General features: G+C 42.7%; 2 protein-coding genes and 1 long non-coding RNA gene across 4 annotated transcripts; 1 reads left to right on the forward strand and 2 right to left on the reverse strand.

The window, feature by feature from the left end:
• Positions 1–57,300: 57,300 nt before the first annotated feature.
• Positions 57,301–88,602, reverse strand: LOC117267652 (uncharacterized). Of its 2 annotated transcripts, XR_013493353.1 has the most exons (7): positions 85,981–88,602; positions 84,636–85,410; positions 84,332–84,514; positions 84,086–84,127; positions 60,865–61,111; positions 60,119–60,241; positions 57,301–57,660 (listed from the first exon to the last, which is right to left on the reverse strand). It is a non-coding gene; the product is annotated as an uncharacterized LOC117267652 (long non-coding RNA). The 2 variants fall into 2 exon arrangements; XR_004502588.2 differs by lacking the exons at positions 84,086–84,127; positions 84,332–84,514; positions 84,636–85,410; positions 85,981–88,602 and adding an exon at positions 61,605–61,703.
• otx2b (orthodenticle homeobox 2b) lies at positions 61,899–67,485 on the forward strand. Its single transcript, XM_033643672.2, has 4 exons — positions 61,899–62,181; positions 64,364–64,572; positions 65,139–65,290; positions 65,921–67,485. Exons 2-4 carry the CDS (start codon positions 64,476–64,478, stop codon positions 66,542–66,544), a joined length of 873 nt encoding a protein of 290 aa, XP_033499563.1. The 5' UTR covers positions 61,899–62,181; positions 64,364–64,475; the 3' UTR covers positions 66,545–67,485.
• Positions 88,603–89,090: 488 nt separating the features above from the next.
• Positions 89,091–118,877, reverse strand: tmem260 (transmembrane protein 260). Its single transcript, XM_033642212.2, has 16 exons — positions 118,492–118,877; positions 115,272–115,303; positions 113,565–113,716; positions 104,523–104,700; positions 104,297–104,410; positions 103,867–104,046; positions 103,536–103,576; positions 101,180–101,266; positions 98,906–99,014; positions 98,409–98,581; positions 95,929–96,100; positions 94,130–94,269; positions 93,332–93,508; positions 91,327–91,380; positions 90,959–91,043; positions 89,091–90,784 (listed from the first exon to the last, which is right to left on the reverse strand). Exons 1-16 carry the CDS (start codon positions 118,598–118,600, stop codon positions 90,524–90,526), a joined length of 2,064 nt encoding a protein of 687 aa, XP_033498103.1. The 5' UTR covers positions 118,601–118,877; the 3' UTR covers positions 89,091–90,523.
• Between the last annotated feature and the right edge of the window lie 11,542 nt (positions 118,878–130,419).

Consider the following 130,419-nt stretch of genomic DNA (forward strand, 5'->3'; position numbering starts at 1 on the left):
GTAGCACTGTTTACCAGGCCTGGCCTAATTGATTCCCACTCTTTATCTTTTTACCTCCTTAATTTTGTTATTAAGTGTGCGGGAGAGGCGCGAAAGCTCCTCTTTTTCCCATTTTGAGAAATTATACTCTTGTACTTGATCCAGCTAACAGGATTTTCTTAAATTACTTTATAAAAGACCATCTTTTAACTTTCTTCTTTCTCTCTCTATCCATTCATTAGCAGGTCTGCCTCAAGGCCTGCTCACATCAATTTCTTGGGTTAAAGTTACAAACTTAGGCAGCTCAGCTCGACGCTCACGGTGGTTTGCGGACGAGAGGGGGTGGCTGGGGGTGGAATGGGGACGAATTATTAATTTCTGAAGTATTAGAAAAATAAAGAGATTGAATTAAGAGTATTGGTCCTCTGTTATCCAACATGGCTAGCCTCAGGGACTTACTGTGGTGGAGGACATTATGCAAATGCCTCCTCTCTCTCTCTCTCTCTCTCTCTCTCTCTCTCTCTCTCTCTCTCTCTCTCTCTCCCTTTCTGTCTCTCATGCTATCATCCATTCTCTCTACCTCCCTCCCTTTTTCCCCCTTTCTCTCTCTCTCTTTCTCTCTCTAGCAGTCAATCTCTGCTCTCTTATAATCTTTCTCTCTCTGTCTCTTTAATCTTCATCACTCAGCAGAGACAGAGACAGTGTGGAGAGAGTGTCTCCTGTCAAGGCAGCTCCTCTTTGGCTCACTGTTCTCTCCTCCTGTCTCATTCATGAAGGGTTGGTTCCCAAAACCTCTAAAAGCAAATTAAAGGTCAGGGAGAGGGGGCCAATACACCCACAGCTCATAATAAAAATCAAGGTTTTAAAGATGTTGCAAATGACATAGAAAGCTTTGCTTTCTTTATCACTCCATCAGTGGTGAGATGTATGTATAGTTATCTGTGGTTTGGATCCATTGGCTTTATCAGAAGGTGTTTGAGTCCTGGGCTGAAGCACTTGAGACAAAATAATCTTTATTTTTCCTTGCAGCTTTAAATGTTAAATCATATGATATCTTATCAAAGGGGACACTGATTTTACACATCAAAGTCTTTGCTAGTGTTGGAGAGTACTATGTGAAAAAGTTATATAAAAATCTGATGAATTTAATCAAGCAATGTCACATAAGTCAGTGTTGGTCGAAGCTTAAGTCCACGAGTTTGCAAATGAAAAACAAAGGACTGTGAGGTTACAACTAAGTGTTCTTAACAGACTTCTGTAGCATCATCTCATCTCTGCTTGAGGCTAGTAGCTCAAGGCTTCATAAGCCTGCTCTAGCAAGAGACTGTATAAAACTAATGGAAGAAGCCACTGTGATGTCACCAGTTTGTTAGTGGACTCCCATTTTTGGCATTTTTGCCATTTACATCCTGTACTTTTGGAGCCGGATGTGTTTTTGTGATCTTAGGTGACCAAATCTGCAAGAGAGGGTGGAGCTTTGGGGGAGTGAGGGGTAGATCTGAGTCAAGACTGAAGACTTTGGGGACACCTCGCAGACAGCCATGTACTCAAAGCGACCACACCTTTAATCATGCACAACTTCAAGCCTTAATTAAGGTGAGTTATATAAAAATTCACCCCCATACAGTTGTCATCAGTGTTAAAATTAGCAATAGAGACCGAAACAGTTTTTTGTACCAGGCTGTGAACATGTCTACTGTAAAGTTGGGCATTTTAACATTGGGATTTACTCTGTTCTGGAGCCAGCCTCAAGTGGCCATTTGATGAACTGCAGTTTTTGGCACTTCCACATTGGCATCATATTTCAGCCCTGGAGGCTGCCACTTGAGCATAGCACACCCAAATCTTTGACTAAACTGTTTGTGGCCAAGTTGCATTGTGGGTAATGTAGGTCTTTTTTTGTTTTAAACTGTCCATCATGAGTCTTACTGTGTTATCAGTAGAGTTCTCTTTTAATGGTGAAGGAAGGGTGGGAGTGGGAGGTGGTTAGGTGGGGTTTAGAATGAAGGACGTGTTTGTTTTACACATGATGACACAGAAACCAAGTTGGAAGAACCTTAATATTCATGTATTCTTATTATTTGTTATATATCAATGGTCTGTTGTATCATGAATAAATGAATTTAAAATCTAAAGTTTTCAAAATGTAATCAAAATGGTGGCTTAAACAAAAACAAAACTATGAACACACGTACTCTCTTAGGGCCTGTGACTACAGGGCTTTTCGGATATGTTTGTCACAAATATTAATAAGAGCAAATAACTTTGAGAAGTAAAATATTGAATTAGTTTTTACTATTAAAATATCTCAGGGTTTTAAAAAGACAAACAATTTATTTTTACATGCTTTAACATCAGGAGATATTAAAAATCTGACTCTTTGAGTGAATATTTTACTAGCCAACTCATATTGTTTACAGGATATTCAGTCTTTTAACCTTCCTTTCATTATAAAACATTTGTTGTTTCAAGTATTTGACTCTTTTTCTTAAAGGGATTTTTTGAAGCAAATAACGTGCATCCATAGATATTTGATAATAAGATGTGACTTCACAGTTTATTGCAGTTTCCCCTGAGCACTCGCTATTTTGCTGGAAACACTCACTGGCTTCTTGCGTCTTCACAGAATATTTTTGTTCGTACACCCCCTGGTGTTTCGGAGAATATTGCAGCTAACAATGTGTTGCGCATAAATGCCTTCGTGCACACTAGTAGCTTGCACACAATCTGTAGAGGCCTGTATTACGGTGTCTCATGTCAGTTTGCTTAACCAGGAACAGGGGCTGCAAATATTCCTCCACCACCTATTCAATTGTCCTTCTTGACTAAACTAACAAATAATATCAATAACTGCTGACACAATTGTCCTGTAATAGCATAGTAGAAAAATAAGTTAAGATTCCTTTAAATGCTCCCATTTTTCTCAAGTACAAAAACCTATAGATAGAATCAAATCTTCACATCTCTCTGTTGATCTTAGGCTTCTCCTCAATGTCGATCATTAATCCAATACAATACCACAAAGTACTGAATATTTTCTCATTTGCAACAGGCAAGTAAATGCACTAATGCACTCATCATCCATGAGCCATAAAAATCCAGATAGCCTAAGCTGACATGCAAAACTTTGGTCAATATTGATGTTTACTCAGGAACGCTGATGAGGCCCAAGTCCAGTTAATTAAACCTTAATGGCAGAGATAGAAGACGAAGGAGAAGAAGAAGGGGCAGCGTGGATGATAAGAGGAGGATGGCCAAAGGGGAGGCAGGGAGGAGGAAGAGGAGGAGGGCAGCAAGGCATGGTGTCAGTAACAAGGCCGGTAATCTTACAGCAGGAGGGGGAGAGGTTCCCAGCAGCACCGGTGGCATCCTGCTCCAGCGGCGTACACGGCACTAGAGGCAGAACAGACAGGTTTGATGTTAGCAAATATTGGCTTTGTGCAGGACGTGGGTGTACTCTCTTTGACACGCTCATTGCATATTCAGAGACAGATGTTTCCGAGGACGAGGAGGAGGAGGGCGGGAGGCTGAATGAAAGGCCTGAGATGGCAGAGTTGCTCTCGGAGGAGCAAGTAATTGGCCCCTCGACGGTAGCAGCGACAGAGAGAGGCACTCACACACACACACACACACGTACACACACATACTGCTTTTCCCTCGCTCATCTCCTCTGCCTCTCTTCCCAGATCTGATAAAGGTAAACGTGTAGCAAATTTGTCATTTGATGAGGGAGGATTTCCACAAACAGAGCTGACATGATGAGCCTGTGATCTGCCTGTATGAGAGTCAGCAGGGGCCCAGGCAGGCAGAGATCTCAATCCTCCCTCTTCCTCACCCCCCCCTCGCTCTGTGCCTCTCTCTTCCTCACATACTGTCACACACACACACACACACTTGGCTGTGTTCACATGGAGCCTCAGTCTCAGTAATTGCTGCCTGCCATCCATATCTTTCCCCTTCTCTGTCTCTGAGTCCCTCGCTCTGCTGCCGTCTATCTCTCCTCCTCAGAGACATCCTCCTCTCCTCTTTCCCCGTTTCCTCTTTTCTCCATCAAATAAAGGGCCCGGCCCTCGCCTCAGCATCACACTCAATTTCTGACTCTTTCACTTATCTCTGGGCTCCATGCCTGCAGACTGCTCAATTATCCACACTCACCTAGCTTCCTCCTCTTCTTCTTCTTCTTCACACCCATGCAAAAAAAACCTCCCTCAAATATTTCCAATGCCATATTGACAAGTTAAAGGGGTTAATGGTCAAGAGCTCAGTCGGAGACACGAGGCGAGTGTTAAAGTTGCAACATATTCAGGTGATAACAGCCCCAGTGGAATAATACAGGGATTTATGAGCGGGTTTTTGAGGGACTCATATCAGATGGATTCAGAAGGACTGACTTTAATGAAGTTTAGTGACGATGGCCTATCCAGGCTCCTCAGCCAGACATTGACCTCCATTACCACAATCATTCTCACTACAGTAACCCCTCCGTAGAGATTATGAACACACTCTTTCAAAGTGATCACGAGACCTTCCTCTGACCATAAAAACACATCTTCCCCATCCCACCACACCTAATTGCTCTGCACTTCTGCAATCCTCTTCTCGGACGCACACCCCCTCCTTCTATCCCTCTCTGATTCTTTCTCTCTCTCTCTCTTCTTTTTTGGAGTCTTTTTCTCTCCATCTGATCTGAGAAGGAGTCACTGGGTTTGAGCCTTTCCGCTCAGAGGTAATGGTCCTGCCTCTGCCTAGTCCCATGACTCTAATCCTGGGACTCGGGACCCAAGCTACTGCTCGACTCCATGCTGCCTGCTCAATGCCCCTCTGTCTCTCTGAATGGCCTCGGCTAACGTTAACCCTTTAGCACGATTGCAAATGAATTGTTTAGCATCACCAAACTGGACAAGGCTAGATAAGGTAGTTAAAGGACTGTTAAGGTTTATTACATTATTTAGGTCAAGTTTTCATAGTGTTTTTAAGAAACGAGGAGATCAGTACCATTTTCATATCTGGTATTTCTAAAGACGAAGCTAGAGCAGCAGCCAGTTGGCTTAGCTTAGCATAAAGACTGAAAACAGGGCGAAACAGCTTGCCTGGCTCCATCCAAGGGTGACAGTATCCACTTCACAGCACCTTCAAAGCTGACCAACTAACACATTATATCATGTTATTACACAGCTTACTCAACACTGATTGGTCAATTATAGCACTCTACGGTCTGTTTCACTGTGACATCACACTGACAACAACAACCACTTCCAGGTAGACAACTGGCGATTGATTTAGATTGTGGAGATATGTGAAATCGGCAAACTTATTGTCATTTACAGCCTCATCTGTAACATTTAAAAGTATATAGTTAAACACTGTGGTCCAACCTGTCTGACATTATTGCTGTGTTTATTTTATGTACTGTATTTTATGCTTTGCTCACATCTTTGATAAACCAAATCTATTGGCAGGAAACTGAGCATGTACTGCTGTGCGGCCGCAGGAAAACATATTTTAGCCACCTAAAAAAAACAATATTGATGGAAATGTATGCTGTATTTGAATATTCTCCCTTTACCTTACACATTTACCAGTCACGGCTGTTGTAGACCAGCAACTCCAGTGTTCTGCTCACTAAAAGTATTGTTTTTGTCAGTGGAGTCTGGTAGCTTTGATATAACAGCTTCAGTTCCATCATAAAAGGCTGTCTGATGACAAGGTAAAGCAGTGACAATATTCCAAATATAGCGTACACTTAAGCTAATATCAACTTTTTAGGTGGGCCTTTTTCAAGGTGGCTAAAAACTACTCAGCTGAGGCAACGCTTGCTCAGTGCCATTTTATTTTATGTACCTGATGTGAGTGTTTTCTAACCGGAAGTTATTGTAAATAAACACAGGGATTTTGTCTACAGCAAACTGCGACTATGAATAACAGATTATGGATGCAGTTGTAATCACAGACACTGGAGGAAATGCGAAAATCATTTTTAAATCAATATTTTGTGTTTGATTACTGATTTATTTAGTTTCTAGCTGTTTCTGTGCTGCTGAATAGGAATCTTGTGAAAACCGTTTTTTAACTGAGTCAGGACAGTTTTAACTGTAACATGCCTAATGTTACTTTTGATCCCTTTCCTGTATACATAAAACAAATTCATTAATTAATAAGTGGGTCAGTGCACAGCAAGCTGGATATTCTTGGAAAAACCCTTTCAGGATCCTGCATTACCCTGTCAGAGTTTATTTTGGAATAATGACATGTTCACTGTACATCATACCTTACATCTGTAATCGGGAGCAACAACAGGCAGACAATCAAACATTAGGTAAAACTGCACAACAGACAAAAAGAATACTAGTTGTAGATAAACAAAGAGCAAGCATAGGCTATATGAAGAATTACACATTTTATTGTGTAAGGGATAATTACTATTATTTCAAGTGCATTTATATTATGTGCAACCTCCAAATAAAGTGGTGTAGGTAAGAGATGCATCCAACCAATCCACGTTTTTCCCTCCAGTAAAGATTTCAAAACTACAACTCGTGGTATCTGCTGATACCAATGAACAATCTGATACTACTGCCCTATTTTTTTTCCAACATTTTAAATTTATGCACCTCACTGTGTGGACTTCATTATAATCATTTTTATGCAAGGTAATGTGAGGCTAGGGATTGCTGTGGCACTGAAAATTAAGTCAGTGACCCAGTGGGAATAAATGAAGCTGAAAACTGGACATGATGAACAAATTGTTTTTAATGTGGGCCTGCCACATCAGTATTGACACAGATACTGATGATTCCTTATTTTAGGGCTAGATTTTTGGATATTCAACAATTTGTGTGATCATCTTGCTCCAACAACTTTATTTTATGATGATGTTGATGTTCTCCGATCTCAGCAATGAACTTGGTGAGCACAATGTTATCATTACTGATACATACAATGGCCAAAGCCTGGAAATATGACCCAAGTTGTAATAAACTGGAATTATCCTTTAAGGCCTGGAGCTCCCTCAGCCAACTGTCTGCTCTCTTATGTACATTCTTCCTGTTTATTAAGGCACGGCACCCTGAAACATCATTAGGAGAAAAAAAGCAGTGTTGCCTGGGAGAGGTCTTCTGTGGTGGGAGAGGGGGAGGAGAGGGGAGGATGAGAGAGGGGGAGCTCAGAGGAGAGCTGAACTTTGTTAATGGAGTGTTTCTCCGTGCAAGTCACTCAGCTTTGAAAGCCAAGCCCCCCGGGTGAGGACTCTGAAGCGCAGGAATCAGACATGCACAATCAGTTCCACTCCTTAAATCTCCTTCAGAATCATATCTTTTTGAGCAGCCTTTCCTTAATTTATTTCTCTATCAGTTAGTGGGTTGTGATCTGGCGAAGTGCTTCGGGAATAGGAGGCACCGCTGAATGGTGAAATGGAGAAGGTTCCTCTCTTTCTGTTTTCTGCTCCCTCGCTGATTTCCACACACACTCGTACTCCCTATCTCTCCCCCCTGTGCCCTCACCATCCATTTAGGCAGCGCCTCTGACTAATTTGCCCATCACGCTTGCTGTCTGGTCCTTTACGGTTGAAGATGTTTTGACGTGTCTCTCTCGGCTCGCTCTCTCCACTGGCACTGTCTCCACTATGATTAAGAATATTCTGATAATAAGCAAATGCCAAGAGTCACCGAACGGCTGAGGAATCTGGAGTGCCACAGCGTGAGAGAGTGTGTTCCTCTGCATCAGTGGAAAAAATGTTTAGAGTGAGCGGTGCATGCACAGCATTTTCACTCAAAGGAAATGTAATCCAAAGTGCAGAAAGAGCGGGGCTTCTAGAGGGCAGATTCTTTATGCAGAAGATGAAAGAGGCGCACACTTACAATGTTCATTTATATCTCAGATTTCACATTCAGATCAATGACAAATGGAGTCATATCACTTATTGATCACAGCTGTTTGTTCAGGAGAGTTAAGGTGGATTTGTAAATTGCAGCTTGGATGTGGGTGCCACATGCGTGCACCCACGTGGCCTTTCCGCAGGGCTCGAGTCAACGCCTCCTGCCATCCAGCGTCTCACTCTGTAGGTCGCCCTGTTTGACTCTCCCACAATCCCCTTGGAAAAAAGGGCGTGTCAAGGACAGGAAGAATGTGCCAGGCCACCGCGGAAGCCCCCACCAACCCCAACCCCAAACCTCCACCCACTGGACTCACCAAGTGATTAGTTGGGGATTAAAATATTTGCTGGGCAAATATCTGCCTTGGCTGTCTGACCCAACATCACAGTTCAAAGACATGGGCTTAACCAACTTTTCTCTTTACTTGACAAACCATCAAGACATCCCCAGACCACACCCAGTACACAGGCCATGAATCATTTATGACCTCCAGAGAGAGAAAAATAATCCTAATTTCATGTAAAGCTTTGCATTTAAACAGTAAATCATTTGATCACACTGAATATATGTACTGGGTGTGCTGCATCTGGAGCTGAAATGTGGAGAATGCAAGTGTTGATGGGTCATGTGCTCCACTGAAACTGAGGTAATTACTAGAAGGGTCTAAAGAACATTAACATGTATACTGTGGATTACTGGGGACAGAGTCACTGGCTGCTGGAAAACACAAACTGTGTGCGGTGGTAGAAGAATTAGGCTCTTTACCTGATACCACAATGTAAAAATACTTAACTACAAATAAAATTCCTGCATTCAAAATCTTACTTAAATACAAGAACAAACATGCAATCAACCAATTGTTTTTAAAGTATTAAAAATAGAAATAAATTAAGCAGCAAAGTGGCTCTGTATGTATTGTATTATTATTGTAAGATTATTAAAATTGTAATTGTATGGGTATTTTAATCGTATTTTGATTTAATTACAAACTGATTACATGTTTTGTATGTGAAATTTTCATGTGCAAAGTAAAAAATAACTAAAGTTGTCACTTAAATGGCAGGGCAAGGCAGTGGCAATCCTAGACTCGCCCCTGGAGGGCCCAGGCCAAAGAAGTTGTCTGTATAACAAGTACAGGTGTCCAGCTGACATAGGTTGTTAGAAGGGGCCCCACTTATGCGGTTTTGAGGGCAGCAGCCGTGCACTGTATAGTGCCTTTATGGGAAGTTTAAGTTGTTATTGAAAAAAGTGCCAATATGCTTGGCCATCTGGGGCCCCTTTTCCCAAATTTTCCTAGTGGGGGCCCCAAACATTTGGCTGTTTTGCCTCTCCTGACAGTGGGCCCCTGTGTAGTTGAGTGAAAAGTTCTATTTTTACCTCTGAAATGGTAGTGAAAGTATAACATGTGGTTGAACTACTTCACCCCTACTCTTCAGCTCACTCTCTTCGATCTAATATGCTAAATATGATGTCTGTCCCTAACACTCGCCTTAAGACCCGTGGTGATGGTGCCTTGCTAGTTGTGCATTTTTACCAAAGTGGCTCTTGTAGTCACTTTGTCCTTATGTTTTCTTTCTTGTTGTGAAGCACTTTGTGACCTTTGTCTGTGAAAAATGCTATATAAATACATTTTACTTACTTACTTACTTACTTAAGTAACATAGCATGGTACTTTAGCAAGTGTACTTAGTTGATTTCCACCCCTTACCTTGTGAAATTGAAATACCTTTAACTTTTAGAATTGATCCAAGACATCCTTTTTTGTGCCCTTTATTTGCCCAAAGAGCTTCTTCTTCTACTCTGTTTTCAGCTTACTCTTCCTCGTCATTAATAATAATATCATATAGTTAGTGTTAGTAGCAGTTTTAGTGCTATTTCTATTACAAACAATTAGAATAATGTTTTGTCTCAGCAAAAATAATAGATATATTGAAATATGACAAAATACTGACAATAAATCATGTATAAAACTTGAAGTTATTTTCAAAAGACTGAATATAAATAAAGACAGATGTACATTATACACTAAGTCTTAGTTCTATATCGCACTGCAATAACCAATCATTTTTATTGATTGTTCTGCTGATAACTTCCTTGATTAACTGATAAATTGTTCAATCTTTGTAATGTCAGAAAATAGAAAAAAATTGCAAATCATGCAAATCATTTCCTAGAGCCTATGGTTACATAATCACACTGCAACTAGCAGTCTGAAAACACCCAAAGACAAAGGAAAAACTGTTTTTTGCAACACAATTAATTGATTATTATAGTAGTTGCTAATTAATTTTGTGTCAACCAACTAATTAATCAAAGTTAGATTTATGGATACTGTATTTATGCTGAAAACGTTATTTAATCTAAGGCAAAAACTATACCACTGAAGATAAACTCAATGCTAATGAATTTTTTAAAAAATAAATCGTAAGAAATACGTAAATTATGAGCTTTTAAGAGCAGTTTATGAGTACTGAGGAAACATCTTTTTTTTTTCCAAATTTCCACATAAAGTGCTGAATGCAGGGGAGATGAGGAGAAGCTGCCAAGTACATTATTACCCCTCAGGGCCAAACAACACGCACCCCTGGGGCCTTACATCACTCAGCAAATTAAGAGCGGGCTCTGTGGCTGGGGCCGTCCACCTCAGCAGCCTCCACCTCCCTGCTGAACAATACAACCTGCACTACCACCGCAGAGCATTCATCTCAGCTCTATGCCTGGTCTTGTTATTCCTTTATTATGAGTCCTGGCCACTGACTCAGGGGGCTAATATTGTTTTGCTTCCGACGGTCATTTGGCACTGAGTGTTCTTAATTTCTTGCGCCCCCTCTCTCCATCTTACCTTTTCTTTGTGTCTTGTGAGGGTGGGGGCAGACGAGGCATGTCGGCAAAATGCAAAGGTTTAATTACTTTTTGTTGAATTAATTAAGGAGGAAAAACTTGTTCTTGGGGAACAAAAGTGAGGCTGGCTGGAGGCAGTGGTCGAGAATGGGCGTGGGGCACAGCGAAAGCGTCATAGTAGCCTGGCAGTCGCAGAGGATTTAATTTAGAGTGGGTCTCCTGGAGGGCCCATCTACCGGAGCCCTGGGCCCTAAATCGACCACTTGGAGGCTGTTATTGGTACCAAGCTTACAGCTATCCATCACTGTCACACCACCCTCTGAAAACCAGGGCACACTGGGGAGAAACTGCATCAACACTTGTGGCTTCAGGAATCTAGAAGTCACTGTCTGCAGGGTGGGTGCTTCAGACCTGAAAACTCAACATTAACTTCTTCCTGCGCCTGAAGACAGGCTGCTGTGAATTTTGTAAAAATAAACAACAAAAAAATGAACAAATAAATAAATAAAAACAACTCTGTAAGGAAGAAAATACGACTGTTTTGTTAATTTGATGCATAGCCTGGAGCTGCTGCATTGACAGAACAAGAAGTGAATTTGTTGATACATCAAATGTTTCTTTTAGTTTTTACCCCCTAAGGGCTATCAAGTTTGAACCAGCAAATGCACTCATATGCCCCAATAAAATCTCTCTCAATACAGCTGCAGTGAATTTACAGATTGTGTGGGGAATAAAACTCTTCTGTCTTGTACAATATGTGTCTGACAAACTAAACTACAGGGTTCACAGTTAAATCAGAATATCTCTCAGTTGTAAAATAGTACACCAGATGACCCCTGTCATCACTCACCATAAAGAATAAAAAAAAATAATAATTTAAAAAAAAAAGATTAACCTCTATCCATCCACTACTCTGCCTGATTTGTAAGCTGTGCATTAAACAAGTTGGGACCTAAGACAGAAACATCGCAAATCTCTGCTACCATCTTAAAACTCATCATCCAGTAGAATACACAAGTCTACAATCACTCCATCCACAAAGAGCAGCTGGACCAAAACTTCTACCATGGTGAGCAATGTCACTACCTGATCTGTACTCAAAACCCCATTTGTTCAGGTCCTATCCTCTGCCCAATGGGCTGTCCAGACTGTAACCACTGGATGTCAGTGCCTAACCCCAACCATCTTTGCAAATGCAAAGATTGCAGATTTATAACTGCGTCAGCTCAATGCAGAGTATGCCATAGCCTATGCACGTGGTCTATGCCTGAGCATTTATACTTGTGCATTGCTGTGTTTGTGTCACTCTGCAGTTATATCTGAAACACAAGTTGGCGGCAGGATTTCTGTGAAGTGCTGTGAAATTTAGTTGATTGAAAAAACACCCAAAACCCACATTAAACATGGCTTAATAGCAACAGTTTCAATTAGAAGTACACAAATCAGCTTCACTATAACTGGCAGCATTCACAGACAAAGCATTCGTCTTCTGCTGGACACATTTTCCCCACAAATACAACATGCTAATGTATTTAGCACAAACCTATAGCATTTTACATTGTATAAATTAGCCTAGCAGCTATGGGAATTTTCCTCTACCCACATGAAGCCAAGGACAACAGCAACATTTAACAAAGGTAACGTTACAAAATTTGGCTCCATTACAAACTCACAAGGTTCACCGACAAAACAACTGTCTTATACTAAACACGTTTTCCAAACAAATACAACATGCTAACGTTATTAGCACAAGCCTATGGTCTATAGATTTCGTCTACTCATATGAAGCCAGGATAAATCCCGAAGTATAAATCCCTAAAGGATGAATCACACACAAGACATAAATGCTATTTTGTGGAGGCTTTATTGTCTTCACAATTTATTGTTTCATATCTGTGAAATAAAAGTAAATGCAAGCTTCATTTCCACGGAGGGAAATGGTTTCAGCTTAAAAAAATAGACAGGAGGTTTGCGTCGCTGCCACGCTTCATCAACGTCAACATCAACATAAATGTCAATGCAATGTACGTACAGCATCAATTCGATGCAGAAGTAGACAGTTTTAGATGCTTTGGATGTGTTGGTAGGCAGATTTGCTTACTTTTGGACAGGCCTTGTTACCTTGCAAACATAAAAGTGCTATCAATATTCTTGTCTAACTCTTGGCAGCAAAGCAAAAAAGCGTACTTACTAATTATTTCTTTAAAATATGATGTCTCACTACCTTCAAAGCAGCCTTGATGCCAGTTTGTATGATAAATCCTTGAAACCTGTATGTCAAAAGTCATTGCAACGGTGTAACAATAAAAGAGGTTTAATTTAGGCAGATCTACCCTCAAAGGTAGTGGGTGTTAAAGGGTTCAACAATAAGATCCTATATTATGAGACCTATCCTGTCATTCTTTAGTATTAAATTTGACACCCTCACTTTTTATCTTTACTTTTACGACACAAGTGCTCCCTTCAGCATTACAAACAAAGAACTGTGTGTACACCAGGGTTGCACTGGGTGTGCAGATGATATTTTGTGACTTAAATTTGTGGATATTTACCTTTAACACAAATCTTTTCAGGTGTCTGTCAACCAGATAACTGCTATCTCCAGATCTGTTCTGTTCGTTGCATTTTGGGGGCCTTGTCCAGATCTCTCAGACTTCCTGTTTCTCCCTCTTATCTGGATCCACTGGCTCACATGAGTGCTCCAGTGTGCCTCTGCACCCTGGTTTCATTTTGGAAACACTTATCTCTATGTTGCTGAGACTTTTTTTATCCTCCTGTCCCTACTTTGAACCCTTATCTGCCTATCACGCCATAATGTAGATGTCCAATAAAGACATGAACATGAGATTCTTTCAAACACATGAGAAGATACTTAGCTTGGCAAGCAAGATAACTACACGATGTGTTGCAGTGTATTTGTTTTTTTGTGTTTTTGTGCTTGTGGCAAAGGGGGAGGGGATGGCTGTTTGAATACTACATCCAAAGTGTGCATGACAGAAATATCACCAAATTAGATGTCTCTAATCCCTCGGGAATATGAATTAGCCTGGAATGAATCAGTCCTCAAATGAGTAGGTGTTTTGAGGAAAGAGAGGCACTGATATAACGCGCTGGAGCCAGTAAACAACAATCCACAATGAAAATACAAAAAGGAAAGCGAGTGCGGCTGCCAGAGGAAGATGCCAATGAGATCTGAGACATTCAGTATCACAAACAATGAGATAGTGCCATTGTCAGCTGAGGATTTTTAGTTTCATGTTTCTTACCTTTTGGCTTAATGTGAACAGAATCTCAGGGAAATATGGCACAGTTTTTCAGCTTCTTGGTGAGGGTTTTTACTTTTGTTTGATTCGTCAGAGCATCTAATATGTGAAGTTTTAGTTCCAAAATGACATTTATAGACAGACTCTGAATGGCGCTTTGTCTTTTTTTAAATAGAGATGGAACCTCGCTGGACAAAACAGCCTCGTGCTTTGATGTTGAGAGTGGGGGAAAAAATGAATTTGAGTTTTTTGTGATTTAGTGGAAGTGGGTTAAATTTAACTGGTAGATGTGTTCATGTCGTCACTGCCAGTGATTCAGTGATCAAAGCTGCTACTTCTGCAGCCTTTGGGTTTGTCAATGTGTGTGTGTGTGTGTGTGTGTGTGTGTGTGTGTGTGTGTGTGTGCGTATGTGTGAGCTGAAGAGCTGGTGCTGAACTAATGCTTACCATCGCCAGGGTGTAGAGTTTCTCCTACCGGGTGGCCGTGCAGCCCCTTAGCTCTGTGTCTCTCCATGTGTCTGCCCACCCACAGTATGGAGGTGTTCAAATCTCCATTGGGACAAATCTGCATCTCTCTGGCCCACGGCTCCCTCTCTCCCTCCTCTCTCTCTCGCTGTTTCTTTCTCCCTAACACACACATAAACATACACAAAGATCCACTCCTCCCATATGATGGCTGGTAAATGTTGAGGTGATGGCGGCCAGAGTTAGAGCTACTACAGATTTCCTTTTCAAAAGCATCAAACTGGTTTTGGAGGGTCAGCCAAAGTGGTGTGCAATTCTTCACCTTTCTCTCCTTCTTACCTTCACTAAAAATACTCCATACACACATTCACACACAGGCATCAAAACAAAGAGTTGTTCATGCTGAAATATAGCGGCACTCCCCTCCCAAGGCTCTGCAGCCATGCTAATGAATTCAGGGCGGCGTGGCCTCCAATCTAAAAGTGTGCACTTTTTTAGAGGCACCATCTTCCCCTTTAATCACACTATCAAGTTGTAAGATCAATAAAGCTTAGTGCTTAAGCTCTGTTTTATTTTAGGGAGGAAAATGGAGGCAGTGTACTCTGTAAATGTTCTTACTGGCACATGTGAATTTCTTTGCACTCAAATTAAGGAGGATTAAGGAGTGCGGGAAGGGGGGACAGAGAGGGTGGGGTGGTAGTGGTGGGGGGGCACCGGCGTCTTCAGACTACAGCTCATGTGACAATGACTGAGTGTGGTCAGCCAGACTATCTGTCCAGCAGTAGGCAGCAGACGTGGGAGTTACAAGGTTGCTCTGTGTTAGCACAGAGGGACTGCCTCACTTCAATGACACGTAGAGATGGGTGACAAATTGAAAGTAAGGTGTTGGGCCACCACAAGCTGCCAGAACAGCTTGAATGTACTTCGGCAAAGTCTGAAACCTAGCCTGATAATCAGACTGGATCGCCAGTTCAGTCAACAACCTGATTTGCTCTCACTTTTAGCTCATATTTCTAAACATTCTTGCCATTTATCAAAGAAATACATAAATTTATTTCTGTGCATGGACATTCACTCACTGGGCGTGTGCATGTCAATGTGAACAGGAAGCAGATTGTTTACTCCTACTAGGCTTACAGAAAATTCTACAAGATACTACAATACTACAAAAAATAAGATTGTTTTGCTTGGACTGACAACAAGGTTGAACTGTTAATGAAAGTAACACATGAGTATAAGGGCTCTTTATGCTCAATGTTGGATATGGAGACGAACTAAGCCTTCTGTCGACACTCTGTGTTCATTTCATCATGTGCACGTTCTCTGAAAGCTCACAGATACAGACGAGCAGTACAACTGGAGATAGTGGAGGCAGTGTAGCATAGTTCAAGCTGGATACGACTGTAGGAGATGATGAAGGCATTTAAATAATGGCATAACATAAGGAACTAGTAATATTGTGAAAGAATTCTCTGTCCACGTGTTGGGATGTAACATCATGGCAACATAATAGCTGCACAGATCATCGCCGTCTACAATGCTGCCTCCATAAAGGGAACAATATTATAACTTCCTCCACTGTCATCTTATTTGTTGTGTGAAACTTTTGACACTCCCCTCCACTGCAATCTATTGGCTGTATATGCACCAGTAGTGTGGACTGTAACCAAAGCAATAGGTAAACATTTTGAAACAAAGATATGAAAACGTACTAATGTAGATGTAGCCCTAATCCTATCCTCTAGGAACTGATTGGTTGGCTATTTCTTCAAACAATAAGTGGAAACACTGGGAGAAACAAATCTGAGATGTGGGCAGCAATTCAGAGGTCTACAGCAGGTTATTCTCAGAATATTAAGATATTCTGTCATCGATGATGATGGTCTGAATGAATTATGTTTGTCTCATTCATGAAAGGTTTTCATTTAAGTTTTTCACCTGTCTTTAAGATATAGCATTGTCTGTGTCCTTTGTTTCACCATAAACTTGTCAAAATCAAATGGGGAAAAAATCAGTTAATTGCTTATTCAAGTCCCTTCATGAATAATTTGTCTTTATTTTAGAGATACTGACAGAACTGAGATGTCATCACCCAGGAATTATCTAGTATAAAAGCTAAGTATACCTGTGAGTTTCTGAGGCTACACTACTCCTGAAAGTACATAAAGACAAAAGCAGTACAAGTCAGCTCGAGTAATGGCTTGTGCAATGTTCAGTGTGACCAAAGAGTGATACAGTAGCTCGAGGACGCCTATAGTTTGGTGCACAGATGGATGAGTACAGAGTGAGTTGTGCCTCAGCTAAAACAGATTAGACTTTTCAACCAAACCTTGTTATTACCTTCCATCTGTCTTTTTTCCTTTCTTTTCCTCTCTCTCTCTCACACACACTCACATAAACACTCACACACACATCTCTGGCTCATGTTGACCGAGAGCAAATGAAAGCAGGCAGACCCAGAGAATGGATGAGGCTGCGGCCACAGTGTGAGGAGGGGAGGAGGCCCCAGTGTGCTGAAATAACTTAGGCCTCAAAAGAAATGAGATCCAGGCACTTATTTGTCAGGGTGTCTGCCTGCTCTTTCCCCGTCTCTGCACTGTGTGAATATGCATGAGGATTTGAGAGGTATAAATAGCGGAGGTGTCCATATTGCCACTGCGTTTTCCATCAGCACAGAGAAAGGCTTTAATGGGCTTATTATGAACCGCATTACATCACCAACGGCAAATTACAAATTCCTTAAGGGAGAAGGAAAAGGAGAGCTTACTCTGTGGCAAAGTTTATGCAGCTGACAAGTCACATGGCCCCATGTTTTGGTTTAAGTGGAGGCGTTGGTCCTATGGGTGCCATTTAATAGCTGTAATGTAACTCCATTTAGATCTTACTTTGTCTCCTTAAGAAACATTTGTTAATTTGCTGTTATACCGGAGCAGGTTGCATCTTGATCATAAGATTATTACTGAAAAATGCACCAGCTTGGGTCAACTCTTCTGTGCATTTATAATTGATCTTCATACCTGTCAGTGGAGACCAGTTTTACACCAAAGGGTCATTTCACCAACATTAAAATGTTTGCTTATTTCTGAAATTTTTGCCTCGATGTCCCGGTAAATCTGTTACTCCCTTCTATAAGATACAGATCTCACCTCAAGAAATAGTACCTCTCTAAACTCTTGACATTGTATTTTGAGTAACTGGGACTTTGAAACAGACAATCTTACATTCATTCATTCATTTTGCGTAACTGCTTATGCTGTAGGATAGGATGAAAGAGAGGTGGGATACACTCTAGACAGATCACCAGACTATCACAGGGCTGACACATAGACAGACAACCATTCACACTCACATTCACACCTTTGGACTGTGGGAGGAAGTCGGAGCACCTGGAGAAAACCCACACTGACACAGGGAAAACATGCTAAATCCACACAGAAGGGTTCCCCCACCCCGGGGTTCGAGCCCCCCACCCAGAGTTCGAACCAGGAACCCTCTTGCTGTGAGGCGACAATGCTCAACACTGCATCATCATGCCACAATCTTAACAAAGTGAAAGGAATCTTTCATTGGTGCTCTAATGATTTTACAAAAGAAGGAAAGCTTTATTCATCACAAGTACAAGTTGCGTACAACTCAACCTGTAAAAACAATGGTATAATGTCTTCTATGGCTCTAGAGGGAGTGATGGTTATTTTCATTAAGGGTCTAATGAATTACACTTTAAAGTTGCATTATGGGAATAATTATAGGATCCTGTGTTTTTGGCATTTGACCCACACTAAAGAATAAAAGTTAGCATATTGCAGCCTCTGCTGCTTTGATTCCTACCATTCTTGTCTTTCTTCAATCCACAAAAGTCCCCAATATTAGTCCAGAAGAGATGGTATCTAGCTTCAGTATCATGATGTATTTCTAAGTGAAACAGGACAGGCAGATGGGACATATAACTCCATGGGCAGGTTATGATGTTGGGAGGAATTTGATTTGAATACTGACAGCATGTCACAACAAACATGGAGAACTACACTGGGATATCAGTATCTGGCAGGGAGAGAAAGACAAAGCTGATTGTATGCTTCATGTAGCTGCTGCAGCAGTCCATAGTAAAACGCCTTGTCCATAGTCTGGATCTGTCACAGATACCACCTACCTCAAGCAAGCAGGCCTATTGTACAGTATTTTGATGAAATGGAGCAAGGCTGAGGTGGCAAACACAATGACCTACCATTCTGTTGCTAACTAGCTAACTTAATCTTAGCTCTGTGTGGCTAAAATATGCAGAATGATTGATGGGCGAAAGTCATGATATTATGGTTGAAACTGGTTGGTAAAAACTTAGGTAAGCACGTCATGTTTTGTTTTACAAGAAGAAAACATGATTGAATTTTGATATATGAAATTTTCTTTTGCATGTATTGTTAAATACTTACACAATATGACCAGGATGTGATGTAATGGGTTAAAAAGGCATTTTTCATTTCATCTTGACTTTAATAAAAGAGCAACACTAAATCACTGGAGTACCTCTTGAACAGACCTTGATGGAGAAAGCATGACTTGTAGTCTGAGTCTTGAATGAATCTAAAGCTGTAGTGAAATATCAGTGATAAAAAAAATAAATAAATAAAACTGAAAGTTTTATTTTGTTGCTACCTGTGTTTTGACTCTTGGCGAATCAGATCTCCCTGTGCGTTTCTGAATACAATCTTTGCTTATGGTGTTTAAATTTGTTTAGCAGCGTGCACCCTGGCCCACTTCCACCCATAGTTCCTGATGGGGATTCACTCAGTAAGACTTCTGCTCCACTTTCTCCTTGCAGTTCTGTCTTTGACCCACTTTGATTCACCTGAGTCTCCTCAGCGTCCCATTAGAACCACCTCTGAACATGGCGACACTGGATGAAACAAAGCTGAAGGAATAATAGATATATACATGGAAATATTCAGTCTCTTGGGAGAAATGAAGAGATGAGCATGAGGTTGCATCATCAGAGGATGGCAACGTCATGGTAAACAGTGCATTCAAGAGGAGCACAGAAGGTCAGGAGCAGAAAGCTCCCTGTATGGCTGAAGAGAATGAGTACTGCCGTGAGAGATTAACAAGTGAGATACAGCCGGAGTCAGTGTAGGAGAGAAAGAGAGAGTGAGGAAAGTTGAGAAGGAGATGAAGCAGTGATCTCATGATAAGCCTGATAGAAAGAGGGCTCAGAGTTCTCCCAGGGAGCAGGTAGAGGGAGGTGGATGGATGCAGCAGACGGCACATCGGGCACCCCTGCCATCAGCGGGACCCCGGCACCGGCAGAGGGCCCGCGGCCGGGTAGGTGCCAGTGCAGATGCAAATGAATGAGCGTCAGAGAGAAACAATTGGGCAGGGGGCAGCGGGATGGGCATGAGGGGAGGCAGATAGAAGGAGAGAGGGAGCTAGGGAGAGGGTACCATCCCTGCTGCTCTTTATCGCAGCCATTGATCGTGGCGTGTGTGCATTGATCCAAGTCGACCATCTGCTAGAGTTAGATAAGCGTGCGAGGGCCTGGGCATTGTGCTGTCACTCATGGAGTGTGCACTAAGAGAGAGAGAGAATGAGCGAGATAGAGGGAGAGCGAGATAGAGAAAAAGGGAGTGGTGATGTTGAGGAAGGAGGGGTGCTTTGGCTGCAGGGAATTATGGGGGCAGGATTAGCCTCCTCACTTGCAGGAAACAGAATTTTAAACGGCTGTCTCCTGGCTCCCTCACACACACACACACACACACACACGCACACACACACGCACACACACACACCCCCCCCCCCGCGTCTTCTCTCCCTGCCCCCACCCTGACTCCTCACACCCTCTTACAGTGAACTTCATCAGAGCTCTAATGTGTGCGTGTGTGTGTGTGTGTGTGTGTGTGTGTGTGTGTGTGAGAGTGTGTGTGCCCCCAGAGGCCACACAGTGGATCGTCTCGATGACTTCAGTGGACTTGAGCTTGGGCCTTTCTTGCCCCTCTCGCCTTAGTGACTGCAGCCATCATAAGAAAGGGAAGCCCACTTCATCAAGATGTCTCATTTTATATGCAAGTCTCATCATCATCATCATCAGAATCGTCACGGTGACTCTTATCAGATGCCAATGCAATACATGTTTCAAGTCTTTTTTTGAGATTTCTGATGCAATTTGGTTTCTAGAGATGGTTCAAAAGACATTAAATGTGGGCAAAACTACAAAATCATGAATTACTACTGCCTGATTACAAAGGCTCACATCCAGTCTGTCCCCTGTGGAAATATCCAAGTAACTCTTGTTTAAGGAGCCTGAAGTGAGATTCACATTTTGTTGATCATTTCTTGAAAATCACTTTTGATCCACCAGCAAAAAGAGCCCTTGGAAGCCACAATCCCCACTTTTTTTGTTTGTTCACATTTGGCTGCCTTTTTGTTTTACTGGCTAATCCAGCAGGATTTAGAAAGAAACAATATGGTGTATCACAGTCGGTATTTGTGTACAACGGTAAGCCCATGTGCATTCGGCTGAGTGGCACCTGTCCCCCTTCCCCCTGGCTTGTAGTCTTTCTAGAAAATGGAAAATACGGAGGATTCGGGAAATATTTCGGTTGCCAGGGAGACCTATAAAAGAGCAACTGCAGCAGCATCAGGGCCCGACCTGAGGGGGAGAGTGGCAGCAGAGGGAGCGTGTGTTCTCGCAGCGACACAGCCTACCATGCCCCCACCCTCACCCCAGAGCTCGCCCTATCTTCTGTGCAACTGTCTTTAAGTCTATTCTGCTCTGTTGTTGCAACTTTTTCTTTGCTCCATTTTCCTCTTTAGAATTTGCACATTGGGGTCCAACGCACAAGACCGCTGCTTTGTGGGAGGGTGGGGGTGTTTTTGATGTGAAGGCGAAAGTGGTATGGAGGGATTAGTGTGGCCGGTTGGATCATCTTACAGCCGCCGACCCCCCCCCCCCTCCCAGACTTGTGGACAATGGGGATTAAAACTTCTCTTATTCTTCGGCCCCAAACGGCAGGATGACAAAGACAGTATTCCTCAGGGTCTTTTAACACCGGGCTGCACAGCTGAAGTTGTGCACGGGGTGGGGGTTGGGGGCCTGGGCAGGGGTCTTATACAGAAAATTAATCCTATGGAATTTTCTCCTCATTGCAAATGGAGATTTGTAGCTTTTGCCTTGCTATCTTGGCCAATCCCACATAACGCATCAGTGTCACTCAATAGAGGATAACAGCATCCGGTGGAGTGAATGTTTATATCTGAGGCACCCAGGGGCCAGACACAGCTGATACGCATCTACATCCATGCAGCAGCACAGCTTCAAAGGGAAGGTGTCAATGGCTCATTTGGAATAGATGTGATAGATTAATTATATTTCACTTACACCGGCGTCCCACAGCACAGCTCCTTTGCAAATTACAAGGCCCAGGCAACAGTCACCGTGTCCAAAACGCCGAACAGGCCTCGATTTCTTCCTCATCATTTCACTTAGCAGTGCAGGACTGTAATTCTCCATGCAGGGGGAGTGAAGGTGTTTCATCTGAAATTGACCATTAAACGTAATGTTATGTACTGTGCATGCGAGGTCATCTGAATCATCTGAATGTCAATCACCTGACTATTATGAACTGCCTGCCGCTCTGTGACTCCACCACAAGTCAACAAAAGGCTACTTCTAGGTTCAATTATGCCGGGCTCTAAAATCACTCTGCCGTCATCACATTGTATTGTGTTGTTGTTGTTGTTGTTGTTGGTTGGCTTTATCCCACCAGAGGAAACTCACAATGTCACTCCGTTCTCTTTCACTGATGAATGGAAAAATGCAATGTTGTCTTTGGGGGTTGACAGTGAGCAATTTCCAACAACAAATGACAAACTACCCCCACCTCCACCCATGTGCGTGTGCGTGTGCGTGTGTGTGTGTGTGTGTGTGTGTGTGTGTGGCAAAATTGTTTCTCTAATAAAAAAAAAATGCGTCTTTTGATTGTGAGGGTGGGGATATTTTAAATATATGCATATTATCTTTCTCTCTTTCGCCCTAGCCTCTCTCACCCCCTCCCCCTCTCTCTCCTATCGCTCTTCCCTCTCTCTCTTTCTCTCCCCCCTCTCCTCTCTCTCTCTCTTACACCCTCTTCTCCCCTCTCTGTCTCTTGCTCTGCCGCTCCCGCTCTCTCTCTTTGCAGTAAATAAAAGATTAAAATGACTGTTCTAAAAACACCGACTGGTCACCAGAAGATAATTGTTTCAGCTTTGTTTACTGTGCGTGAATGTTTTCTCCCTTTTTAGTCCTTTTTTCTTTTTCATTGTGTCCATAATTAAAATTCCTTTATTTTCAAAGTAGTTCTAAAAGAGGGAGCTAAATTGCCTTTTCTGTGTTTATGTTGTCATTGGCCCACTGTCGGGAAGGGTAGAGGAGGGGGAGGATGGGAGACAGCAGCAATGTCCTTGGGCTGGATGGAAGATCAACTTTTAGTGTATAGTAAATGGCACATATACCACAAATGTGTGTGTGTGTGGCTGGCAAGTACGCCAATGTGTGTTTTCATGCATATGTACATTCAGAGGTGTGATCAGATATCGTGTGCTCATTTTAATGCTAAGATTTACAAAAATACCAAATCCTACTTTGTGCTTCTGAAGTAAATTCCCACCTGTCTTCTGTGAGGAGGTGCATGCTGGGTGGGCTAATCTAATATCCTCAAATTGGTCGTTATACGCAATTGAGGTGTTGATGGATCCCAACAACAACAGTATGTAAATGCGAGTGAAAATTACAAGAGCCACTCTAACACCTTATAATGAACACAGCGTCTCCTCCAAAACACACTGCACAAACACTGACCTGAAACATGCTTATGTGGCACAGGCGGCAGAAATGAATTTCCGGAAGCCTGACTTTTCATGCACATTGATGAAGCCACAGTGTAGCTCCCCTGCACCTCCCACCCACCAGGCTGTAAGTCTATACCTCCTCCTCCCTCCTTCCTCAAGCAATGTCAGAACTGAGAACACATTTGATGATCAGGGAACTCATTAGAAAAAGGTGACAATGAGGTTTCACAACTGTGAATTTCCACCAGCCAATTTTCCACATCTCCCTTTGCTACCCAGAGCACGGCCGGGGACACTGACGTGGGCTGCCTTTGAATGACAACGAGACTTCTGGAGAAAGAGATCGGAGGGCCTTTTGCCCCTGATTCAAGCCAGTGAGGGCCAAAAACAACACTGCATTATAAGCCCTCATGTATAACTCACCCACAGGCCTGAGACCAGGAATGTTCACGCATACATACACTTCACACAGATACAGAAACATACAGACAAGCTCCGCTATACAATCACAGTCCCCTCACCCCTGCTCACAGTGCTATCCCTCTTCTGCTTAGCCAGGCGCCCATAATTGAATCTCAGGTTGGGATTAATTCTAGGAGCTGCACTTGACTCGGTCAAAAACAACTATTACAGGGAGGCAATGTATTTTTTTACACAGCACTTCACATTGATTAGGCAATGTGCAGCGATGAGAGATGCACTGGATTCTAGATGACTGTCATTTGCATTAAATGAGGGGTTTGCCGCATCCAGGGGAGAGGGGCCGCCTGACGCCGAGCGGAACAGACTGAATAGCACTTTCCATAATGTACTGAGAGACACACACACCTGCATGCACAAGTGCACACACAAACACACGCCTACGCGCAGGTTTGTATGCATATACACATGCCAATATATCACATATACAAACACAGCTGGTATGGGTGTGTTCAACTCCATAAAATCAAAGAATTTCAATAAGATCCACGCTGCTTTGGGTGGAGGTGGGGGGGTTACCTAAGGTTTGCAGTTTAAGAACAGTAGATTACAATGGCATGATCATAGTATCTCCAAATGTAACTCCTCTGTTGTCATTCCAAGGATGAGCTCAATGAAACGTAGTGTGATCTCAGGGGAGCTAGTGGTCCAGGGAAAGCCTGTTTCATTGCAGGGTGAAAAGAAGAAGAGGGATGAGAGGATGGAGGGAAGGCAGAAGTGGTTGGCGGGTGGGAGGATGGTTGGGTGGGTGGTGGTGGGGACTGAAAAAGGCCCTCTTTCAGTTTTGAATGAGAGCAGGAGAACGTTTTTCTTGCCTCCTCCCGTCGTGCTGTCAAACTCGATCAGTACTGAGGAGCAGTGACGCTGCTCGCCTCCCAGACTCCCCCTCTGCACAATGGAGTCTGCGAGGACCCACCATGCATTTCACATTCAATTTAGCCCTCCCCGGGACATGGCTGTCAGGGTCAGCATCGGCGGTATGAGACAAGGCTGGGGGTGGAGGCCAATGTCTTGGACTGTGGCAGGTTTCGAGGGGAGGAGGGGTGTAATGACAATGCTGATGGGTTTGGGCTCATAGTCGAGAGAAGGGGTGCTAGTGCTGGTCAGGTTGGAGGGAGGTCGGCAGGGACAGAAGATCCAAGGAGAATGGACAGGAGATTTGGGGTGAAAATGGGGGTGATGGAGGGTGGCCTCTTACCAATAATAAAAAACTCCAAAAGAAAGGTCTGGCCAGGGCCTTTATTCGATGGAGCTTATGCTGCTTTCCATGGGGTCCTCAATGGGAGCTAGGAGACTGTTACTCTGCCGAAGCCCATTAGCCAGCATTAGGAGCGTCCACACATCCGCACAAGGAGATTTGAGACAAACCCTAAACAGCCCACAATAACCGCGAGGTACAAGCCTTGAGCCTTAAGACCTCGGCTTGGCCCAAAAGGGCCTTGAATAGACGCGCCCCAAATCATGTTGTTGAACAAATCAGGTATTAAGGAGAGAGGAGTTTGTCCGAATTTACTTTCCCTAAAGACTTTAGTTAAGCTAGTTACTGCGGAGCTTTGGTTAGGCGTCGGTTGCTTGTGTGTGATTGTGCATGTGTGAGGGGCCATCATTCTTCAGACGTCTTACACTACGACACCCTACAACCCCCCCCCCCCGCAACATAAACCCTTCCATCTCTACCCCCTCTCTCATATAAACACTGCCACACTGAAGCCTAAATTCAGCCACTCCAAACAATGGCCTGCTATTGGCAATTAAATGGCATTTGGCGATCCAGGGTGCAAGTTAATGGTATTACTGTTGCAATTCTTCTCCTGAATGGCAAAAAGGATTCCCCTCTCCCCCAATAAAGCACTACTCACTGTCTTACCAGCATTACATAGCTTACCTTGGGCTTATGATTCACGGCCTTCCGATTACCATTTGAATATTTCCTTTTTCCAAAGCGCTGGCAGATGTAGTTTTAGGTGCTGCTGGGCCTCCAGCTATTCACGGGTGAGGAGGCCGGGCTGTCGCCACCCATCGCAGGCCTGTCCTTCAAGCTGGCCGGTGCTCTCCCACAGCCCGTCACTGGACAACCACCCAGGTAGATGTGCTTTACCCCTTACCCACAGTGCTGTTTGGATTTGTCAGTCAGAGCCTATAGAAGGTGGATGCTATACAATTTGAGAAGTCTTTAAAAGTAGTATAGCAGTTGGGTTTCCATCCAAATGTAGCGCAAAGTTTAACACAAATATTCATCCACTACTGTTCAGCAAATATCCGCAGTTGGTTTATTGAGATAAGCAGTATGTGGCGCCAATAAAAAAGTCAGGTGCCACTGCAGAAGAGAGTGAGAGAACCTCAAATAGAGGAAAACAATGAATTTAGAATAATGGAAAGCACACTGGACAATGGAAATTGAGAGTTTTGAACAACTAATATTACACCTATGTGCAGTTGGAAGAGTCTAGTAACAGCCGTGTGTGCGTAAGCGTGTAAAAAGCCATCTAGAGACAATAAAAAGAACTTGAAACAGCCGATGCAATGATGGTGCATCATCATTTTTTCACTGTATTGGTCACCATAGCATTTAGTCACATTTTCTTTTTATCAATACATCAACTTTTCCACCTCCCTTTTTTGACAGTTTTTTATGCCCAAACTGAAAAATTGCATAAAAAGTGGACGGAAACACACCTATGGATTCATGACAGCCTTTTTAATACCACATTTATAATATCAAAATCAGATTTGCCCTATGATGTTCTTTTTTTTCCCTAGTACAACCAGTAGCAATATGGAAAAGTGAAAGACTGGGGCAGAAATAAAGGGAACCATTTTTATTCCTCACCAGTGGTTAAATAATTTCTCTCCAATAGGTCTCCCATCTCTCTCTTTCTCCACATCTCTTGTTTGTCCAGAGATCCGGTTTGGCAGGCGCCTTTTCTATGGACAAGATGCTTTGAGAGGAATATGAAAAGGCAGATTTAAAGGTGACGGCTGGTCAGAGGGGACGGAGAGTGAGAGAGCCTGGTTATCACAGCTATGCGACTACATTTAGAGCGCTCCCTCCCCTCTTCACCCCGAGCTGAAATGAACAAGAGAAGAAACGTTGAAATTTAACAAAGTCACAGCGAGAAAGGTCTGCTCCTTACAAAGATGAATGAAATGATGAAAGGACCAAAAAGCTCAGGGGAAATATCTAATGTATTTCTCTACTGCTCTATTCACTCACACCTTTATTCTGGTCTGAGGCACAGTCTCACAATGTGAAATGAGCCTCAAACTTTATTACACAGATACTGCCAAACCGCAAATGTGTGCGTGTTGAAATATAATCCCCCTTTCTCCAATATGGAACAAAAAACTGGCCATTTTGTTGTTGGGGCCAATTAAATAATGATTCCCATTGAAGGAGCAGGGACGATGGCAGGCCAAGGACAATACATAGGAAAGACTCAGAGATCAGTTGAGGGTTTGTTTATAGATTTGGTTCCCACAAGCACTAGAGGGGCTCCCTTAACTTGACAGACCAAACAGATCAGGCGGAGAACAGAGCAGGCCCTGTCAATAGTGAGGATTATGGGAACGGCTGTTTGGCCTCCAACCATTTTGCCCGCCAGAAGACACAAGAGGGCTCCAGTCTGATTCAGTTCCACTCTTATTGTCAAGTGTCTCTGGCTCGAACAGGCCCAGCCGCTAACAGACAGACTGACAGAGATTTGGCTATTGACCTACTGAAGACTGAATTGCAATGACTGTTATTTTTGCCTTTTTTTTTTACATAAAACAATTGAATTAGCAGCAGAGTACCATGTACCCAATTTAGCAATTTTTTTTAAATGTGTCATGACTAGAGAAGTCAACGGTTAGCCCTTAATCGGTTAACCACAGTGAATATTTTTGTCCGGTTACCCATGTGGGTAAATGTTACTACTCTTAAGTTGCACTGCGCACCACCAAGATCTGGTGGGAGACAAACAGCTGGCTAGCCATGACAACATGCAGAAACACAGTGCCTACTGCCTTCCCTCTGGTGCCTGACATCAGACAGAACTGTCAACTTGCTTCACTCTGTTTAAGTTTGACATTGCTTCAATTTGTAGCAATCTCTGTGGGGAAGGGGAATTCAAATTTCCCCAACAAATCACTAGACCAACATATCAGCTTGATGGGTCCGCATCATTCCCATGCTGGCGTACGCCTATGGTGTGCTAATGGGTGGAGTTTGCACACAATTTGACAGATATCATAGACAGCAGATATGCGAGAGCTTCGCTTATGTCACTACAGCCACATGGCCCATACAAACACAAACAAGTCAAGGGAGATTGATAGGACAGTGAACTGATAAATGTCATTTAGGCTTACATAAAATCACATTGTTAACATCACAAATGTAGGCAGTTTTTTGTCAACTATGAAAGCTACCATGCCCTTTGTCCTGTATGCCAACATTGTTGTTTGTTTTGTCAGCTGACAGTTACATGGTTGCTGCCACTGGCTGACAGATTAAACTCCATTTAAACATTTTTCCTGCCCCTTGCCCTTACATGTTGAGCAGAGCACTGGCACACTGAAATGGAGCAGACCCAATCTAACATAATTTTAAATCCATATTGATATGAAGCCATGCTAACATGCCTGTTTTGCAGGGCTTTTAAGAGTGGAGTGGAACCACGCAAAAGGGAATTACGATGATGGTCGATATTAAGAGGACTTGTCAATCTTGTCAGTAGTGCTTGTCATTGTTGTAATTACTCCTCGCTGCTTCTGGTGCAGCGCTTGACAACAGCTAGACAATGGAGTTAGTCATGACCCTGGCACTGATTGCTAACTGAGACCCACCACTGCGCTCATTGGTTGTTTTTTATTTTAACCAGGGAAACGCTGTTTCATGTCACAATGCCAGACACATCAGTCAACTCCAACTCAGTGGAGTGGGTGGATTCAAAGGTTTGCACTCCACGGGTTAGTTAGACTTGGCCACTCTGCACTGCACACCAACCAGTTTAGGTGGGAGCAAACTAGCGGCACCAGTCATTTGGTGATTACCACTAGTAGCACCATTCCGACCCAACAGTGTTACTGTGGAAACACTGTGCCCAACCTGTGCAATCTCCCCAGGTCGCCTCAGTGGGTAAGCAGTTTGATTTAGAGCTGCAAACCCCCTTTAGCCCATTAACATTTGGCAACTCCACTGTTAACAGTGTCAGCACGGCTAGTGGTGCTAACATAATTAACAGTGCTAAAGAGGTTATGCAGCAACAGGAAGCCACTTACTCACTGGGGCTATCTGGAGAGAGACCGAAAGGGTGGACACCATGTTTCCACAGCAACGTCGTCCCACCATCATGACGCATTACCAGCGATAACTGCGAATGAGCAGAGCCACTACCTACCTTCCACCCCAACGGGCTGGTGCGCGGTCCGAAGTAATGGGAACTGGCTAACCAGTGGAGACCGAACGGTGGACAATGGGCACTATGTTTCATCATGTAAGCATGGCAAGACAAATAAAAGGCAAGACATTTACTTCACAACATATTAAAATTTAACCACCTCAAAATGGAAAGCATTTTGAAATGTGGTGTGTCTAAAGCTCACTGAATCAGTGGAGCGCCGGACTAAAAGGAAAGGCCTCTTGTGTTTTACATTATTTTGCTTTTTTCCTCTTAATATTTAAATGGTTAGTTCCTGGTTGTGGGTGTCAAGCTATCGAAAGCAAAACTAACCAAAACTTATATCCCTAGTCATGACATTGACTTTACATACAATGTCATCACACGAGCACAGTGGGAGCAGTTCTCCATGCTTTATTAACTACCATTAATGTAAAGGAAAATGTACGCAGTCATGCACCCTGCCTCCCTAACACCCTCCTTAAAAACTGTCTTCGCCCTAATCGCCAATATGTGCATCCATGGTGCTGCAGAAAGATGGCGCCTTGCTGGCATTGTTCTGTTCCTCTGGGACCTGACTGGTATTGCAGTGCAGTTTAAGCCATTTCAGCCACAGCTATGATCTTAATTAGCTACACCTAAAGCCCATCTCTTCCCCAGACAAGTCTAATTAAGCCCAGCGCCTTTCCCCAGCCAGAGCCCCTCTGCTGGCTAAAAGGGAACCCACGATCTCTTGTCCGAGGATTACAACCTGGGATACATCACAAGCAATCATCTTCCCCCACAGCCCCAAAAACCTTGCTCGCTGCCCCCCCCCATCCTTGTTTCATGAAAGGCACAATACTATTTCCCCACTAATTTGCTGTGTGTGTATTAAACAGCCTCTTCACCCAAGTCAAAGAGGAGAATCCCTCTTACAGGAGTCTTAATAAGTCCGGGGCCGAGGGGCTAACTGCGTAGCAGAGAGCAGTCATTCCTTTGTACACGGCAGCAGTCGCTCAAGCTAAACGGCTTGTTATTAGTAGATGGGGGTGTAGCTTCTCTGCATTAGCTCGAGCAGTGTCTCTGCCTCACTTGTGAGGCTCCAACTTTGTGTGAATGCATTGAAAGGCGTGCTTTCTTAATTGGATAGTTCCCTTAACCCTGCAAGGATCTTTGATCCTTATTGTAAACTTTCATTGTTGTCCATCAGTCTTACGGCAGCTACTGCAATTGCTGGGTCTCATCTTAGCATCCTAAACTCCTTAGTGTTAGTATCAGCTCAAGCTCTTAGCGCTGGATAAGCCCTTGCTAATGTCATAATGGTGATGATTTGGCTGAGCCCTCCGGCGTTATGTCAATTCAGTCGAGGGAAGTAAGAGCCACAATTAACAGAAATTAGCTAAATGCTATTGAGTGGTTCTGCGTATTTGAGGGCAGGGCGCTGACCCTAACAACCCCACGCTGTGTTGCCAATCAATTATGTTTTTACTGCTGCGGGCCAACTTCATGATTGTGAGCATCAGGCAGAATCATTCAGTCAATTATCCATGTAGCTGTTAGCGATAATCTGGGGAGTCTGAGCGCTTTTTGCCTCATCATCAGTTCATCCTGAACAGATATGAGTACACACTTTATAGAGATGTCTTTAAACATAATGAATGATGCCCACTTTATCTCCATAATTACATGCATGTCTGTTTATGAGCATATTAGAAATGTATGGTTTTAAGTAAAACTGAGCATGTAACACTTAAAGGCAAGTCTTTTCAATACTAAAGGTATACTGAGCAGGAATTGTCAGTTACTGTTTGGAAATAATATCGCCAGTGAAGGTGAAAGTTAAAGCCAACCTCAGATTCACTCTTGTTCACTATGTATGTTTTGTTTTGTTTTATCCATTGTGTCTGCAATTTTCACCTCACCTCACCTGCACTCTGTGCTAGGAATGTCCCAAGCACAGAAAATAAGAAAATACAGGCAGAGTCTCGCAGATAAATTCACTGCCACGCACTCCTAGTGAGCCATAAGTGATGACTGAGAGAGATTACTTCTGTATGACTCTATACATTGTTGTTTTTTAAGGAAAATCCTGCCTAGTGTATCTTTTAAGTACATGTCAGTGCTTTGGTAGAAACGCAGTGGAAGGTGTTATCGTCTTCACACACAGTTGAAACAGCTGAAATGACTCTGTGCACTCTCACTTTGAAGTTCCTCAACAGACTTGTGGGTCAGACCTCCTGAGGAGAGAGAAAGACTCAATTCATCAGGGTGCAATACAAGTGAAAGTAGAATACTTTTCATGTCCAATCACTGGAGGGGGGCCCGAGGAAGAGCGAATGTGTGAGGCTGGAAGTGAGACTGCTGCAGGAAAGACGGAGCAGAGCAGAGCTGAGGAGTGTGTGGGGATCTCCTACGAGGAGGCCAGCCCTGGGTGGTTCTCACTGAAAGCCTATTTGTGGATGAAAGTGCAGCAGCCCTGGGGTCCACTCGCACAGAGAGACGAGGCCAGTGATTAAGGGGGCGCGAGGGCAGGACTGCCCTTTAATTTGGGGCTGCGGAGAGAAGGGGGGGCCAGCACTGGTGTATCTGTAGCCAGACAATGGCGATTACCTTCCTCTTTATCTGGCGGAGAGGGGGCTTTGAGAGAGCAATCTGAGGAGCGGAGGAAATGGCACGACACAGGATTAGTGGCACAACAGGACGGTAAATTAAATGTTGGAGATGAAAGAATGAGGCTCTGACATGCATCAATAGAGAGCATTTGCTGCATTCTAATAACAGCAGCCGAGGAGAAATACCTGTAGAGATTAGCGTGTGCGTGTGTGTGAGTGTGAGTGTGTGCAAGAGAGAGAGAGAGGGAGGGAGGAAAGATACACAATCACATAAATGACTTTGGACGCCTTTTGTCATGTGGCAACCCTCAGAGGGGAGGGTGTGTTTGTGACCATGAATGTAACTCTACTATAAAGTGTGTGCGAGGGAGAAATGGTGCCAGCAGGTCATAACTGCACAAACACACTGAATGTATAAATGTGACTGCATTTGAACTCAGCTAATCCATCGCACAATCCACAGTGAGTGCCTCTACCTGGACAGTGAAGTGCTGAGTCAAGTTGATACTTGGACTTTTCTTTATTACTTGATGACCCCTGAAGGTTGTATATGGACATGTTAAAAACAAAAAACAAAAGAAACTGAAAGAATGTAAGTGAAGATAGTTACTAAAGGCAAATTAATAAACAAATACACAAATGAGCAAACAGAAGTAGCCATGAACAAACTTGGCAAGTTTGATGAACTTTTTGGTATTGTTGGTGTTGATTAACTTTCAAAAGCAGTGGTTGGATTAATCCCATAGTATCATAGGATCAGGGACGCCCATATGGGGGTAAAAAGGGGAAAGTTTTCTGGGGTCCAGAGGCTATTGATGGCCAAAAAGACAAGCAATAATAACAGTAAAAAGAAATACTATACTTATTGTTGCTTTATTGAGAAGTAGCCTTTTCCCCTCTCCTGAAAATGGTATGCTTGTTTTTTTGTTTGTTTGTTTTTGTAGGCAACTGTTGCTAGGGAAAAGAAACGCAGGCAGTCAGCCAAATGATATAAGAAATTTACTGATCTAAACTATAAGCTTATATTGGAGTGTATTTCCTTGCTATACCAGGATCTGCACAAGAATCTGGATGTCAGGAAATAAAGGAGATGAAAAAGAAGAAGCTTGGAGGGCCTTTAAACCCAAATAATAATAATAATGTAATGAGCTCAGAAAGCCAATCCCAGCTCAGCTGAAGAGGCGAATGATAGCCAGAGGGCTAACATTACAGCTATAGTTACAGTATAAGCCAAGAGGCAGCTAGCATCACACAGGCTGTTCTCAATCCCAATTTGTCAAAAAACTGATGCTTTGTCAGGAGAACTCAGCGTCAGATGCCGACGCACAGAGTCACCCTTTGCATCATTACATTATGCATCAGACAGCAACAGTTTTTGGCTGCTGGCAACCGCCATAGTATAAAGAGCGAGAAGTCCACAGGGTAGGTGAGAGGGAAGGTGGAAGGGTCACAAACTCCGGACTTTTACCTGACAGACTGCTGTGTGAAACTGGAGTTATTTTAATAACAACATAGCATGCTAGTGTGTGTAGCACGCTATGTTTATGACTCATGTCACATGATGTAACATTATGTCAATAACAGCTGTACTTATTTTAAGCCAAACCACAATGTTTTTTTCTAGACCTAAAGAAAGAAACCTGAAAATGAATTGTTTCACCTATGTTGTAAGTTTATTTTGAAAAGAACGGTATGCATGTAATGAGCAGAAACTGTATATTTCCTGTGAAAACAAAAATGTATTTTGAAAAGACACAATGCAAGTAGCAAGTGTATATTGATATGCCGTCTCTGAACATCCAAAACTGATACAGGAGGGTACGTAGTGCATCATATTTTGACGTGTAGGTCCACAGACAAAGTGGCAGTATTTGATGAGTTGGAATGAGAACAAATTGCATTACATATTTGTATTAGTAAGAGTGATATGAGTAAAGTAGATTTTGGGAGTGTCCATTTACTGGACCTTTTCAGGGGCACAGCCTGCATAGATGAGGGCTTCTATAACTTAGCTGTTTCTGTCATTGTCAAAGCCAGGACAAACTAACACACTAGTACATGGTCTTGTCACATAATCACTCAAATATCTGTTTATTGAATTGGCAGATTTCAAGTACAACAACTGAATCCTTAAAGACTAAACAGAATCAGCGTGAGGCAACCTGTAGTTAATAACATGAACTTCATCATGCCAATCCAGGAGGACCATATTGCTGAGTCAAAGGTTAACCTGAAATTAGTGTGCATTCTGGATTCATATCTTTACCATTGTGCCATAAATGTAATACCCATAAACATTAAGACTGTTTTCCAGATTTTTTCCCCCAATTTACTCACGGTTATGGGAACAACATACACATCTCACTTCCATACAGGGGGATTGGCACTATCATGTGGTTAAATGCTCACATTTAACACATCATTTACATGGTGTAATGTAATCAAGTGCCATAATTCAGAGTTAATATTCATACAGAAGTCCAAAGAAGACATCAAAACCCCCAAAATCTAAAAGACATGCTGCACCATTCCCTGGCCGCCTAATTTGAATATGAGTGTGTGAGTGTGGGTACATCATTATGAGGCTGGCACCTATCAATACAAATGTCGCACTGAATGCGACCGACGACACCTCCGGAAGGATCATCAATAAGTCCCTGTCGACTCCCACATGACACCAAACACGGCTGAAGTCTCCTACGCAACCCTGTACCTACACTCAGCCCCCAACATTACAAAATAATCCTGCATTTATAGATTCCTGAGCATAACTGCTCAAATTAGTTGGTGTTTCTTACATCATCCAAGGATCCAAAGAGGACCCAGACCTATCAGACACTTGATGCAACTATTAAAAGTTCTGGCAGAAGTTCTTCCCTCTGTGTTAGATACAGTTGAGATATTTACAAACAATATTCAAACATATTCAAGTCATCATTAGTAAAAAAATAAACGCTTACAAACATTCTCATTAGCGTCTAGCATTGTGACTGACAGGTATTATAGATGAAAAAGTGAGAAAATAAAAACAGACTTATGATGGGAGAGAAAGAGTAGAAACGAAGCGTCTGATGCACGAGCGACAGCTGACGGGGGGTGAGCGAGAGCAGGTCCTGAACGCAGGCAGAAATGATTCAATCAAAGAGTAGCTTTATCTAGGTTATTACTACACTGAAGCAGGATGATGAAGAGGAGGTTCGCCTTAATCTCAGCCACAATGGAAGGGAACAAAGGCGTACTTACAAGCACTATCAGCCACAAATATCAAATCAGCTCGAGCTGCACCTAATCCTGCCAGACAGCATTGTTGATTCAATGAACCTGCGGTCAGGGACATACACAGCCATATGTGCAAAACAGCTACACACACCGACATGCACACATTAGGTGAGAGCAGCAATATGCCTCATGTTGTCATGTCCTGCTCTGATTCAAACTAACCAAATCATTCAAAATAACCAGAAGTATATTTAATGTTCATACTTAAAGGATACTATAACCAATCATAACAAGGTGGGTAGTAGGCTATGTGTAAAAAAAACTGTGGTGAACTTCTCTCCATTTTACCAGTGCCCAGATCTCCCTGCTCATCTCTCAGCTCAAATACTCAAAACTGTTCACTAGCTCACTCTAGGGCTGTTGCTCAAACTACAGATTGTACTTCCTCATTTTGATATGCCCACCATCACGGACACAAAGAGTGTAGAAACGGATCGAGTCAGACCAAATTCACAACAAATGGTAAAACGAGGCAATGCTGATCAAATATGAACCAAGATTCTGGTACTGTATGTCTCTTTCTCACCTAAAATGTCTTCAGAAACTTATTTTAGTTCACTGTTTTGCTGTAATACAAGAAGTTGTGAACAGGAAGTGGGCGCCATACTGAGATCAAACTGTAAAACTAAGCAATGCTGATACAATATGAACCAAGATTCTGTTTCTCGCCTTCTACGTTGTTTTTTCTTCTTAGAAACATATTTTAACTTACTCTTTAACTATAATTCAAGATTTTTTGTTCCCTGCTGACTGCCATGTTGTTCCCTATGTCAAAATGGACAAGCATGCATTACATCACCCTCCAGCTGGAGCATTAATTGTGCTGCCTTCAATTAGGGTTGTGTTTACCATTGTAAGGTTTACAAGTTAAGTTACTTCATGTGTTTTAGTAATTTGCTGAAGATATATTTACAGTGTTTGTACAGTCAACTATTTACACATTTATGTTCCCAATTATCATTTACATATTGATCTGTTCAAATATTCACAGCAGCATTGTTAAAAACAGTTGAATAATTTGCTGGATCTGCCTCAGTAATTCTCACACACATTTACCTCAGGCTAAGTCCTTCTAGCTTCTCATTGGTTAGTTAAGAGACATGTGACTCAAAACAAGAAGGTGTTGTGAAGCTGCTGAAGTGTGGAGAATAGTAAAGTGCTGTTTACAAGAATATCCATCTCCATCCTGCTGTGTACTCTCAACAAGAGTGATCCAACCACCACACATCAAACCCTCACGTTACACCATGTTCACGAGTTCACCAGTTGTGACACATTTGCTGATGTTTTTAGAAATGACGGAGACCATGGAAGTTCATTTTTCAGTGAATGGTAAGTTGATATGTTGTCATTTTATTATAATATCCTAAATGTATAATATATCAAAAGAAAATATTTATATTTCCAATGGCTTCATCATTGTTTATCTGTCGTTACACCTTTTCAGTTCCTGCATTATGGTAGCTGGCTAAATTGTTAGCCTGTGTGGCTTCTATACATCAACAGTAACGCCCATGTAGCCGTTGTCTAGCAGCGTTCTCACGATTTAACCACTTGAACACCAAGCATATTTAGAACGATTCCCTAAGTCATAACCAGTAGATCATGAGTTCCATTTGAAGGCAGCATTGGTCTGGTGTGGTACAGTGTATTCTAGTAATTGAGGGTTTTCTACCTCTTGATCATTAGCGAATGCCACAGCCCTTTCTCTCTGAGTATTTGTGTCTTTCTACTACATAGACAGACAGTTTTATGAAAAGACCATCTTTCAGCAGTGAAGCACTTCTTTAATTAGTTTTCATAAGGACATATCATGTGTTTTAGACTAGTGGTGTAATACAGGCCACCTCTTTTTTATTAAGTGTTGATTGCACTTACTTTTCAAGCACCACTGGTGTATATATCTGCTCAAACACCATATCAATTAAGGATAACCTCTTCTGTTCACTACACCACTGTCATAAGACAAACCTTACTGCTACTACTAAGCCTCATACTATTTCCTGACAAAAGCCCCCTACAGATCTGTGACACACCTCTTGACCTCTGAACTCCTCAACACCCTCGTCCACAGGGCCCTGTCCACAGTAACAGCAGCAGTGGTGGGAACGTCCTTGTTCAGGATGGCACTTGGCAGAGGGAAAAGGACACTGGCAACTTCATTATCCCACAATAACAGGCTAATTATTGTGTTTGTTAGCAACAAATCAGAGCACAACAGCCTGCATGTCCCTGTCCTGTTTTGAGCATCTTAATTACTTACCCCCCCACACCCCCATCCCTCTCTCTGTTGCCACTGCTGCTGTTGTTATTTTGCATATAAAAGGCAACAGCTAATTGTCTGGACTATAAATATTCGGCATGCAATTAGCATCCTGGCCTGCCTCTGCGTTGTGTTATCACCTCGCTGTTTGGTACGTGGTGCAGACCGCACACTCAATTCTCCATATCTAATGGGAGTTTGATAGCAGCACAGAACCTTTGTTTCTAAGAACAAATGACAGCGAACGCCTCCCTGTCGTCTCGCCCCTCCACTTGGCTTTGAGGAAAGAACACATCCACATCATCACTTGAGTGAGGGAACACTAGAAGGTTAATGCCTTACAGATTATACCTGTGGAAGGTGTGCCACGAAAGGTAGGGCAAGGCAAGTGTGCATTTTATACACAAAGGCAATTTAAAGTGCTTTACATAATGTAATGTATTAAAACATTTTTTTAATGCACAAAAACATTAAAATGCTTATTATAAAGAACAGAAACCTTTAAATAGAAATGAAAAGGGGTCATGGCAGAATCATGTTGCAGCAGCAACAAAGAAAGGTGCAGTGTATTACAGAGACACAGACAAAACAAGGTAGAAATATATTTGAATGGTATGAACACTCAATCTTTTTGCTCCTTAGTACTGCAACAAAGAGGAAGTTCACACAGCTCTTGGTGACAATAAAGTCAGCTGCGCTGCTGCAAGTGAAATACTGAAAACGAAACGTTTCCTACTGGCCTCAGGGAGGAAGGAAAAGAGCAAAAGCTTGAGAGAGAGACGAGGAGGGGCCAAAGAGAAAGAGAAGTTGAAACACCAGGATATGCCGACATTCTCCTCCACCTCACCTGAAATCAAAGAAAGAGGGGTAGGGGAGAGGTGCAGGCGAGAGACAGCGGGAGTGGACGGGTAAGAGAGCCTTCACGGATGATTGCAGCCCAGTTTGAGCTGCTAAAGTGCAGACGTGAACTTCTTTCATCTCCCTTCAGGGTCACTGTCCATGGAGGGAAGGGTCCTGTCATCCTGCCCTCACTTCTCCACAGTGAGCTTCCCAGCTCCTCAAGATTCCCACCTAACGGAGCCATGGCACCCTGTGAAAGCCCAGCAAACCCAGCGAGAGTAACATCACCCAAAAGCTGAGCAGAACTATGTGCAGCGGAGAGTTAAGGCATCACATGGCCAGAAGCAGGGTGGAGAGAGGCCGTATTTGCTCTCACAGGAAGGGAGGCCATTAAGAAGTTCACTTTAGGACGAGTCAGAATGAAAAAAAGGGGCTCACAGTAGAGCCAAAATGGATGATCGGAGAGAACACAAGACAAAAGCAAAATTCCCTGTTTGGTGTAGAAGCTATGATCTTTACATATATAATGAGTGTAATGGTAGTGATGAGTAAAAATACAAAGGAAAACTCTTTAGATCACAGACCTCCAAAGTGGGGAAAACCAAAAAAGATTAATGAAAGAGAATAAAGCAGGTGGAGATTTGGCAGGGGGGAAAGAGGCGGAGAATGAGTAAGACTGACCTCCAGTCTGTGTGGAGAGGCTGACTGGAGCCTGGAGGCTCGTTAGAGGCAAGATCCTGAGGGCTCCTAATTGGGCTGGCCAGGGCCAGGCAGTCTGAGAGAGAGAGAGGGGAGTCAGTCTCAAGATCTGGGGTTGGAGAAGGGGAGGATGGAGGGGTGTGGGAGTTAATGGTGAAGGGGGCTTTCCAAGTCACATGAAAGTTTGTGGGGATGAATGTGCCATAATTAGATTAATAAGTAGCTTAATTTATCGCAGCAGAGGATATCAGCGGCTCCACATTAGAGGCAGGCCAGAAGATTAGCCTCGATTGGCGTTTCCAAAACACGATTAGCCCCCCGGCACAAAGACCAGGCTCTTTCACAGGTTCCTACCACAAGGGCTGGGATTAGAGAAACATGTTGAATAATCAGCAGTGCCCCTGCGTGCTCCTCTCAAGTCTGCACCGCAGCCAGGGGTGCACCGCAACCCTTTGCCCCCTCCCTGTCCTGCGCACAACACTTATCAATTAGACTTTTACAGGGCCAATTAAAGTCACGAGCAGCTACACTAACACCACGTTTGCCCGTGCCACCCAGGTTCAGACACCCTCTGCATGTTCACTTTATCCACCTGTCGATACATGAGTCATCCTTTAATAATATCAAGAAAATCAGCGTTCCAGAAATTCACCCAGTGGCATTTGCCCACAAAGTCAATCCCCAGTCAGTTAGCATCTTGGTGTGTGTATGGTCACTAAGTCATTTAGATATCCTAAGAGCCCCTGGGGACTCACAGCTTCATGGCTAATTGATTGTCCCTGCAATCTCCTCTAGAACGCCAATAAAGACCTCAGCATATGTTCGCTCCAGTCCCGGCCACCAGCCACATGCATCATGAATGCAGTGCTCTTACTAAGCTTTAGATCTCTTGATCCTCTACATCCTCTACATGCTCCACATCCGGCCTCTTGTTTGAGAAAAAAAAAGTGGGTGAAGAAAAAATTGATGGGCCTTGAGCCAAGATCTTTGCAGAGTAGTCCATCGATAGTAGAGAGGTTGCAGCTGTTAGTCATCTCCTGATAGGGTACTCAAGCAATATCTCTTGGATTTGTCAAACAAGCAAAACACTGACACAAGAGGACACTTGACCGGTCTTTGTTTCTGTTTAAATGGACACAAGGGTGTAGATTTCATTTCAATATTGGGGGGACATATGAAACCAGGAGTTTGGGATCCTCTCCAAGGAAATTTTGAGTGTCAAACATTTAATTTCCTGCATTATGGCAAATTTTTATGTATCAATTTTAGCATTTTCTGCATCAGTTTATCATGGAAAAGTCTTTAATTTCATCCAAATAAAAGTCCTCTGCTACTTTCATGTTTTTACTGATGGAGGGGGCCAAATGCACATCTTAAATATTGAGGTTGATGTTTCCCTTGCATCCCCCTGAAATCTAAGCCCATGCATGGACAGTTGAAAAATGGCAAGGGACATGGAGAGGAAAAGCGACTCAGGTGGGATATTTATCCTAAGCACTGAGCCTTAGTATTTCAGCACTTCTGGGCACCACAGGAGCACATTTACAGCACATAATGCCTCTTCTGCTGCCGATAAGCCATTCTTCACATGGTTTATACCTCTCAGAATCACGGCATTGTAGTAAATATACCAAATGTCTATCAGAATTTAATGCACCAACAAGAGGCTTTTGGCCACAACTGGTGCAGATTTCGGAGCGTGGACGCCCCGTCATGAATATGGACCCTCTTCCCCAGAGCATGTTTATAAATCACTCAGCTGACACCACCTCGTCAGGGAGACGAGTCCTGTTTACCCTTGAAAAAGCAGCAACTTTTACATTTCCCGCTGCTGTGCCGCCACTGCAGGCCAATTATCCTGTGTGACTATGCAGCACCATGCATTGGTGATAATGTGCGCAGAGTCAACATGTCTTACAGACTGAGCTCGCTGGCAGGGGTTGGCCTCCACAAGCCTCAGCCCACCCTGCCACACAGGTCACTGAAGCAGGGCTCACCTCTGTTAACTAAGCTGGAGGTAGACTATGGCTGTATAAGTGTGTGTGAGAGTGTGTGTGTGTAAGGTGTGGAGATCTGAGTGGATCTAACTCCACCAGCACTGTTGGGAATGAGTACCATTTGGTGTTAAAGTGCAGTACCGTCACTTAAAGGTTTTGTATGCGACAATCAGAGCATTAATACAGCAACACACACACACACACACACACACACACACACATTGTGTTGTAATCCAAATTTCTCTTTGGTTTGTTGTGGTAAGCTGTTCTGGCTGTGCATGCATGTTTGTGTATCCTACGGGCCAGTTCATCGCCTTTGCTTTGCGCTAATAGAGCAGTTACCACTGATATTGGGACAGTGTCTTAACAGAAGCATGGCGCCCACCCTCTGGTTCCTCTCTGGTTAACAGTAGCCCTTTTTACACAGAGATGGCGCTATAGGGCTGCTACAAAGTCCCTTCTTCATGCCGTCTTTGCATTTTTACACAGAACCAAACAAAAGAGACATCATGCTGCTCCCGTGTGTGATTTTAGACAGCATGCCGGCATTGTGGAATCAAAAGAGGCGTGATAGGTGTGACATGTAACACAACAGCGTGTCGGCAGTGCTTTATAAACAGCGATAATGGCATAACATAGCAAATCTTTTACTGTTTCTGTTATATGGTTAATCTCATCCTTTGCTCAGAGGTGAGGAGCTCATCTCAGTGCTTTCCCAGTTTGTTGATGTTTTCTCCTGCTGTTCTTTTTCTTTGAGTTAGCTGCTAGCTGCTACCAGCTACTTATAAAATCTCCTGCGATAGGTTGCATGCACAACACGTCTTAACAGACATAGTTTCAGCACTGTTACTACCTCCAGGCCTGGCTCAGAGACAACTCTGTCCCCCAATCACACGTTTGTACCTTATATACAGAATGGCAAGGTGGCCTAACGGCGCGATATTCCCGCCTTGAATAGGCAGTGAAAAAGGGGCTATTGTTAGCCCTGTCAGCACTGTTGGAGTTGTTAAGCACTGTTTATGGAGTTAGCACTGTTAGCTGCTAGCTGCTGCTTGACTAGATTTAGATTTTAAAAACACAGAAGAGCAGATTACACTGTCATACAAATCAAATAGAACATACAACTGCAGTAGCTCCACCTTAACCAGCTGCATTAAAGTGAATTACACATTATTACAATCCACTAATATATAATACTATAACACTGAGGGACCAACCTACTGCATAATGAGTATTATATTTTCATCTTGTTTTTACCTGTTTTGGATGCAGGTCTTTTACTCAATTTAGTATATTTACATCACAAAATTGCTACATTTACGTGTGTTTTTGTCTTTGCAATCACACTTGTGTAAATAAAAGTCTTTGTTTAAAGCGCACTCTAGTCTCAGCAGTTTCTTATCCTCCATCTAACTAAACCTTTAATACTTCTGAGCTCTTTATTCCACTTTATTATATGAATTAGTGCTTAAAGCAGAAATCAAGCTTACTTTGACTTTTTAAATTGGTATCTTGACCTTTGAAATCCCTCAGTGGCATCAGATTGTTAAATTTAAAGGGTTGGCTGGAGTTGAGGAGAGGACTTACCTAGCTGGAGCTCCAACTGAGTCACTGACTGAAAGGTAAAAAGCAGTTTAGATATACAGCATGTGCCATGGAGAGAAAGTGACAGCTCAGAGACCTCGTTGAAACATTGTCAGAAACTTTTAAATCCTACTTTAAGTGTGACTTTAAAAAAGATTATTGGATGGATTAGGCTGGTATCTACAAAATAGCATTGATAGTGTACCAGGCTATGATTGCCGATGTTGCCAGCTCCACCAGTGGTCAGCCAGCCCTCTCCAAAACCTCACCCCAGCATCACGGCCGAGCACTCTCTCTGCACTCTGCTTGTTAGATAGCAGCTGTTACACTCTCTCTCGGTGAAGCAATGTCTGTTGCTGAACAAACGAGGGAAAAAACAAACAAACCCTGGGCTTGATCGGGCCATGTGTAGCGTGCGGCGTGTTGCGCGCCCTGCTCCGCTCCGCTAGCTACCCCGGCAGCTAGCCTTCACCATGCACCAAATTAGAAACCCTCGCCATCAGGCAGACAGCTGGCAGCCTTCCCCCGGGAATGCCAATTAAGTTTGTAAATCATTTAGACAACAAAACTGTACAAGAGAGAAACATCCCATGGAGGCGGACGTCCCCACAACTCCCAACAGTCCTCACCACGACCTCCACTGCACCCCCACACACACCCCCCATCTGCAGCAGCCTCCGGAAACACCACCTCAGAGCATACACAGGCCCCAGAGATCAGCAAATATGCTCAGAGAAATAAATGAATACCAAATCAAAGCCATTGATTTCGTCATGCTAATGTGTTGTTATAGCAAATTAAGAGATGATGTTTTATTAATAAGTTGGCACCAGATAAAGATTGGCAGAACAGTCTCCTCCTAAACAGTCATATTAATTGACAGCTCCATAGCATAGCAGCTCTGATCCCTGAGTTTGACAGTAGAAGCCAGGAATTGAACACCTGCCATTGTTGTCTTCTTATGCCACACACAGTGTTCGAACAAACTAAACCACAGCTTCAAACTTTAGCACTACGCCTGATCAAGTGTCCAAAGTGGTAACCTGAGCCTTTTTGGCCTTGGGGGGGGAAAAAGCTGGGTAGGGATTAGAATAATACCTAAGTAGCTTTCTGAAAATTGAACCCTTGAGTAGGAAAGGAATATGGTGGCCTTAGGCAAGAGTGTGACCCACGCTCTCCTGCTCAACGCTCGCGTTCTGACTTGTTGTTTGTTCATCTCAGGCAGCCCCCTCCACAGTTGTTCCAGTGTGACACACCAGGATGTGACAGACAGAGTGACAGCGTGAGTAACTAATTGAGACAGGATGCAAAAGAGATCCTCGGAGCTTTAAGTATATGGAAGTGGGAGAATGCCTCCGTCTCCCAGCACTCCCCACCCCTCCGCACACACACACATACACACACACACAGAGCACTATCCCTGCTCAGGGCATCTCTATCAGTGTTAATTAGCTGAGCAATGATTAATATGGAAGCTAAATGAAGTTATTTCATGTAATCGGTGTTTCCTTTGAAAGATCATTCATTGTGTCAATAAAACTCTGAGTTCCTGTAAGACAACATTGTTACAGTGAGAGGGGAGAGGGGAGAGGTGACGGAGCTGAAAGACTGGAAATGAAGAAACGCAGCGATGAAGAATGTAGTCTGCAAATTACCGAGATCTCCATACAGGCCCAATTTATACATTCATGACAGAGATTTGCTTTCATCTCCTCCATTTGAACAAAAATGGTCTTCTTTGCAGTTTTTCATGAAAGTTCAAGTAAGTAAAGTACTTGTAGCTCCAGTATATCCATGAGTTTGACATTTTTTTGCTGCAGGTTGGTAAGAAAGGGTCACTGAGACACATGTTTAAACAAACTAAACAAAATTTAGATGCAAAAACATAGTCTAGCAGTGTTCATACAATGTCCATACAGCATTCAGAAACACAAACACATGACAAATCTTGACTCAAATTATTCGTAGCTAACTTTATTCCATCAACCCACAAACACATCTTAAAAACACCTCCTAATCTTAGTCTCAGACCTCTAATCTGAGACCACATACACTCTCTGCCAGATCAGCAAACTGCAAACTTTTTTGTTGTTGCTGTCTCTGAAGCCACTTTCCTTCCAGCAAACAGTCAGGCCAATGTCTGCCCGGTTAGTTTGAGCTAACACAGTAGCAGCGGCTAACATCTGACATGATTGAGACTTTATACGGTCCCAACAAACTCTCACTGACACTGAAACAACTCGACTCTGTCATTAAACCTGCTAACAGCTGTTAGGTAAGGTTAGCTGTATGATGCTAACACTTAGCCCTGTCACTGTGTAAGCAGCTGAGCAGACTCTCAAATGTCCCCACTGTGGAGCTCTCACTCATGCACCAGCAACCACGACCCATACAGTCTCTGGTGTGGTGTAGTCCAGCATAATGTCATTGACAGAGTTGTCAACTCAGCGTGAAAAGATGCCACAAAAACATTCAGTATATAAGGCTATACTACACGCCCCAGTACTCTGGTATTACAATCACTTTAAGGGTTTTAGAACTATTATTGTAACTTTTTAAACAATACCCCACCCTAATTATTACTTACTAATTACAATTATAATGTCTTTCAGACAACAATAAAAGCAGCAACATGCTCACTGTGATGGATAACCTTCATCCAGCTTCAAGTTTCCAGAAGGCAGTTTTCATTTCATATTGAAATTATTAGAAACTGTGGCTGCATGGGAGGCAGAAAAACCTAAAATTGTACAACATGCACTGGACAGCAGACACATCTGCAGGAAAGTGGCTGCAACATACAAAACACATCTGTTATTTTATGGTAAAGAGAGTGTGGACTGTGGCCAAGAATAATGTAGATGTAAATGTAGAGCTGTTTTTGTTTGTTTGTTTGTTTGTTTGTTTGTTTGTTTTGTTGTTGAGTTTAGTTTAGTTTTGATTTGCTTTTGACAGACGTGGGGAGTGGAACAAGCTATAAACACAACACTGACACATTATCACCCTATAGAGTTGGTATGGTAAGTTTGCTAACAGTTGCTTATTCACACCATCAGGCATAGACAGACAGCATTCATTTCCACTACTTTCTGAGAAACATTTCTGATTCTTTGGTAGCTATGTAAAAAATTGTTCACCACCAAGTTGCTAACTGTGTCCATGTGCTGTTTACTAGGCATGTAGCATACAGTGGGTTTATCTTTTTTTCACTGAAAACAGCATCCTGCTGCTGTAAATTATGGTGCAGAGCACAGTACGAGTGAACCAAAACAGTAACGCTGCAGGTCATAAAACCAAAACACTGACTATGTTTACAAGCACAAAATATTCCAGTTTTTGCCCTTATTCCGAAAAAGACACTATATCTACCAGGAGCATAATTATAGACAGTGCAGGCAGTGCAGTTGCACTGAGGCCCGTGGAGTGGAGGGGCCCGATTTCCACCTGGAAACACATCCCTGTTCAAAAAAGAGCTTGCATCAAATTAAAAATAGTGCGATTTTCTATATATGCCCTCAAAAAGGCAGACCCATCTCCATCATGGTTTTCTGTTTTTGTATAATACAATCAATCAGTAACAAAAGTATGTGCTTATTCTACATAAACTATAAAAAAAATATATAATTTAACTATAAAAACAATTTAGTTAAACTAATAATGCCCTATTTTCTTTTGTAGTTTTCGTCATATACAGATATGTAATGATGATTGCTGGGTAATATGTATGTTGACAAGACGATACGATTCACAAAATCTCTCAAGAATGAAAAAAAAAAAAACTCCAATGCAAATGCGCTGTATACATTCAGTTTCAATTCAATTAGATTTTATTTATAAAGCCCAATATCACAAATCACAATTTGCCTCAGAGAGCTTTATAGCATATGACATCCCTCCGTCCCTGGACCCTCACAGTGGATAAGACAAAAACCCTTTAACGGGGAAAAAAATCTTAGTAAGCGCAAGTCCAAAGAATGCTTCTAAAACCCAAATTATACCGGCATATTTCCCATGTCTTAATTGGAAAATGCTTCACTTGAAATAAGGCCTACTTCAAAAAAATCCAATTGGAATACACTGTTTACATGACCAGTATAAAATATGGAATATTGTATTGTATATCCCAAATAACAGTGGAATATTAGTGTGCATGTAAACGTAGTCACTGGGCTGAAAGATGTTTTTAACTCTCAGAGAGGCCCCTTCACATCACACAGTCCTTTGCTTAATCGTTTAAGAGAAAAATTGATCAGTGCAGCTTTAGGCACAGAGATACACCACTGGCTCTTCATCATTCAACAAGAAAACTCACCAACTGTAATACCACCATTAAAAAAAGCTTACTGCCCTTTGACCCATGAACCTTGTGTGCACATACAATACCATCCTCCTGACTTATCCTTTACCAAATGCATTTAAACTGTTGAAGCTGTCTCCATCTGCTTCTACAGTAATGAAGGAAGTGCACTGTAGGTGAAGCAGAGTACCAGCCACTGGAGGCAGTGCAGCATAAAGACACGAAATTTAACTTTCCAATGTTTCAGCTCTTGTAAATCAAGAGCAGCAATCAGTAGATTAAACTGTTGCCATTGTCAGCGTCTGCGTGCCTGATTTCCTCCTCCTCTCTCTCATCATCGCCGCTATCAGATGACCTCTCTTTCCACGGATGGCACAAGAGCAGACGCTGACAGCTTCATAATTCTCCTGACAAACAGCTCAGTAAATGATCACTTTGCCCCTGTGTTAACTGCCAGAGTGGATGTAAAGCACTCAGACCCAGGAATGGAGCCAGAATTTAATTTTGGCAGACTGTGTGCTCCATCTAGATATACTTTTATTAAGAAATGAAAGCTGGTAATTTTAGATACAAGCAGTGTAAATGCACAGACTGCTAATGGAGTTCCATTTTAGAGAGGCCTTTTCCTTTTGGGGGGCTTTTAGAATCTAATCTCAGCCTATTGTCAGGATGGTCAGGGTGTCTAATCACCCTTAACCTTGCATCACTGCCATAACCCCCTCTTTTTTCCTTGCCCTCCAACAATTTAAACATCATTTTAACATAATAACAAGACTTTAAGCATCCTAGTGACTGCACCTTCTACCAGAATCACCACAACTAATGGGATCTAATCTATACAATAAGGGACATTAATATATATGCAAATCAGCTGAGGCGGCATCTCTCACGGGGGAGATCGGCCGAGTTGGCATACGCTTGTATCATTTCTGTCACATGTGTCACTTAGTTGTTAATTACTGTTAACATTCCTAAAATGCAAATATGTAGTTCTGCAAATACTGCAGCACATGTATCCTCAAGTAATAATGTTCTGGGAAGAGAAAGGCCCCCTTCCCCCGTCAAAGGTCCAGCAGTGTGGGGGGAATTTGAGGCATTGGGGGTTGAGGGCTGCAGGTCGGCTGTTCAAAGCCACTCTGTGCATTGTTGGGTAGTAGGGGATTAGGTCTCTCCAGGCTGCAGAATTTGCTTTCTAATTAAAAGGGATAAGATGTAGAAAAATAGTGAGGAGCATTACTACTGTAGAAAAGAAGGGGGGGGGGGGGGGGGGGGGGGGTTGGAACGAGAAATGCTGAAAAGAAGGGATAGAAGTTTGTAGTGTCACCACTGGTGTTTGATCACAAGACTATAGCAAGAGTTACCAGCTTCTTGTTCTGACTCTCTCTGCCCATGTTTCCCCCTCTGTACTCCATCTCCAGCCTCCATCTCATTAACTCGCCTCACACTGACATGCACACTTTGAACCTCAAAACAAAGAGGAAATAGTCATGTTATTTTTCCTTTTCAATGTTGTTGTGTGATGGTGGTAAACATGCCTTAATGTTAGATGACAGGCTGCAGTGGTTTATAGTTTCTGTTTCAATCTGTTCATAACATTTAAAACCATTTGTAGTAGAATTAAACATCACTCAGTACATTATCCTGTTAGGTACTATAATGAAACCAGAGTTTCGTGAGTGTCTTGTAAGCACCTGGAACATTATTGATTTTATTGTAGCATTATGCAAAACTGATACAAATAAGTGGCAGAATGCAATGACATACATTTACTCAAGTACTGTAATTTTAAATTTGCTTGAGCATTAAAATGCTACTATTTATGGTACTCTTAGGAACAGTCTGACATTTTGGAAAATTATGTTGTCATATTTTCTTTGTGATGAAAAGTTAGATGAGAAGATCAATACTGCTCTCATATGTGACTGAAAACAGGGGGAAACACCCAGCCGGGCTCTGTCCAAAGGTGAAAGAATTCATGTACCAACATCGATAAAGCTCACTAACATTTTGTATCTTGTTCCTTTAATCAGAACAAACACTGAAATGTAAAAATGCCAGTTTGCCGTTTGACAGCAGGTTGTGATAACGGCCAAGAAATTCGCCAGCACATCAGCTGTTTTTACACTTCGGCTTTTGTTTGGATTTAACAAATTATATATAGTACTGGAGGTCAATCTATCCTCTTACATCAGTTACAATATCTAATGAATTAGCACTCCACCAATGATGTTGTCACATTACAGCCAGTCCTCATTCTGAGGTCATTCAAGTATGATACACAACCGGGTGGTATCAGTATGTAACATGGCCGAATGTAACCTTTCATGTTGTTATGATACACTGCCTGTTGGTGGGAAGGCACCTGATGTGGCAGTATGATATCCCGCTGGACAGCGTCAGGTTAAAATGCTGCTGTGAATTAATTAATATAAAAAGCTGGAGAGTCCCTGTAGGTTGAGTGGGAGAGGTGGTGGATGGACTTTATCCCGGAAGCCTGGTTTTTGCATGTGACGACTTGGGATGATGTGTTGCACATTATGTACTTAGCATTAAGTTAGGTACACAACATAAAGTTACATACTTGGCAATAATGTATATAGCTTAGGTTTAGGAAAAGAAACATGATCACCTTAGAAAAGTCAAAGTTTATTTGGTTTCACAAAGGACACAAACATCGGTCTCCTGGAGGAAAGTCCTGTGATTGTTTGAGCCATCCACTGCTCCAACCTGTCTCCTTATGCAGACTTTTGCTCTTTATACTACTTCATTCTTTACTCCTGTCAACACATTGGTCACAAGATCACAGCTTTCCTAATTAGGCCCAAAAGGGTTATATACGAATTCTGGTGCACTACTTTTTGCAGGTATACATGCAAAGAGTGCATGAGAACAGCCTGTAAAGGTTCAGTAAGTCACTTTTAAAAAACTTTCTGTCAAATTTGCAGGGGGAGAAAACCGGGCTCCTCCTAGTACTACTAATGGCAGTTGCAAAAATCCACCACACCTCATTGAAAACAACCAATCAGAGCCAGAGGGAGTCCCTAACACAGTGTCAATAGTTCAGTATCCTCAGTGCACGGCTACAGGAGGAGCTTTGCAAACACAATGGCTGAAAAAAACACCAGCAATGAAAAAACTGCCCATCCCTTCTTTGCCAACAACAGCGCACATACTACACATGCACACACCAACTCAGGTATTAGTTTTGAATCCTTTCAGGTGTTGTAGCTCTCTCCACCTCAGTTACTCAGTTTTATCTCTGGGTCAGTTTTTTGCATGCTTGTCATGGCTGGTCTTCTACTGTTTACTTGTCTTTATCATGTACGTTGTTGTTGTTGGTAGCGCAGTGTGTGCAAGTGCAGTCACTGACACTGCAATAGAGACTTCTGTCTCTGATTGGTTGGTTTGGTTAAGGCACACTGGATTTTTGCCAAAGCCACTGGGAGCACCAGGAGGAGCCAGAGGAACCTGATTCATCACAGGCTGTCTGTCTCATGTACTACTGTCTGGATATAATGACAGTTTCAGTAAATATGATGAAAAGTTACTTTTATAAAAGTTACCTGCTGAACCTTTAATGTAGATGTGATGGTAGGCCGTCTTCCAAACCTTTGGAAAGACGAAGGCTTGCTGTTTTCCCGCCTTTGTGCTAAGGTAAGCTAAGAAATGCTAACGAGCTGCTGACTGTATCTTCATATTTATCATACAAGGCATAAAGGTCATATGAATCTTTTCATCTAACCCTCTGCCAGAAAGCCAATTAGTATTTGTTGAATTTAGGTTGAGACGTCGGGCCACCAAAATTCAACGTCGGGACATCTAATGCTAACAATTTGACGTAGAATATTGACAACAGAAATTTTGTTAGTTTTGAGTTGTGTTGTTAAGTAGCCAAAATCCAACATGTTCCAAATGTCTCATGCCGACATCATCTTGTATAAAATAACATTTAGTCTTAAGGTATGGAGACCAAAACCCAGTGTCTGCAAAACTTCATAATGTTAGCGTCGACTCAACGTGAAATTCTAATATTGTTAGACATTTAAAATACCATCAACTTGATTTTTATTAGAAACAAAATTAAACATCTCTCTCTCCTCTGACATCATGTTCCAGTGCCAGCTGGGTTAATACTTTTACCTAACTAGTTTTCAGAGGGACAAATGCCACTCTTTGTTGTCCTGCTTTTGTCTAATAGCTATAGTTAGTTTTCAGATTACAATGTTAGATACAAAACATGTGATCATTCTATAAAATATTTATTTAAAAACTACATAACAGTAGTTAAAATTAGCAATAGTAACAGTAAAATGCTACTTACATGCTACTTACACATTCAAAACGATCAATAATATAATTCTCACGAGCACAAGAGAACTTTTAGATAATTAAAATACAATACTTTTGTAGTTACTTTAGCAAAAATTTGACTGTAGGACATTTACTTGTAATTGAGTATTTTTACACTGCGGCACTGGTACCTTTACTTCACCAGAAGACTGAACACTTCAATCACCACTAATAAAAGTTAACCAAGATCAGTAAGATAAAGTGTTAAAGTGTTAAAGTGAAATGTGAAGGATCTCCAGAATATTGAAACACTTCACTGAGCCACTTATCTGTATAATAGTGATCCCAGGGGGCTGGTCTGTGACCCAGCATGTGTTTTTATTTAACCCTTTATGCCAGTGTCCATCCCTCCTTCAGTCAGCATGCTGCTGTTTTGTTACCTTGTCCTGCAGCAGGGGTTCAGCTCTCCCCAGGCACCTTACAAACGAAGCCTGAGTTTTAAACACACACAGAGGCTTGCTTATTTTCCCCTGAGCCCTGGGAGGTTAACGACATGCCGGTGGAGAACAAGCCCTCCGCCTCACTGCCCTTCTCTCTTGGCCAACCAGCACACAGGCATTGGTGTTTTGTGGTTGTTCTGCGCTGCCACAAACCCCTGTAAAACCTTCAAACCCTGGAAACTCCATCTCAAACAGAGCTCATTTCTTGGTAGTGTCTGGTTGGGGGAGCACCCCCCCCCCCCCCACGCCACCATCACTACCTCCTCTATTTTTACCAAGCTCCATGAAGCTCTCACCTTTTACTCCCAGGCAATCCGATCCTATTTGGAGTGTGTGACGAGGGCCATTCTCCATCACCTCACTGATCAAGAGCCCCCCTGTAAAGCGGGCCCAGGGATGAGCAGGTACAGATTTGGGGAGAAGAGGGAGTGGGGCATGTAGTGAAAGAATCTGCAGTGAGCCAGGGAGAAGATTAAACGGCGGCTAACCGTCAGTGCTCCTCTGACCCCCCTCCTTCTTCCTTCAACACTCCCTTCTACTTCACTGGTGTCCTGAGGGGGAGTACCAGGGGGAGGGAGGGGAGGAAGAAAGCAAGGGGAGGCCAGTGGCACAGTGGTGGCTGAGCCATCTTGTCATCATAGCAGGACAAGCACATTCAACCGTGTCCTCTGTACCCTCCCATCTTATTCCAGACACTGTACTGCCCTCCGCTGAAATCCATCAAAACCCCTCTTTCGGCCCCTGCCCCCCCTCTTGTTGGAAGAGTGCTCTCTGCTGGTGTCTTTTCTTTTTTTAAAGGGCAGAGATGAGTCCAGGGCTCTGCAGTCTTTCCAGGCGTCCAAATTAATTTGCGTCTGGGCAGCAACATAAGCAGCACGGGGCTATTTGATGAGAGTGTAGGGCAATGACATGCACTGGCAGTCATGCCTTGATCTCTTGCTTTCTCTCCTTGTCACTTTCCACCTCACCTTAGTGCCAGACTCATGCCAGCCTCATCCACATGGGTGGCACACAGACCAAACCTTGTGTTTCTTGGAGGAGTAATAACTAGTGAGACTGAGAATATACTTCAAATCAAGTGTCTGGAGATTTTGTGCATCAAATATCCTTCTTAATGTAATCTTAAATTAGCAAACTAAAACCAACAGTAGCCAAAAAACACACAATCATAAAGTGTATTGTCCTCACAGCGAATAAAATGAGGATGCACTGCATTGAGCAATTTCTGAAAATCCCTCTGCTAATTTTCTGATCAATACCTCAAGAACAGATCAGTTTCATAATAATAAACACGCTAAGGACATCTACAAAACAGCATTCCTTTCATTTGATAAATGGATGTCAAAGTGAACTTAATGCAATTTGACATGCATTTGAAGTTGTGATCCAAAAAGGGGACCACAGTTAATGCCTAATTAGCGTCCCTAAATAATAAAGCAACTTAGACTAATAATTATTGCATGTACCCATTCTACCAGTTGCACTGACAATTAACCTTTCTCAACTGGTGATTCGCAATTTGAGTAAATCCTGTTATCAGCAAATATAACACATGGCACACACTCACACACACACATACGCGCGTTTCAAACACCACTCAAGGAAATCTATGCAGTGTTTACGGTCGGAAAGCAGAACAACAAAACAAACAGCAGATATCCACTTTCAGTAAACACCACCCAACCACTTATACAGTATCTTCCCAGTGGCTTAGAGTGGGTGGGGAATCAACTTTAGGTGGCTGCTGTGAATGTCATTGAACTACTTGTGTTTACGCAGGCTTAATATTGCTATGACAAGGTCTCTTTAAACACACAACGAATGCTTCAGAATGTATCAGGTCAATTCTGCCCGAGGTTTTAGAAATGCCTGGCGTTGCTGTCAAGAAATTGACAATTAAAATTTTAGAGCCTAACGAGTGGTGAAAGTAATGTGGAGCAGTGGTGGAGAACCTCACAAAACAAAGTGGTGTTGTCTCTGCTGCTGCTGACCACTGTTTGAAATATCAAATGCTGTCCAAGTCTCTGATATTAGATCACTGGAGCCAAAAACACGATTACCCAGAGACAAAATAAAGGTGAAAAGATTCAGGATTGAGCATTCTCCCAAAATGTCTCTCCCTCATCCCAATTTGGCAGCACTTGGCTTGTTGCCCACTCACATTGTGTGGACGGCCCTGCCACTGTTGCCATGGGGATGTGTGGACCTGCGCAGGCCCTGAAGGCAGAACGGCCTGGTGGTGAGGTGGGGGTTATCATCAGCAGCAGACTCCGCTGGGCCCTCATCCAGAGGCCTGGGTGCAGGAGGTGCTGTGAGGCAGCGGAGGTACCCACACCCCCCGCCATCGCTGCAGGGCCCCTCTCCCGGTGGACGCTGCCGCTGCTTCGAACCCAGCAGAGGCTCAGAGATGGGACTCAGTAGTGTAGGGCTCCGGCCTGTCCACTGGGGGTCGGCTGCCTGACTCCCGTAAGCCTGGGCCAGACGGGGTGGGCTGGGGTGGGAAGGGGCCAGGCGAGGCGAGCTGGACTGTGGCCCAGTGCGGTGACTGCCTGTCTGCCCAGGCGCTGGGCCACGCTGCCACTCCTCCCTGGGCTCGTGCCCCTGCACTTGGATTTCAAAGGGATGTGACAGGGGGACTGGCTTTCCCTCTCCATTGCAGGATGCCTGCCCCACCAACTTCTCCAAAGCCCCCCCTCAAACAGCTTTCAGCCCCCACTCTCCCCCAGCCCCCAAATGCCCCTCCAACAGCTTTTCTGTTTCAGCCATGAACCCAGGCTCCCTCTCACACTGTGCCATTCCCACCACTGCTGCCTCACATTTGGGAGGAGAAGGGGGAGGTTGTGCTGCTACACTGCACCCATCTGCCCCATGTCTTTCCATGCTGTGGACCATGATGCTGCAGCATGGCTCTCTGGGCGCCGTAAAGACTTTGGCAAGTACACTGGGCCTTCAAGCACCCCTCCCTTTGTACTCTCCCTGTCCGCCACATGCACACACTGATGCACACCATCTGATTTAAAATGTACTTACACAAAAACTAGTGCATGTGATCATGCTCATGTACTGGAGAGACAGATGGCGGTTAATACAGATGGATGATTTACACCGAAACCATAAAACAATAATGCGTTTAAGACGCACTGACTTTACTTGAAGCTACCTCAGTTACACCCAGTGAACCCCAAGCCATCTGCGAAAAGATCTGAGTCAGATGCGGTGCCACTGTGTCTGTGTGGCAACCAGCTCATTTAGCAACTGGCCCATCATCAGTAAGCATCCTACAAAACCAAAATGACACTGACAGGCTGCGTTTCAATTGGCTGAGATCTCCTTTTCTCCCTCTCTCCCTCTCTCTCTCTCTCTATCTAGGTTTCTCTCTTCATCGCTCCCCGCATGGCATTTCTCTGGCAGGTCCTCCAGTGAAATTCCTCCCCTCCTGGTCTCGGCATTCCCGCAGCCAGCCTCCCTGCCTGGGCAGAGTGGAGTGGCTGGGTTTGGGTGGGATGGCGCTCCCCCCGAGCTGGTCCCAAACTACGGCTACAACCCCAGCCCACAACACATTCCTCCAGCTGCTGACCAGTCCCCCCAGCAACCAGGAGAGAGGTGAAGAGAGGAGGGACGGAGGCTTAGCCTTGGTTTGTTTTATATTATCTGCTGGGGTGCTGCATAGGAATAACACTGGTCAAAATGTGAACAAAATACCTCGCAGGAAACAGCATTTACTCATCAACATGTTCACGTTCTGGTCTGAACAGCTCTCAGATCAACTTGAGTGATCAGTGTCTTTGTATTTTATCTACAAAGGTTCAGTTTAAATAAAAAAGCCTCCTCAGTGGTTCACTGATGCTCAACAAGGTACAAATGCAAATCTGATGTTGCCCAGCATCTCCTCCACATCTTAGTCCTTCGCAGAGATGTGATGGGGTGCATATTGCAGCCTGTCAGTCCAAAGTTGTTCCTGGACAGCTCAAGCAGCAGTAGGACAGGAGCCTGACGGTCCCCTCCTCTGCTCCCTCCTACTTCCCTCCCCCAAGCCGAGCCAGGCACTGTGTTTACTCTCCTAATTACAGGGGAGGGGCCGGCTGACAGGCGAGCCATCACAGATTCCCCACAGGCCTGGGGCTGGGAACGCTACAAACACCCGCCGCTGTCTCCCAAATGTGAGGGCAATGTCCAACTGTCACTGGGGAGCCTTCACTGGCAAAACCCAAGGGCCCAAAGAGAGATATTAAAGACATGAGAGGAATTGGCAGAGTTGGCACTAACAGGGGGTATGCTTGAGAAGTCGAAGTGGGGAGCTGGGGGCATCGCCAAAGTGTCATTCAAAGCAAAGTGGGGTTTGGACAGGGCACAAACACTGATTTACACACACACACTCACACATACACAACACTGCTCTCGCTCTTATCGAATGAAGGCGGGAGAGTTACATATAGCAGACAATAAATCCAAGCAGTGGAGCCACCAAACCATGTGATGGAGCATGTTCGTATAGAAAGTTAATCCACTGGATGACATTATTCACTCCTTCTGGACTATCTCACACACCATGCTGCGTTGTGAATTATCTTTTTGCTGTTTTAATAAAGCACCTAGCCAAAAATGAATGGTTTTGCAAACACACATGACTCATTTTGAAGGTAAAGGGGTGTGATGTTTAAAGCTCCCTGCATTTGAAAATAAGTTTTGCTGGAGAAACGTTTCTCTGTGTTCACCTTAAATATGAGCTCAAGATTCTGTGACATCACAATGCCTCTATAAGTCAGTTGTGGTTGTCCAATATGCCACTCTAGTGCACAAACACTGAGTGCGGACTATTCAGTGATGTAGGAGGTATCTTATGTCCAGCAGTTACACTCTTGAAATTAATATTTGCATATTCATAGATTCTGGATTTTACAATAAGGAAGAAAGAGCACATGTGATTTTAATAATTATTAAAGACGTAATTTAACTTTTTTGGGGGGAAAACCATATCAGATACAAATTATTATTCAACACTGAGTATCTTATATGTCGTAAAACCTGTCTGCGGGGGGCCTTTAAAATTGGACTCATTATACTTGCATATTATTTAATACTTTGCAACAAGTATAAAACGATACAGCCGCACAGTTTTCTACTTAACTGTATTAATGCAAAGAATAAAGCACATTATGGAGAAAAGAAAGGAGCTTATTAATCTATGACTGTGGCTTTGATAAAATATACACAGAGTTTAATAAACTGTACTTTCAGTGTGTGTGTGTGTGTGTGTGTATGTGTGTGTGAGAGAGAGAGAGTGTGTGTGTACACTAACCCTCCTACCAGGGAGGTATAATCCACTAGAGGTTGTAATACTCCAGTGCTGTTGGGGGGTCTGAGAGAATCCCTCTGGAGGCACGGTGGCTGACCCTATCACATATTCAGGTCAAATACACAAAAAAAAACTGTGTTGAGAGAAAGGTTAAAATCATCTCCTCGCTGGCTCTCCCAACCAACACCCGAGATCGTCCCGTTCCCTGCCGGCAACACACACCTCACCCCCGAGAGGCAAGACAAGAAAACCATTTGATAAATCATGAATAGTCACAGTTGTGCGAGTGCTGTGACCATTTCTAAAATTTATTATGGGGATTACACACAAAATCACACAATGTAACATTTTCAAATGTGTTATGAATGCCTCCCAGAATCCAATTCAAATCCTAGGTTACCAAATAAGCCTGAACAAATCCCCCACATTGAGTTCTTCCTCCTTTGAAGACTTGAGAGGTCCGGTCTGCAGGGCAGGTTTTACCACGCCATGCAGACACCTCAGCACACAGAGGAGAGGGCTACTCATGGCTAAGGTGGAGAGGGAGAGAGGGAGAGAGCAGGGTGGTGGTTTGACAATGATAGTCTTTATTTGCAAATTATTTTTTAATCACTCCAAGACAGTGCGGTGGCAGAAAGAAACAGAGGAAACATTACCATACAACATCAATTAAGAGTTATATCAGGTTGTAAAATGAGGATGCTCAATATAAAGAAACAGCTAGTGATGTGTGTTTGCAGAAGTATCCAGATTGTGTGAAGTCAGGCTCTGAACACAGTTCAAGTTTAACCTTGAGGCGGCAGAGTCTTCTCCCGTCTTCCATTCGTCCTTGTCGCCTCTTCCACCAATCTTGACTTTGCTCTCCTCATTGATGATCTGAAGGCGAGTGTGTTTAATTGCATCTGTTTGTTTGTTGGCGAACTCCTGCACAAACACAACACAAACAATTATGGCACTAATTAAAAGGCATGTCATTAATGTCATTAATGGAAAGCGCAAACTTGGCAAACACACACACTCACACACGCAACCACGGCATTATCGAGGCATCACGTTTGAATTCACACAGAAATGTGCGTGGAAAATAAACCCAATGATTTCATGATCAGCACACCTTTTCATTACAGGAGCTCAGCACTAAAACTAGAACGCAGACTCATTCAGCAGCATTTTCTAAAATCATTTTAAACACAACTTTGAGCCAAAGCTATATTTGTAATATTGTGAATAACTGTAGAGACAAAACCCCAGACGCAGAGTGCTGCCTGTGTGTGTGCCTCTGTGTCACTAAACTCTCCCCAAACTGACACTGAATGGGGCTTCTCCCCCTTTAATCCCCAGGGAGGAGGCTGAATGTGTTTTGATGACCTTTAGGGTCAGTTACATGTTACATTACACAAAGGTTTAGCTCCTTTGTGATAAGAGAAGAGCGTGGGGAAAGCCCTCTGTTTAGACACCTTTCTCACTACGCACTGCACCTTTTCTTTTTTCTTTTTTGCAAAGCAGCAGCAGCAGTGGCAACGTATCCATCAAACCTGCCAGGCTAATTAAAATACAGCTTGTGATTATCCTACTTCAGCTCCTCTCTCTCTCTCTCTCTCTCTCTCTCTGTCACCCACACACTCACACACACAACCAAACACACACACACTGCATATCTATCCACAATAATTACACACTGTAGCCAGGTTTAAAAAAAAGGATAGTAACCCCAGTGCTTTTATCAACTTCGCTCAGTGCTATATATAAACATGACCTTAAATTAAATAATTTCAGAATTTTTAAAACATTTTTGTATGCCATTTTTTTTGTTGTCAAAAATGGCTGAGATATGTGATTCTGTAAAGCCAAAGAAGTGTGTGGAAGGTGCGTGGATCTTGAGATTGTTTTAACCTAATATTTGAGGTATTAATATTAACTTTCTGTGTTTAATAACTAAAAGTAAAAAGGGGGAAAGGGTTGTTAAAAGCAACTCAGAATTAACTTATGTTTTATAGTCAAAAGGTAATAGTAACTGAGGTAAATTTAAATCCCACGAGCAGAAGGAAAAGCTTTTTCTTGACATGACAGATTATCATCATTTCTATATGAATTAGCTTTTTTTGGGATTTTCCCCCCTTTTTTTCTGGCTTTTTTTTTAAAGCTCAGAATGAATTCCACCAACACATTCCTCATATTCAGCCATGCGAATATCAAACAAGGAGGGGAAAAAGGCAGAGGAGAGGGGAACTGGCTTCATAGTTAGAGGATGTATATGTGTGGTAAATATGCATGTTTAAATTCAGACAATCAATGTCTGTGATTTATTTTGCAAAGGAGCCAATATTTAAATTCTCCTGCATGCTGCAGTGTTTTTATTTGTTCTATTTAATTTTTAAAAAATAATCCATTCTATAATTTGTTGATTATTTCTTCTGATGGCTGGATAAGGTGCAGAGCAGGGGGGGAGAAGGGGGCTGCCTGCCCGGTAATTATCAAATCTTGAAATAAGATTTTTCTTTTCAAGGCTATCAAACAAGGGGTCAAACATCCATGCCTGCGCAATGCATTAGCGCACATGTATAGGCTACGCATTAACTGGTAGAAATCACAGGTTGTAGCAGGCCTGATGAAATCCTCACCCTCAGGTTGAGTGTAGCAGAGGCGGAGATAAAAGCCGTCGTCGTCAATTAGCCGGGAGTCAGTGGGAGCGCTGCTCGCCAGAGGCGTTTAACTCCTTCTCCCTTTAAACGTCCTTTTAAGATACAAAGTCCCTGCGGAGGGCCTGGCTTTACACTTTAATAAATTATTTAGCAATTTAAACGGTGAGATCCGGCAGATAACTGCATCAGACGTCAGGATTTTCCACGCAGCAGTTTGAAAGTCTCGCGTTAGGGCGCATTACCATGCAGCTGCTAAATATGAGGGAATATTGACATATTTAAAAAAAAAACAACAACAACAAAAAAAAACAGTTTATAGCTGCAAGCTGATTATTCTTATGTTGCATTTGAGACTATAAAAGATAGTCCTGTGGGCCCGATGTGTTAAGGTGTAAAGGAAAACATTTTAAGGAGCTATCTATAGCCTTATAATTTAAACTTTACGCACTGAACATGATGATCCCTGCTTGGAGACTGCTGCAGTAAAAACGTGGCCGTGACCTTTGTGATGGTCATAAAGCAATCAACATAATTAAAAATTCACTCCCCAATAAGATTTAATCTTTCCACACGTTTGAAGCTGCCCCTTGCGATGCATGACATGAATTTTAAATCAACATAAACAAGTGAGTTTATGTGATTTTACTTCACTTTTTATATCATGTCAGAAGACAAAATAAACCGGTATTATAAGGCAGTGAAATCACAAACAAACACAAATAAAAACACACAAAAAATACCTGAACGTGTTGCTGCTCCTTTCCTCTCAAAGCAGGCAGCAAAACTTTCCCTCTGCAGTTTGCTTGTTAAAAGAAATCCAGAGCTTTATTATGATCCACTTAGCCGCTTCCTCTGATCGAAATCTGTCAAAAGAGATGTCACTGAGTTTGTGAAGTTGATGCGTGTTGTATCAGTGTTTGGGGAGGGGGGGGTCGAGCCCCCCAGCAGGGCTGCAGCTCTGAGTGGAAGAAACCAGTTCTCCCAGCAGCAGCTGTCACTGCACCTTTTGACTCTGGCCTTCCACACGAGCCACAGAGAGAGGCAAAATGACGATTCATAAAACCCACGGTCTGCCTGTGTTTATAAATCTAAATCAATATTCAAATCTGTTTGAAGTGAGCGGGTGTGTCCGTGCAAGCGCGCAGTGTGTGTGCGTGGCTGTGTGTGTGTGAGAGAGTGTGTAGGTGTTCCGCAAAGCCTCTTAAGATGATACATTTACCAAGCCGTGACAAAAACCTTCGGCATATTATTTTGAGATGGGCACACAGGTTCAAAATTCAAGTGACATAGAGGAAGCTTATTTGTCCTCTACAGCTGGTAGCTCCCCCAGTAAATATAAAATAACATAATAACTAAATAGCTATTATAACTTAATTTTATTTAAAACGCCACATTATTATTATTATAATTATTATTATTATTATTATTATTACATGCAACAACACAAAACTTCACTATAAAATCCAACCTGAAATAAAAGGCCTACCTTCACATTTTTCTTCTGTCATCTACTTCTTGTCAGCTGAAAGTCTCCATCAGCAGCACCGGCCTATTTGCCTTTTTCCTCCGCCTTAATTTCTCCTCATCCCTGGGTGCGTGCACACTGCAGCTCCGGTGCCTTGCTTAAGTCCTCGGCTGCTCGGTGTCTCTCGGTTGGGAACTCCCCTTGTAAATATTGTGGGTGAATTTTGGTGCAGGCCCGTATGAGGCTGATGGGAGCAGACTGGCTGGCTCTGTGGATGGGAGGACAGTTTTAAGAAAATAAGTCGCTCTAAATCCCCCTTTTTTGCGACGCGCTGGAATGTGAGAGGACGGTGCAGCCTTCACATTGAGAGCCCTGCTTCAGTGCAGGCGATTTTTTTCCACCCCTCTGTCTTTTTGGCACATATTTATGTACTCTTTTATGCTTCATGCAGATACATAAACACTAAAAAAACGTGCAATTGTTTTGCTCGGATGCATATGGTCCGCGTTTTTATTATAAGATGTTTTAATATTCAGCGATTGTCTGCAACTTTTTAAATGTTGAATGAATCTGAAAAATAGAAATAACATTTTTGGATGTTTTTTTTACGCATTGGAACATATTTTAAAAATATAAGCATGTATTCACACCACTAATATAGACTATGTATATTTTAGGAAACTCTTTATTTGCGCCCAGCCTTCCTTTAGTTTAATGCATCCACTGGATAACAGCGCATATAAAATATAATAAAAACTGACTTTTCTTCGGTTTAAACTCCACTTCTCGACATCCACCGGCATAGCGTTTTTATTTATTATCAATGTACCCTCTCTGCGGTGGGATGGGGATGTTGTCAGTCCCTCTCTCGCTGCCATTGGCTGAGGACTGTGCGTCAAAAAAGTAGCTGGAGACATTTGTTTCCCAGAAAAAAAAAAAAGAAAAAAAAATCCTCATCCTCCCCACCGGTGTGAGAGACGGAGACAGAGACAGACCTCAGCTCAGTCCTGCGGCTCCTATTGGCTGGCAGTCTGTACAAAATCCAACTCAAACCACTTCACTCACAACACACCAACAAATGCTAAAGGCGTACATGCAGCCTCCTCCATCACTCCGCCGCTGTCGCACCGCTCCAAAACCTGATGCAGCCGCTCCACGTTTAACTTTTATCCGCGCTGTTGTTGTGCCACTGAGGAAGAAGAGGAAGACGGCTGCTCCTGCCTCTGCTTGGTTTTGTGTTTTTTTATCCGCCAGGACGCCGTTTATCTGCTCTGAGTTTGGTTATTTCTGCTGGAGGACACCAAGTAGACAAAGAACTTTACAGCCGTCGATACCAGGGTATGTTTGACTTTTATTACTACTAGTATAATTAAAAAATATCGTCATTGTTACGATCAATATTCATATTATTACAAGCCTATATCGAATTAAGGAATCACAATAGAGTAAAAGAAGTAAAAAAAAATAGCTTACAGAAAATCACCCCGGTTATAAACCCACGTTTAAAGGCCCACAAATACATTTTCTATAAAAGATGGAAAACAGTGATTCAACAGAACTCCTGCTTAAATAAAAGCAACGAAGAAGCAGAGAGAAATGCCACTGAGGAGGCTTTAGGCTGCAGATGAAGGCTAAACCCTCTTTAACTCAGCCTTTTTTTTTATTTGAGCAGAGACAGTAAGTGTATGTGCTCACCAAACCCTTTTTACACCAACATACATTTTAACCACGTAAATGATGTAAACGCACACAGAGATAATTATGGCACCAAACTGATGAGGATGCATCATGATAGTCTCTGCTATAATGGAAACAAAGACAGATCCAAACCCAAATGAAAGCTCTCCTGTTATCATAATTGCCCTTTTTTAAAATTATGATGAGATTCATGGAGCTTGTATTTTATAAATCTCACACTCTCGCTGGCTGAAGCCTGTGCTGCTACACCGAGAACACCGAGTCCACAGTCAGGGAGTGAAGTTTCAGCTTAAAGCCTAAATCACTTCATGCTGGAGACTTGTCCTCCACATGGATTTACAGGCGAAATTACGCAAGACAAAAAATGGATAAAAGTAGAGGGGGTGAGGCTGAAAGCTGCAGAGGAAGAAAGAACATTTAGGCCTGCTCTTGAGAAAATGTTTCGGGGCCTTACTTGTCTCTTGCCTCCAGAGACGGATCATTTAGAGGACAATAAACCAACACGTCACTTTTCATATACGTGTTTTCGAGGATCTGGTGACAGATTGTGCGTATGCGCGTAAATGTGGAGTTTGGCTCCATTGAATAAATATTTATAAGAGTTACACGTCCTCTCTGTGGTTATATGTCTCTGCAAAGTGCTGATAATTATTCACGTCTGGATGAAAAATATAATATGATTACATTTCACCACCGGCTGCTGATTTGCAGCATCATTTTAAGGAGCCCTGAAGCACTTTGGACTGCGTTGATACCAAACTGCAGCTCCACTTAAAATGCCACTCGGATTATCTCGTTAATTCATCAACAGAGGAAGAAAAAAAAGAACATTTATCATAATTAATTCTTGGACAGGGTGATTATTATTGAGCGGGTGTGTGCAACTGGTAGACGGGTGTGTTTTAAGTGTGACAGATTGGGATGAGGGGGTTAAAACCGTTGGATATTGAAAAAAAATGCAACTAATCAAGACGCGCAGTGGGGATAACGGGTGAGGGTCACTGAAGTTGAAGTGACAGCAATCATACATTTACCAATCAACATCACACAGCACATTAATGTGTGTTTAAACTACTGCAGCAATTACGTGTTCAATATGGACGCACTTCCTCTCTGTCTGAATTAAGCCTTCTCTGCATCAAGTAAAATTAAAATAATAATAATAATAAAATTCACTTTAAATTGTCTTGAAAATTCACACCAATCTTCATATAAATAAGGAGTATAGACGCCACTTTTATTTAGGATTTTTAAAGACCGAGAAGATTATTTAAAAGGTTTGCCATCTTATATTGATGCTGATTGTTTCTGTTGACTGTACGTGGTTTATATAATTCATTTCCATAACATCAGCTCAGCTTCTTCTTTCACATGCCACTGAATTTCAGTTTAAATTTATAAATAAACTTTATATAAAATACAGAGCCAAACAGGATAAAATAAAGCCAAAGAAAAGCAAATGAAGTTAACTTGTTGTTCTGTTTGAGTTTTATTTAAATTTCCTGGGCAGCTTAACACTCCTACTTTTAATGTTATCTTACTTGATACACAGAAAGAAGTGTCTTCAATTTAACTTTTAAGAGACTTGTTGCAATAATAGTGCCGGTGTACTGCTTTTTGTCTGTGGGAGGGGGTGGGGGGGGTTGTAGAGATGAGGACAGCTGGAGATGTGGTTGGTGCTTTTTACAAAGCGCCGTGCGTTTTGGAGAGAGGTCTTATTTGGCGAAAACAATATCTCTTCACATGTGCATCTTCATTTGGTGTCTTCTCCTCTTGTCCTTTTCCGGTTTTTATTTATTTATTTATTTGTTTGTTTGAACAGGTGCCCGGTGTAACACGGACCACACGGCGAGCAGAGGACACCAAGTACATATCGGGAGCTCCATCCATTTTTCAAAATTTTCTCCAACTTCAGCCCACAGACAAACATTAGCATGATGTCGTATCTAAAGCAACCACCTTACACAGTCAATGGCCTCAGCTTAACTACTTCCGGAATGGACCTTTTGCATCCATCAGTGGGCTATCCAGGTGGGTTATAATTTTTTTTTTTTTTTGAAGAATAAATAAGGAGTATTAAAAGAACATTAATGGCTTGGGGCTACAAACTTAATTGGCTGGCAATGTTACAGTGTGTAATCAGGGCCAATTTCAAAACTTCTAAATCTGATAATGACTTTTAAATTGTGGGAGATACAAGACAAATGAGTGATATTAATTTCTACGGAAATCAAACAAATTAAAAATACTTTTTTTTTTTTTTTTTTACCAAACTTTATGCGCAAACGCACTCAACTTGGAGGGAACTGAAGTCTCCTCTAGTGTGATTTTATTTTTAGAAATGCTTTTTGGATTAATTACGAGAAAATTGCTTTGATTTTTTTCTCAAACTGAATCACATTTCTGGAACATTTAAGCGCAATTTGCCACCGGCGTTTAAGCCTCACGGGACTCGTGCGTAATTACGCAAACAAAAAAAATAATCTGTTCATTTACCGAACTGCCTTTGATGGCTTTTGATCTTTTTACTTGCTTTAATTTTTTTCCATATATATATGAAATATCTTATTTGATTTCCATTTCTCTTTCACTTGCAGCAACGCCACGGAAGCAGAGGCGAGAGAGGACTACTTTTACGCGCGCACAGCTCGACGTTTTGGAGGCGTTGTTCGCCAAAACTCGGTACCCGGACATATTCATGCGCGAAGAGGTGGCGCTAAAAATCAACCTACCTGAGTCCCGGGTACAGGTGAGTTAACAGAACAGCTGCCATATTTGGAAACTGATCGATATGGATAAATATTTTAGTCATGGAAAAAAAAATGGCTGTTATTTTGCGAGACACCAAAGCTAAAGTGGGGCTTTGTGTCAAACACATTTGAATGATTAAATAACAAATAGTGTATGTCCTCAATCTCATGGGGGGGGGGGGGGGGCTCGACTGAAACTGTTAAAAAAAATTGATATCTGCAGGAAAAAACTCATCTCCCCCCGTGACTGACAGTAGGCTATATCTAAAGCTTAGCATTTTGTCTTCCTTAAATCAAGTGGAAAACTTTCTGCCAGTGGGGTGAGATAATTCCACTTAACGGTAGATCCCTATTACGAGAATTTGAGCAATGAAATGAGGCCGATCAGTCCACTAGAAAAAAAACCTGGCTTGAGGAACAAGTAGAAACATCTTGATTTAAACTGGAATCGAATGAATAAATAAATCTGTCTTTTTTCCATATGGATTAACAAAAATTGGATGTTATTTGCACTGGGGAAAAAATTAGCCTTGTGTTATGGGTCTATATTTTCTTAGAGTTTGGGTTTTATTTGCACTGTAATTAGGGGAATCTCGACAATCACATGTACCACTGTGTGACTCTTCCAGGTTTGGTTTAAGAACCGGCGGGCAAAGTGTCGCCAGCAGCAGCAGCAGCAGCAGAACGGAGGCCAGAACAAGGTGCGACCTGCCAAAAAGAAAAGTTCCCCAACCAGAGAAGTGAGCTCAGAGAGCGGGGCCAGCGGCCAGTTCACGCCCCCCACCAGCACCACCACCGTCCCCGCCATCTCAACCACCACCGCCCCAGTGTCCATCTGGAGCCCGGCGTCCATCTCTCCGCTCTCAGACCCCCTGTCTACCTCCTCCTCCTGCATGCAGAGGTCCTACCCCATGACTTACACCCAGGCCTCGGGCTACAGCCAGAGCTACGCCGGCTCGACGTCCTACTTTGGCGGCATGGACTGCGGCTCTTACCTCGCTCCCATGCACCACCAGTTGTCAGGCCCTGGCTCAACTCTCAGTCCGATGAGCACAAACGCGGTCACAAGCCATCTGAACCAGTCCCCGGCGTCCCTCTCCACCCAGGGCTACGGGACGTCCGGCCTGGGCTTCAACTCCACAGCAGACTGCTTGGATTATAAGGACCAAGCGGCGTCGTGGAAGCTGAACTTCAATGCAGATTGCTTGGATTATAAGGATCAAACTTCTTCGTGGAAATTCCAGGTCCTGTGAACAGAGCAATCAGCTGCCAAAAAAGTGCACAAACAGTGACGATCACATCAGACACGGCGCTGCCATCCCTCAATAAAAACACATCGGACTGGTTAAAATGTGAGCCGGGCTCGGCGAGGCAGGGCTCTCAGGGGCCTCCGGTTATTTTGGCATGATGGTCTTTGGTCCTCCTAGAGGAGAGGTTTAATTTATTTTAGCACTGGCAAAGAGATTTTTGTTCCCGTTCTTTCACAGGTTGTAGCCCCTCATCCATGTCTGTCAGTGTGTGCCTCTATGCGTAAAAAACACCTGTTGAGGGCCAACACAGAGTGGACTCGAAAGAAAAGTACACCACAGCCACGGAACTAATGTTTATCCAAGAACAAAACTCAAGTTAATTCTCCTGGTGAAGTGCTCGGGCTGGACAGACCTCCTTTAAGCTTCTTACACAACTTTGCCGACCTGCTGGCAAAGAGACATGAGGACGGTGTGTGGACATGGATGCACTACTTTATTTAAGAAAAAAAAAGTGTTTATAAGGAATCAATATGTAGTTTCTAAGAGACAATCAGTGTGTGTCTTATATAAATGGTACATATGTGTTTTTTTTATCTGTGCTAGCCTTCGAAACTGTGATCTGTTGTATTGTATGCAATTTGTGAGCCCCCCTCGCATCAGACTCTCTGCTGTGATTTTAATAGATTTCTAACTTTTTTGGAACAACGTAAAGATGCCGAATGGTTCACACGAGCCGCGCATCACAAAGAGAGACGAGACTTTCCAAGCACATGGTAGTAATAATCAAGAGTTAGCCATACTGGAAATGACTCTCGGCTGCTGAGAGCTCCACACTTGCTCCCCTTCATTGATCTCAACACACGGTGATTGTGGATCCTTTACTGGCTCCAAAGATGGTGTGACCTCACCGCTGAAAAGACATGAATAAAGGTCCTGTGAGCTTATTCTTTCATTAAGGAACGATCTGTGTGTGCGTGCGCGTGCGTGCAAGTGTGTGTGAGAGTGTGTTGGTGGGGAGACAAAATGGAGAATGAACAAAGTGACAGGCAGTGTGTGCAAAACTACAGGTGCATCATTTTCCACTACAGAAATATTCTTAAACACTAAAATTAAAATTTAATAATGGGAGAAAAGAAAAAAAGACCAACTAAAACTAAAATAATAATTTTAACTTTAGATAGGTGCATCTTAAAAAAATGACTTAATATTTGGGGAAAATAAAAATAAAAAATCCACTGAGAACAAGGGTTTTTTTTAAAAGTGGACTGCAGTTTTACGCATATATTAATTGGGCCAACAACTTCCCATACTTCCTAATGCATAATTAGTTACTCCAGCATATGTGATATTATCAGTATTAACATAATATGGATTTTAATCACATTGCTGGTACCTACTGTATTGTATAAGAACACGGTAATATGGGAAGACGTATCCAAAAATCTGCTACAGGTCTGTTAACGAAAAATAATCGAATTAGACAAACAAAAAATTAATTTGTTTTTCCCTTCCTAGTTTCCGGTGGTTCAATTCTCAGCAAAGAGAGTGTGCGGTTAGAGAAAGCAGTGTTTAATCCCGGCCTCCAAGAAATGTTAATCCCAATATTTTGCCGGCGGGGGTTTCTCTGGGGCGCAGGGGCAGCAGTGGTCCCATTCAAAGCCCACCGCATGGGTTTACATGCCTGATCCCCAAATGTGCGCTCTAATATGAAGCCGAATATTTCATCTAACAGGGAAAAACGTAAACATGTCATTAATCTATCAGGAAGCTGCATCACTTTGCTTTAATTACATCTTGTGTAGGCCTCGGAAGGAGAAGCTTTAAATCCTGAGGGATATTACAGCAACAAAGTACAAAAACGAACTAAAAATCACTTCAGATATTCTTTTTTCTGATTTTTAGGTAGTTGGCAGTATAGATGATCATTTCTACAAATATGTGCATTTTAAAAAGTCATCCAAAGGATAAACCTGCAGAAACTCGGCACTGAAACCTCTAAAGTTACTGCTTAAAGCAACACTGTGCGCTTTTGAACCCGAACTCAAGAAAAAACTCGCCATAATATTCCTGTAAAATTATTATAGGGGCTCTAAAGTGTGCAGATAACTCTGAAATGCTTCATACAGGATTATAACTTTTTCACCTATATGCTGCACAAGGTGAATGGGTTTATTTGCACACTGCTCGTGACGGTAAATAAGTTGTTCTCCAACTCCACTGCAGAGAGGTTGCAGCTGCTCCAAATAAATCTGAGGAGTCAGAAGGTTAAGGATGCTTATTTTAAAAAGAAGCGGGTTTGTTTGTATTTACTTTTCTTATGGCTCCAACTCTTCAGTCCAACATTACTGTCAGCTTGACGACAGGAGACAATAAAGTCAGAGCGGCTATGGGATCTGTAATGAGTCGACATGGCTCTGCAGTGGGCTAATTGTTAGAAGTCCAACATTCAATTAGCATCCTTGACATTGCCAATAATCTCTCTTTCATTGGAGTCTCCGCTAAAGGAGCACACTAATTAAAAGCGTTGCTTGAAATAATCGAAGCGTTAAAGAGAGAAGAGCTACTTTGATTCCACTCCTGCGTGGACAGAAAAATAGGTGTGTGTGTGTGTGTGTGTGTGTGTGTGTGTGTGTGTGTGTGTGTGTGTGTGTTGTACTTTTGAAAGACTTAATTACACAATAGCCCGTATCCATAACTTATTCAAGGGTGAAGCAGAAATAGCTGTTTATAATGTGTCCTGCTGGTGCCTTTTTTCTTTTTTTAATTTATCACACAGGCTGATTTTAGGCGTTATAATATTCCATAATCGATTATAACATCGCCACAATAAACAACGCCAAGTATAGCAGCATGCATATGCATCGTTATGGCGAGAAAACAATGCAACAATTGAACTTGGAAACAATAGGGCTGGGCTGACAGAAGCCTGAATATTCATGAGACGCGTCTCCTCTCAGTGTCAACAACTCCTCCATCCAGACTGCTCGAGCAAAAGAGACAAAAAAAAGTGTTGCAGGCTGCGGGGTCACTTTTAAATGTCAGCTGCAGAGAAAACCCCTGTTTCTAAGGTCTAGAGATGCATCAAGTGAAGACTCAAGAGAAAAGTTGCACCAAAAGAAGAAAAAACATTCCACAATCATGCGTAAAGTTCAAGTCACTATTAAAGGATATACGTAAGGCCCTTACAGATGTAACACAAAGATTCACAGTCCGTGCCACTTCAAATTTCCACGCTCAACACTGCACTCTTGGCCCTAATCAATGCCTGCACCGATACATCCAATATCAGCTGCAACACAAAGGCTGCACCCCGCTTGTTATTGTAACCTTGGAGCCTTCAAAGTGCACAAGTCATGAGGAGGATTAGACATCCGGCCTCCACAATGCTTCATACATACAATGAGTTTTAATCAAGACCAAAGCAGCGCTAAGGAGCATATGGGACCAACAGACGCTGCATTAATCCCTCTTGGTTTTCTGTCTAACAGCGGGCTGCACAGCGCCCCTTGTCCCCTCGTCCCCCCGGCCTGGATGCTGTCCGGTCGGTCACAAACACGAGTCATCCTCCGCTCGGCCTGTTCAGAAGTTGGTGGTTAAAGGCCGCAGAGCCTGCAGGAGGGGGACGGGGGGATTATGCACCGAGTATGTGGTCTGATCATCAGTTGTGAAAATGATATGAGAGCAGGTTGAACATGCGATCTTATTTATAATATATCAAAAGGAATCAACCAGGCTATCATAGTCAAAATGGGGTGATCATGACAGCAGCACTCTGTCAAGGTTTTTCCTGCAAAAATCTGCAAGTGTTTTCCCCTTAAACCAAGGAATCTAAGTCAAACTACGGTTTAATTTTGCTGGAATTTTCAGTGGATATAAAGTGTAAGTATTGGAGATGGAAAGGCAAAAAACAACTAATTTATTTATAATTTATTATTGAAAATAAAAGAGATAAAGAGATTATAAAAACTGCAGAAATGTGAAGCAGTTTATTAAAATTATACAAATTAATTTATGGCTCTAAATTAAAACAACACAAAAAATCACAGTCGTTTAGACTCAAATTAACACACTGCTTTTAGATCTTCCAACTTGTTTGATAGCCTGCATGGTAGGGTGCATGATGTGCATGTGTATTTCTTGCTAGACGTTGTAATGGAAATAAAAATTAAAGCAACAAAATAATGATGTGGGAAAATATGCCAACAACTAATATATATAAAAAAAACAAAAATAAATAATATTTTTTAAGCTAATCCAGCAGTATCCCCTTGAAAGTGCTTATCCAGGCTTAGTCGACATTTTCTGAAATTATTTAAGTTTGTGACATCATCAATGAATTTGATAATCTTGTCAAAGATTAAATTAAAAGGGTTTTGTATAGCCTACATAATAACAGATTTAGATGTTTTAAAAAATGAAGTCTAAAGAGATTTGAAGTAAGCGCAGTAAAAAGCATGTTATTTTAATTTCTCAGACTGCTCACACAAATCCGTGGATTTACAGAGATCCAAAACTGATAATGATACTAGCAGCATGACTAGCTGGAGGTCTGATGAAGCAAAGGGCCACACATTCTTTCTACATGAGATAAATCAAAAATACTCTAAATATTTCACTGTTTCCTTCCATAACCTGCAGCCATTTACTCTCACACTGTTGCAGCTGTAGGGGCTATTTTTTTTTTCAGCAGGGTCCTTTGCCCACATAAGTGCTCTTTCAAAAAATGGTCTCACCAAATATGCCTAAACATTTGGCTTATGATGTTCATAAGCCCCACAGGACACAGAGGGCTTATCAGTTCATTAGCCACTTGATGGCCTATTTCAAGTTATAGTAGGAGGGAGGAGGGCGATGGATGAGGATACAACCATCCATTACTGAGGCATATTTTGTTAAGCTATTCAGGAGCGCAGGAAAAAAAAAATCAAACCCATAAGAAGATTACCAGATCTCAGCATATGTTAAAAAACACATTATTACTATGCTTATGGGGTCGAGTTAATACCTAGTTAGTTAAAGCTCACCTAGTTAGCAATGAAGGACATTTTTGCTGAATGATTTACTCTTGATTTTCAGAATAAATCAACTTATTTGTTCACAAATGTTAAAACAAAGTTACAGATATAGTCTGTATATTTATGTTGGATGACCACATTGTTCTTGGTGACGGAACCAACATATTAAAATGTTGAAATTTAGTGGTAATGCACGCTAAGCTCGCAGGTCTTTCAAACTCCTTGGATTAAATATTCGCTGACCATTAATAAAAATCTCCTTACGAGACAAATGGAAATATTTTCATAGTGGATTATGCCTCGTCCTAATGGCGACGTCCCACACACAGCGGGGTAGTAAAGTGTAAAGTGCTGAAATATTACAAGTATAATCGCCCCTAACTGATGACTAATGGTCATTAATAATGCTCAAGGCCTATAGAGTTCAAACAGACAATTCGGCCACTCAGTATTAAACGAAACCACGTTAAGCTTCAAAGCAAAGAACAGCTCCTATTGTGGCATGTGAAGCTGCAATATGAGAAAACACTTCTGCCATATGCAATGCAGTGGTTAAAGATGAATCAATTCCCTCAACCTTTAAAAACAAAAAAGGTTATTTCTGCAATGACAATATGTGGGGAAAGAAACTATTCCTGACAGTACAAAAAAGCAATTTTAAAATTTTCAACCACATCTCACAGCCTTGCTCAGTGGATGGAAGACGTCATGAAGATGCCAGTTCCCCCCAAATTCAGTTGGACAGGAGGTCACAAGTCGTGGCTGAAAGCTCCGGAAGCAACAAGTAAGCTGGACCTTATGTACAGATATATATTTTTTGAAGCTGCTGTTTCCAAGGTCAAGAATAAACGCCCACATTCAAAATATTTCTGCATGGTTTAGCCCATAAAATGTATACAATCAGGGCGTGTGGTCCGAGCCAAAGCACTGACGGACGTATCCCACTGTAATCCCACTTGAAAACCCACAGAGTTGAAGCAAAGTGAGGATTCTGGGCATCAAATGTGAGTCAGAAACAATACAGTATATAATAAACTTCAGTCGTGGTATTTAACAACATTTACATAGTAAGCTTTTGATATTCTCCTCTGGCTTAACACGTACTTTCAACTTAAATTGGGGGGAAATAGCAGGAACAACTGACATTTGACATTGCATGTAAGCCATGATCAAACTCCATAGTTAATGGCCTCAAACACACCTTTTGATCACAAATAGCTTACAAATTTAATGACTTCATGGTGAACGGAGCCAATTTCTCTCCATTCTGCCAGTGTTCTCACCACAGGCTACACGGTATATCAAAAACAGCTACAGTGCATCTCAAAAGAGGAGACGTAAGTGCAATAATACAATTTACTCATTTCACATTAATCCCTGGCCCCGTGAATTCAGCAGTGTCAATGAGTTAATTCATAAAAGCAAAGATTTCACTGTGTAATTCACTGTTACCTGCCACAACAATGTTTAATTTTTCTTTAGCATGTTCACACTATATAAGTACACGGGGTCCCAATGTCTCTGCAGAGCCACATGATACTGTAGTTACCTGTGAAAGACCCACTTCTCTCCTCCTCACCAGGCCGCTGCGCCCACGAGACTCCTCATTATAACAATTAACATAGGTGAACGTGATGAGGCCTCACTGATAATTTACACCTTTCTAACAAACACTCTATCTCTTAATCTCCTGCAAATACTATTCTCTTGCGAGACAGTGGGCCTATAGGAGGAACCAAAAATTAATTAGCTGCATCAAACAGATTAGAGCCCCCCCTAGATGGACAGTTAGTTCGACTGCAGTGCAGAGAGGGAGGAAAGGCAAATCAGCCCAAAGGCAGAATCTCTTCTTTGCTTATTTCAATATTTCATTGAGTGTTATACATCAATGAACTGTTTCAGGGTGTCATCGCACAGAAGCTAAGCCTTTTGAATTCACGGCCTGCAAGTGTATGCCTTCATCCAACGTGCCTTGAATACATGAAAGCAGGCGTTTCTGTCGTATAAGTTCGAAACATAGTTCAACTTCGAGGAACACGGCAGCCACAAAACTGAGACACTTTTGCACCAGCAGCACAGAAACAACTCTAAACTCAAAAATCAAGCCAACTTAGCACGTATATTGACAACACTGAATACAGGTAGTCACTTTTCTAGTGTGAACGCACAATGTAAATACTGAACTTAAACCCCAGTGTGAATATGCCTGCAGTATGGACCAGGGACAGATGCAGAGGAATGGATATAGGACATTTTTACATGTAATAGCAGGAAAAGCATAAATATAATGATGGCTGCAGGGTCCAGGCATTGAACTGACCCTTTGTGGCGGTGGTATTTGCTCAAGAGCTCAAGATGCAGAAAACCTACAACTACCAGAATGCACTGCACTGCACTGCACTGGACCAATAAATGCTCGCGTTGATGGGTGAGGTAATGCAAGCTTAGCCAGAAAACAAAATGGCAGCTGGCTGGTGACAAATGATCTTGAATTACAGCTAAACAGTACACTAAAATATGTTTCTGAAAACATTTTAGCAAAAAATCGGCAACGCAGTGACAGAATCTTGGTGCATATTTGATAAGTACCACAAGCCCTAGAGCCAGCGAAAATTCAAGCTGAGAGATAAGCATGGTTGCTGGTAAGATGGAGGTAAGTTACCGCATTTCATTTACACATACTACCCACTTTTTTATTATACAAACCTGGTTGAAAATCAGCGAAGTATCCCTTTGATCAAGGGTGTCAAAACTTTTCTGAATGGGGGCCAGATTAGATAATGTGCAGCTGCTTCTCACATCATATGGGTTATTAAAAAAAAATTCAACACAAATGAGACAAATGCAACGGTTTCATTTCCCACTGAAAAAGTATTCAAATTTTTCACCACCTCTAAAAGCGGTGGCCATCACTGTCGACTTTACGCTCCTTTCTTTGTTTGTTTACCATCTGTTCATGAAGACAGATTCGTTATGCATGCATAGTACCTACTTGTTGCCTGTCTACAAACTGGATGCTAGTCCTGCCATCGTGTAGTGAATGGAAAAATGCAAAGTGATCTAGCTTGATTAACCAATATTGTATGGCAGGCCACATCTAGTATATTTCAAAAGACAAGCCGCGGGCCACAATAGGCCCCGGGGCCAGACTCTGGACATGCCTGCCTTAAATGATTTATTATACACAGTGTGTACCACAAGCTCCTGTGTTTACACCTGCAACCCATCGCTACCATCGCCAGCATCAGACTCAATAGACCTTTATCACAACAGACATTTTGGCTCATTGCAATAAAAGAACAGGTGTAATTGATACCATTAAAAAAACACTTTCCATTTAGGTGAGATAGTTCCAAGGTGTCACTGGCATGGCTCACTGGGACACGTGATGGCGCTGTGCCATTGTCAGATTCGTTTCATTTGTGCTTTTAGTGTCATGAAGAGTCAAAATGTCTCTGTGAAAAAGAGAGACTGTGAAAAAGGTCTATTATGTTTCTATGCCCCACACACTGTATGCTTCCCAATACATGCTGCTCACAACTGAACATGTTTCGGTAGTCTTCTACTTCAAGTGTTTTAATACAGGTTAAAGGCAAAATTACAAATCTCTGTAAATCTAGCTCTAGTGTGGTTTGAATTATTTGTCTGTAGAGCAGCAATTGTTTCTCTACTACCATCTGTAAGTGTTTGCAGCTGGCACCGGACGTCAATATGATGTCAGAAAGACATTGGACTCTTACATTGCACGGATGTTACATTTTGGTTGGAATGAAAATCAGGTTTCATGTTTTACTGACATTAGAATTTCACGATGTGGACGTCAACATTATGAAATTTTGCACACGTTGGATTTGTTCTCCACCTTGGAGACCTTAAATGTCGTTATTCTACATCAAGATGACGTTGGCATGAGACACTTCGCAACTTAAAACCAACAACATATCAATCTCATCTGTCGTCAATATTCTATGTCAAATTGGTGTTATTAGACGATGTCCTGACATTTATTTTTGGTCACCTGGTGTCACAACATAAATTTTACCAAGTATCAACACCTAACAATGTTGGTGACCAGCTGACTTAGTTACCACTGATCTACTCACAAATGCCCTAACACACACTGAAGAGATACAACTCAGGGAGGACGTGCATAAAATACAACTTAATGTGAGGCTGTTAAAAGAAAAGCTTCACATTTCACAGTACAAAAGAGTTTCTGGATTGAAAACAGAGCCGGCTGCACAAACACAGCAACAGTTGCCTGTTGAAGAGACAACGCTCTAGGGCCTGAGAGCCAATATGGCCGTCAGGCAGAGACAAAAAGTGCTTGTCATAATGCAGGCCAAACATTTAAAGTGGCTTAAGGGTTAAGAATCTCCTCTAAGTGAAATCTTCCGGGGACAGCCAAATCTCTCTTTCTTCTCATACAGCTAATTTGACAGTTTCAAAATCCCTATATGATCAATTTTACCTCCGGTAATCCCCCCTTTCCCCCCTCCACCTGTTAGTCTGGGTCTGCATGCGTGCCTCCCTCTCTCCTGAGAGCATATGGGGCAGTGGCTGACCCAGGGAGTCGTTGAGAGTGGGGACAGATGCAGCCTCTTCTCTCCCCCTCCCCTCCCTCCCCGCTCCTCGTCCCCCCTCTTCGTCCACCCACCACAACCAGGCCTTCCCTCCTATCCACCTGTTTAGGTCACAGACCAGGGGGATGAGTGGCTGTGCGCGTGCCACACCAGCGGCTTGGCCACTGCTTTGTTATCCCACCCAAGACAAAAGGGTATTTAGGGAGGCCGGCTGCCTGCCCAAGGGGAACACAATGCCATGAGGCTGGCAGGCCCGTGGACTTGGGGCCCGTCGATCACGTGCCCGCTTTATGTGAGTGAGCGTCAGGGGGCATCTGTTGAGTGTGTGTGTGCGTGTGTCTAACCTGAGGTCTTACGCCAGACAAGGGGGCAGGGGACAAAGAATATGACAAGTGTGTGCATTTTTGTGTGTGGGCGAGAGCGAGGCGAAGGAGGGGGGCACTTATAAACAATTGCATCTATTATAATTAAATGAGGTCCACACTTGAATACATTGTGGTCTCGCTAATAACAGGTCAACTTTAGCTGCTAATGAAATTCATACTGGAGCACTTACAAACTTGTGCTTCATAATGTATGATTTTAACATGCAAGAAAAAATACACACACAATATACTGGCTGACCCTTAGGGTGAACAGGGGTGCACTTCGTAATTATAATGTGTCAGAGTACAAGTAGCAGGGTTCCTACAGCTTAAGGGAAGTAAGATTTAAGACTTTTAAGACTTTTTAATGCCACTCTGAATGCAATTTAAGACGAATTTCACAATAACCAAAATCAAAATTTAAAAAAAAACAACAACAAACAAACAAAAAAAAAAAACCATGAACCAACATCACTTACTTAGGGTTAGGGATAAATTTCACCCAAATGTTTATTGTAACATAAAATATGACTTGATGGTTTTGTGTTTCTCATTCTACATGTAAGATTCAATACTTATTGTGCCAAGTTTGAAAAACTTTTTGCATAAAATATATCAAACCTCATGTGCATTGTCTTGTATTGCTTTCAGCCATGTCGCAGAATCTTGGTTAAACAGCCAATTTTCATTGAATTTGCACTTCCTCATGTCGTCCAGGGTGCAGTGACAGTTAGCTAGCAGACAGTGGATCCTCTACTCTGAGCATCCCCGCTGAAATGGTTCTGCTATCCTGATCTGTGTGACATTAATGCAAGAGGCATCCTGAAAACTATTTTTAAAATGGTAAATGTTGCCAAATATTTTGAGATTTTACAATGCAATTTCAGAGAAAGTATTCATAAAATTCTACTTCCCACATCTTAGCATTTTTAAGACTTTTGAAAGGTTTAAGACATTTTATCACCAGTTAAGGCCATATTTTTAGATTAATGAATTCAATGCCTTTTAAGACTTTTTAAGGATCTGCGGAAATCTGACCAAAAGTCCCTGCACAACATTCTACAAGCTGATCCAAATCTGTAGTCAAATATTTACGATTTTTGAAAGCAGGTCAAAACATGAACTTTATTTTATAGTGGCCTCTGTAATGGGAGTTAAAGAATACTTATAATACTAATAATATAATATTTAGAATACTTTCCTGTTACTACTGTATAATTAATGTGCTCTGAAATTTTAACTACATTTGGTCTCAGTCTGCACTTACAACAATCCTTGCTTACTTGCCTCTCAGATCAATACAATTGATCAGTTCTAACAAGCAATGATGAGCTGCTCCCATCATGTGCTGCTGTGTGATTTATGAACTCCAGCGGAGAGCAGCATTTCAATCAATCCTAACTGACCTCTGTGGGTCTCTGTTAGATGCCTGACTTGCTTCAAAATCTTTATTAAAAACTGATGATTATAAGACCTCTTTACAAGCATCACATATCATCAGCAGGCAGTTTAGTTAGAATTATCCTAATAGCTGTATTTATAATTTTTCTCTAATGTGGTGTTCCTATTATTTTGTCCACTCTCTGCACACCTGCTCTGAAAACTCATTAATTCATGCGTGTGTTTTTGTTTAGTCTAGACAATGTTACATCATCCTGGCAGGGGTGTTTGTGTGTTATTGTGTCTATTGTGGCTCACTACATCGTGTCATGCTCTCTCGTCAGGCACGGTTACACATGGCTTGTGGCGCCCTGACCTACAACTCCCCCTCTTGTTTGTCAGCGGTTGTTTGGCCTACTTTCATAAAGACAAATACGGCCATTTGTTTTGTTATGCATTTCCATGAAAATGGAATAAACAAGTGGCAGGGAGGGGGGACAGTTGGAGGAGGTTTTCTTTTCTGTATGGGGTGGGGAATAACGGGGCAGAGCAACTTCTGACCAGTCATAAAAAACAATAATTGATGGGAAATTATAAAAACAAGAAAATATAAACACATATCAGAATGAGCCAAGAATAAGCTGTCTGTTAGACGTTAACGCTACAGAATGAAAAGCTGGTTAATAATGAATAAAACTGAAGTCAAATAATTAAAAAACTTCTTGTCAAAAAACTACAATTATCCAACATGTATATAACAGTCAACAGAAAAATATTAATTTGCAAACTTTATTTTTCATCTCAGTGGTTCCTCCCTGACCTTCTGGACACCAACTGAACAGCAAGCCACAGACCAGCAGACCTTCAAACTGCATCAGCCCTCCCTCCCCTCTCCTCTCACTCACGGACAGTAAGGATGCTACAGTTCGTTAATGAGTGTGCTTCATAGCTCTTTAAGAGTCCTTAATTAGTGGCACACTGACACTGGCCAGCCATGCACCAGGAGGGGCATGCTGGGAAGTTGGGGGAGGTGCACTGGGGGAGGGGAGTCGAGCTTATAAACCCTGTTGGCTTCACTGTTATAAAAATATATCTGGTTAAAAAAACAAAAGGACATCTAACCTATTCTGAATTATCAGCCCTCCAATTGGATTCCTAAAGAAAATCAATTGTTTTGACACGAGGAACTTGATCAAACAAAATTGATTAGGTCTTTGAAAGGGTGTGACATGGATAGCACTCCAAGGCTAGGCAATGGACTGTAGCAAACACATGTGATTGAAAAGCTTTAAATGGGTGTCAAACAAGCGGGGACATAATGTTTGACTTAAATTATCAGCAGTCCCACAGGGGGCTTCTGGGACCGCTCCCCGGAGCTGGGCGTGTGTGTGGAATACAAACAGGGGATTCACCAGTGACCAGTGGGTCAGCGCTGGAAGAGGGACGGGTGCTGGTTGCTCCTCTGGGACTTGGCGACATTCCTACAGCAGCTTTTTTAATTTGCTGGACATGACCCCCCTTAGCAGGCGCTGACGGGACAGACAACACTTCGAACATACAGCCACAGTCGCTGTGAGTGTGTGTGTTTGTGGAGCAGGTGGGGGGGGTGTGGGCTGTTGTAGGGTCCCAGATGGGTTAATGGGGAGTTTAGCATCAGGATTACAATGCAACAGTGTGGCTTCAGATTGAGTAGTGATTACCCCAAGCTCACACCGGCTACCCCCCCCCTTCTGATGCTCACCAACGCCACCGCTGGGCCAACAAGACAGGGCGTGGTTAGATGTACAAATAAATATTATACTGGCCAAAATTATTACAAAAAACAATATTAGCAACATTGTTTTGATAACTACAGAAAAGGGATTGAAATATACAAAATGTTTTGAACTAAAAAAAAAAATGTACACTACAATTTTTTTTGTATGAACAAGTGTGTCTTGTGCATTGCAAAGGAATTTGTTAAAAAATGGCCCAATTAAAGACCAAAAAACTATCGAATTATCCAAAAATAATGCGCAGAAAACAGTGTTCCTCCACAATACCAAAAAGTATCATCATTTTTCTTTTTTAAATGACACTAAAATCTCCATTTTAGCTATAATTAAAGTGGAGCTAGACAAATGTTTTGCTTTAACTCATTGTGAAGTAAATGTTGATTGCACAATGTAATGGCTACTTAATGATGCTACGATCAGCGTTTAGATTAGTTCCCTATAAGTGTCAATTTCACTGCGCAATTCTGTCTGCCACCAGGTACGATCTCCCGAACAATAAAGGCTCACTTTATGGAACACAGGAAGTGTGTCGCATTGCACAACTACAGCAAGAAGGTAGCACTTTTGTTTTCCGTGGTAGCTATCCCCAGTTACCTGGGCCTTTTCACACATGCACAGCAAACCTGAAATCATATAGACACTGCCCTGAGAAGCTGTGAGAATATAAATGTTCAGATCAGTTGGATCAGACATTAAATGGACTTCTCCTGCCGGCTGCCTAGTATAAAGTTAGTGTGATGTCCAATTGAGCCCATTAGCGAATAGAACAGATAATTGTCTGTAGAATTCACAGCAAGCAAGTGGATGTGTGGATGACATTTCTTTCATGTGGATCGCCCAAAATTGTAAGGAAAAAAAAGACACCCAATGGTGGGGAAGAAGGGTCATTTACACAAGACAGCATCAAAATTGTCTAACAAGAAAGATTACAAAATTCGGGAATTCTGGTTGGTAAGGGCAGAGGTGGAAATTGTCAGACAATTTCAAAGAACAGCAAGAGACCCGGTTATTTATGACCAAATTATGAACCAGCTATGTGACTGTGGTATAATCAGCGTCATGTCCTGCCTCCTGCACGCTCTACCCATACGCCAGTAGCTGAAAAAGCTTTTGACATGGACAATCTTCTGTTGTGTGCAACATGTATGAAGAAGAAACTCTGGACAATGTCTGGATCTGATTCTCCGTACACTGTTCGGTACTGATATGAGAAAATGGCTAATGTAAGTTCTTTGCAGTTACAGTCAGCTACATCACCCCTGCTTCCTTACCTCTCTCCCTCCCTCCCTCCCTCCCTCCCTCCCTCCCTCCCTCCCTCCCTAGCTGCTGGCCATCACAGGTCCAGCTCCAGCACCGCCAGCCAGCCCAGGGAGATTGAAATGTTAAGGGCAGGGACGACAGCTCCACTAATTAAATTCCCCAGGTTAATCCCTGCCGATCCCCTCATCGCACTCTCCAACCAGGCCCTGCAAGGAGACAGGGGGCAGAGACCGGGGGAACAGCAAACAAACATTCAACACTAACAATGGGCACGAAAAATTCAAAAACGAAAAAAGAAGAGGCTGAATGTGAAAATGAAAGGAGTGAAACGCTGCATGTGGTGGGGGTTGTTTAAACGAGCAAATATGTGGACAAACAAGCATCTGTGGGAAGCAGGAAGGACACGCTAACATCTCCGAACAAATGTCATCTTTGTCCTATGTTTTCCTTATAGATGGTGTGAAAATATTTCTGGAACACATGTAAACTAAAACAATGCTTCTGCTGATTTCAGCATCTTTTTAAATATATATAGACTTATTAAAGTCAACTACCAGCAGCTCCCGTGTTGACTGCCTGTGTGGCTGAGTCCTCACATTCCCAGGACTTCCCTCAGACCTGTCATCATCTCAGCATGTACAGTGGCCTTGCGTCTGACCCTGTGCCACTGTACTGACATGCTGACCAACCACTAGCAAACTATGTGACCTTGGCAGCATCAGAGGAGGCGATACATTCCACTTCCTCTTAAGTGCAGGGCGCAGAAATTACTTTCAAACTGGCCTGAGAGTAACATCTCGCTTTTTTATTCTGAAGGAGACCATCAATAGGTCATGATATCATCATCAGAGTGAGCAGACAAACTTTGTCCTTTGTGCACATCAACATGTTGTTATGTGTTATCAAAATATACTAGAATGACAACATATGTTTGCCATGAATCTAAGTTCTCATATACACAGCAGACGCATCGTGAAAAGGCAGCACTAAACACAAAAATATTTCTGTCTCAACAGATCTATGGTAGAGAGTGGATGTATGGGTACAGGGAAGTAGATTTAAAAGGCAATGAATAGAGCAGGTGATTTTGCACATAGTGGGTGTGGTGTTGGGGAAGACGCGGGTGTATCACACAGTGTGGGCGTGCTGCGTCACAGAAACCACGCGCCTGCGTTGTGGCTTTGCTCAGAGGTGTAATGCCTGATTAGGGGATTACAGGAAAGTGCTTCTTTGCAGTTCTGTGAGAAACAATTATTAACATGTTGGTGTCTCTAATCCTGGATAAACACAGCTTTTCAAGAACAACAGCGAGTCTTTCTTCCCCCCCTTTTTTTTTTAAAATCCGTGTTTAAACCCCGTAGTCACTTGAACTCCAAAGCCTAACTAATACCAGCGGAAGAGACAGGCCAGCCGTGTGGAACACTGTCATTACAGAGGTTGTGCTCTTGGTGGAAGACATAGCTGGCCAGCAGGCCTTCACATCAGAGGGGAAATCCAAATTTAGCTCGGGGAGAGAAAAGCATTGTGCTGAGCACTGCTTGTTGAAAGGGCATTAGACTGAAACATGTTCACAGCCTGTAATCTTTTATTTGTTTGTACACTTTACTCATGTAATCTGCTTTCTACTAATACAGAGACGGTTTCCTAAGTCATGCTGGGGAACCCGTGGATAAGAGATCCAGGTGGGGTAGTATCATAAAACGTATGGCAGGTTGACGATACGGCATACTACTAAATTTAACTTGCACGTGCTTTTGTCAAACAGGCCTGCCAGCACGAGTGGGGAACTCTAAGGATGGAAATGTTGATTGGCTAGTTCAAACCACTTATTTTAGGTATGACAAGCAGCACAACATTTATGGGATTTAGCCTCTAGGGGCAACGACTAACATGTTGGACTTCCTCTTCCATGGACCACTCGTTTACAGTCCAACTAGCAAGTTTAGATGCTATATACACAGTAATGACACTCTATAAACACATATCTGCATAACAATGCAGACAAATAATTAAAAAAATAGCCAATATGAAGCTAAATCATCATTAGCTTATGGCTGATGGGTTCCAAGTTTGCATTTCAGCCAACGCTTTCCACCTCTTTTGCTCTTCACTCACTGTTTACCTGCACGAGATCAAACCTCGCTAATATGTAACTGGTCAATACTACTTGGACTACAAACAGACTCAGGGTGTCTACAGATATCACACTTAAATTTTATGCTTTTAAAGACCTTTTTAAGTTCATTTTTAACCAAATTTAAGAATGATTTTTGGATTTATTGATTTTTTATTCATCGCAGGGAAGAGTATATGTGGTTCCATGCAGAGGCAGATTTTAAATAGGAATATGGTTATTAGAGTGAGTTAGGTTAATATAAATTTTGCCAATAGGTAAGTGCAAGTACACTGTAAAAATTCAGTGGTAGGTTTAAAGATTTGTAACAGCAGAAATGTGGACTTTCACGCAGAAGAGTTTGACTCATTTTGACATAAAGAACCTAAAAGATGGACAAATGAAATTTAGATTAAATGCTTGTGACAGTTAAGGCCTTACAAAATTGAATTTAAGACTATTTTAAGGCTGAATATTTATAAAATTGAATTTAAGACATTTTAAGAATTTTTAAGGACCTGTAGATACTGCAGGACTACCAACGCTAGTCCTGCAAAGCTTCCGATACAGATTCTGCATATGTAGAGATTACAGCAGTAATAACCTGTAGTGAAACTGACCTGAAACAGTATATGGCAACAGGTAACCATAATGACTATCACACCTTCTTACAACCATAAACTCCCAGTTTATGCCTCTAATATCAAATGAAGTGTGGCTGAACATGAATGTCTTCCAGATCATAAATGTAAGCATAAATATACTAAGAAATAAATACAGAAAACCTGCAATTCATGAAGTGAATTGGAAACTATTTAGAGCCAGTTGTGTGCGATAAAAGTCGAGCAGGAAGCAATCAACACACTGCTGATTCCTGAGCCACCAATCTACCCTCACACACGTACACCTGCACATACACACACACTTTATCATTTCAGTGTTGCCTGTGGCTCTGAAATACAGCACATCAAAACAACCTGTAAGTTTCATTTCCGATACCCTTGAACCTGCTGACTGGCCATACTGTCCACTAGCTGACACTTTGAAGAGTACCTCATCTCAGTCGTCTCTCTCCTGCTGCCATTCTGTGTGGTCCTGAGAAGAGACGATTGATGATACATTCACTAAACAAACACGTCTTGTTTAGTTAACCAATCCATGTCTATAATAAGATACAACAGCAATTTTAAACTTTAATTACTTAGGAAAAGGAATATTCTGTAAATTAAACAATTAAGGATTTCTTTCAAATGCATAACACTGGGTAGACTACATATGTATTGTAGCTGAGAGGCGTACCAGTGAGTATCAACGTGGTTCCAGTCGCCTGGTTTCCACAGAAGAAGGTGCTGGTGTGCAATGCTGGGGATGTGCTGTGCCCATCTGGCAGGGCAGGGTTTAGCCCTAATCCCAGAGCCCCTCGGCAGGGGTGCCCCAGTCTGTTGATCACTGCCCCCCTGCTGGCTGCTCCACACTCCTGACCTCCTCAGCACACAAACACACAGACCCATGTTGCAAGAAAACAAGCCTGCACACAACATCAGCACATAAACTGAAGGGCGCTATGCAAGATTAGTTTATGAGACCTTCATTTTCCACAAACCTTCTCTAATCTTTCTAGGCATATATCAATATTGGGTGAAGAGTTGTGAAGTCCAGCAGAGACACACGGACTCAGCTAGCAGCTCCGGTGTGCAAATACAAACCGGCACTGTGAAAGACAAGAAGAAAATATGACCTCGACCAACAGGAAAACACAGAGAAACATATCCCCACACATGCAGAGGGCGCAGAGACTTGTTTTTGTGAGGCATTGTAGAATAACACATTTATCACACACACACAAGTAGAGACCCGAGTAAATATACACACACATAATTACAAAAACATAGACAGATAGGCAAACACACAAAGACACCCAGAAGCAGTCACCCAGCCATACACACCACACACCTAACCACTGATAATCCCCTAGACACAGGAACACACTCACACACACACACACGCACACATACAGAGCATCATTATGTTTATCACTGTGAACCAGCCCACCGACACCCATCACTCTAATTCCATTTGTCTGTTTAGATTCGTTTTGCTTTAATCCTCCCTTGTTTGTGCACATCTGCAAGCACTGCAATAGTACAGACACAGCGAGACCGGGAACGAGAGGGAGAGAGACAGACGGAAAGAGGCAGAGTGAAAAAGAGAGAGGGAGAGAGAGAGAGAGAGAGCACTCACAGGGAGTACTCTCCCTCCTGACATACTGGTCCCTGTAGCTCCAGCAGAAGGGGCAGACAGGCGTATCTCCTTACCCAGGGAGAAGCTCCCTGTCCCAGCCACGGAGCCGCCGCCAGGCCCGCAGGCCCCTGTAATCACTGCAAACAGTCAAACATCCAGTCACACAGGCTCTTACACCAACACAACATTACAGGCTTTTTACACAGTATTACACCACATCTTATTATCCCATTCAAGTCCCTCTATTAGCTCAATTGGATGGTGGGATTTTCATTTGTAAATTGGGGGATTTTAGATTAGCTTGTCTGTCAGCGATGAAATGCCCCCTGAGACTGTGAATTATGTGACCAATCACATATGAATCAATGCTTACGCATACTGTAGTACATGAATGGATGGTGTCAGCAGGAGGAAATGAAACAACCTTAACCTAGATTATGTACTGTACATATACAACATCACACATTTTTTATCAATGTGAGCATCACAGCTGTATGGCTGCGTGGTCACAGATTAGACACACTATAGTCTTTAACTTCTTGAAATGCTAAATGCAGGCGTATGATTTAGTCTTAATGTACCAACAAAACGTGAATGACACCATTTTTGTGTAGCTGACAATAAGCAGTGTTAGCTTTTATAAGGCAAATAATATTCAGGTCTAATAGAGAATTATTAAAGAGATAAATATTAGATGCAATACACACCTAGCAGCAACATTATGCAGAACTGAAGCCGGTTGGTTGAAAGGAGGCGAATGAATTACCCCTCTTCCTCCCCAGGCCTTCCATTCAGACACGGAGTGAGAGAGAGAGGGAGGAGAGAGAGGAAAAAAAGGCACCCCGAGCTAGTCGAGAGACCCGGCAAATTATGAAAATGCCTCTCTGTGTCCTAAATGGAGGCCGAGCTCTTTAATGTGGCACAAAATTAGAACCTGGGGGAGGAAGTGTGGCCCGCTTGATTGGCGAAACCCCTCCTGGCCCACTACCCTCCTTCCCTCCTCCCTCCCCCTCTCAAAGCACACAGAGATATTATCCTGTGGCTGGTGGCACTCTCTTGTATTGGGGAAACTGAAGGACCCCAGAGAGAGCCCAGGGGCGTCCATAAAGGTGCCTAATTTGTCAGTTTACTCCTCAATTATTTAAATAGATCTAAGAAGGGAGCGGAGAATGGGGCTTTTTCTGCCTCTTCGCAGTCAAAGGCAGAGAGAGACCTTTCTCCACGGTAGCCATTTTCAATTGCGCTCTGCACTGCTGTCTTTGATATACAGAAGTGCTGTAGTGGAGAGGGGCTGTATCAAATAAACAAATGTGTGTACACAAGATAACAACGGGAACTTGGGGATAATATTCAGTTTGCTCTGAAGAACTCAAAGTTATTTCGCATTTACAAATTTACAGATTAAAACAAACTTTATGAACGTGTGCCCACAGAGTACACAGGGACACGATAACACTGTGTCTGTGTCATACATGGGCAAACACACACACGTGCATTTATGCATCTATCTGTGAGGATTTAGGTGAGGTCTGGATACAAAGTGAGGACCCCTTGTTACTCATCCCTCTGCTCCTCCATCCATCCACACTATCAGGTTTTAACCCCACCCCCCACTATCCTATCAGCACTCCACACCCAGCAGGGGTACCAGCTCACACAGCCTGGCAATGCCAGCTCTCAGCCAGAGAGACCACTGGAGGTATGTGGGGCCTAGGGCCAGAGATTACCAAGCGGTTGAAGATTGATCCTGGAAATGGAGATGTCGCATTCCCCAGCCCTCTGACCTCTAATCCCTCACATATCTGCCTCTATTGTTTGGTTTGTTTTACTAGATGGCTGAGGTTGTGCGGGCTGAGGAGGATGAGGATGCTGTGAAGGTGGAGGGGGTCCACACAGGGTCCTAAGGTGACCTTATCTCTTATATGCGTCTGGTGGAGGCAGGTAGAGGATCCACTCTGTGTCTGAATGGTTTGCCGCAGACCCCTATTGAGATGAACTCTCATCTGTGCAACAACAATCACTTTCAATAAGCTCTATATCAGCAGCCATGCCAGCACCGGGTCCAGTGGCAGTAGGACAATAGTCTGGGTGCGCCTACACAAAGACGTGAGCACCAAGACAATAACATAGTCCTTTAAATACAGGAAAGACACTTACAAACAGCGAAAACACTCTGTCCATTTTGGCACAATAGACTCATAGCAACCCAAACAGGAAACACAATGGAGCACACCACAAACACCTGTACAAATAAACTCAGTAAACCTGCAAACATACTGTACCTGACATACAAACAGTGGCCACCACACACTGAGAAACACACACATCAAGAGTGATGGCAAACAAAAACCTGAGACAAGTCAATCATGACATCATGTCAACACAGACTGACGTTAATGGGCCTAATTCTCCCCAATACACATCACTGAATTAATGGGTAAATATTTAGTTTAGCTAAAATAACAATAGCGTAGTATGTTAAAGAGATTTTTAAAGTTAAGGTTTCACCATGATGACAATCTGATATCTAAGACGCTGCGGTCAACCAAGTGACAAGAGTTGCCATTCTGGATAAACCTGCAACTTAGTGCACAAGAATAACAACAATCCAAAGCTAAAAATATGTGTGGACTTTGGTAGAAGGCATTGGCACCCTTCACAAAGATGGGTGGCACCTCGTAAACATCCTTGAAACAGGTTTCTCATGCTTAGGAAAGGGATCTGCCGGCAAAGTTTTTCAGAGTGCAAGATTCTGCAAAATCTGCGGCCAGCTCAGTATATCATGCCTCTCACACCCTCTATTCTCTTCCCAAACACTAACCAACACACCCCGGCCCTCCGCCTCCCTCCACTCCAAGCTTCCATCCAGCCAGGGAGAGGAGAGGAGAGGAGATAGGCCCAGTTGCTAAAGCTGTCTTTTCAGCCCCTGCTCCCGCTCGGTCTATCTGAGATACACAGCAAGCGGAGGTGTCGCTTTTCCGCTGGCATTTCGGACAGTATCTACTTATAGACGGGAGAAAAAGAGAAAAGAAAAACAGAAGGGGTATTATCAGGGAGGGATGAGAGCAGCAAAGGCATTTTGTCTTTTTATTCCCCTCCTAAGCCCTGGGCTTTGCTCCCAATCCGATTGGTCGATACGGCCAGGGATGTAAATGAAATGCAAAGAGGAATAAGGCTGGCTTCCCATCTCCAGTGTGTGCCCCCCTAAGTCCTCCGCCCCTCTTTCTCTGTCTCACTCTGTCTTGCTCTCTGGGCTGTTTATGGTGTTGTGTTTCTGTCTCCCCATTCACAGACTTGCTGCTCTCCCTGTTTCCGTCTCACCCTCCTCACTCTGCCTCGTTGTCCTCCTCCTCCTCCCCCTCTCCCCCCCCCCTCCTCTCTCGCTGCATCCCTCCCCTCTCCCTGGCTGGGCTCACAGCTCTTATCTCCTCAGACGCCCCACATTCCAGCGTTGCCGTGGCTCCCTGCCTGCATCCCTGGTCACGGCGATTCCATGGGTTCCCACAATCCTCGGCAGCTTGCTGATTTAGGGTGGGCAACTGACTCTCAGAGACAGGGGAGAGGAGAGGAACAGAGGGGTTAGGGAAAGACAGGGTGAGAGGGGATGAGAGGGTGGGAGACAAGAGAGGGATGACAAAGGGAAGGACAGGAAGAAAGTAAAGTAAAAATAACAGCAGGGAATGAGACAAGAGAAGAGAAATGATGTGGTGTAAACACAAAGACATGAATATGTAAGTGAGGTCAAAAATGGTTGAAAAATATGATCAATACTTGTGATCTGAAAGGCCTCGTCTACCCAGGAAGAAAGGCTCAGAAATGTAATAAAATAAACAGAATCTTTATTGAAATATCTGAATCTGTAGAAAGCAGAGTGACAGTTTTCCCTTTTTTTTGAGAAACCAAACCATCTGTGCTACAGCAGGTCGAATCTCATCATCCAGCCAACTGACTGCCGCTAATCAGGCCTGCGAACAGAGGGGGCAGATTACATTCTGAGAAAACTATACATGCACTTACTGTCCTTCGCTTTCTAGTGGCGTCTCAAAAAGCAAGCTCCTCCAAAACCTTATTGTAATTGACCGGTTTGACTTTGTCCAACAAATTTTATGGCCACGAGGTTCATTAAAATCAGCAAAAGCATTGACGTTTCAGACCCTGAGAACACTCCAAAGACAAGTGACTCCGGTCCACTCGCTGTGTTTGCATGCTACGTTGTCTCTCCAGCACTCATCACAGGGCTAAAAGTCCTGGGAGCTGGGAGGCTGATGGTCCTGTGTGTCTACATGTGTCCCTGGAGTTTGCATGACTTTGTGTTTGTATGATGATCAAAGTGCTTTTCAGTGTGCCGATCTGTTTATCGACTATGTTTATGTGCAGTTCCGGCAGGGAAAAGGCTTGGGTGGAGATTTAAACGTGTTCACACACACACATACACGTCAACATGCAAACACACAAATCAACACACAGACACACAGAAACGCACCTCTAAAAGGGTCCCTGGCATTGTGACATTTCACATTTCATTTAAATCCATGAGGGATTACAGCCCTCCCGTTAGGAAGGAAGAGAGGAAAAAAAAACACTCATCGAATCCATTAGTTTTAAACATTTAAAGGACCATCTAAGATAGACTGATGGAAGGATAGAGGGGTGGGTGGGTGGGTAGTGCTGGTTATGCAGAGTGAGGACTGTGTGGCACTGCACAAGTCTGTCCTAGATTAAACAGCCGCTCTAATCCCCCATTTCTGCCCCCAAATTGGTTTTCCCTCAATCTCGGCCTTGCCATCCTAATGTGAGAAAAAGAGAAGTGGAGCAGTGGCTGAGGCAAAATAATCAGCACGTTAAAAGCTGTGAGAGCAGAAGAGGAGAGGAAAAAAGGAATGAGATGTAACGATAAAGCAATCGAATGAGTGTTTTTAAGGGGTGCACGCACAGTTTGACTGGGGTCAGTCAAGGCTCGCTGGAGTCAAGCTCTGTCCCTGGTCAACTGTGAACATTCATCCAGTGAAGCTGTCTGTCCTTTATGCAGAGTCCTGCTACCTCGCAGTACTTCCGCATCAGCAGTCCTCTCAAGTCCCAACCCATAGGTCCAATTTGGCCAAAACTTTACCTAAACGTCATTCTGTCCTTCTGGAGCACCACCTTTAAACCATGAGAAGAGGCACATTGGCTCAGACTTTGTCCCCAGTGCCTCGCACTTCGGCTGGGCTCGCGGTACACTCAGCTCCATGTAGGTCTCTCTGGATCTTGTCATGGGGTTGGCCTCCGGCTCTTACGGAGCTCGCCTCTCTCTCTGAGCAGATGACCAATGGCCAAGCGTATGGCGGGCGCCTGGGGATCTGTGGGTTCCTTCTCTAAGTAGAGACTAAAGTGCTGGGTGCTGCAGGTCAGCAGGCTGTCTGGACTGTAACCTCGGTGACCAGAGCGGAGGAGCCTCTCACAGGCCAGTGCCAAGTTCTTGTCCCAGTTTGGAGGGTAGTCTGAGTGGGCCTCCACAATCTCCTTATACAGCTGCCCAGCGAACACACACATTTATACACACAGAGATACACACATAAAAGCAGATGTTACGGCAAATAACAACAAAGCCCCTGAATATGTCGTACTTTGCTTTGTGCGGCTCTTAAATCTGCCCCATTATGGTAAATGAGGGTGTTGTTGCATGTTTGTCGAGGTCAGACTCACAGTGTAAGACAGCTCAAAGAGGCGAGCTTTCCCCTCTCCCTGCATCCTTTCTGCCAGGTCAAACAGAAAGAAAGCCGTCTTCATCCTGAAACAAAGCACGCAGGCTCAGGGCTAAGTGCTGGATGGATGAGCCATGCAGATCCACACTCACAGACGCACCACTCCAATGGAGTGATTTATGTAGATGCCGCCACCAAATAGAATGTACATGTAGATGCTCTACCACACAAGACTGGTTTATGGAGATGTTCTAGCGGGCTGGTATGCATCGTGACGCAGCTTTTTATCTGCACACTAAAGTATACAACCTCTCCAAAGAGGAAACCAGCGTCTTTTGTTGAAAAAATAAATAAAAAAGTTCACTGTACCTGGCTTGCCACATCTCCTCATTAGCGACACGCTCCCAGGACGCAGGATGGAAACTGTTCACACATGGAGAAAAAGAACATTTCTTTATCTAAACAGCTTCAGGCGTTGGCTTGTGCACAGTTCCACTAACTATAAATGATTATTTATGTGAATATATTGTTCCACTCGACTGTGCAGGTTTTGATACACTAAACATCGATGTTTGCTGCATAAACATTAAATGACTGAGCAACAATACCAGCTAGCACATTAGACATGGAGTAAAACCACATCTCCCTTTTTTCACTTTGTTGACTGTAAACACTTGACCTCTTCTTCAAAAGAATATTTTAGCAGGTTTCCCGAGCTAATATTTGGCTTGTGGGCATCGGCGGACACGCTTGTCGCGAGAGTGCGGGAAATAATGTCACAGTATTCAGTCGTGGATATCTGAGTGAATGAAGGGCTGCTGGCAACAGCAACAGAATATGGAGCTTTGACTAATTCTACTTTTGACACAGTTATTGACAAAATGCAATAAAAAACTCATTATTTTTCATCTTCAGTTTCATTTTCAGATGGCTGAGGGCCTAATGTCTTGCTCTGGTTGAATTCACAAAGAGCTGGATCACAGCATGGAGAACAGAGGACAACCTCACTGAGGGAAGCTCTGTGGAGTCTGCGGAAGGATCATTGAGGAGACCACAGACAGACGAGGGGGTGGAGAAGGTGTTGGCGATGAAATACATGGCGAGGACTCATTAGATGGGGTTCATTATCTTTCTGAATATTTCCAGTTTCATCTAAAGATCATGGGCTGTTTTAAACAATATGCAAAATGATTCATTGAGTAGGCGTCCTGGAAATCACATTGTTAATTTAACCCCTTAAACATCACTGACTTAAATCTGGGCCAGCCTTTACAAACTCACTGTCGAGTTTAACAGTGTTTAAACCAACAGAACTTGATTTTAAATTCTAGTCGAGATCCCAAAGTTTCCAAAGATGACAAATATGTAAGGCTCAACTTTGGAAAACTGTGTATTAAATGATGCACAAGACAAATAATATTTCTATTTAATAGAATGCTGCTGCCGTAAACAACATGGACTCCTGTGTTTGCATATTTCACTCCATGTTAACATCACATAGCTTTGATGAAGAGGTGGAACAAGACAATTCAGGGGGACAGTGTTATTGTCAACAGTGTGGAAAAAGGTGATTATTTTTGCCTCACATTGCCGTCATATTTGCTGAAACTGTCACTATGTTCTGAAACGAGTACATGAAACAGATAATCTGTGTAAAATATAATGTCCCTCCTCCTCTTCCTACTGCTGCCTTCACTAGAATCTCCTGCAGTGCACCGAAAAACAGACAATCAGTGCCGAGGAGTCTCTAATCGCTGCTTGTGGACTGCGGTCAACCTGTCAAACTAGGCAGAGCAGATCAAATGTGAATTGCGATTCTGTTTCTGCATTGCCTATTTTTGTCTCAAATGTTCTCAGAAACATATTTTAGTGTATTGTTTAGCTGTAAAATGACAACATTTGTACCCTGGCCACAAATAGTCGAGGCGAGTACTAAGCAGCAAACACCAACTGCGCCACCTTTCTAGCTCTACAACTGAACAGTACAGTTAAATATATTTCTAAAAACATTAGAGGGCAAGAAATAGTCAACACAGTAATGGAGTCTTGCTTCTTATTTGAGTTGTGAGTCTTGATAGGCATGATTGGCAGCTACTTAGAGACTCTTCAGCACTGATTAGTTGTTTATTTTCATGTGCAGTAAGGCAATTAGAAGCACAACAAGGCAATAAACTAGGCAGAGGAATACGATTTTTTTGTCTCATTTAGTGATGTGTGAATATAGAGACAGTTTCAACACATATATAAAAAGATACTTTTTTATTAGAAGTTACCGACTACAGCTTTAAGAGGAGGAAAAGGAAAACTGTATGTTTAGGGGTTAAACACACACCTATGGGGAGGCATTAGTTATTCTGTTTATTTGTATATGCACCTGTCGTGTGGCTCACTCCAGTTGTAGAGGTTGCGAGTTCGATGGGCCCACCTCTCAGGGTCAAACTGCCTCTGAACAGGCACCAAGTAGTCACACACACCCATTGGCCAACGAGAGAAACTACGTTCCCAGCTTGGGTCTCCATCAGGCAGCCCGATGCAGGCAAACACATGCCTCCTGCAGGAAAACAATCAGTTAAGAGGCTTGCTTGCATCCTCAATTATTATCCATGTAAGCACCCCTGTTTCTCCTTGCGGGTAACTGGTGATGATGATGAGACACACAGGAACACCATGCAGACAAACATTACGCACATCCCAAAACCTTCTAGCTTCCCTCCAGCCAGGTGCTGCTCACCAAAGGCTCGGGCCCTGAGGGTTAATCCCACAGGTCAGTGTTGCCCCACTGAGAGACAGGCATGTTGGCCTGGCAAACACTGCCCCCTGGTGGGCTTGGTATTATCAGGTCTCCAGCCAGTTTCTGGCTCTCAATTCCTCTTGGAGGAGTGAGTGATGAGAGCAGGGAGCAGCAACGAGTCCGCCTGAGACTGTTTAACCAAATCAAGTAGATTAGTCGACTTCTGTAGTTCCTCAACAGTTCTATAGGCTTATCTTCTCCCTGCACTCACCGCTGTGTCGACCATCCCACTGATCTCTGCCTCATTAGATCACCCACTTGTTCATTTGGACCATTGTTGCCCTCTCAATTCACTCGCTCTCCATTTTACACTCTCTATTTATCTGTTCAGACCACCCTTTCATTCTCTCTCGGCTCTCTCCCTGTGTCTCAGCGACTCACTGCGTGTTGTGGGACAGAAACTGCTCCAGACTGAAGGTGTCTTTCACCTCGGGCTGGACCGGGTCCCACCAGCGGCCGGGAAAGTGCACCCCAGGGTGGTGCTGCGCCAACTTGGCCACATACCAAGTGTAAGTCATCATCTAGAAAGAAGACAGAGTAACACCAACTCTGTTTAATTCTTTATATTTCTGTGATTAGCAGTTAAATTACCACTCACTTTACATCCACTTAAAGAAAAGGCTTTATTGACTATTTCAGTGGGGTTCACTCCATATTTCAAAGGGGCTTTTTTTTCTTACTTAAAGCTAGTCAGTATTAATAAACACAGTCACCAGCAAAAATAAATGTGATAGCCAACCCCAGATTCGCTGTCGTTTTGGAATGAGCTTTGTCAGCCTGTTTTTTTGCCTCACTATATTTTCATGTTTTCAGCACTCCCAGTAACATTGCAAAAACAGAAAAATAAGAACAAAAATAATAATATACAGGCAGAGTAAAGGGCCTCTGCAGATAAAAACACTGCCAAACACTTCTAGTGGGGCATAAATGATGACTGAGTGAGATTATTTCTGTATTGATTTGTTTGATCAATACATTGTTTGTTTTTGGAAAATTCTACATACTATAACTTTATGGGCTCTTGTTTAGTTTAAAAGCTATTGCTTTCACTTCTCAATTTTATTACATTGCTGTCTTAATGCCCTTTATGATTTTGACATTGAAGAGATGTACCAACTTACAATGTATGTACTGACAATGTACCCACTTTAGAAAGCCTGCAAGAGACTTACGGACATCAGGCTGTATCTGTGTATCTTGTATCACTTTAAGTCAGTTATTACACAGTCAAGGTACATTGCTATTTTGTCCATAAATAATTTGCCAGACGTTTATTTTCTTTTCTTAAAAAATAAAGAAATCCATCTTTTCTGAATTCTATCTTTCTTATTTGACATCCAAATGAAACTGAAGCATTGTGTCAGAAATCAAATTTAGCAGCTTATATCATGAAGGACAACGAAAGACAATCAGTACCATTCACACAATACAATAATGGCAAACTTTCTTTTTCTAAGATTATTTTTCAGGCTTTTGCCTTTTTTTTACAATGCAGCTGGAGATTGACAGGAGAGTGGGGAGAAAGACGGGGAATGACACCTAGTAAAGGGCCACAAGTTGGAATTGAACATGAGCTGCTGCAAAGGACTAACATTCTACAAGGTGAGCTAGAGGTTGCCATTTCTTGCTCCAGTTGGCCAGTGAGTCATTCTATTTTTGTACCTGCGTATATAATTTGGGACTGTGTTCAGTGGAAACTTTTACTTCAGTTGATTTTGGGTTCTGAAATTCAACTGTTCCTAAAAATACTTAATTGCCACTAGGGTCACAGCCATATATCGTAAAACTCTAAACTGTGTTTTGAAGACCGACAGTTGTACTGAAAAAGATATGCAACTGGACACCTGCATGTTAGCACCTCCTTTCCTCCCCCGCTGCCTTTAAGACTTTATACAAATGCTTACATAAAAAAATGGTTTGAAGTTTCAACTATGGTAAAACATTAGTTCAACCAAAAAGAAACCTTCTGTTTTAATTCCTTTAAGGGTCACTGTGACTTCTAATACTAATACTAATAATCATAATAATATTGTGCACTGTGATTCCGTGAAACCAGGATATTTTCTGAGATGATTAAATCTCATTTTGTTGCAACCCTAAATCTTACTTTTGATTCATATCAAAACTTTAATGAGAACACTTCAACACAGTAAAGAGAGTGGAGAAATGAAAGCTCTGACCTCCTGGTCGACCAGACGTGCATCGGGCCGTACACCCTGGCAGTAGTATAAGTAGCGCATGGAGTTTCCAGGCAGATCTCCTCTGGTCAGGATGATTGAATCTGTTGGGACGGAGGCCAGAAGCTCCCTGCCGAACCTCTCGACCACACTGTTCCTGCTCTGATCGCACTCCCTTGAGATTATCAGCACATACACCATCACACTTTATAATATCATCAAAACACAACTTGTGTTTACTTGAATTTAAAAAGGGTGTTGAGCGCATCCTTACTCGCGCTTAGAAGTGTGTGTGATGTGTACATCCGTGTGTATGTGAGTGTTTGTAGGTACGCTTTCAAGGTGCTCTGAGGGTAAGTTGTCAGTGCCCCCGCCCCATCCCCTCTGCAGAGCGCTCTGGCTGCCTATCTAATCGTGGGGAGACAGGTGTGATGGGTCTGACAGCACAGGCCATGCTCTCCCCTTGATCAAAGCCGCTCAGTGATGGCTGTCTGGCACTCCCCAGCACTACGCTGGTGTAATCTTCCTTCTCGGACAGCTAACATCTCAGACTGAGCTCTGTGAGTGGAATCTATGTGCTAACCGTGCCTCTCTTTAGCCCCTACCATGGGGTGAGCAGAGAAAAACCTGACATGTGGAGTTCAGACCTGCGGTATGAAGCGCAGAGGAGAAACAAATCAGGTTGACTCAGGGAAAACTTATGCATGGGGATTTTAGAAGGAACTAGAATGAGAGGGGAGTTTTTATTTCACTTTAACTTTACCAAACAGAAGAATTTTAAAAAGTAACTTAGGGCACATTTGGTTTTAGCGTAGTTACTACAACAGGGATATTATAAAGTAAAATTGAATCCACAGATTAATTCACAGAGATTATACAGAGTGCTTTTTGATGTCAGAACAACCAAGAGAAACTTAGTCACTAATAGCCTGTAGAAGTACGATACAATGCAACTACAATTATGAGTAACATTTTCTTTTCATCATTTTGTGTGTATTTTCTGTCAAGTTCACAGCCATACTGTGATCTCATTTTTGCAGGTGTAGAATTTGATTTTATAATGGTCTCTAAAGTGTATGTTGCAAACTGTCTTTATGTCTTAACCCCAACAAAGTAAAGACTCTTATGGCAGCTGCTTTTTGGGATGGGCTCTATATAACAACCCAAGGACAAAACGAACTATGAGTCCTACACTGAGTCCTAACCCAAAGGTTAACACCAAAGGTTTCACCTGTGAGAAATAATCGCTGAAAACATGTGAAAAGACTGGGGACTATAGAGTGCTGAATTGTGGAGTAAGACTGCTAAACAGAGATCACCATTTTTGTGTTCAGGATTTTTCACGAAGGACTGAAATCATGGCTCAATTATGCACTGGAGCCATCCTTATCATAACCACTCATCTACACTACTATATCAACACTAGAGCATCAGTGGTTCTCCCGTTCAATCGCGACTTACAACACTTACTTCCTGCAGCCTACAGTTTGCTAGCTAGCTATTAGCTATCGTCAACACCAACTGTGTGTGTGTATTCTATCCTGTATTTATACACTCATGTAAACCATATGAGAACCAATCTGCAAAAGTGTGTGTGTGTGTGTGTGTGTGTGTGTGTGTGTGTGTGTGTGTGTGCGTGTGTGTTTGAGAGAAAGAGAGAGCCTGTCAGACACACCCCCAGCATTTCAGAGCCGAGAATACTGCTCATTTTTGCATTATTTTTAAAACGAACTTTATATACTTGGCATTTTGGCTGCGTGGTTAATGACACATTTTTCTGTGGTGTGACAAGTGTCGTTTTTTAAACATGGGTATTCCTATTCCTTTTCCTTTGCCAGTAGACCAGAGCTGTGTGCACAGCTCTGCAGCAGACGAACATGCCTTTCTGTGAGTGGGTTTGTTTTTCTTTTGGTGTGTCATGTTCGACATTATGGATAGGCCGGAGAACAGGTAGAGACAGTAGAGAGAAGCATGGAGGCCTGTGAAAACTTTATGATGGTTATTTCTTTTTCTCAGATCTCTTACTAATTCAGTCTCTCTGTCAAACTTAGTGTACACTAATTTGGATCGATGGTTAAGTGCTGCCTGGGCAGAGACAGACGGTAATTTGTGGCGGCGCGTCATTGCATCTTGCCGGTAAAGGAGCTAAAATTAGAACATTTACCCGGGTGTTGTGTTCCCATTAATGCTGATCAGAGCCAGAGACAATAAATACTTGTGACTACACAGAGTCATTTACACGGGTGTGAGTGCTGATTAAAATCTTTCCCATTGCATCAAAGAGCCAGATGTTAGCAGGTGTTTGTGGTGGTTTTGTGCAGTGGGAAGGGGCTTTATAGTCATTGTTTGATTTCAAACCCCATGTGTTTTACCCAAAGAATGGAAAACATATCAAAACACTGTTCAGATATTTGTGGACTACGGTGCATGTTTTCATCACACCCATCAGGAAGTTTATTACTGTAACTGAGTGCAATGCTCACCTGTGATTGGTGCGCACCATATGTGCCAGCAGAGCCATGGTGAGGACCCAGCCTGTGGTCTTCCACACCCCCCCACGGCCCAGTCTCCTCTCCAGCTCAGTGTGTGTCCGGCTCAAGCCAAGGCCTGCCAGCACACACACTGCAGCATCGCTCTGCAGCCAGAAACGCTCAACCTGCAGGAAGTGAGTGTACAGGTGAATACAGACAAAAACACACACACACACACACATGTCAGTGTTTGCTGTAGTTTTTTTTAGTTCAGTCCTGGGGTTACTAATGTACCTATTCCAGGATCTGCACCATATATACTGCTGTTTCAGTGCTTTAACTCCAAGATGTGTGTGCTGCCTACTGTATATAGATTTCTTATATGCTGAAAACTGCATTGTAAATCAATGTATAGCACACATTTTAGACCACTTTAAGGGAATGAAAACAACAGAAGCATTTTGGCTTTTAATGAGAATGTCAAAATGGGTTTAAGTGTCATAGCTCACCACTCCAAGCAGAAGGGGTCTGCTGATGTCCAAGTTGGCTCTCCAGGCAAAAAACAGTGAGTAGACCAGCAGCATGGCAGTCAGCAGCCAGGACACTGAGCGACACGTCCTAACATAGGGAACGCCACTGGTTATTGAACAGTGTTCCTGCAGCTTGTGGTTAGTTTTTAGATGTTTTTAAAACTTTTAATGCCACTTGCCATGAAATTTAGGATCAATTTTACAATAATCAAAATAGAAGGAAAAATTAAAATTATCTTAGGGTTATGGACAATTTTGTCCCAATGTTTATTATGACAGGGTTGCATGGTGGTGCAGTGGTTAGCACTGTCACCTCACAGCAAGAGGGTCCCTGGTTCTACTCCAGGGAGGCGTAGCCCATCTGTGGAGTTTGCATGTTCTCCCCGTGTCAGCGTGGGTTTTCTCCAGGTACTCCTGCTTACTCCGACAGTCCAAAGACATGCAGGTTAACTGGTGACTCTAAATTAGCCGTAGGTGTGAATTTAAGTGTGAATGTGAGTGTGAATGGTTGTCTGTCTCTATGTGTCAGCCCTGTGATAGTCTGGCGACATATCCAGGGTGTACCCCACCTCTCGTCCAACATCAGCTGGGATAGGCTCCAGCACCCCAGCGACCCCCAACAGGATAAGCAGTTACAAAAAAACAAAAGAATGTTTATTATAACTTTAAATGTCACTTTTTTGTCTTGTGGTGCTGACAAGGGTAGGACAGAAGTGGGAAATACCTGACATTTGTTGGCAAGTTTTTTGGGGCATGAAATCTTGGTTAAACAGCAAATTTTCATGGAATTTTCACTTTCCCATATCATCAACAGAACAGTGACAGTTAGCTAGCAGACAGTGGATCCTCTGCTCTGAGTATCCTATCCAGAAACAAAATATAAGCATTGTTGATTCCACTATCCTGATCTCAGTGTGTTAATGTGAGAGGCAGTCAGTATATTATTTTTTTTAAAATAGAAGTTACCAATTATTTTGCGATTTTACAATGCAAAGTAAAAAAATACTCATAAAATCCTACTTCCTGCGTCTTAGCATATTTAAACCATTTGAAAGATTGCTTTTAGAAATTATAATACCAATTAAGGCATTTTTAATTAATAAATTCAACAGCATTTAAGACTTTTTAAGGATCCACAGGAACCCTGTTCAGTATACAAATATTTTCTAATTTTATTATCACACATGAATATTGTTCTATACACTCCTGGACTGCAATTTCCACATATCTAATGTATTATTTTGTCTGTTTACTCTTCCAAAATATTCTTGTTTTGAATAAGTCCATAAAAACATTAATGCAGGGATGGAGATCACAAGCCCGAGAGCAAATGTATACGCCAGCCAGCTAAGAGGTGCATGATTGATTTTCTAATGCAGACTGAGTCATAATGAGCTGGTGCCAACCGCTGAATCACAAACTCATTACAGTACAGCTGTAAAATGTACTTATGCACAAAAAAGAAAACACGTTAGCCTCATGGCAATAACAAATCATCATCTGAACCTGAAGAGACACTTTCAAGCCCGAGAAAATGACTTTTGGTTTCCAACAAATTGATCTGATGGGCTCTGCTGACTGGTCACTGATACATACGGTCTAGATTCTTGATTTTGTTTTTTCTTAACTTTATGCAGAATCAGTTAAGGAAAGTAAATGCTGATTTTTTAGTAAATAAGGGTTGTTGTGTTTTTACATACAAACAGTTTCACTCCACATTTCAACATTAGGTAAATCAGCATTTGCATGGCTTCCTTTTGGCATCCTATGAAATGACCTTGCTCTTTTTCATCTGTGTGTGTATGCAGCCAAGTTTATCAAAGTGCACCCCAGGAGAGGGGAAGCAGGGGGTGGCTGGCCGGTGCACCACAGAGCCCCAGGGCTTCGCTAGGCTTTATCAGCTCCACCCCACAGACCCTAGAAAAGCCACTGCTGTAATGAATTACTGGATCACAACGCCACACTGCCACATACAGATACATACAAGCAGCGATTTACTCGTCCACACAAACATGTTTTTGAAAATCCAAAATACACATCAACCTCTCTTGATTTGAATGTGGAGCGTTGCGACAGCTTGACAGTTAGGTGCCTCAGTGTTTTTTTGTATTCTCTTTTTCTAAGATCAGCATTTTGTCAGTGGTTTTGTTCCCTGTCTTTTACTCCAGGGGATTAGGTTTTTGGTTGAAGTGGCTGCTGAGATGTGTGTGACAGAGTTTGGTGTTTTGTATGCCGCCGTTTCGCTCATCCTACCTGTCCCATGAGGAGAGAAGAAGGCCTATTCCTGCCAGCAGCAGAACAGGAAGCGAAAGGTCTTGCAGGCAGTGGTCCAACTGGGCCCTGCACACACACACAAACACACATATTAGATATATGATGGACACCAAAGACAAGCTCAATTACCCTCCCTGCTACTGAACTCAAGGACACCAATTATTAAATGCCCTCCATCCCCTATCAAAACAAACTCCTTGGACTGTGCGTTCCTCCTTTCAATCGGATTGACAGATACGAATGACTGTGTCATCCACCCCCTGCTGCCCCATCCTCTCCTCACAGTGCCTGTCAGTCACAGAGCGCTTGCTCAGAGCAGAGAGATAGTTTCCTGCCTCTTCCTTAATACCCATCTCTATTTGACAGCTTATTGAGTCTCTATATCTCCCAATGTACACTATGTGTGAATGTGCTCACGAGCGTGTGTTTGTGGGTGTGTGTGTCAGCTTCTCCAGCGGGTTTACGTCTCCAGTGCGATATGCCTGTCATGTTCGACTCTCTTCCCCATCTTGAAGGTGTGCTTGTCCATCAAGCAGCAGGGGTGATGGAAAGGGGTGGGTGCCTGGCAGAGGGGGGGCTGGTAGTGGGGGGTCTTAAGACGCACATGCACCCCCATCCCGTCAGCTGGAGAAAGATACCAGGAGTGGGATGACTGCGGTGGTGGTGGCAGTGGTGGTAGCGGGGAGCAGGGGAGGGGGATCGGGTGGAGGAGGTGGGGAGGGGGGGTTTGCTGGAGTGGAAAAATACAATTTCTCCAGCTCTATTGCAGTGTCTGTCATCACAGCTTGTCACGCTTAAACACCAGAGCTGAGTGATCATTTCAAACTGCTGGAGAAACAGAACACAGCGATTTGGCCCTCTAAGCAGGTTCAGTTCTGCTTTGATGGGAGAGAGTGGAATGGGAAGAACAAAAGCTGCTGGGGAGGAGAGAGACTGAGAGAGAGATGGGCTGCAGAAATGACTCTGGGCTCTCAGAACAGATTGGAGTGCCTCTGGTTAAACCTGTGTAAAACACCGCAACCGGCGCAAAAAGTGGTTGGGTCCTTCGTTTGTAGAACCACGTGTGCCCTCACTGTGCCTCAGATCAAATCAGTTTTCTCTATTGTTTGTTTTCTCACTCCATCTGAAGGCCTAACCACACTGAAAGCATCTGACCCACATTTGAAGTACACCTTTAGTTTGAGGCATTATGAGATATGTCAAACTGCTTTGACACCCCTACTCTCAATTTTGTAACATGAAATGAGGACCCAGCAACCAAAGGTGTTTTTTTCTGCAGCTGCAGTGTCTGATGAGAAGGCTGGTCCCAAGTAGCTTTACTAGTGTTCTACTGCCAACCAACTTACGCAGCAACATGCACCCAACACTTGCCCACCTGCCCTATGTTTAAATTAATAGGGATATATGTTAAGCATATAAACTTGTGCCTGCCTACAGTCAAATAGTGACCTTTTCCCAAAATACTGTTGGTTCTGTGGTGCTGGAACTTCATATTACATTACTCAAATAGAAATGTAAAGAGATGTAGAGATAAGGTTTCTCTAATATACAAAATTTTTGCTTAAATTGCAACCTTTTACTAAAATGCTGATAGTTCTGTGGTGTTGGCATGTCAAATCTGATGCCTGCAGTGCGCCATAGGAGCATTAGTTGACATGTTTCAAATGAGGTGCACTGATTATCACATTCAGTGCATTTGGGCCTTAAGTAGGAACAGAACACAAAGGTTGTAAAGACAACCGATAAGATAGTATAAGAACACTACGTGATTACTGTTCATGGGATGGTCGAATACTATTTCCGTAACTTTCTAGAACCATTGATCTGATTTTCACACCCACCTCATGCCATGAGCATTCCAGGAGAGGCTGTCTGAAGATGTGCACGGTCAAGGGTGTCCATACCAAGAATGACAACTATGACAGTATATTGTTTTAAAAGAATTGTTCTAACTTAAGTGGATGGTGGAGTCCACACTACAACTATAATGACGGCAGTGGAGAATGATATCGTTAGGATCAATTTTATGGTTCATTAAAAATAAACACTATCATTAACCATCTTCCTGGGCTGTAGAACAGCTGGAGCGCACAGCGTGTTCTTGATGCCACTGTTTCGTTAGCGTGGATGCTCACATCGTTATTGTTATAGTAATTGTTCTTGGCGTGAATGACCCTTTATCCCCATTTTTAAACAGTGTCACTACCATCCCAGGAATCCTGTTCAATTTAATTCAAAATACATAATAAATGGCTGCATTTAGTATTTAAATCATGTGGACAATTTAGCAGAAAGACAAAAGACAAAAAGCTGAAAAAAGGCCAAGCAGACTCACTTTAGCATCAATGTCAGGTTGACAGAGCTCTCCATCTTTGCCTGCAAACACAAAAAGAATACAATTAAAACCTGATGCTCTGATGAAAGCAACTAGGTCGAAACATCAGCGTGTTTGTTTGACATGGCCAGAATAAACTGGTCAATTTGAGATTAGTCAGCTTTGTCCTGAATGTCTGTGTGCTACCTTTTTATCTTTGGGTGTAAAACGTTAGAACTAAAATGAAAACCACTGAAATACAAGATAAAAAAATGTCACCAGAGCAAATATACCAACAACTGGCACATGAGAAAAACCACTTAGAGTAGTGTGTTAGTTTAGCAGGAAGTACCAGACTGAAGGTGCCATATTCAGCCCTCAGCAGGTGGGTCAGCAGGCCTGACAGGGTGGTCTGATCCCCCCAGCTCCAGCGGGCTGTGTTCAAGTAGGAGGAGATGGGCAGGTAGATGTATGGCAGAAAGCCAGCGAGGAAACACACTCCCAGAGACACCAGGCCACGCAAAGACAGCTCCTGTCGGGATTGTTTGGAGAGTGATGCTCTCAGTTTTTTAATATAAATATGGAAGCAAAATTAAACGCATCCCAAGAAGCTCAATTTTGTTATTACACATGACTTGATTTTTAATATCGATATGGCAAGTGTCTGCAGTGTATATAGAATAGAAACAAGGCCTACTTTCCTTACTTGTCTTGGGGTTTCTTAAACACACATTTCAAATCTGTTCTATGTAAGCTTCTATAAATAAAACCCCAGAACTTACCCTGAGGGAGTAAAGACGGTGAAGGACCCAGGGAATGATGACCAGCACATAAAGCACCAGGGTGTGCTGGTTACAGAGCCCCAAACCGCAGCACAGCGCTCCCCAGTGTGCAATCTGACAAGGTCAAGCATTTGAGCACAGCACTGAGTCCAATTTGAAGTTATCTAAGGAATGATCACAGGAAACTTAAAGACACAGGCCCCCGATGAGGGTTGCACTGAGTTACCTTCACTCTCTGGGTGGTGTTTTCAGCACAGTGGAAGCTGGCAGTCAAGAAGAAGAGCAGACCAGTGAAAAGATTGTTGAGGGTGAAGACCTCTGCCACCATGGACCACTGCCAGCTCAGCCTGGACACAGCAAACACGCCCCCGGCAAGTACTGCTCCGGGGCCGGGGCCTACCAACCTGATGGTGAGGGAGGAGAGGTCTTCATTATACACAACTTTAGAAAGATCTGGGACTTGCCACACACACCCAAGAATATCTTAGATGTATTTTGAATCACGTACAGTACCTGGATCTAACAAAATTCAGTAATCAGACAGGCTAATATTTAAATACACTGATCCTAGCCTTACTTTTCGTTCACTTATTTTATTTGATCTAAGTTTTACTGAAGTGTCAGAAAAAAGGGAGAACAACAAAGTCAGCAGCTTCACACGAAATTAAAATTTTGAAAGCCACAACTGCCCCCCAGACTAATTTGGGGACCCATTATAATCTTCCCTCGACCCAAGTTTGCTTCTCGGACAAGACCTTGAAAAACACCCAGTAAACTGGGCCATTCACATATCATGAGAACTCCCTCCCCGGCAGCCGGTTGATCTCGAGCAGACTGGCACAGAAACCACCGTGGTAGAGATAGCACTTTATCCTCAGCTTCTTAAATATAATGTGTGCACAAAAGTTTTTCCCCTTCCTCCTCTCCTGTACTGTCTCCATCTCCTTTGCGGTAATTGAAGCAAACTTGGGATAATCTGTCATACGCTAAGACCCACCACTTACTAAAATGAGAGACAGAGGGGGAGAGAGAGAGGCGACAAATGATGGGGAGAAGGGAAAGAAAAGAAAAATAGTGCAGAGAAGTGTGCGTTAAAGGGGTGAGACAGTGTGCGGGATAAAGGATGAAATATAGAAAAGGGAAGAAAAAAGTTCAAGAAGAGAGAGGGGAAAAAAGAGAAAGGAGAAAAAAAAAGCAGCCCAGTCCCCGGCATGCTGGCTCTGAAATATGAGCAGGCTCGACAATTAGGGAAGTCAGGCAGTATGGCCCTTTCCGCCATTGTGTGGAGTGGCTTAGAGTCCTCATCAGCCTATCAGCTAACTGACAGGCAGAGAGCTGCTCTATTCAGCACCGCAGATACAAGCTGCAGGCCAAACGGCTGCCAGGTCCCTTATGACCCCACAATCCCTTGCCGGTGACAGCTTCAAGCTCCATAGCAAATTAGGCGCTCTCACATTACAATCGCAGAAGACAGATTCCATTAACGGTATCTGAAATTGAGTAGAGAGCAGGCCCGTTATCAGACCTGACTCATAAGCACCGCCATTAATCACAAGGCATGATACCATTTATACATTTCCAGCTCTCTGCCTGCCGCTGTGATAGTCAGCCACAAAAGGCCTGATGAGACTTAGGCTAGGGGAACAATGGAGCTTTCTGAGGAAAGCGCGGTAAATCAGGAAAAAAAGGAGAGGGAGAGCGAGAGCAGGGTAGAAAAAAAACTCTTGCTTGCTGACTACTTCCCCTTTTTTCTTGGGCTTTCTCTCTCCTTCTCTCCACTATTTTTCCTCTGTGTTCACTGTAAGGCGAGCTTGGTGAATGAGTGTGTGTGTGTGTGTGCGCGCACTTAAAGGGGGGGGGGGGGTGGACTGTGTTGATGGGGCGTCTAGGAGTGGGTCTTAATAAGAGATAGCAGCGTCTTTCTCGCTGCACCGCTCCAGGAATTAGTTGTAACTTGAAGGAAGGATGAAGGAGGATGGGGTGGAGGGGGGCAGATGGGGACTTTTGTTGAGGTGCAGAGACCCCCCGCACCCATAATTTTACCTCCCTGCATGACAATTAACCCATAGCTCATACACCTAGCAGGGGGGCTCATTTCGGGGCAGCACTGGGTGCAGCGCAGTCATGGGGGTCCACGGACGAGGTTATTACACCGAGTGTGTCCCTGCTTCTGAAGCCTCGCCTGATAGTCAGGCAGCACTCGTCACATATTCAGAGACACACACACAAACATGCACACACACACATTCCTGTTCTTCAACTTCTTTATTCTCCCCAAGTGCCTGACAAATCTCTCTGTTAGAGCTTGTCAGTCCGTAAGAGCCCAGTGATGTGTGTACAGTGTGGGCTGTAAATGACCTGTCTGTCTGCGCAGGACCACCTGGGTCCCAGTCAGCCTCTCAAGCCTCTCCACAGCTCATTCTCCGGGCTGGCTGCTCCCAGGGCGTGCAGATAAAGCAGGACACATTCTGACACCAGTGTGGCCGTGTTCCCTGTTATCGTGACTCAATGCGGTGCAGGGATGCTGCTGTGCTGAAATGTTGTGGCTCAGTGACAATGGCCTGGTTGAGACGTGGCAGGAGAATAACACGGCTGACAACGAGACTATTTTACCCTGCACTGATCCACCCTGCCAAAATGTCTGTGTCATCACTTGGGTAATTAACTGAATGACAAATATTATGCATGAAGTCTGGAATGAAGCACAAACTTGGTAATAATGTACATGGATAGAAAGAAAATTACCATTAATTCAACTTTTTTTTTTTGCTAAAAATCACACATAAGGAATGAAAATGCTGAAATAGAAAAAAATTAGAAAATATTTAGTATAAAACTGTCCTGAAGACAGGTTCAAACAAAAATATCAAAGGTAAATAAAAACTAATGAATGACAATGATACAACAGGCTCTGGTAAGCGATGCCCCCTTCAAGGACACAACAAAAGCTCAATATAATCACTTTGAAGTGTCAAAATGGGACCTGCCTCATTTACTCCCTCAGTTCTACAGTACGGACCAGAGACATGCCAGCACCAGTCGCCTGTGCTAAATAACAGCACACAAAAAAGCCTACACCAGCACTCTGCGCTGAATGAGGCTTCACAATGGAGCTGGCCAAGGGAGCCACTGTCGCACACCACCCCGGGGAACAGACAATACCACAGCTGTGCCATCGCGGATCAGTGCTGCACTGTTCTCTAACCAAGTGGTGGTTTGGGGAAGCAGCGCTGGAAAACAATCACACATTCCTGAAGAGGGTAGAGAGCCCGAGAGAGGAGGTGGCCTGCTCGGGCTGAGGCGGAGGTTTCCAGCTGGCCCTCGCTGACACCCCAGGGCTCTCCTCTGGCCAGGACACCAGGCAGGGTACTTAGTAGCTATTATATGACAGTGGTAAGTGTCTGATGCACTGCATTGAAATTTCAAAGCCAAGCAGCGACTGATGTACAAATATAGGCTTTGAAATGATACAATACGTATATATGTCAGGAAAACAAATGCTATTTAAAACACCAAAAAGTATTTTAAGGTCAGCCAGTGTATGGACTCATGTTATCATTTTTAAAAATGTGTTTTTGTCTAACCAACACACACATCTAGTTACATTTACTTGACAAACAGAGTGCTTGTTAGCGTGTGAATGTATCATGACTGCATCCAAAATCACATAATTTGCACTACATACCCCATGTGTATAATATCATTCAATGTACTTTCGTGGACCTAAAAAAAGCATGCATCTTTGCAGACACAGAGAGCTGTAATTTCCATGTCACTTCATCAGAGCCTTCTTGCCGGGTGGAGACGCGTAACCATGGTAACATGTGCCAACCTCAGCTCTACCAGTAATTGAAACATAATTTTAAAACTATATTATTATACCAAGTGAAGTGACATCTTAAACTTCTTACATACTTACACTTAAATTGGGTCTTTGTTGACATTACAGAGATGTCTTGGTCATTGTCCATTATGAACGTTGTCCACTAGTGCTTTGAATTGTGGGATAATTACTCCAGCGTAGTGTCAGTGTTATACTATAATATTTCATCAGAAATAGTATGTAATTCACATACTGTTGGTTTCAGAGATAATAAAAAATTCCACATACTGTTTTAGCCTACTACTGATTTTAGAGACAGCTAATATCTTCTGTGGCTATGTAGGAGCTTTCCAATGTTAAAAATGACATCATCTGGGTTCTTTTGGTTTGGGATTTTTAGCAGAAAGCCTGTTTTGCAAACTGGGGCACAGACATGAAAAGATATGGACGCTTACCAGGCTGGGAGAGTTTAATGAAAGATGCCACTGAGTTGCATTATAGGAAATGTGGGATCCAGTGTTACAGGTGCTTGACACTAAATGACAGGATATTTTTGGCCTCTGTTGCTTTTGACTCTTCTTATTCAAAATTCATCTCTTGTAAGTCTCCTAACTTTATGGAAGTGCAAGACTAAATCACTGGAGTGCTCCTTTAAATAAATGATTTCAAGTAAACTGTAATTAAAGACTAACATCTAACACGTTATCAGTGTTTTAATTGTGAAGAGCATGACAGTATCACATCATTAATTGCACTGACATGAATTTGCCATATCATGATACTTATTGATATCATCATCATTGATATCATGATATTGATTTTAGCCATACAACCCAGCTGTTTTAAAGACATATTATTGACATAATTAAATTCTATTTTAAACTAGATACCCAGTAAATGCTTCTCCTTATTTGTTTTTTATGTGAAATTATGTTACAAAAGAACCAACAGTCATCACCAAAATTTCACATTATTAATGTTGAGGTAAAAATAATACATGTTATTTCATTCCTTCAGTATTGCTCAGCCCTAATCCTTTTTTATAGCTGACTTTCAAAACAGTATATTGGAATCTGGGATGCCACAGCCTAATTTCCAACCAGTCACCAAACCAGGCACTTCCCTGTCTTCCCTGCCTCATTCCGGTGTATGAAGAGGAGGCTGTCTGCTCGAACAGAGAGGAGGGTAAATAAGGGTCCCGGTGCTGCCGCTCAGACACCCCTCCTCCAGGAGAGCGCTCCAGTGCTCCGAGTGCGTGTAAAATTAATCACCACAATTCTGCTCAAACAATGCAGCCACTGACATGACAATTTCTTCCAGAATGCCATCTTAATCTCCACCCAACACACAAAAATTACAGGAAGAGGAGAAAAAAAAAACAATTTACAAAAACCCTATGTTTATGCAATTCACTGAATGCCATTTTTATTGCTGCCTTTTCCAACAAAGTCATTAGGCACACACCAGTGATACATAAATGTTGCTGTATAGATTCCATTAACTAATTCTGGGTGAATTGTAATTGCCGAGTCTGATCCGTCTCCGTGCCTGGTGCCTTAATAAGACTGCCTGTGGTGGGTGAGGAATGTAATATTGACGTCCGAGGCAGACACAATCTCGGGCCCACGGGCGAAAGGAATATTAAACTGGTACTGTATTCTGCTGTCTATCTAGCCCTCCTCCCTCCTCCTCTCTATCCCCATCCCATAGCCAGTAATGAGGAAATAACATCTTCATTAGACATCTGTTTAACTGTATTAGAGGATGAGTCCTGGGGGAACCATTGGTCATGCTGAGGATGGGGGGAGTAAAGGAGGTCTGTTGGACTACAATATGACGGATGAGATACTGCAGAAATGGAACAAAAGGTCTAGAGATTGAGGCCTTTTAAACAGACAAACCTAAAATTGTCCTCTGCATTCTCAGAGGAAAATAGGAATGGGTGTATTCTCTATAGCCACTTGGAATGAAGATTTTATCCGACCATAGCAGATGTGAGACAGAGGGGCAGCTTTGCCACCTGCAGGGAGACGTGAGTACATTATCCAACAAAACAACTCTATTCAGCTGTTTCCGAGCCACCGCAACTCACACTCACAACAAAACTATGCAAATAGCTGCAAAACACGATCCCCACACACTGCTCCTGACATGACCCTGACAAGACACACGCAACCCCACCGCTGTGGAAAAACAACCCACCTGAGTGAGGAGGGAAGGTGCCATCAGGACCATATGGTGAAGGTCCTTATAAGGAGCTGGGGACGCAGCACAAGGCAGGGGATGGCACCACGCCCATTCTCAGGTCCACTGAGGTATCAGCTGTGCCACATGGGCCAGTTCTTGGCGGGGGAGCCTCTCGCAGGTGTGCATTTTGTTTCGAGGGCCGCCAGGGAAAGGGGAGGCCGTGCACGTTTGCTGCGCTTCAACAGCCCTGTTATGTAATCATGTGATCAAACCAAAAAAGTGCTGATGACTGAGCGTTGCGAGGTTGTTTTTCTGCTCTGATGGCTGTCAGCACGCTAACGTGTCTGCTCCTGGTTTCTCAGGATAAGCTCAGGAATGGAGAGAGATTCCTCCCAGGTAGCAGAGATTCAGAGCAGCTTTAGCAGATAAACTGTGAAACGAGAGAGCACAGAATACCGAGCTGTCTGGATTATCCTGCTATGAAGGGTGCATTCCTCTAGAGACTCAGGGCTGAGGAGGCCTTTAGCATTCCACAGGCAAAATGTTTCTTTCTGTGAACCTCCGAGTGCAATCGATAGTAATTATCATTACGTCCACCATCCTCAAAGGCTTGTCAGGGCATGGTGTGAAAACATAACAAGACATGCAATTTGGCCATCAAACCATATGATCAAGCCAAGAGAACTGTAATTGACAAATCAAAGGGAGGCTAAGTGCTACATTTAAACTTATGCAAGAGAGAGAAGTGGCTTCCAAGCCTATCAACTTACATTCCCCCACATTAAACACGGCAATCTGGCCGACTAATTTAAATTGATACATCAAAGGCTTGCCATGTTGGGTATACTCCAGATGAATTTCAAGGTCTTACAATTTACTATTTGAGAGAAACTGCCTTCAAGTACCCGTATTAACTTCAATACATTTTGCCATCTGAAAATAATCACACAAAGTGATGATTTGTTTGGGGAGGGGGAAAGTCTACTTCTCAGCTGATGCAAACCCAAAAATAAGAAGTAGTGAAAAACTTTATAAGGGCCACAAAGGAACAAAAACAACAAAATGCATCTCAGAAGTTAATTATGTTGGGAGAAGACACAGCAAACTGGCGTCTCTGCAAGGACAGAGCAGGTATGAACGGGTGTCAACTGGTCAGTTTTGGCATTTCATCTGAGGGAAAGGCCTGGCCAGAGAATCCCTGCAGGGATGTGGCATGACATCTATGCCAGTCGTCTTAGTATGGTCAAAGCACCCAACGCCCTCCGTGCCAGAACCGAGATGGAGGTCTTGACCATCCGGAAACACCCCCCGCCCCCACCCTTCACCCTCTTCATCTTTTGCCCTCTCTGGTAACCCCTCACCAGGCAGAGTCTGCCAGCTGATTCACAGCCACAAGCTCATCCCAAACTAGGCCCTGAGCAGATAATGACTAAAACCTTTTATGCTTATTTTTCAAATTGAAAGCATAGATTATATGTTCATACTTAAGAGCTTATATGGTGTGACTGTGTGCTCTGGCTGGAGTCCTCGCTACCCATCATCCCTTGTTGGGGAGTGGGTGGGGTTGGAGGTCCTCATAATGACTTTTCACTTGACCATAATCCAAAATTGGATCTAAATCCCCAGAGATTACAAACAGGGCTACAGTTAACATGCACACACTGTGAGCCAAATATCACCCAGACTGCATGGATATTTTCTGGCCCCAAAATAACTGTCTGTAAATGTCTGGCCAAGAACAGAGTCCAATCCTCCAATTGACTGGTAACTCATCAAATGTATTAAGACTAGGGGGGGCAGTACGGTTACAAAGCCAAAAAGCCCCAAAAAAGAAGCAGTGTTTCCTTCTCTTTCTTGCTGTCCTGTCCTTATTCCTTTCCTGTCCTGTCCTGGGAAGATTGGTTGAAACTGGCAAGTTCTGATTCACCTCTGAGAAACAGTAAGGCGAGGCAGGGTGTAAGACTGATGCAGTCTGGGCTTAGGGCCAGTCCCCTGAGTAGCACTTCCTCCCAAGCCCCTGCCCTTCTGCAGCAGGGCTGACCCTGTACCCTGACCTACTCCAGACCACCTGCCACCTAGCACACACTGGCCAAGCACACAGGAAGTAAGCCCAGTGCTGAGCACCTGGGAGCACACAAAAATCCATTTTCACCTGCTTTTCCCTCTACTATCACTGGGTCCCTCACAGCCTGCCAAGGTGTACAGCAGGAAGAAATTACATCATATTCAACAATTCCTATTCTGGATGAGTAAATTAGAAGTATATGACATGCTTGGAAATGCCCCAGTATGCACAAACAGTGACAAAAAGGAAAAATGTCGACACTAAGCTGCCACCAACAATGCAATGTGGAAAATTACTAAGATCAGCAAAAGGGTGATGTAAGGTAGTGCGGCCAACCACAGGAGATAAACACACACACAAAGAGGGAAGGGGTAAAATACTCCTTACATGATAGGGTCAGCAGCAGGCGAAACTGCAGGGTGGTAGATGGCAATGCAGAGACCGTAAACTGTGCTCATGACTGAGCGTGGGGAGAGATGGTTGAAGAGAGGGGAGAGGGAGGAGCAGAGTTAGTGATCCTGTTCCTCTCAGACCCAGGAGGCAAGAAGGGGGGAGATAAGAAATCGTGCCATGTCAGGATTGAGAGCATGCTGGGCAGTGGGGGGGCAGGAGAACAGGGACGTCAGGGTGGCGGTTGGAGGGCGCGATAATTGTGATATACATACACACACACGCACGCTCACAACGGGTGGCTGATGGGTAAACAGGCAGGGCAGGGTGGTGTGAGGGAGGAGTGCGGCTGGGCTCTGCTCCTGAATACTGAACAGAGGATCAGGGACGACACTGCCAGTCTGTCAGGACCCAAAAATACCACTCTCTGTTCCAGACAGCATCAAGATGCAAAACATCAGTGAGGGAATGTTTGAAGACCCCCTCCACTCAAAAATGTCTTCTTTTCATTGTTACTTCCTTCAGATGTTTGACTTTTGCTGTACAGATTGATGCACATGTATAGTTTGTTACTAAATGGCTGCTGTCAGATTCCTTGGCTGAAGGGAGGAGGCTTCTATGTGATTTCCTGAAATCTAAGTTTGACAAGTGCAATTTTGTGACCTAACATTATCAGAGAGCTGCACCACTTAAAATGCTCTGTCTGGACATTATTTTCAGTTTAGCACATTCTTTAACGTAAGACCACAGTAATCACAGAGCACAGGAACGACACAAAGTGAACTTATATTTCACGTGCCTACCTGCAGACAGTAATGCAGAGGGCACCGCACGATGCAGCCCCCAGCAGGCTACTCATCAGATTGACACTGTGGGCTGGGGACAGTGAGGGCAGGAGACACATAGCCAGGTGAGCTAGTAGGGTAAAGACAGGGTATCCTGGAGGATGGGCCACCTAAGAATAAAATGACAAAGTGTGAAATCAAAATCCAGAGGCGCAATGACAAATAAAGTCACAGCTTCAAGAGAGCAGCAAAGTAATGCCTCATTCAAGATGTGCTTTTGTGGATGGCAAGTTAACAGTTGCGCTTCTTTGGATAAGAGGCATGAAAAGGACACAAGATGCAGAATGAGAATATAGGACGAGACCACAGTGAAGCAGTAAGGATGTTATTTTTACTAGGCCCCCTTCTGACTAAATGGGAAATCTCGTTACTCTTTTGCCCACGGTAGGCGCCAGTAGTGGTGTGCTGTAGAGCTGCAGTAATGGAGAAGCAAGACACATCCCGCCTGGCCTGACCGCAAACTGACTCTGCTATGATACCAGAGCCCTCCTCTCCCTCTCCTCCACCCTCTTCTCACTTCTTTTCCTTTGGCCTCTTCCCAAGGACAGTGCAGCTCCCCGGAGCCCGTGGTAGAGCACGTGGTGCTCGCCAGTCCCAGCCCCCAAACCACCTCCGAGCCGCAGTCATTCTCGCCTGGGGGATCTCGGCAATCACAGCAATTAGCCGCTAAGTCTCCTCCACCCAGATAAGGGCTCAGTCATTAAACACAGACTCATTCCCTGGCACTGATAACACGAGCTATGCAGGCAGTGAGAAGGGGCAGCTCTTCAAATGAGCACAGAGCTGAGGTGAGAGTGTGGATACCTCACCAGTCACCTCAGACACTGCAAATGCTCCTTGGTTACATTCAAACATAGAGACAACTCCACCCAAATCAGAGGGACGGGTCGCCGATAGAGCATGTAGGTCAGGAGAAGTCAAGGAGCAGTAAGAGAGGATGTGATGTAGAGAATATAATAAAGAAAAGCAACTCAGCAGACAGCTTAAGTGTTAGTGTCAGGTAGCTCCACCAAAATGAGCATCAGCTCAGAGCATGTGGCGACAGGACTGTGTGGCCAACAGGAGTGGACAGATATGCAGCAAAAGGACAGCTAGGGGACGAAGGCCACAGGGAGCACGGGAAGGAAGAACTCTGGAGCTCTGGGGATCAAAAGGGGGGGCCAGCAGCCTGGGGCCCAGGGACGGTCTGCGAGGCCCTGGGGAGGCCTGAAAGGCAGACAGGCAGGCCACACGGACTGCAGCACTAACGGCAGGATTACTGGCATAGTGACACCGACACAGCCTCCCTAAAAGGATCACAGCGGCGTAATAAACTTTATTAAATAATAAAACTTATTATAACTGTTAACCCGATTTAGTTCATTCTTCGCGGCTTACACACACACACAAAAAAGAGGGGTGGATATAATAAGCCTTATACCGTACATAAGGCAAAGCCTACAAAAGCCATCGCCTTACCATTGACTTTAATTGGATTTGAAAAACGGGTTGCAAATTATAGCATTCTCTACTTGCAACTTAGTAAAATAAGTGTATAGAAAAGAAGGGGAAAAACCTGTGGACTGAAAGTAAATTAATCTGCTTTCTGCCCATGCTTAATTAAACTTCCTTAATGCTTATAAGAGTTAATGAGTGAATTGATTAAACAATACAGCTAATACTTACCCCCAGCTCACAAGCAGTGGTGATCAGCTCTCCTGTGGAAGAGAATAGGGGAGGAAATTAATGTAAACCCAATAATTATTATTAAGAGACAAGTCTGCTCCCAAAGTTTTCCCAAATCAAATACTTGCACTGGGGTTTTGCATTAATTTGCCAGGATCAAAACCTACAAATCTTCCCAGTGTGACATTTCCTAAGCGGCACGCTCATTCTCTTCATCTCTCGCTTCTCCCCTGATGCCTCCCTACCCGTCTCCAGCACATACACACAGTCATAAACACACACACAAGCCATTAGACTCCCTCTCCAATGCTCTGTCACACAAAGACACACACATATGCTGATCTGAGAATAATGCTTCCAGTCCCATCCTCCCCATGCATCAGGGTCCTTTCCCTTCCTCTTTTTTTTTCCCCGTGCCGCTCTACGTGCCTCTCTCCTGCTCCCACACTCCCAATGCCTCAATGTCTCGTTTAGTCCGTTGGGCACAAACAGAAAAGCAACGTTGGTGACAGTCACAGAATGAGGTAAGCTGTAAAAATAAGAGCCGGTTGCACAATTTTTTGACAAGCTCTGTGTGAGGCGCAGCACAAAGTGAAAAGAAAACCCCTAAAAGCTATTTGAGGAAGCTTTAATGTATCTGGGCACAAACCCATTTGTGCCAGAATACACCCAGAGCGTTTCAAATTATACTGATTTCTCACCCAATGTTTGCATCTCCCACTCATGAAAATTGAAATTTGGTTCAGATTAAATGACATTGATAAATGTTTAGGTTCAAGACAGCTCCCTCTACTGGTACCAGAAGGGTAGTCATCTCCTCTGTCAATACAGCCAAAAAAACAGTGGCCTTGTTTCCTGCTTCAGTACTGACGGGAGTGTTAGTCTGTTACTGTACCAGTATAAAAGCTAGAAATACGCCTAATAAGTTAATACACATAGCCTAGGAAACAAATGACATTAAAAAGGTTTTTAAATTAGTTTTTTTTAACTAGACGCTAAAAAGGCAACAGAGTTGAGGTGGTTATTTTCAAGCTGTGCATTTAAATAAACATCAACCATTATAGAATGGCTGAGTTTCAGATGGCATTGGGTGCATCACTTATTTTGCAACCTTACCGATACAGTGAATTATTATGCCTAAATTCCTGCCACATGAGGAGCCCTAACTCTTATCACTCTAATGGACCATGAAGTCAGAACTCCTCCACCTGCACAGCTTAAATGTTTCACAGCTCCATTTCACCTGGCATGAGCCGCCAGCTACCTGCCATCATTTTACATCACACTTTCTCATCCCTCGTCGGTTTCTCAATTTCACTTATTTTCCCTCAGTAGTGGCACACTTTTACACCATTCAACACAGAGAAACTCAAACTAATACTGAGCCAAAACATCCATCTCAGTGCCACAGAGATGCAGTTCTGCAGCCCCAATACTAAAAAGGGAAAAATATTGACTCAACGGGGTAGCAGCATGGGTGCCAAGAGTCTTTGTGATAGTGGAGCATGGGCACCCACACCAGTCTTCCCATAATCCCCATCATTTCCACACTCCACATTCCTAGACAACAGCGTACCCGCGGGGCTGTGCTCAAGCCTCTCCAGGGCACATCACACCTAAAGAGATTAGGACACAGAGACGGAGACCTGGAGAATTCGGAAGGGTGTTCAGCTGGCACTATCAGAGCGGGCATCCTGCACGGTCCCTAAACACTGTGGAGAAGGGGTTGGCCATTTTTTCAAAGGCCCCGTTCGCCAGACAGCAGCACAACCAGCAGGGCTACTCAGTGCTCCAATTGCCTGCTCACTCCTCGTCTCTCCTCGCTCATATCTGGCCGAGCTTTTCATACGCTTTCATTCCGCAAAATGTGCATTCCCCTCCACAGCAGTTTGTATGCCAGAGCAGCGCAAACCTAACAAGCAGAGCCTTCATGCCCTCAAGTCCACATTTACAAGTTTGTAACCTTGCTATCACTTCTAAACACTGTTTGTAATTGTGCAAGGCAGTCCTTCATGAACTGAATTACAAGAATGTTGGAAAACATGTTGGCCTACAACACAGGAAGGTACCGGATGAAATACATTTGGAAGCACTGCTATGGCTGGTTCCAGAAAAGTGTAAATTCAATTTATGCAATACACATGATATCAAATTTACACAAAGTACTCATATTATTTTGTGGGTGAAGATCAGCAATACATTGTCACTGCAAATGGTGTCTATATTACCAACCACTGCAGTGCAGTCAGTATTAGAAGTAACGCTCTAAGATATTTTTCCATGTAACCTCAACAAAAAAAAACAGCAAATATTGGTTAAAACAATCATTATTGTAGGTATATAAACTGGTAAAATGTTTGACACAGTCAATAACTTTCTAATAACTTTATGAATTACAAATGATTTCGGTGCAATTGGCTGAAAATAGTTGCAGGTCAAGTTAATATTGTGATAATTATCATGGCATAAATTCATGTTAATCCACTGGGTCATATTTGTTTTTGATCCTGACATCAGAGAAACCTTCTAATCACATTCTTTCAGTCAAAGGTAACTCAAAAAAGTAACTACATTGCAAGACCCTTGCAAAACTCATTTATATAATACAATAAATACACTTAGTTGCCCAACATGGCATGGAATTCTTCTTTGCCTCACCAATACACAATGAACACAGTATAAACAATATATATAAGACACTTCACCACACAACCACAAACCCAACAGTAATATATGTGTAATGGTTTACATGAAATTGAAGATATCTTAGCGTTGCGTGTTTATTATACTGATTACACACTGTACCATAAATGTTCATCTAGCAGGCATTATCTCAAATGTATTTACTTGACATTCAGTTTTACCTTCAATATTAAATCAATAGCACAGAGTAGAGTGTGAAAACGGTGCTGGTGTGTGAACTATGTATGTTCTTGCAGATCAATCTAAAGATATTAATGATGAACACTTTGGAAGCTCACTGAGAACATAGCTTACGTTTCTTACGTCAATCACGTGTATTTTTAAATCAATATATTAGTGAAACTCTCTTATGTATGTACATGAGCAAAGTTTTCTGTCTCTCATGTACCTGCAGTACCACGGACAGCACCCGTTTAGCTGCAGCAGCCGCACCAACAAGGCGCCACGCGATTGGCTGTCTGGCAACACAACAAAGCCACATGACCAGAGAAGCATTAGCTAGCTGGCTAGCACCAACCTGAGTCTCCACCGGGGACGGTTCTCTGCACACAGGGCACATACAGGGCGGTGACACAGGCGACAGTAGCGCCTGTCAGTATCCAGCTTGTCCTCTGCTCCGCGGACATTTTTCTTTGTGGATAAACTTCGACAGTTTTCAAACAACCGCTACAAGTCTACTAACTAGCGAGCTAGCTAACGTTAGCATCCATACATTTCGGGCGCTGGGGGCTGTAAATAAAACGGTAAGCTACCAGTTACATTAAAACTGATGTTAGTCAAGAGCTGAAGTAAAGTTAATGTGACACAAAGTAAAGACTTAACTTTACGGTTTTGTTTGTGAAGGTTTGGCAGTTGGCTAAGTTGAAACGTTTCGGTTCCCGGGAAGCAGCAACCCAATTCACGCCAACGATGTAATCTCGCGATATTAGCGGGGCACCATCCTTTAAAGTTACAGCAGTCAGTGAAGTAGCTGTGATTTATTTTGTAGCTGAATCACTAACGACTTAGGGTCGCTGCAGAGGAGGAACAGAAGAGTGTTTTTTCCTTCGGACGTGCTGCCTGTGAAAATCTAATAATTATAATTCCTGGTTAACTGCAAGGAAACTATAAAAGTTTAAAATATAATATAAAAAGGATATAAAACATTTATAATTTTATTGGTTCACTGTGACTCAGACGCTAAGAGTGAAGAGCTGAGATCTCATCACTTCTGTTCACATGGCTGACTGAGGGTATTTCTTGTCTACACAAGCACAACATCTCTAAATATAAAAGTTAATTCATTAATCTGAAAATAGCTAAAATTATAAATACCTAAGCCTGTTTATTTCTTCTATATTTGTGTTACTCTATGTTAATATTTATGCTTGGTTGGCTATTTTTCAGGTTTTTCAAATAGGAAGTATGGATGCATGTTAGATTACAAACTGTATCTACAGTCAAATGAATAATTATGTACTGAGTTTTCTAGCTGCTTTTTATAAGGTCAGGAATGAACTCTAAATCTTATTTCTATGGATGACAGCAAGTCCTTTCCTTTATATCCACAGAGGAATGGAAGTTTTAACATTTGCACTTTATTTTTTATTTTATTTTTTTATGAAAAGAGAAAAAACAGACAAAACCAAATCAACAGGAAGGGAAATCATAGGTTAAGGTGAAATGCTTGTGAAACGTCTTGTAAAACAGAAAAGGAAAAGAAGCAAGGTTACATTGTAGTATCATGGATAACAGGTCCTTTATGTCCACAATCATCCTTTAAGATCACAAAGGTCCTCATGATCCATGACTTTGAATTTATGGAAAACCTGGACGGAATAAAACAAAATTACCTCAACAGAGTAAACATATAAATAAAAGATCACTTCAGAGTCAAATAGGATTTGCATTTTATCCAATATTTTTCACATTTTTAGTGGCATGTCTCAGAGAAAAAGTCAGTTGTTACATTGCATACATTTTCATAACTATTTCTGTCCATTCAGAGGTTGTTGGAGACTCTTAACATTTGAATTTTCATAACTGGGCAACTCAGCTGCCTTTGAACATCTACTGAATGCACTTTGTGGTGAGATTGTTTTCACGAGTAGCTGTTTCCAAGGTAAAATTAACCTCCAGTCTTGGTTGTGAAGGATATGTATTTGGTAGGCAGTCTTTGACAAATTCACAATAGGTCTCAAACTGGACTGAATGGCACAGCCTCCACTTCCCTTACATTTGTTTTAAGGCTACAACTAAACGTGTGCGTCCTTCTCTCCACCATTGTTTTCTGTTGTCGTAGATGCAGATGAAACCTGTTTTCTCAGTGGACTGTGGTGCTGTCGAAGAATCAGGTGAATGATGCTCAATGCATTACAAGGGGCTCAATACAGAGGGCCAGCTTAAGAGTGTTGACATTCCAGGTAAACCCAAACTCAAACATAGCTGCCTGTCTCATCCGATTTTGAGCCTTTAAAAAAAGAAAAAGCTCCACGCCACAGTCCCTGCAGACTCCCGGGAGTTGAAGTATGATGGATGGAATTTGTCTGAAATTCCTAATAGTCATTTTAAAAAGAAAGAAAATGTAGTTTTTTTGTGGTACACTGCCACACAAACACTTTGATTTCCATCTGAAATTATACATTTCGATCTCATACTACTTCATTTAAACACTATCACTACTTTACCTGCTGCTAATACACAATTAATTGTAGCAGAAAAGAAGTAGATTATAGCTGAAACAAGATAAATGCACCCATAAATGTCTCACATGTGTCCATATTTCACAGGTTGAAGGGTGACTGTAATAAAGAAATTGCCCTATTGAACTGATAATAATCCCAGCCCACCATAAATGAGTCTGATCCCTCAGTAAATTGAGCCCTTGGTGAGGTGGAGTGGTGTCAGCACCTAGCCAACTCTCAGATGGCTCTCTAATCCTCGCTTCCCTCTCACCACCACCCTCATCGTCTAATCAGTCTTGAACACACACATAATGCTCACACCCATCTGAGACACACACACGCGCACGCGCGGGCGCGGGCGCACCCAAGTACTCACCCTTCCTCACACTCGGGCTCAGCCATCTCTTCAGTGTGATGTCACTGCTAATCCACGCTTGGTTATCCGCTGGGCTGCAGTGCTGCCAGAGGGATATGGGGAGGAGAATTTTGGGGAGGTGGTGGTGGTAGTGGAGGGGAGTTTGGGGGGGTAATCAGGCACGTCATAAAGTTTTCTCTCTAAAACCACTACTTCCATTAGCCCCCCGCCACATCGGAAACCAGAGTCTTGCACCCAGCCAAACTGAACAGCATATGCACAAATGCTCAATGGAGTGCTAATGTGAACATATTTCAGCCGTGATAGGAAAGATAAAACACAGCTGCGAGTATATTCAGAGGCCTGTAGCTCCCATTCGAGGCACAGACGCATCATTAGAGAGTCTGCTGGATTAAGCACATCCACCAGCCCCCCGCCCCCTCTCTACCACATGCATCCACAAAATGCAAGGCCTTTTTATTGACAGCTTGTCCAAAAAGAGGAATTACCCACATGGGTGAGGCCCTCGTTCCATATGGCACCAGGCTATTAACAAACATTAGTTGACTGTAATAGCAGTGGTATTAAATTCATTATCTTTTCTATGTGAGGTGTGTGAGTTTGTGCATGTGTGTGAGTGGTGCTAGAGTGCATGTACACACACTCAATGTGTGCCAGTGTGTGTGATTAGAGACTTCTAATGTTCCAGCTCCGGGGATTTGTAGCATGAGATAAGAAAGGGCATTAATGGTGAATTGTGACGGTCCAACAGAGCAAAACTGTTGTTTGAAATGTGCGTATGTTTCCCTTTGCTGAATGTCTTTTTTTTTTTACACTAACAATCATATTGTCCCGCATAGAAAGGCATCTGATTTTTTAACTCAGCGCCTCGCAAAAACACACAGGATAGCCATGCATGAGCAAGTGGCTTACAAGACCAGTGAGTGAAATTCAATCTATTTGATTTTGTATTTTCCTCACTTACCACATATCTGTTTTAATCTTACCTTAAGCATCCTTGAAATGAGTTGTAATCCAGTTAAGCCCTTTTGAATCAGCTTCACAGCCATATTACACCCCATTCATCGTCCCATAAACATTCGCACTGCTAAACAGTAGCTCGCTGAGAGTGTCCACAAGCCAAAATTCACATACTGTAGATGTTAAAAGATCAAACACTGTGGTGTTTGCGTTTGAGCATGTGTGACACAGGCGTGCAAAGACAAACCGCGCTCAGTCGACTTTAAAAAGTTAAAACAAAACACATCACACATTTCAGGCACAAAGTGGTACAGTGAGTCAGGGGCATATATATAGACAGTGCTGGCAGTGCGGTTGTGATCGGGGGGAACAGGCCCTTGTGATCAGAAATAATAACTCATGTTAAAATAAAAACAGTGCCATCTGCTTAACATGCCCTTTTTGCCTTTGTGTGTGTGTGTGTGTGTGTGTGTGTGTGTGTGAAATAGTCAGTAGGAATCTACTTATGCGTTTATTCTACATAAACTGTAAAAATATATAAATGAACTATAAAAATGATGCAATTAATTGAATCATCTCCCATTTTATTTGGTATTTTTGTCATATACAGATTTGCAGTAGTGATTGCTGGGTAATATGTATGTTGATATTGTCCAATATCAAGTTTGTATTTGATCATGTGACAGGATACTACAGTATAGCTAAATCTGCCAAATCTGGCACTAGGGCCCATCATTGTAGCATGCACTGGGGCTCATTTTAACTATCATACACCACTGCAGTGAGTCAAGCCATTCTGGAGACCCACCATTCTCTATCATGAACAGTTGTCACTGTCAGGGGCGTCGCAGTAGGGGAAAAGGACTGATTACCCAGGGTTCAAATGGGAGTGGGGCCCTCAAAAGGCCTGGAATGAAAAGTGTGGTTTTGTTTGCAATTTTCTATTTCTAAGTTATTAGTACCATAACTAAATTAAAATTAGCTGAGAAATGAAATTATGAGACTGACCTTTGTATAAGAAAAAGTAGTGGAGGCTGTCTGATGACGCTCAGCCTAAATGAACATTTGGGTACACTCTAATGTATGGTGGCCGATATACAACAGAATGTTTTCATATTGAAGGCATATGTTTATGGTCCTATGTTCAAGAACTTCCAAGAACTGCAGAATTGTATTTCCAGCCATAACCTTGTTTTTGGTAAAGGCAGACTGTGGATGCTTGAGTGAAACAAATAATTCATCCCCATGTTCTATGATAGTGTGCCAGTTATTGAGCCTTTCCGCAGTTGCAGACCAGATTTCACTGTGCATGTGTTGTACCCCAATGACATGATGTGATATGACCCCCTTGACCTCTCCTCTTTTTAACCTCCTTGGCCTGCACTAGGATTCATCTTTAAATGCAGCTAGAGCTGAGTGATTGACTGCTTATGGAGGTGGAGCACCACACTGTCATGTCTTTCCCAGAGCAGTTGTTCAGATTTAAGGCAGTCAGACAGCCAGGAATCACACACGAGAGACAGGGGGGCACAGAGTCTGCTCATGCACAGGGCCCAGAATTTTGTTACTGCACCCCTGGTAACCGTCTCCTTTTACTCAGGCAACCGTGGATCAATATTCTGGGCAAAAACTGTCAAGCGAAAGCTGCAAGACACTTGACACGTGTTTGCATTAATATTCCAAACCTTGGATCAAATGCCGGGCCGACAAAAATCAACAAAACAAGTCAATTTCCCTGCATTTTCTCTAAAATGCAGTGAGGCCTTGAACCAGTGAGTAAGTCTTCAGAGAGATTAATTCTCCTCTGTGATCCTGTTCTCATTACAAGAAGCAGGGGACTCAAACACACGTAATAACAGGGCTGACTGCTGTTCCTTTGTAACATGTGGCTACCTAAATGATCCTAAATAAGATAGATGACAAGGATAAAGCAAATCATAATCGGCATTTTGCACAATGGAACATAATAGTCTGTAGAGAACAAGGGACAACATACAGAGCTCCTGTTTCCATCGCCTGGAGCAGCACACCTAGTCGAGAGCAATTAAAATGAGAGGATTCAATTTTGTCAAACACCAGGAACCTAAGATAAATCTTGTATCTCATTTTCCAGCGGAGGACACTCCCTCACGCTGGTGCTATCATGTTTGTTATGGTATTTTTGAAGAAACAGCTGGCTACTGACAGAGTTGGTGAAAAAAGGCCCCCTCTTCCCCAAATGATGCTAATCCCAATCATTTCAGTGTGAGACCCAGGGGTGAGAGCGAGAAGGGGGGAGTCGGGTGAGAGTGGGAATAAAAGATGGTCTCAGGCTGTGGTGTTGAAAATTTAGACAGAGCAGAAGGGGGGGAGAGCAAGACAGCACGTCTCTGCATGGTTTCCATGTGGGAGAAATCCACTTACTTGAACTGATAAAGATTTAATTAACACAAGACTCTGCAATTACTCCATAATTAAAGTAATTTGTCCCCTTGTTTGGATGAGTAGGCAGGACGCCACATGCCTCTGTAAGAGCAGATGAGAGAGAGAGGGCATCAGAGGCTCAAAGAGGTACACTCTTAATGTTTGAATTTAATGCTTGATTTTCCAAACCTATTTCCCCCTCTAATGTTTTCTAATAAAATATTTGTACCAGCTTCTCTTTAGCCTGTGTTTATTTGCCTTTTATTTGACAACTCATTTGTTATTCATTGAGAAAGTAACAAGCTGAGTAGGCTGAGTACAAAGTATCATCAAGAGCCACATGAAATAGTAAATAGGCCTGATATAATCATAATCCTCTTCAAACTGCACTGCATACAGCTTCAATTGTGTAATGTTAGCGCTGCAAAGCTCGCTGAAAGCTAGGAGATGCAAAAAAACGTGATGCCTTTGTTTGACAAGATCAAATTGCGTGACTCAGAAGTGAGAGTCTTGTGTGAGGTGTTTGACCTTGGGCATGGATAAAGAAAGGTGGACCCAGTTTAGAGCAAAATATCAGTGAAGTGTTGAAAAAAAAAAAAGAAGCAGTCTCCCGTAACAAATAGTGACTAACCACACAAGACAGAAATAGTGAGGAATTAACAACATCGTCCAATATGTGCCACCGTGCCATGGCAGTCCAATTTGCCAGGAGATAAAAAAGAAATGGCTGCCAAGTTTACTATATTAAAAACCAGGGAGACAAATGTGTCTTGTGTTTGCTTCTGAGGGTTGTTACTTAATTTACGGGAGGGGAAGAGCACTATCTCTTATTTACAGATGATGATCTGCATATAATTTGCCTCAGTTGCATGCTGGGTAATTGAGGTAAATATCACAGCCTTATAACTTGCCAGCTAAGGTGTCCTGCTGATAACTTGGCGCACGGCCCACAGACACCTGTGGCATTGCACATGTCAGGTCCTGGAGCAAAGAAACGGAAACCTTTAAGACAGATAGCTGAAGGTGTCTTCTGCCATGTGACAGCTGGGTCACGGACAGCTGTTGCATATGTGTTCCAACCATGGGCGTAGATTGCAGGGGGGACGCCCCCTTAATATTTAGATCATGTGCATTTGTCCCGCCCACTCCAGTAAAAACATGAAAGTAGCAGAGGGCTTTTATTTTGACAAAATTAAAGACATTTACACCATAAACTGATGCAGAAAATGCACAAATTGTTGCATAAAAATTCACCAGAATGCAGGGAATTAAGTGTTTGATGCTCCCAATTGCTCCCAATGACCCCCAACACTCCTCCCCCAGTGCCCTATTTACATATTACAGGCTATCGTCAGGTGAAAACCACCAATGTGAAAATAATGTTTACCTGAGCAAAGCACTCTTTTGTATTTTACCATTATAATAGTTTTATAAATGCAAAGCCTCCAAAATTTCCTCATCTCATAGAGCAGAGGTTCTCAATGTTCTTTCAGTTTAAGACCCCTTACAAGATATCAGGGACCCCCATATGTATATCCCTTGGAATAATTTGACGTACAATATTTTGTACACTTAGTCCAGAACAACACAAGACAGCAGTTATAGATACGTTAGATTAAAATGTCTTTTATGAACTATTTTAGATGTAATTTTTAAAAAATATTATTCAAATTTTAATTTCGATTTTGGTTAGGTTGGCACATGACAGTTCTACACATCAAATGAAACATTCAATCTTGACAAACAAAAATAAAATGCAATAGGCCTACATCAGGGTAACAGAGGTCCGTACAAGAGGAGCTACAGCACTGGTCCCAGTCCAGGAAAAAAACAATCAAAATAACAAAATTAAATTTGAATAAATAAACACATTTAAATGAATAGTGATAATAACTTCCAGGCCCCCAGACTATGCAAAAATAATTCCAAAAATCCCCCTCAGATTGGTCCTTGAACACGATTAGTCATCCTAGTCAGCATGGATTCGTAAGAGGCAGTTTTTGTCATACAGCTGACCCATTCTCTTATTTCTGGCGGTTTCATTGACTTCCAACACCTGAGTATAGTTCTAGCAGATGTAATGACTCCAGCCATCCATCCAACAACTAAGAATTCATCCCTTGACACATTATGCACTTGTGATCTGTCCCCCAATAAACACAGCCTTGGAGACACTGCCAATGTCTTACCTAGCCATTTACTCATGTGTCGAAGAATTTTTTAGAAGGGACGAATGAGTGGACACTCGCCAATTACAGTGTGTAAAAATATAGTTTTATTTATTGAACCATATAGAACTGGAGTAACTGTACTTACACAGCAACAATATTTTAAAGCCTTGTCTAATCAAAGATGCTATTGAGTTGCATTATGGGAAACATGGGAGTCAGCATGTTTGGAGCTTACCCATTCTATAGGAGCTAACAGTCAGGATATCATGGCCTCTTGATTTTTTAATCTGTCTTTTGTGAGTTTCCTTATAGATTTGCAATACTAAAATGCTGGAGTACCCCTTTAGCATCAAGAGTTTATTGACTGTATTCATTGATACACCATCTCTCTCAGCACTTCACTCATTCCAGAGGCAAATTGCCAGGCTAAATAATAATACATGTGTATGTGTGTGACTTATCCAAAGAACTTTTTAGTACAATTATAATGCAACTGATGCAGCTGAAAAATATGATCCTGCAAAATTGAGTTATGTGAAAAGTGTTAGAAGTTAATTAGGTTTAAAAAGGTGATGATAGAAGTTCTAAGGTTTGTGTCAATCTATTACAAAGACCTGCATCAGTACAGCACATGAACCTTACTTTCTCATCCAGGAAGCTGGTACAAGAAGAAGAAAAATATTGTATCATTCCACTTTATTTGCATAACCCTGCCCTGCTTAAGGCAGGGGAGCCACCGAGTGATCTCAAAATTAGCATGCTGTCACCTTCGGTGTCTCTTCTGTCATTCAGAAAAACAGGCAAGTGTGCAGACATATGAACCCATCTCACATCTACTGCAGAAATGTTAATTAGGAAGCATGGCATCCCACAGCTCCATTCCCCTCCAAACGCCTAACTGACATGTTATGTATTTAAATCCCTTTCATGTGCCCTTATTATAGAGGAGATGAAGTCACATGCGAATGATGGGAAATGTCATCATCGTCATCGTACAATATTTTTGCATGCACATAAAAATAAAAGCTAGAAATTGCTCACGACTGTGCATATTTGTCTGCCATGCCTCATGTATGATGCCAGGGTTTAAATCTGGAATAAATCTAAGGACAGTATAATTAATTTGAAAAACATACAAAAGCAAAGACACAGGGAATGTTAAAGATTAATCAGTCAAACTATAAATACACAGCCTACATATATTCTGCTGCAGAGTAATTGCACATATAGAGGATTTCCAGGCATCTATGAGCATGCAAATTTAGTCAATTCAATTTCTCTTGTTTCAAATGTATTTGTAATGTATTTCTACTGAGCCCTTTTCATAATAAACATCAAACTTCCATTTCTTTGCTCTGTGTTTTGGGCTATTGAATGCCGCAGGCTCAGTGGTGTGGTGGGCTTACTGCCAATCTCTCTATTGTTGATGAAATAGTGCCCTCTTGTGGCTCAAGAGAGGACACTACACTCAGCACTGAGCACCAGGGATTGTTGCTCATGCAGTCATCTTTAATGGTAAATAAGATAAGGCTGATAAAGTACAACGTGAAATGTGAATAAAATAAGACTTCAAGAAAAATGTGCCCCTTATCTCACAAAATACGGCGTTTGATAGAGCTATCAAAATCCAGGGCCATTTTGGCAATCGAGATAGCAGAGAAATGCTCCGTGCTGAGGAATGATGAAACACATATGTAACTGTGATTAAACATCACTGCTATGTTGTGCACACACAGCTGAGACATCTGGAAGTTCAAAGGCAGTAGCTTCACAAAAGCAGCTTCGTTAAACTGTACGTACCTTTACAAGCCACTGAATCAACATCACAGCCGTACCTCACATGACTGTCAGGCTTTGTGAAGGCCTTAAAAAAATCAGAGAGACGACAAACTTCACTTGGAGTTATTTTTAAAAAATATTTTATTCTTTGCAAAGGAGGCATTGGGAGCATCAGTGCGTTCTATGGCTTGTGTACAGAGTTCCTGTAGGAGACAAAATCATAGAACAAGCCCTTGGGTGAACCGAGGGCCCCACCCATGTTTACCAAGGAGGAATGTTTGAGGCAGCTACTCTGCAGCTGTTACAGAACACGGTCTTAAGCAATGGGCACAGTGTTTGAGCTGAAAGTGTTGGAGAGGAATGCTACTGTACAATACGTGGCTTAGTACTTGACCTTGCTCGGCAGTTACATAAAATCTGACAATAGAAATGCTCTGTGGTGTGAGTGAAGCATAATGCTGCTGATACTTTAAAAGAATGCTAGGTTTGTTTCTCTTACGAAGGAACCAAAAGAAAGCAATTCAATGTTAAGGAGCCCTTGTAGGGATAGTTTGGGTCTTTTGAAGTGGGGTTATATCAGATACTCATCCACAGCCAGTGTGTTACATAAAGTAGATGTCATTTGGCACACCCCCAATTTGGAGAAGCAGGCTGGATACCGACACAGAAGCTAAGCAATGTACTGCTGTGGATGGGGGCAGAGCAAAACGTATTTAAGCCATCTAAAAATATCAACATCAGTGTAAGTGTACGCTGTGTTTGGAACAATTTCACTGCTTTATGTTGACATGAGACAGCAGATTTCACGTGAACTCCCTCCCCTTCAGAACAGGCTTTCTGACACAAAAGCTAAAGCACTGAATATACCCTTCATATAGCGTACACATAAACTGTTAAAGAAGTCCATGTCGCTAGTCCTGCTGCTTCTCCAAAGTGGGAGCACGCCCACTGAGCTCTACTGTAGGTAATAAACCAACTATGGACAAGTACCCCATACGGCTGCACTTCAAGGTAGATTCTGCCCCTCAGTGATTCCTCTGAGTTTTAGTTATCATAATGCAACCTGAAGAAAATTCGAATGCTATGATAGGAGCGTTACCTTCAATGTCTTATAGTTTTAATGCTCAATATTTGCTAAACTAGAGGCAGGATTAATGCCTTCAACTACACTCTACATATGGGCACAGTCTGGTGAGCTACCATCACAGAAGAATGCACAGATTCGTCCCAGATTCTTTAGTTTCAATTGATCTGCTACTTTGTTTCCGGACAACTTGACTCATCCACACACAATAGAGTTTACCAAATTTGGCATAGCGTGTGATAATATCATTATTCCCATGGAAGCTGGTTGCGAGCGACTGAACAGCCTTGACTGTAATCCAGAGCCGTCAACACTCCACCATAGCAGCAGTTTGGGTTTAGGGATTGTTTACAGAAACACTTTGGATCGGAGAGAGTGGTTGTTACATCTCGCATGTGGAGGGGAAAAAAAACTCCTCCTTATATTTGGTATAATCTCTGGATGCTGCTGAGACTGTGCCCAGGTTTGACAGCGTACAAATCATTGGATCAGACCCAGCATGGGATAAAGCTAACAACAGTGCAGATTGAATACAGTACATGTGTGTGTGGGGCAGGGACACAGCTAGCTAGCAAGGTAGCAAGCAGGATGATGCATAATGGTAGTACAGTTCCAATGTTGTCTTTCACTGCGAATAGGCTGTCACCTTTACCTTTAACAGCACAGCCACTGAGAAAGCAAGTTGTATAATCGAAGCACCACCAGTGAGGAGAGTCGATGTATTTCAGTACATTCATTGTCAAACCCTGCGAGGTTGGTTTAATTCCTGTGTTCTCTCTGGTAGTGTTTTGGGTGGTGGGCGAGATCATAGAAAGGGGATTGGGGTGAAATGATGCAGGGCGATTTAAACAAAGCCCAAGGGCACCCACACGATCCAACCCACACACACACAATCACACACGCATGCACGCACTCTCAAACATTCTCACACACACATTATTTATGCTGGAGAAAAATATATTAACATTTGCATTACAAAACAGTACAAGGGCCTCAGTGTAGTAAAATA

The sequence above is a fragment of the Epinephelus lanceolatus genome, chromosome 15, assembly GCF_041903045.1.
Source record: "Epinephelus lanceolatus isolate andai-2023 chromosome 15, ASM4190304v1, whole genome shotgun sequence".
In the NCBI taxonomy this organism is placed as follows: domain Eukaryota; kingdom Metazoa; phylum Chordata; class Actinopteri; order Perciformes; family Serranidae; genus Epinephelus; species Epinephelus lanceolatus.

Bases quoted from the DNA above. Each gene is read 5' to 3' on its own strand.
- otx2b (XM_033643672.2), top strand. From the start codon at position 64,476: ATGATGTCGTATCTAAAGCAACCACCTTACACAGTCAATGGCCTCAGC. The intron at 64,573-65,138 runs GTGGGTTATAAT...TTTCACTTGCAG, and splicing joins TCCATCAGTGGGCTATCCAG to CAACGCCACGGAAGCAGAGG. The intron at 65,291-65,920 runs GTGAGTTAACAG...TGACTCTTCCAG, and splicing joins TACCTGAGTCCCGGGTACAG to GTTTGGTTTAAGAACCGGCG.
- tmem260 (XM_033642212.2), bottom strand. From the start codon at position 118,600: ATGTCCGCGGAGCAGAGGACAAGCTGGATACTGACAGGCGCTACTGTC. The intron at 98,582-98,905 runs GTGAGCTATGAC...CACTTCCTGCAG, and splicing joins GACCCCTTCTGCTTGGAGTG to GTTGAGCGTTTCTGGCTGCA. The intron at 94,270-95,928 runs GTCAGAGCTTTC...TCTTCTTTCTAG, and splicing joins CACGTCTGGTCGACCAGGAG to ATGATGACTTACACTTGGTA.